This window comes from Pinus tabuliformis, chromosome 6 (assembly GCF_031772625.1).
Source record: "Pinus tabuliformis cultivar Carrire ecotype Pingquan chromosome 6, CPIR1, whole genome shotgun sequence".
NCBI classification, from domain to species: domain Eukaryota; kingdom Viridiplantae; phylum Streptophyta; class Pinopsida; order Pinales; family Pinaceae; genus Pinus; species Pinus tabuliformis.
This window is the reverse complement of record NC_142292.1, coordinates 599325314-599469492: the sequence shown is the minus strand read 5'-3', so window position 1 is coordinate 599469492 and position 144179 is coordinate 599325314.

Sequence of the window (144179 nt, the reverse complement as noted above, 5' to 3'; positions counted from 1 at the left end):
ATGTCCGCATAAGGATAAAGGGAAGGAACCTGTTAGATGGAACAAGAAACAAAATGCAACTAAGAAAAGTTACTACACTCATGAAGATAGTGATGGTCTTTCAAATAGTGATGAAGATGAACGAGGTAATAACTATAAACTTTTAATGGCTTTTGAAGATGATGATTACATGGATGCTATAGATGTAGATGGTTTTCATGAAGAGATTTCTAGACTTAAAATATGTTTAGAAGAAAATAATATGATCATTAATACTGTACAATTCCAACTTGATGAAAAGGAACAATTTCTTGAGAAGTTAGAATGTGAAATTGTTGGGCTTAGAAAAGAAATTGAGAAAACAAAGGCTCTCAATCTTAAATTTGTTAAAGGATCTGAAACTCTGGATGATATCATCAATATACAACACTCTCCTCTAATCAAGACAGGTCTGGGCTATAATGGAGAAACATCTCAAGCATCCACCTCAAAGAGTTATCTTGATGCAGCAAGGAGGCATGAGCCAAAGACCAATGAAGATCACCAGGTAAAACAGGGACGAATTCCATCAAAAATAAACAAAGACTATCAAGAAAATCAAGGGCAATCCACCTTAAGGGTGAATAAAAGCTACAATCAGCCACAGGGAAGATCTTCTCAATTTGCCTCAAGAATGAATGACAATAGAAACTACAATCATTTGGCTGGTAGATTTGATAATCGCAAAAGTTTCTTCAATGGCCAATGTTTCTCTTGCCATAACTTTGGTCACAAAGTAGCTCAATGTGTTGCCTATAAGACAATCATGACTAGAGAAGCTCAAAAACAAAGAAGTATGACTGGGATTACGAAAAGGACCTATAACAATTTTTCGGCTCTTGAAAATGAAATTGAATGTTCTATTTGTAATAACTTCGGTCATGAAGATTCTGAATGCAGGAGCAGGTTTCGATAGACAAAGGAACAAGCCTTAAGCACCAGAACATGGAGAATAAAGGAACCACAACCAGAAAGATGTGGGATAGCTTTTTATGCAGAAGGACAGGAAAATCAATGGTACATCGACAGTGGATGTTCGAAGCATATGACAGGTGATAAAGAAAAACTTGAATCATATAGTGTTTTAGAGAAGGGAAAGAAAGTATCTTTTGGAAATGATACCCCTGCAGTCATAAAAGGAAGAGGCACTGCTCAATTGAAGGAAAAGGTCAAAGCTGGAAATGTTTTGTATGTTGATGGCTTGAAGCATAATCTTCTGAGTGTCAGTCAAATGTGCGATCAAGGAACTGAGGTAATATTTCGATCAAATGGATGTAGTGTTCATGATCTTGATACAGGAAAAACAGTGATCAAAGGCAGGAGAAATCCAAATAAGCTATACATATTTGAAGAAGGACAACAACAATGCTATTTGAGCAAGGATGATGAACACTGGTTATGGCACTGGAGGTTGGGGCATCTAAGCTTTTCACAAATAAGGAAAGCATGCAAATACGAGGTAGTTCGTGGTCTTCCAGATATCAAAATTCTAGACAACACAATATGCAAATCATGTCAGTTTGGTAAGGAAACCAGAACTAACTTCCCTGAGAAGGAAGGATCAGCTAGCAAGCCTCTTGAGCTAGTCCATACAGATGTATGTGGTCCATTTAGGACAAGGTCACCTCGAGGAGAAGAATATTTTATATTATTCATTGATGACTTCTCCAGGATGGTTTGGTTAGGACTTATGAAGCACAAAGACGAAGCATTCGAAAAATTCAAAGCTTTCAAAGCCTTGGCTGAAAACGAATCGGATCACAAAATTAAGTGCCTCGGGTCTGACAGAGGTGGGGAGTTTACCTCAAATGAATTTTTTGATTTTTGTGAAGAACATGGAATAAGGAGGGAATTCTCTACAGCTAGGACTCCTCAGCAAAATGGAGTGGTGGAAAGGATGAACAGAACGGTTCAACAAATGGCTCGTGCTATGCTTGATGAGTCTGGAACTCCCGCAACCTTCTGGGGTGAAGCTGCATTTGTTGCGGTTGTTATTCTCAACAAAACAAATGTCTGAGTGAACAACACTCAAACTCCTCATGAGCTCTAGTATGGTGAGACTCCTTCGGTAAAGCATTTCAAAAATTTTGGAAGCAAATGCTATATTAAGAATAATGATGAAAAGCTTGGCAAACTTGAACCTAGAGTAGATGAAGGCATTCTCCTTGGTTATTCTCCCCAGAGCAAAGCATATAAGTGTTACAATAAAAGACTTGGAGGAATTGTTGACAGCATTGATGTAGTGGTTGATGAAAAAGGATACATTCCTAGGCAAGTAAATTATGAAAATATCGAAGAGGATGAAGACTACCCTCCAAATAAGACTGATGATGAAGAAGAACCTCAAGAGGCACCAGAGGAACAGACAAGGATAGAAGAAAAGACTCCATCTAGGTATGTTCAAAAGAATCATCCAGAATCTCAAATTTTGGGGCAAAAGGAGGCAGGCATACAAACAAGAAGAACAATTGTAGAAGCTTCAAGTTATTTGGCATTACTCTCCTCCACTGAACCACAAAATGTAAGGGAGGCATGCAAAGATGAATCCTGGGTCAAGGCAATGGATGAAGAACTTGAGCAAATCGAAAAGAACAACACTTAGGAGTTGGTTCCTAAACCAAAAGATAAGAATGTCATAGGGACAAAATGGATCTTCAAAAATAAGTTGAATGAAAATGGGGAAGTAATTAGAAACAAGGCCAGACTTGTTTGTAAGGGGTATGCTCAACAAGAAGGAATAGACTTTGAAGAAACTTTTGCTCCCGTTGCAAGACTTGAGGCCATCAGAATGTTCCTTGCTCTCTCTAGCTTTCAGAAATTCAAAGTATTTCAAATGGATGTGAAATCAGCTTTTCTAAATGGAGACTTAGAAGAAGAAGTGTACATTGAGAAACCAGGTGGTTTCATTCTTGGGAATGATCCAAATCTTGTATGCAAGCTCAAAAAGGCTCTCTATGGTCTTAAGCAGGATCTAAGGGCTTGGTACTACCGTTTGGACAAATATCTTCATCAACAAGGTTTTTCAAAAAGGTCAGCAGATAGCAATCTTTATATAAAAATTGAAAATGACAAATTGCTAATACTTGTTGTGTATGTAGATGATATTATCTTTGGCAGCAATGAAGAAGCTATGAGTCAAAGATTTGCCTTGGTGATGCAGAAAGAATTCGAAATGTCTTTGCTTGGGGAACTGACATATTTTCTTGGTCTACGAATCCAACAAAATGAAGGCGGTATCTTTTTGTCTCAAACCAAGTATCTCAAGAAGATATTGAAGAAATATGGCATGGAATATGCAAAACCAGTATGTACCCCCATGGTTACAGGATGCAGCCTCAGTGCAAATGATGAATCAGCAGCAGTACATCAACCAACCTATAGATCTATGATTGGAAGTCTACTTTATTTGACAGATACCCGACCAGACATCATGCATGCAGTGGGAATAGTTGGAAGATTTCAGGCAAATCCAAAGGAAACTCATCTTCAGGCAGTAAAGAGAATTTTCAAGTATCTTCAAGGAACTCAAAACTATGGCTTATGGTATCCTAGAGATAAAGATATCACTCTTCATGCTTATACAGATGCGGATTGGGCTAGAAGCATGAATGACAGAAAGAGCACAAGTGGTGGTGCATTCTTTATGGGTTCTAGATTAGTATCTTGGTTCAGCAAGAAACATAGTTCGATTGCTTTATCTACAACTGAAGCGGAATATGTGGCTGCTGCATCTTGCTACACTCAACTTCTTTGGATGATGCAAACGTTGTAGGATTTTCACATCACTTGTACACCACCTATCTCCATCTTATGTGAGAATACAAGTGTTATTAGCATTTCAAAGACCCCAGTCATGCATTCAAAGACCAAGCATATACCTATCAAATATCATTTTCTTTGGGAACAAGTGCTTGAACAAAAGGTCAAGTTGGAATATGTTCCTTCTAAGGAACAAGTTGCTGATATACTCATCAAACCTCTGCCCAGGGAGACCTTTGAGTACCTCAGGCAAGAGTTGGGGGTAGTTGATGCATCATCCTGTTATTGAATCTTATTTGTTTCAGAGATTGTTGATTGTACACGAGTTTCATATGGGGTATACGCATACATTCATTGGTTTATGAATTGGTCGAAGATCGAATGGCACAGGTTCAGGGGGAGCATATATTCTTCTAATAATGCATTGTTGGCATTATTGTAGAAGATCTTGGAGGAGAAAGTTCAGAAGGAGAACATGGATGCTGATCTGAATATTGTTGCTAATATGTCTCTATCTCTTTTGTCAAGGTCATTTATGGTGTATGGTGGATCATGGTTCTTCTTGAAGAAAATTGCTTCTGCAGATCTAGTCTATAGCCAGGAGGAGCATGATCAGCTTAGCAAAGCAGGGTTTTCAGCATGTTCTCAGGGGGAGCATAACCCTTTGTGCTTGATGACAAAGGGGGAGAATGACTTTGAGGATCTTGGGGTTGCCATCAAGTCCAAAGGGGGAGATTGTTGGCATTATGATTCAGGTTTGGCGCTATGGCACAGGTGTTGTACTTGATGGCAACTCTCTCAGGTGACAAATCTCTGGTCAAGCTCTCAAAATAATAGAAAATGAGATATCCGCAAGTGAGCCTAAGAAAAGCTGCGGACCTGCAGGTGCCCCGAACAAGAAGTACGGCTATACCCGCAGGTACTCAAGGTGCGGACCTCAAATTCACTCACTCCAATGCAAAGAAGTGCATGCACGTGGGAATTTTTATGATTGATTCATGGTATCTTGTCTGACGTGCTTGATCCTATGGTTTTGGTCCGTGGTATTGATTCTAAATTATTGAGCCCCAGGTTTTTGGGTCCCTTGTATTGGCTCTCTATGGTTTTGTTTCATGGTTTTAGTAAGGGCTTGCCTATAAAAAGGAAAGGAGAGCATTTGGCTAGTCACTTGTGAAATTTGAATATCTTAAGATCTGAAATTTTGGGTGATTAGTTTGAAAAGCAAGATCTATATCAAGGTGAAATCTGTAAATCGTAAAGGCGGATCTATTGATAAGTTGTGATCTCTTTGGTGCATGATCAGATTTGTGGATCTGACAGTCTGTGGCACATTGGAGGACTGATAATCTAGCTCTAGTTAGAGGTCCGTAGGCAATCCATAGTGCAGGTGCGGAGGTACGCAGTGCAGTAGAAGGCACAGTGCGGAGGTACGCAGCGCAATAGCAGGAGCAGGTGCGGAGGTAAGCAGCGCAGTAGAAGGCACAGTGCGGAGGTACGCAGTGCAGCAGAAGGAGCAGGTGCGGAGGTACGCAGGGCACAGACAGACCAAGTGCGGAGCTGCACAGGCCAGACAAAGAAGAACTGCGGATATACGCAGGTCTCTATTGGTGAAGTTGCGGACCTTTCTTAAAATATTTGTTGGCTGCCTTTTATCTATTGCTGCAGAGTTCTGGGTTTATATTCCTGGTATAGCTGTTCTGGTTACTGCATTCTGAGAAATTATTCATTGGTTGATTGTAAAAGAAGATTGGTTGATTCACATGTACTTGAAGATTATTTGATGGATCCAGTTTGAAAATTAATGAAACGTGGTCCTTGAAAGAAAAGGAGTAGGCTAGCACCTACGTACTAGTATCTTGGCTAGTACAAGAGCTAAGGGGGTTGTAGCTCCCTTCCAGGAGAAGCTGGAAAACGAGAGAGGGTTGTAGCTCTCTGCAGGTTGCAGCCTGCGTACTGGTAAAGGACTGCACCAGTACAAAATCATTGTAAAAAGAAGTTTCTAATTGAAAGAAGATAGAGACATATTGCAGCAGGTGGTTTTCACCCACATTGGGTTTCCACCTTATATCTGGTGTTCTTTGATGTGATTGTCGGTTTTTCTTGTTCTTGTTCATTATTATATGGAACTGACATACAAGTTAATGATCAATATCTGAAGAATAAATTAAAGTATAAATCTGGAAGGTATATTGAAAAGAATTAGATAATACTGATTCACCCCCCCCCCTCTCAGTATTATTTCCAACATACCTTGGATACAATAGCTAGGGTCAATACCTTGGACCAAATGCCTCAGACCAATTACCTTGGATGAAAATACATTGGTTTTCCAACATGTACGCACTTTTTCTCCTACGAAAGTGCGTGTATACGTTATATGCTACTTTTGTTCTGTTAAACTGCGTGTATACACAACTTGGACAAAGTGAACCAATGTATACCTCTCTTTCTTCATTCTTTGGAGTTTGATTTGTAATCCTTTGTTGTTGACCTGCTGCACTGTGAACTTTCATCTGAGTGAGTTGCCATCAAGGACAATACCTGTATCACAATGCCAACACTAAGTGACTGTAGCAGCCCAATCACACTTGTAAGCTTGGTATGCGAGTAACTATGGTCATATTTGAACTCTGGCGAGCGTGCGACTATCATTCTAAAACCCTAACTGCTAGTCGCATGGATGGGGATTTTTTTGTGCAACTGGAAGGATCCATTCGCATGGATGAGCTTCTATGTGGGTGATTATAGTCTAATTCTTCCTGTGTTGTGCCAACGATTGAGGCCCAAAACCCTAAAACTAATATGTGAGCTTCAGATCCTGTAATTTCACCTCAGAGTGATCCCATTCCTCCGTGGACGTGCTTCATACCTCTACAAGCTAGAAACAAGAAAGAGAGTAGAAGAAAGTCCCATGATGATGTCCAAATGAGGTTGAGGTCACTTGTATTTATAACTTGCAAGGATGTTCAATTTTCTTTTGTGCCAACCTCATCAAATATGCACATATGGGTACATAAATTCAAAATCCAACTTTTTCTTATCCAAATAAGATGATCTTTAGGTCGATTTTGGTCCTCTCAAAAAGAGGATTTCAATGAAATCATAATATCCATCAAATGAGATCCCCAAGGTGGAATTTTATCCTAGTTTCACAATTTCATTCTCCTTAGTGTTCAACAACCTTAAAAAAACAAACACAATCGATATAGAGCTTTATACACACATCTCAATACAACATTTACAATGAATTTACACTTTTATTCACTGAAAAAATCGGGAAGGATATGTTTCCATCATCTGGTCATCCATTTCTCACGTGGCTTCCTCGAGCCCAAAGTGCCTCTACTATAGTTTGATTTTTTCTATTACTCAGTTTTGATGCATGAGTTGTCCCCAATTGAGAATGGATAGTGTTTTTGACTAGAAACCTCCCTCTGGTTCAACCTGTAATACAATCCAATCAATAACATGATTATTGTCAAGTAAATCTCTTTTAATAAATGAAACATGGAAGACATCATGGAATTTTAGTGATGTATGTAAGGCCAATGTATAGGCCATTATGTTGACATTATGAATTAGGTGTTGTCCTTGATTACAAGCTAAATGGAAACCTAATTAATGAGTTGTCTCTTGATGGAAACCTACATGTTGAATATGTAAATAGGATGTGACAGATTGTTTTGGAAAAGGAATATCAATTTAGAGGCAAAGGTATGATAAATTTAAAATTTCAAGAAGTATATGTGGGTTCTGTTAGGAAAAGCCGTGTACACACACGAGTTTGAAGAAGCAAAGGTGCGTATAGTTCACCGTGGTAGGGTACTTACCATGGTATTTCCCTGTGGTATTGAGCCCAATAAAATTTTTTTTTATCTCATCTAAGAAAACCATCGATTGGAATATGGTTTTGACCTTTGGTATTGAAAAAGGCTAAGCTATATAAGGTGATGAAGATCAAAGTGGTGAGATAATGCAAAGTGTGCAAGTGATGAAAATCTTATGAATAGTTAGATCTAAAGAAAACATGCATGTTATGGGCTATTGATGCTTTTCTTTATCTAAACTAAGTATGCACCTGAGAGTTTGATGATGGATCAAATCCAATAGATTTGAGATGAAAATCATGATTATGAGATGATATGTCTTGTGTTAATGCGTGATTTTTTTGTGTATGCCAAGATCTAGGTATATTTCAAGTTCTTTGTTGTAGGGAAGATTTGAGTCTGAATTTGCAGATATGTACACAGGTTTTAGGGCATGTAAGGTGCGTACACACGCGGATGTGTTTCTGGTAAATCATGTACACAGGAGTTTGATTCTTGAAAAGCGCATACACATGGACTATGCTTTGAGAAAATCTCGTACAAAAAGTAGGGCTTTTTTTATGAAAGTGTGTTTGATAATTTTTTATCAGTTTTGATGTGTTTCTATTTTCTGTCAATGAATTCTTCTTGATGATCTGGGTTTAAACAATGATGTTTTGATTATGGATTGATTAATTGAAGAATATTGAGATAACTTGCTGATTGTGATTGAAGATAAGAGACTGTTCTATGATTGGTTCAGAATTTTTTAGTAGATCTGAGTATGATTTAGTGTTTGTTTCAGAATGATAGTGGTCCAATTTTCATCTTGCACAAGTTTAAGATCTATACATGGGTATACTTCATAAAAAGGTGCGTACATACACATATTTGCTATGACAAAGTAGTGTACACATTTCGACAGATGGTTGATCAGGGTTTGCAGTTACAGAATATGGTTTTTGTGATGCGCAGTATGATGTTTGATGTTTTGGTTACAATGATCTAACTATTCCAGTTTATTGGTTGAGTTTTGATTAAGTTTCAGTTGATTGGGTTTCAGTGATTAGTTGATTCAGTTGTGATTATTGAGTTGCAGTTATGAGTTACAGTTGATCATTGATATCTGAGATTAAATGTTGGTAGTGGGTATAGTCTAAATTTTTTTTGAAACATGGCCTACAAATTATGATGTGTTGTATTAGATGGATCCAATATGAAAATTTATGAAATGTGGTCCCCGAAGTTGAGGGAGTTGGAGCTTCCTTCCAGTAGTACTTGGTAAATCAGATCAGTGGTTTGGAGCTCCCTTCCAGTAGTAGCTAGAAAACGAGCAAAGGTTGTAGCCTTCAACAAGTTGGTTTCTGCACACTGGAAAAAGTTAATGCTGGTACAAGAGCCAAGGGATTGGAGATCCCTTCCAGTAGGAGTTGGAGAATGAGAAAAGGTTGTAGAATTTTCTAGGCGGGTGCCTAATTTAGGTGGATGTAGGTGGCTACATGCCTATTCCACTTGGACCTCCACTATTGCCTCTTTCATTTTTTCAGTTTCCTTAATTGTAGCACAATTTACTATTTTTAGGAGTTTTTTGGGTCTTGAACTTCCAGAGCCATTTTGAGGTCCTAAACTAAGTTTTTTTTAGAAAAAATTGTTAGCAACTGCTGCGGAAATCATGATTATAGTTGTAGTCCTCAGAGAGATATTTCCAACGAGGTATCATACACGCCAAATGGAGATAATATGACCAAGTTATGACCCTCGGAAGTTGGTTGCCCAACTAACCTCAACGAGGCCCATAAACTCTTGGTGTTACATCTCCTCGTGTTAGGGTTTTGGTTGTTTGGTGTTTTCTCTTATTTTTCAATAATGAAAATGCCCTTGAGCTTCATTGTAACCTAGTTCATAGGCATGTTGATCCAGATTTAAATAGGAATACAATAAAGTTCAGAAATAATCATAAATACAGAGATGCAATAGAAATAATACTTCATTTCATTAATGTAAAATACTGAAATATGCTTACAAACATAAATGGAAATAAACCAACTAGGGCGATGGTAGCTTATCTCTGAGAAGAGATGTGGTGGCTACATGCCTCTAAACTTTGTTACAATGAGGCTCGAAGGTCTATTTAATGTTGAGAAACAATGGAAAACCCTAAACATCCAAAAACCTAACCCTAGGAGATGAAGCGACAAACTATGGGCCCTGTTTTGGGGAAATTGCTACATCAACTTCCTAGGGTCATAACATTGGCATATGATCCGCGTTTGACGTGTGCAATACCTTGTTAGAAAAATCTATCGAAGGACTACAACTTTGGGAAGAGAAACATTAGTCTGTGGACCCATGTTGCTCCCAGATTTCCTGAAAAATGTCGTTTAGGGCCTCAAAACCGTTTTGGAAGTTTAGGACCCGAAAAACTGCTAAAAATAGTAAATTGTGCTGTAATTAAGGAAACTAAAAAACTAAAAGAGACAGTTGTGGGGGTCCATGTGGGATAGGTGGGTGTCCACAAACATCCACCTGGATCATTCCTCCCCCCTTAGGAAGCAATGGTCCCCATTGTGTTGATTTCCTCCATGAGATGAGGAAATTTCTACTAAACTTGGTCCCTGGTGAGCTGTTCTGCAACCTCTGATGTGTCCAGTATTGGTGGGAAGCATGGTTGAGGGTAGTCCACATTGAACACTTGGTGCAAGCGAAGGAATGGGGGTGATGTGATCCAAAGCATTCTTTCCCACAACCTTGGTACTAGTGTAAGGACCATGTCAAAGTGGTCTGAGATTTTGATGGGTTCTTGTAAGATGTTCTTTCTGCAGATGTAACTAGACTTTGTCGCCCACCTGAAACTTGTGTGGCACCCGATGTTGATCATGTTGCTGCTTGTATTTGGAATTTTCCAGAATGGAGTGGCGATAAATCAGCCTATTGGGTAGAGGTTCTCTGAAGTCAAAGCGGCCAAATGCTTGACTTGATAGTGCAATGGTAGCCCTGGGGGAGAGGTGAAGATGATTGTATCCCTCTACTGTTGCTACTGTGTGGAGGAACCCTTTGCTAGGGTCATTGATGTGGTGAAGATCTTCCACTTACTTTGGTAGCGAACCAGACAGAAAATGAATTTCCTAGTATGGGAGACGAGCTTGATACATTTCTTACGAGGTGGCAGTAGGTGGGGCTACCTACGGTATAATATATAATGAATTACCCAAAGAAATAATAACAATGCAAGGCCTTGACTCATACACAGCATGTTGCCTCCATAAGTATGCTTGGCCTAATAGTACATCACAAACATCAAGAGGTGCAACATCACACAATACCTCATCTATGAAGGGCTTGATGCTATAGGGAAGGCGGCATTGTTGGCGGACTCAGAGATCTCGTCCTTGGTGAAGCCACTCAACACTATATGGCTATGGGTGTGGTGTAGTAGATAGGCCCAACCATTTCATGACCTATGCTGAAATGAGGTTCTTTTGGCTCCCACTATCAACAATGAATTGTAGCGGTGAACCCTTCACCCACATTTGTGAGTGGGAACTTGCTTTCCCTCCTCTAAATCTTCGGGCTCATTCTTCTGGATCTTGGCAGTGGAAACAGTGGCACTAGGCTCCGCATCAATGATCTACTTCGCTTTTCCATTCCCCTTGTCGGGTTTTGACTTAGGATCGGAACATGCATCTGATTCTGAAGCCTTCAATTCAGCCACCAGCAACTGCTTTGTCTAACACTCACTTGTGTTGTGAGTGGGGCTCTTATGGAACTCACACCACTTTCCTGTGTCCTTCTTTGACTTTGTGGTGTTGTTCTTTTCTTCCAGCTTTGATGGGTTGTCTTGGTCACCCTGCCTTGGCTTTGTCCTTTGTTCTTCGGATTCGCAGATCCAAAGTCTTGCTTCTTTTCTTTAAACTTCTTCTCGATTTTGACAGTGTATCGATACCGTGCTGAGCGAGGAGATGTCCTGGAAATCCATCTCATCCTAGATGTATCTGTGTAGGTAGCCATGGTATTTGAGTACCAAATGCAGCTCAGAATCTTTGATACCCAACTCTGTGCACAGAGTATGAAAAATGTTTGTGAACTTTGGTACATCTTGGTCCCTTCCCTGTCGTAGCGTGGTCCACTTTATGTATTTGTCCTCATAGCTTTTGATAGGGTAGTACTGCTCCTTGATGGCATCCCAGAATGAATTCCAAGTGGGTGTAGCTGAAAATAGCGAGGCTGTATTTTCATCGTTCTAGTCACAGTAGGTTTCCCAACAGTCCTTGACGTGGGGGGTTGCTTTGAGAAGTGAAAAAGTGATCTTTTGATGGTTGGAAAAATCATGAACAGAAAAATACCCTTCTAGCAGATTTAACCATTTATCTATGACATCTGCATCTATCTGAGCCTCAAATATGGGGATTTCAAAATTAACTTGTACCTTAAAAAGTGTGGCATTTGCAAAGTAGCTGTTGGAAGCTGATGCTTCGCCTCTAGGTAGCCGCTGAAGGATCTGGTAAAATTTTCCCATCATCGCATTCCTTTTTCACTCGAGGGCTTCTTCGAGAAAGATTTTGATAGGATGTCCTACCCCCTCATCTTTCTTTTCATCCACCATGGGAGGTCGTCATGATTTGTGAAGCTGGTCTTGCAAAGGTTCAACCAGTTCAAGCCCTAACTCTTTATATCATGACCTCGTTGGGGACATGCAAAGAAAAATAGAGAAAGAGCAGACCACTCTAATACCACTTATTCAGATTTAAACAGGAACGTAATAAAGTACAAAAATAACCATAAATACAGAGATGAAGCAAAAATAATACTTCATTTCATTAATGTAAAATACTGAAATACGCTTACAAACAGAAATGGAAATAAACCAGCTAGGGTGATGGTAGCTTATCTTTGAGAAGATACGTGGCAGCTACATGCCTCAGAACTGTGTTACAATGAGGCATGAAGATCTATTTATTGTTGAGAAACAAGGAGAAAACCCTAAACATCCAAAAACCTAACCCTAGGAGATGAAGCACTAAACTATGGCCCCGTTTTGGGTAAATTGGTACATCAACTTCCCGGGGCCGTAACTTTGGCATATGATCTCTGTTTGACGCGTACAATACCTTGTTAGAAAGATCTATCTGAGCAATAAAACTTTGGGAGATCAATGTTAGCCCGTGGACCTATGTTGCTCCCAGAATTCCCAAGAAAGGTCATTTAGGGCCTCAAAAACACTTTGGAAATTCAGGACCCGAAAAACTGCTAAAAATAGTAAACTGTGCTACAATTAACGAAACTGAAAAGTTGAAAGAAATAATGGTGGGAATCCAAGTGGACTTGGCGAGTGGCCACCAATATCCACTTGGATCATTCCTGCCCCCTTAGGAAGCAATTGTCCCCATTGTGTTGAGTTCCTCCATGGGATGAGGAAACTTCTGCTAAACTTGGTCCTTGGTGAGCCACTTTCCATGGTGAAGGAGTTGGTCTACTTTGACAACTTGATATAGTTGGATATTCCTCTAGCGAGTGTTCTTGATCTATGTGTCCATGATCTGATCAGTTGCAGCTTGTTCCATGCAATCTAGATTTAACTCTGTTGGTGTGAGTTGTTCTGCAATGTCGGATGTGTCTCGTAATGGTGGAAAGTATGGCTAAAGGCGGTCAACATTGAACACTGGGTGCAGGCCAAGGAATGGGGGAATTTTGAGCTCAAATGCATTGTCTCCCACAACCTTGGTAATGGTGTAAGGACCATATCGGAGTGGTGTGAGTTTTCGATAGGCTCCGATAAGGTGCTCCTTTTGGAAATGCAACTAGACTTTGTCACCCACCTAAAACTTGTGTGGCACCTAATGTTGATCATGTCGCTGCTTGTACTTGGCATTTGATTTCTCCAAAATTTCATGGACCTACTGACGAATATGTTGGATGTGATAAATGAAGCTATTTGCCTTATTTGTTTCAGATTGGACATGATCCGAATCTACGTGAATAGCTGCAAATGGCATGGCCACATCAATGGGACATAGTGGTTGGAATCCCAAGCCCACCTGGAAAGGGTTGTGGCTAGTCGAGTTCCGGTTGTAGTTGTGCTGAACATAGTGGAGGCTCTCATCCAATGTGCATGGATGCTTTGAGTTGTACATGTGCAGAATGTGTGTAATCATCCTGATGACAACCTCTGTCGAGCCATGAATTTGAGGATGGAAGGCTGTGGACTTAGTGAGTTTGGTGTCCAGCATTGACCAGAGACTAGACCAAAATGTACTGAGGAACCTTTTTGGTTCCTATACCAATAAGAGTCATAATTTTGAATGAATAAGGTGAAACCTTGTAATATTGTACATACCTTTTCTTTCTACAAATGTTTTCTAATATTAAAAAGAAAAAATTAAAAAATGTAAAGAGGGTATGTCCTAAAAGAATAATCAAAGGACAAAAAGAATGGAAAAGGTCAAGAAAGAAAGATATATGAACCCCAAAAGACAAAAAGATACCATGAAAGTGTGCAAGTCAAAATGGCACTACTATTTACTTTTATGCATAATAATGATTGTGTGCAGCTCATTATTCATGCCACAATCCATGATAGTCAAAATGCTTAAGAAGGAAAGGTGTTAAATTCCCTTTCAATTCATTCATCCCCCTCACACAGCCCCTTTTCCTAAGGTTAAATTCTTTTTGCCTAGGAAAACCCCATGATAAACATATTTTATGCAAAAACCCACCAAATACATTTATCCTAAGTACTAAGTGTATGCAAAGTGCATAATATTTTGTATACCTAAGTACAATACCCCTTCCACTCATTTCACCTCATATTAACTTTTTGATTAAATATATAAAATTCCCGAAAAACCCACTGGCTCGTATATGCTTAAATCCTTTATATAAAGTAATCCCACCCCTTAGTTTATTTATAAACTATACGACTACCCTATATCCCACAAAATATATTAAAACCTCACCCTCAGTCCTTAATCCTATATTAAAGTGCCCCTGATAAGATTAAGTTTTAATTTAGTCCTATACCATCGGTGGTTAGACCCATGGGCTCCCCGAAATTTTTTTGTGTAAATCATCGTGCAAATCCATCGCCTGACTCTCATATGATCTCCCTTCCCCACATCCAACAACCCATAACCATATCCGTCACACCCGATGACTGAGCAATAGCCTCCCAATAAAATGGTTTTCCTCCTGATCCCTGATGCTACGTGTCAAACAATGAATGGAATCGGGCAACCCCTCCCGAATATCACCCGCACCACAAAAGTGATGCGATGACCCTCCAAACTGCTTCCCCCATATAACTAAAAAAACTACCCACTGTTCATCAATTAATGAACCCGCCAAAATTAATGTTTTTTCTATATAAGCCAGTTACCCCTCTTGTCACTCTTTTCGTACATTTGCTATTTGAGAACTCAGAAAGTTGTTGTGACCCCTGCAAGGAACAAATTTTCTCACATACCTCTGCCATTGCTCCATAGATGTTGCAGACAACCCAACTCATTCATCAATCTGTACAAGAACCGTACAAACCTCTACACCCACCATCAATCACCATTTACAGTCAATTTCACCTAACTCCAGGTATTTAACCGTGGAATACCAACTCCATTGTCAAATTCCAAGTAAATTCACCCTCATAACACTATTAATTAAGTAAAAAATATCAAATTTACTTTAATTTTAAAACTCTGAGCCATAACCATCTGCAAGACTTCTGTTTACCTAAAACCTTCTAAAAGTCCCAAGAACCTTTGCTGAAAGCCCTAGAGCGTAATTCAAATCCACAAGAACTAAATTACGGTTGCCTCCATTACCATGGACGTTAGACCCATTAACACTCCACACCTAGACCTGGACCACCTTCCCCTGGCTGACAGGGACTTCCAAATAAAATATACTACTACCCCGGAGCCCCTACTCAAAGTGCATTGTGAAAGTAGGGACAGATAGCTTAACCATGTTGATGAGATTGGCCTTTGGGAGTCAAATTTTCCGAAATACCAGTTCCCCCAAGTTCACATCTTTTTAGAAATTGTCCGTATGTGCTATGCATGTTACATCCCCAACCATAGAACCATAATGTCTCATGACCAGAAGGTCCTATTCACCATCACAGCTGAGTCCATAAATGAAATTCTGTAGTTCCAACCATGAAGAAACCTAACTCCACTCTCAATTGGAGACCTATTGGACCAGTATCCCAAGCTAAGCCCTACAAAATTGGCCCAGTTATTCCAAACCTTCATTAGAGAGGAAAAACACATCCCCAAGGACTCCCCTCCATATGTATCAGCCATTTTCTCTCCATGGGGCCAGGACATTGTAGCTATGATATCATGTGTGTTAGGTTACACCACAAGTGAGTACATTGATGAAATTATCCTTGCTTTCATGTCCATCTATACTCCAGGACAACCTCTTGCAACCATATATGACTTTTCCACATTCATAGCTAATAGAATGCATGAGCAGTTCACAATAATGGGAAATGAGAGGGTGTTCAGACACTCCTCTATATTATACCATCTATTTTTGTATTATTAGTTGGAGAAGTTTCCCTTCACTCTCCAAAAGCTTGACACTAGGGGTTAGCCTAGATCTGTCATCTTTTGGACTCCACTTTTCCATAAGTTTAGATCACCTTATACATACTCTGACTTCATAGACTCTTTTGTGCATCCAATCATGACTATGCTCACTGGGAATCCTCCACCTAGGATAAGCTCGAGGATAAAGAGAGTCCTCCAGCTTTCCAAGCAAACCAAAGTGGGTGATTGGTAACTTTACCAAAACCACATATAAATCAGAATATATGGTTGCCTACTTGTACCATATAAGTTGCCAAGATACCTCCCCATGAGGTTGTTTGCCTTCGAATATTATAGACATATCATCAATACAGATGAGGTCAACTTTGTCAATGCCAAGAAGAAGGGCAATTTCAAAATCAAAGACCAATTAGGTCCCTTTCGTATGCAATTCCAGAGAGGCAATGAAAGAGGCAGACCTAATCCTGCAAAGAATGAAGTTCCAAAGGATTTTTATATGGATATATGACCCTTTGGAATTCATTACCAAGAGAAGGCAAAAGGTCAAGCTAGGACCTTTCATCCACCACCCCATACCAAAAATAGAGGCATATGTCAATCAAACAGAATGGGTGGAAGGTACTCTAGTAGACAGAGACAACACCACAATAGACATAGAAAATGCCCTGATTGATTTAGAAAAGCAACTTGATGATAAATCTTTCCTGCAGGTACCATAAGAGCAAGAAATAGCCATGAGCACCCCCCCAAGCATGGAGACTCCTCAGAATGAGGAGAAGATTCCAAAAAGAAATAGAGAGGGAGCTTCCACTTCAAGAATGGCCACCTCAAATATGCAACAGGAAACAAGCAAGAGGCAAATGCTCAATCTGGCCTCTGGACAGGAATACACAGAAGAATCAGCACATATTACAAACACAGAAGTAGAAAGAAGTAGGCCCACTACTCCATCTAAAGGCATGCAAGATCATTCCACATCACAGACTCAGATTTTGGGAAAGAAACTTAGTGTGGAAGTGTCATACTTTAGCAGGCCTGTTGACAAAGACAAAGACATAAGAGATAGGTACAAGGAAATCAAAGAGACAAATGAGAGGCTTAAGGCCCAAACATATGCTCAATACCTAAATCTGACTCCTAACAGTTAAACAAGACTAATGTCATCCTTTGACATTAAAGAGGGAAAGTTGCAGATGTCTTTCATTACAACTATAGCTCAGTAGCCCAAGATACCATTTGATTTCAAAAGGGTTGACTTTGAAGTGTTGGCAATGGATATTCATCCCATAGACTAGATTGAACTACACAAATAGGCTAGAGAGATGATATACTCCACCCTGACAGGTAAAGGCATAGCTACTCGTCAACTACAAAACTCTTTGAAAAACATTTCACCACAATTTTAGTTAGAGAAGGCCTCCTCACAGGCCAAGGATACAAGGATCAAGTCGTTAGAGGACTTAGTGAATGAATTGGGACACGATCCTAAGGATATAAAAGCTACAAAGTAGATTATAAAAAAGGAAAATGATGATATTGCTGCACTTAAGAGACAAATAAAAATAGCCCAGCTACAACATCCTCAAACTCTAGAAGGCATAGAGAACCAAACCATACATGAGGAGTTGATGGACTTGGTCCTAAAGCTGAATTATCAATTAAAGGAGACAGAAAAGGAGTTGGACGCTTTAATTCAACTGAAGTAAAGCAACTTGGCCAAAACTTCTAAATATGTAATCCCTACAGTATCCACAACAGTCCCTTCTACACTGGCAACTTCACTTGCACCAATAGCTCCACCTGACATAGCATTGCCAGTAATAGCATAATCTACAACAACAGGTGCATCAGGTGAGAAAGTATCAAAATTGGTTAAATCCATGAAAGAGATGTCTATCCAGGCTATAGAAATGAATAGATTGAGAGAAAAGGTGAAAATTTTGGAAACTGACTACAAACTTGCCCAGCCTAAGCAAAAGGAAGAAGCCCAAAACGCCCAAAGAATGGGTGAAAGGATCAAAATCTTAGAGAAATACTTAACATTGGAGAAACTCCTTGGGAAAACCAAGGAAATGTTGTGGGCCAATATCATTGACTCTGTCAAGGATATTTGGCCATCAATTCAAGTTATTTTTTAGCAGACAGAGTTAGTAAAGATAGCTACAAAAGTTATCCAAAAGGTCAAAGAAGAATTAGGAGACATGCCTGAGGATGCCAATAGACTCATCCACTTCCTCAACAGCAAAAATAGGTATGAGCTCCAAGAACTCAACATAGAAGACAAGACTGAAACCATCTTGGAAATAAGGAAGGTCCTTTCCAAAAGGAACCTTATGCTTAACTTAGAAGAAAAGTGCCACAACATGCAGATAGCCATTGATAGGTTCATGGCTAAATTCCAAATTTTGAGGGAGAAAGGTCTGCCCAGTCATTTGGTTATCAATAACAAACACATGACACAGTTGAACTATGATAACAGGCTCAAACAGTTCGCTAAGGAACAATCAAGCACTTAATCATAAAAGCACTACCAATAGGCAAAGTTTTGTACAACACATTTGAGAACTTGCTTTTCCTTGAGCATGAGATAAAACATTTATTCCTCACCAAGCCCAAGTTTGCCAAGTATACTAAAGCCGATGAGATCTATAGGAGGATAATGAATGTAAAATTACCTGATGCATAATGGTGGGAGACAATGATTGATTTACTGTGATAAATTTACAGCAAAAAGTTCACAGTAAAAATCAAAACTACCAGGTAAATAGATGGAAACAAGGCAGCATAGTCAAAGAGTATCAGGATCAAAGAGTATCAAGTGAAAGATAAAAATTGAAGAAGATTCTAGCGTGAAACACCACAACTGCAAGCTAGCATAAAGGGATACATATCCAACCATAAAAGCTAGCAGTACCACATAAAAAGGGACAACATGAAACAACTCGTTAGCTGTCTCTATCTTCTTGCAAGAAGATATTTGTATTTCATAGAATAAATCTCAAGTTTGTTTTGAGATATTTTGTAATAGTTTTTGTATAAATACTTCACAATTCGAAGTATGCAGGGTGGATTCTTAGACATTTCTATAGACTTTCTTGATCAAACACTGTAAGCTATTGTATCACTGTTTGAACCAGCAAGCTGGATTAGTGAATAACGCCGAGACATTTCACAGGATTCATGTGTAGTGCGAAGTACAAACAAGTATTTTCTCTTGTGTTGTTGTTTTTCTTTAAACATTTTCCACAATATATAATGTATTTGAAAATCTGAGTGCTATAATATGGAATGATATCTCAGAATTTGCTTCATTGCACTCTGTTTTAACAATTATGCATTTAAATGTTTCCTGCTAATTATCTAAGTTAAGGAATTCTTGATTGCTCCTTAGTTTAGGTAGTTTCCCTCTAATCTACAGTGAAGGATTCTTAATTTCCCTTTGCTCATGATTATCCTTTGTTCCTCATTTTGACCCTAGTTTTAGGATTCTTAAGTGCTCTCTCACCCTAGTTAAGATCATTTCACCCATCCGACCTAAAGACATGTACTTCACTCTACTAGCTTACCCTTTGAACACTCCCTTTAATGAGATAATCCAAGTTCTGTTGTCCTTCTTTGACTCCATATCACAATGGTTCAGAGACTTCATTCTGTCCATTTGTTTTAAGAATTCCACCATCCAACCTTCAATACAAATCAAAACCCCCTGAACTTTAAGGACTAGCCTGAAATCCCAGCAATCAAAGTAAATCATATAGAGAGAGCCCTCTCTGAGTCATTGGTTGGCTGGAGCCTATACTTAAAAGATTGGTTTGTTGTTACCTCAGTCTTTTCCTTCATCTGATAACTTCTAGGGAAAAATTCTAAGTGATAACAAAACCTACTATACCGATTTGAGATGATATACTGTGGGATACCAAAGTGTACCCCGCTCATTTAAAGAAGAGTTTAGCAATGGCTTCTGCTGTGATATTCTTCTCGCAGGCCACCATAATGGCCATCTTTTAGAACCTATCGATGACCACAAAAACACAGTCGTTTCCATGCTTACTAGAAGGAAGGCTCGACATGTAATCCCATGGAGATGGATTCCGAAGGTCAACTAGGGGTAGGCAACGAGGTATAAAGGCCTTGCTTCTTGATTGTCGGTTTGGCAATGGCGCAGGTAGTGCATGATCTAATGTACTTCCCAACATCTTGTTGAAGATTCGACCAATAGAAATACTTCTGCAGTACTACCGCAATTTTCTCAACCAAGAAATGCCAAGCGGCCCGACTGTAGTGTGCTTCCAAAATCATCTTGGCACACTCCCTTGAAGGAACACAAAAATGACCCAGGTGGCATAACAGGGCATCCTGGAGGTGAAAACCTGGAACAAGTTGACCCACTAAGAGTGTCTGCTATGTGTGGCTGAATTTTAGGTCGCTTTTGTAGAGAAGTGGCTAATCAAAAGTCTTGTGCCCACAAGAGTTGAGCACGATGGTTAATGCCATGATCGGTGGTCGACTGAGGCAATCTGCAACATTATCAGTGTTGCCCTTCTTATACTTGATATTCAAATGGAACTGTTGCAGGTATATGGACCACTTCTGATGGCGATCATTCTGCAATTTCCCTTGGGTCTGTATGAAATACAAGGATCCGTGGTTTGTGTGGATAACCGTTTCCTTCTCCAAAATGTAATGCTTCCATTGTCGACAGGACTGCACAATGGAATACATCTCTTTGTCATAAGTGGGATATTTCCAGACTATGTTTGAAAGTGTCTCATCGTGATATGCCACTGGATGCCCATGTTCAGTAAGGACTACCCCAATAGCATAGTCAGAGGCATCTATTTCCACCTCAATTGGTTGTTGCAAGTCTGGTAATGTGAGCAATAGTGCCAAGTAGGGGCGATCTTTCAACTCAGTGAACTCTTTCTATTGAGATTCAGACCAAAAGAATTTTTCTCTCGCTCCTCCCTTGGTGACTTGACTCAAGGGCCAAGTGATATGAGAAAATCCCAACACAAACCTGTGGTAGAAGTTGGTAAGACCTAGAAAGTTGTAGAGCTTTGTCAGAGTGGTTGGAGATGGCCAATCCCGAATGACTTGGATCTTAGTTGGATCCACATGCACCCCTATTCATCAATAATGTATCCTAGATACTGAACCAGCTCATGCCAAAAGTGCATTTCTCCAAATTGGCACATAACTTGTGTTGTTGCAGTGTTTGGAGAACCTGTCGGATGTGGTGGAGGTGCTCTTGCCAACTCTGGCTGAAGATTAGGATGTCATCCAAGTATACCACTACAAATGAGTTGGTGAATGGCCGCAAGATGTCATCCATTAGCCTCATTAGGGTTGCAAGAGCATTTGTCAATCCAAAAGGCATAACCAACCATTTGAAAAGGCCCTCCTTGGCTTGAAGGCAGTCTTCCATGTATCAGAGGGTTCGATTCGTACCTGGTGATATCCTGACTTCAAATCGATCTTGCTGAAATATTTTTCCCCCTTTAGTTGGTCTAGGAGGTCATCAATCCATGGGATTGGGTACTTATTACAGAAAATGATCTCGATCAATGGCCAGTAGTCAATAAAAAGTCTCCAAGTCCCATCCTTCTTCTGTACGAACACGACCGGGCTCCCACAGGGCAATGAACTTGGATGGATGTGACCTTTCTACAGTAGCTCTTGAATCTTCCTCTTGATGTCATTATTCTCCATAAAGGAGTGCTGATAGATTGGTCAATTGGGTAGCAACGCACCTGGGGTCAGATCGATGGAGTGCTTGACCTGACAATGCAGACAAACCCCTACGAGGGAGGTGAAGATGTCCTTGTACTCCTCCACAACCTTGTCCATCAGTAGTTGTAGTGCGGAGGGGCCCTGTTTGGAGGTCGTGGCCACCGTCTTCTTCTTTCCTTCAGGGCGTATCATTAGAAAAACAAATTTCCTGGTTTTGGAAATAAGCTTACTGTATTGTTTTGTAGTAACCAAAGAGATGGTGGTAGGCGGTGCTACCTTTGGCATCCTGTACAACTTATTTGCCAAAGTAACAATAATAGCATAGGGCCTTGATTCATACATAGCATGTTGCTTCCACAAGTATGGTTGTCCTAATAATACATCACAAACATCAAGGGGAGCAGTGTCACACAATACCTCATCGATGAAGGGCTTGATGTTGTATGGAAGGTGACACTGTTGGCTCACACAATGATCCCGTCCTTGGTGAAGCCACATGATGGTGTACGGTTGTGGATGTGCTATGGTCAGTAAGCCCAGCTGCTTCATGACCTTTGCCAAAATGAGGTTCTTTTGGCTCCCGTTGTCGACAATGAACTGTAGCGGGGAGCCCTTTACCCAAATCTGGGAGTGGAAGAGATTCTCCTCCTCTAGATCTTCGGTTCCTCCTTCTAGATCTTTGTGGTGGCAATGGTGGCGTTGGGATCCGCATTGATAATATGATTCCCTTTGTCATTCCCCTTGTCGGGTTCTAAATAAGAGTTGAAACATGCATCTGACTCTAAAACCTTTAACTCGGCCACCAGTGACTGCTTGGCTTGACACTCACTTGTGTTGTGAGTGGAGCTCTTATGGAACTCACACCACTTTCTCATGTATTTTTTCGGCTTCGCATCACTGTTTTTTGCTTGCAGCTTTGGTGGGTAGTCTTGGGCCATCCCACCTTGGCTTTGTCCTTTGTTCTACGGTTTGGGGGCACCTTTCCCTTGCTTCAAGTTCACATATCCAAAGTCTCGCTTCTTTTGTCTAAACTTTTTCTCGATCTTGAAGGCATATTGGTATGTCGTGCCGAGTGAGGAGATGTTCAAGAATTCTATTTCTTCCTAGATGTACTTGTGTAGGCAGCCACGGTATTTGAGTACTAAATTTTGCTCTAAATCCTTGATACCCAACTTTGTGCGAAGGGCATGGAAAATATTGGTAAACTTTGGCACGTCTTGGTCCCTTCCCTACCGCAGTGTGGTCCACTTTATGTATTGATCCTCATAGCTTTTGATAGGGTAGTACTTCTCCTTGATGGTAGTCTGGAATGAATTCCAAGTGGGTGTGGCTAAAAACAGTGAGGTCATAATTTCATCCTTCTGGTCGCAGTAGGTTTCCCACCAGTCCTTGATGTGGGAGGCGGCTTTGAGAAGAGCCAAAGTAATTATTTCCCAGCTGGAAAAATCATGAATAGAAAAATACCCGTCTAACATATTTAACAATTTATCTACGACATCTGCATCTATTCAGACCCTCAAATATGCGAATGTCAAACTTAACTTGTACCTTAAAGGGTGTGGCACTTCTAGAGTAGCTGCTGGAAGTAGATGTGTCACCCCTGGGTAGCCGCTAAAGGATCTAGGCAAGGTTGTCCATCATCGCATTCCTTTGTCGCTCGAGGACCTCTTCAAGAAAGATTTTGATAGGTTCTTCTGCCCCCTCATCTTTCTTTTCATCCGCCATGGGAGGCTGTCAGTATTTGCGAGGCTGGTCTTACAAAGGTTCGACCAATTCAAGCCCTAACTCCATATATCCCGACCTCGTTGGGAACATGCAAAGAGAGACAGAGAAAAAGTAGACTGCTCTGATACCACTAATCTGGATTTAAACAAGAATGCAACAAATTATAGATATAACCATACATATAGAGATGCAGTAGAAATAATACTTCATTTCATTACTGTCAAACACTGAAATGTGCTTGTAAACAGAAATGGAAATAAACTAGGTAGGGCAATGGTAGTTTATCTTTGAGAAGAGATGTGGCGGCTACATGCCTCTGAACTGTGTTACAATGAGGCTCGAAGGCCTATTTATTGTTGAGAAACAATGGAAAACCCTAAACATCCAAAAATCTAACCCTAGAAGATGAAACACCAAACTGTGGGCCCCGTTTGGGTAAATTGGTAGATGAACTTCCCGGGGTCGTAAATTTGGGATACGATCTCCATTTGATGCACACAATATCTCTTTAGAAAGATATATCTAAGAACTACAACTTTAGGAAGAGCAAGATTTGTGCATGGCCCCACGTTGCTCCCAGTTTTCCCAAAAAATGTCATTTAGGGCCTCAAAAAGGTTTCGGAAGTTTAGGACCTGAAAAACTACTAAAAATCGTCCACTGTGCTACAATTAAGGAAACTAAGAAGTTGAAAGAAGCAATGGTGGGGGTACAAGTGGACTTGCTAGGTTGCCACCAATATCCACCTAGATTAGTTACTAGATTGGGCATGATTACTTTTTAGAGGGAGCATGGGGCTCCACTCACCTTGAAGAATGTTATGTATGTATTCATGCTATAGAAGAACTTGGTATCCATTGCCATGCTTGAGGATAGAGGCTATGATGTGATCTTCTTGAAAGGAAAGGTGTTCCTTTGACACATAATCACGAATCAGGTAAAGAAGATAGGGATTTGGGTGTAGAATCTCTATAAGTTGGAGGTAGAGGAGTATGCTTATTTGAGCACAAAAGTAGAAAGGGTGGAGAGTTGAGATGTTGGTGAGTTGTGGCATAGGAAATTGGGCCATTTTCATCATGGGGCTTTGAAGATACTACAGAAGATCTCTACTGGTCTTCCCAATGGTATGCTTGAGCAAGTTCATACATGCAAGGGGTGTACTTTGGGAAAATACACCAAGTCTTCCTTTCACGATAGAGAAAATTGAGAAGAGGCCATTATAGAATGAGTCCATTCATATGTGTGTTGACCATTCTCGACAGCATCCATGGCCACACCCAAGTATTATGTTGTATTTTTTTATGAATATTCTCGTAAATGTTGGATATTTTTCATGTAGAAAAGGGATCAAACTTTTACAAAGTTTTGTGAGTTTAAAGCATTGGTGGAGAAAGAGTGGGGAAGGAAGGTTAAATCTCTACAGAGTGATAATGGTGGTGATTATGTCTCAAATGAGTTTAAGAAATTCTATCCAATGAAAGGGATTAAATGAGAGTTAACGACACCCCATAACCCTTAGCAGAATGGAGTGGCCGAGAGGAAGAATAGAATCATAGTAGGGGAAGCGAGGGCGATGTTGCATGATCAAGGACTACCACTTCACTTGTGGGTTGAGGCATGCAACATGATATTTTATGTTCAAAACCATAGCACACGTTAGATACGTGAGACGAAGACACCAGAGGAGGCTTATTCCTATAAGAGGCCAGATGTTGGTCACTTGAAGATTTTTAGGTCTTCGGTATATTTACATGTGACCAAAGATGCATGTAAGAAGCTTGAGCTGATAGTAGAGCTAGAGATATTTCCGGGGTACATTTATACACCTCACAATAATTGGGTGTACTTGCCAACCAGTAGGATGACAATGGTTTGAAGGGGTGTTAGATTTGATGAGGAGAAGGCCATGTGACTTTCCTTTGAGAGCGATCTTGAGCTACATGCAGATGATGAGTTTTAAGATCCTAAGGTTGAGGAGCCTCAGATTGATGTGGAGCAGCCACATGCAAAGGATCTGGGAGTGGAGACATCCACTCAGGAAAAGTCTTCTAGAGAGGGAAGAAAGTGCACCAGAGAGGATAACAGATTGTTGGATGATGCAAGGGAGAATGTTGGAGCACCCACTTCTCAGTGTAGGGAGAGGAGGTCACCTGAGATGTACACTGGATACATGGCTCTTATGGGAAAATGTGTTGTGACAAAGTCATATTCCTTTAAGGAAGCAGTGCAACAATCAGTTTGCGTTGATGCCATGGTGGAGGAGTATGACTCCATAGTTCGTAATAGTGTTTTCGATGTGGTCCCGAGACCGGAGGATAGGTTAGTGGTGAGCTCCCATTGGCTTTACAAGGTAAAGTGTTGGGTCCCTATAATACTAGTGATTACCCCATTACTATTATATTTATACCCCTTATTAATATTGTTGTGCCCCTATTACCCCCATATTGTTAATACTGTGCCCCATAGAATCCCTCTATTATTATTTTTGTGGCTTTATATTATTATTGTTAGGTTGGCTGGATTATATTGTGACTCCTTAGACTCCTATATATAGAAAGGACGTTTTGTCATTTGAATCATCCAAGAATTGTTCATTTATGTAATGTAAAGGAGGTTTCCCCCTCGAAGAGGCTGAATTCTAAGGTGTTGATCTATCTTTTATATCTTTTCTTGAGCTGGTTTCATAACATTTGGTATCAGAGGTTTGGATTCTAGGGTTTCGCTGCTCCAAACAGGTCATCGTGGCATTTTTGCTATAATTTTTTTTTTGTGAAGTTTCAGAAGCTGCAAGAAAAACCCATTTGAGAAGACATCGCGCTAAACCTCGGGTCCGAATTTAAGAGCTTTTCGCACTATATTTTCGGGGTTATGATTTGAGGAAGTTGGTCTTTTTGCAGACTCCTGAATTACATTCCAAACAGGTGACCTGGGAAAAATCGTCATAAATTTCTCTCTAGGGATCAGATTGAAATTTCGTAAGAAGGTATAGAAAGAGGATAGACTTTAGTTTCTTGTATTCCTTTTTCAGATCTAAAGGTTGAAAAGGTGACTTGTGGCACATCGTACAAGTTCGCTCTACTGAACTAGTCTATAATCAAGTCACTGTGGGAGATTTCGCATAACGCTTCCTTGGAGAATCCAATTTGGGTCAAACTTGTGGCATTGGAAAGAGGACACAGAGGGCTACTACAACTCATGAATTCAGAACTATAGGATTGGAAGGTACAAAGATACATCAGAGGCAATATCGAGCTCCTACAAAGTGAAAAAAGGTGTGTAGATTTTCTTAAATTTTTGCTTAAGCTTGGTTTGAAAATTTATTTTGAAGGAATTCAAAGGGCATAGTAGAGAATTATTATCGGTAACTGATGCCCCGAAAGAAAATGCAAACACCTAGTAAGGAACCTGAAAGCTCTAGCATGACTCACGAAGAAGAGGAGGAAATGAAACATGATATATCAAAATTACAAGACCAAGTGCAACAACTGTCTCTTACACAAAAAGGAACAGAATCTAAGATGGATGGTTTAAAGAAAGGAGTAGAAGCTAAGATGGACTGTTTAAAGAAAGGTGTAGAAGCTAAGATGGTTGACGTGGAAGCTAAGAATGATGATTTGAAGATAGATTTGAAGACAGACATGGATGAATTGAAGATAAATGTGAATAAGTTGCTACAAGAAATGGGCACTAAGGGTGAAAGGGTACTAAAGGAAACTCATGATGAGAATAAAAAAAATACTAATCATGATTCCATAGATGCTAATGGTTGATCGAAGACTCACCATATTCCAAAAATCAATATGAGGAAGTTTGATGGCAAGGATCCTGCCACATGGATATTACAGATGGAGCAATTCTTCGATCTCAATAATGTGCAAAACACGCAAAAGGTACGTATGGCAACTTTATATTTGGAACCAAATCAGTTTGTATGGTATCAATGGCTTTGCTCTCGTAAACAATTTATCACATGGGCAATTTTTACGGAAAAATTGGTAGCACATTATGAGGATACAAAAAGCAACACTTTTTTTAGCCAATTGATAAGTCTCAAACAAAAGGGTTCAATAATGGAGCACATTGAGGAGTTCCAAAAATTGAACATAAGGGTAAAAGATATTCCAGAGGAGCATAGCATTGATGTGTTCATAGGGTCTTTAAAGGATAATATCCAACATGATGTTTGCCTTTGGGAACCTGATTCATTAGAGAAGGCATTCAGGTTAGCAAGAAAAATGGAAAGCAAAATTATGGCAACCAGGAAGCATACCACTCACAACTATAAAGACGGAAGTGTTGTTGCCCCTAGTCTTCCACAACCTATAAGGTTGACACCACAACAATTGGAAGAAAAAAGAGCAAAAGGGCTTTGTTACAGTTGTGATAGCAAATACACTAAAGGTCATAAGTGTGCTGAGAAGAAATTATTCTACATAGATTGTGAAGAGGAAGAAGAAAAGGAGCAAGAAAGGTCAAAAGAAGAGGATATACTCCAGGAACAAAGCTTATATGAAGAACAAATAAATCCAACCATATCTTGTAATGCATTGGTGGGAATTACCACTCCTCAAACCATCAAGATAGAAGGACAAATCAAGAAGAAAAAGGTAATAGTTTTGATTGATTCAGGAAGCACCCACAATTTTATTCATTGTAAGGTAGCAAAAGAATTGAATTGCTTCCTATATCCAACACCAGAGTGTCAAGTGATGATTGCAAATGGAGGAACAATAAATTGCTTTGGAAAGTGCCATAATATCAAGCTATCCATGGGAGAATATGTATTGACTAGCCCAATGCTTTCTATTCCAATGGGAGGTGCTGATGTTGTACTAGGAGTCCAATGGCTACAATCCCTGGGTACAATAGCCTTTAATTTCAAGAACTTTTCATGAAATTTTCTGTGGAAGGAAAGGAAGTTGAATTAAGGGGTATTGCAAGGAAACCAGGAAAGATAATCAGCTCTAATGGTATGACAAAGCTTCTTAAAAAGGAGCAAAGAGGTGTAATTGCACAATTATGCTCGCTAGATGTTTCCACATCGGAATCATCTATTTCTCCAGATCTCCAAATGTCTTGGACAATCATTCCAAGGTATTTGAGACTCCCAAAGGTCTCCCACCGGTGCGTGATCATGATCATGCTATTCATCTGATTCCAGGAAGTGTTCCTCCAAACATCAGGCCGTACAGATATCCCTATGTCCAAAAGAGTGAAATTGAACGTATGGTTGAAGAAATGCTTGAGGCTGGTATAATTCAACCGAGTCAAAGTTCTTTCTCTGCTCTAGTAGTATTGGTGCACAAGAAGGATGGATCATGGCACATGTGTCCGGATTATAGGGAGCTCAACAAGCTCACTATTAAAGATAAGTTCCCCATTCCTGTCATTGATGAATTACTGGATGAATTGCATGGATCAATTTACTTCACCAAGTTGGATCTTCGTTCAGGGTATCATCAAATCAGAATGAAGATTGAAGACATTCCGAAAACAACATTTAGAACTCTTCAGGGTCATTATGAATTTTTGGTCATGCCTTTTGGCCTTACCAATGCACCTTCAACATTTCAAGGTTTGATGAATTCAATTTTCAAACCATTCCTTAGAAAATTTGTGTTAGTATTTTCTGATGATATACTAATCTACATCAAGTCTTGGAAGGATCATGTTGAACATGTTGATAGGGTGCTACAACTATTGAAAGAGAAACAATTATATGCAAAAAGATCCAAATGTTTCTTTAGAGTCCAGGAAGTGGAATATTTGGGTGATATTGGATCTCATGAAGGAGTTAAGGTAGACCCTAGCAAAATTAAAGCCATTAAGGAATGGAAAATCCCCACATCCATAAAGCATCTGCGAGGATTTCTCGGGTTGACAGGGTATTATCGCAAGTTTGTTAAGAATTATGGGAGAATAGCAGCACCTTTAACAACATTATTGAAGAAAGATGCATTTTCATGGACTCCGGAAGCAACAAAGGCCTTTGAACATCTTAAAGAGGCAATGTGCCAAGCACCGGTCTTAGCTACACCGGACTTCACGAAAACCTTTATTGTGGAATGTGATGCTTCAGGAAATGGAATTGGTGCTGTTCTAATGCAAGATGAAAGACCCATTGCTTTTGAAAGTCGTCCAATCAAGGGAAAGCTTTTAAGCAAAGCTATTTATGAGAAGGAAATGTTGGCAATACTCCATGCACTTAAGAAATGGTGACCCTACCTAATGGGAAGACACTTCAAGGTAAAAACAGATCATGATAGCCTTAAATACTTTTTAGAACAAAGATTATCCTCTGAAGAGCAACAAAAGTGGGTCACAAAGATGTTGGGTTATGACTTTGAAATCATCTACAAAAAAGGGAAGCAAAATGTGGTGGCAGATGCACTCTCAAGAAAGGATGAGGATGTGAAAGCATTGTTGTGCGCCATTTCTATTATCCAACCAGATTGGATAAACAAAGCAAGGGAGGAATGGAAGAATGATGAAGAAGTGTGGGCACTTATTCAAAAGTTACAACAAGATTCCAGTACGTCTGATACATTTAGATGGCAAAATGATTCGTTATGGTACAAAGATCGCTTATACCTTTGTAGGAATTCCCAGCTAAAACAAAAGATTCTTATGGAATTGCACACTTCTCCTTTAGGGGGGCACTCAGGATTTTTAAAAACTTACCACAGGGTTAAGAAGGAATTTTTTTGGGATGGCCTCAAATCAGATATTCAAAAGTTTGTGGCGGAATGTTTGGTTTGCCAACCAAATAAAGTTGAAACAATTAAGACACCAGGTCTATTACAACCTTTATCCATTCCAAGCCAACGTTGGGAGGAGGTTTCAATGGATTTTATCACAGGTTTACCCAATTCTGAGGGAAAGAGTGTCATCATGGTGGTAGTTGATAGACTTACCAAGTATGCACACTTTTGTGCATTATCACATCCATTTAAATCCAGTACAGTTTCAACTGCATTTATGGAAACAATTCAAAAGCTACATGGAAACCCAAAGATTATTGTAAGTGACAGAGATCCCATTTTCACTGGAAATTTTTGGACAGAATTATTTTCTTGTCTTGGTACTCAGTTAGCTCATAGCTCATCTTATCACCCTCAATCTGATGGGCAAACTGAGATAGTAAACAAATGGTTGGAAGGATATCTTCGTTGCTTTGTATCTGATAAACAGACACAATGGGTTAAATGGTTGCCTCTGGCTGAATGGTGGTATAACAATTCCTTCCATACAGCAACAAAAATGACCCCATTTATGGCACTTTATGGGTATCAACCACCATCCATCACATCATCTTTAAGAGAAAATTCTAAGGTTCAGGCAGTGGAACATCACATTGAACATCAACAACAAGTCCTCCAACACTTAAAGGATAACCTCGTGTTGGCACAGAATAGAATGAAACAACAGGCAGATCAGTGAAAGAAGTTTTGATGTAGGTGATTGGGTATTCCTACGGCTACAACCATATAAGAAAATGTCCCTCAAGCAAGCTAAGAAGGATAATAAATTATCACCAAAGTATTATGGTCCGTACAAGGTGTTGCAAAAGATTGGTACTATGGCATACAAATTGGAGCTTCCTACAGCTTCTCGATTGCACCCAGTTTTCCATGTTTCATGTTTAAAGAAGGTTATAGGTGACAAGCTCCCAGTTCAAAAAATATTGCCAGAACTTGACGAGGAAGGAAAAATTATATTGGAACCAGAAGCAGTCACAGAAACAAGAACTCGACAACTATGAAATCGTTCAATTCCAGAGTATCTTATCAAGTGGAAGAACTTATCCACTGAAGATTCCACATGGGAGGATGAGAATTTTATGTAGAAGTATCCAGAACTACTCAAGCGTTGAGGACAACACTTTTGTGAAGGAGAGGGGCATGTTGGGTCCCTATAATACTAGTGATTACCCCATTACTGTTGTAGTTATACCCCTTATTAATATTGTTGTGCCCCTATTACCCCCATATTGTTACTACTGTGCCCCATAGAATCCCTCTATTATTATTTTTGTAGCTTTATATTATTATTGTTAGGTTGGCTGGATTATATTGTGACTCCTCAGACTCCTATATATAGAAAGGAGGTTTTGTCATTTGAATCATCCAAGAATTGTTCATTTATGTAATGTAAAGGAGGTTGCCCCCTCGAAGAGGCTGAATTCTAAGGCGTTGATCTATCTTTTCTATCTTTTCTTGAGCTGGTTTCATAACATAAAGAAAGCTGCAGATGGTAGTGTGGAGAAGCATAAGGCTAGATTTGTGGTCTGTGGCATTTCACAGGTAAAGGGGATTGACTATGATGAGACCATTGCTGTTATTGCAAGGTCCTCGTCAATCAAATCTATATTGGCGCTATCAACATAGTTGGGTTGGAAGATACATCAGATGTATGTGAAGACAACCTTCCTTAATGGTGTGATTCAAGAATAGGTGTACATAGAGTAGCCTTAAGGTTTTGAGACCTTTGACCGTGAGTTGCATGTGTGATGGCTCAAGAGAGTGTCGTATCGACTGAAGCAAGCACCTCGTTCTTGGTACACTAGGATAGATAGCTAATTCACCAGGTTGGGCTTCACGAAGAGTGAAGCAGATGTGAACCTATACCACATAGTGGTTGAAGGTAAATTGTTGATCATTGTACTTCATGTTGATGATCTTATACTGACAGCTGATGATCATTTGATCAAGTCTTGAAAGGGAGTTTGAGATCAAGGACATGGGGCTCATTCATTACTTTCTTGGCATGGAGGTATGGCAAGGAGATGGGGAGTTGTTTTTGTCTCAGGGAAAGTATGCCAATGAGATACTCAGGAGATTCTGTATGGACAACAACAAAACCATGGAAACTCCTCTAGCAGGTAACTAGAGGAAGGAGGATGGTACTTCATGGGAAGTAGTGGAATCTACTGTTTACAGGAAGCTTGTGGGTTCACTCATGTACTTAGTGAAATAACGACTGAATATGTGCTATGTAGTTAACAAGCTTAGTCAAGTGATGGTTAGGCCTACCAAGCTGTATTGGAAGGCGGAAAAGCATGTGTTGAGATACCTTAGGGGCACTTCTTAGTATGGATTATGGTATAGACAAACAGATCGAATAAAGATTCAAGGCTTCATCGATGCAATTTGGGTAGATATTCCATCCTACAAGAAGAGAACATCAGGATGGATCCTTAGTATTGGGTCAACGACAGTTTCTTGGAACAACAGGAAATAGATATCGGTTACACTCAGTTTGGTAGAGGCAGAGTACATGGTTGTGAGTCAAGCAACATGTGAGGCCATCTGGATGAGGAAGATCCTTGTTGGTTTGTTTGGTCAGGAGATGGATCTAACTGTGATTTATCATGATAATCAAAGTTGTATCAAACTCTCTGAAAATCTAGTTTTTCATGATCGGTACAAGCATATTGATATCTAATATCATCATCTCAAAGATTATGTATTGAGGTGGATTATTTTGTTAGAGTACATTCCCACAGAGGAGAAAGATGCTAGCATTTTGGCAAAGGAATTGTGAAGTTGTAAATTCGAGTTTCACATAGATAGGATCGGGGCAACTGATAATCCCTTTCTTGTTGAGAGGGAGTGTTGAGAAATGGAAACAAGAAATTCCAGTTTAATTTGTCCTTGAATTAAACTAAGAATTAAAAATTGAATTCTATTCTCATAGCAACTTGTAAATAGTTAACTAAGTTTAATTAACTTAATTAGGTTAGTAATTTCGAGTTGGAAGACTTTTTGTAGTCATGTATATGTTCTCCCTAAGTTTTAGGGGTCTAGTATGAGTTCAAATTGGGTTGGAAATTAGATCACTCAATTTACTGAGTTAAGTTCAGTTAAATTAGTTCTAAATTATTTTTGGAACTAATCAAGGACTAACAGCCAGTTGGTGCACTAGTGCATCCACTAGTGCTACTCTAGTTAACTGAAGATTCCCTTATGAGAAACTCATGCATGTCAGTTCAGAGAAAGACCCAGTTGAGACTAGAGTGCAAGGACAGTGTACTACCAATGGTATTATTTAATGGAGTGTAAATATCATGAATGCATCCGAGTTTGATCCTACATTTGGATTGCGTAGTTTTGGAAGCATGGATTCCTTTTAAATATAGGCTATTCATACTAGGAATGATGCAAGAGAATAGGAGTTTGGAGAGTTGCAGAATTGCCTAAGTGTTGTCCAAGAGTGAGCTTGTTAGCTAAGAGAGTTGAGCGTACTTGTGCAGAATTTTTTTAGTGAGAAAAAGCCTTGTATCTTCACTCATATCTCTGATATACGCAATAAATATAGTGGAGTTTTGATCAGTGGTTGTCCCTAGATACATCTTGTGTTAGGTGCCATTGATTTATCTTCTTGTTGTTCTTATCGTTTTCATTGATCTATTGGCTTCCATTGGTTGAAAGTAGAAGCAAATTCTTTTCCCTTGCTTTAGTAAACTGCATGAGCTTGTGAATCTACAAGATTTTCTACAGTCCTTGTCATGAAGAAATAGGGAATGATCCGAGTATGGGTCAATTATCATGATGTAAATCATGCTTGTCTGAAGGAAAAATAATCGACCCCTTTTATTGACCATATTGTTGATTACTGCACTGGCTACGAGATTTATTCATTTATGGATGGATTCTCGGGCTATAATCAATTCAACATTCTCCCAACGGACCAACCTAAAACCACATTTATTTGTCCCAGGGTTACTTTTTCTTATAGAAATATCCCTTTTGATTTAAAGAATGTAGGGTTGACGTTTCAAAGTGCGATGGAGTACACTTTCCACGACATCAATAATATCGTACAACCCTATCTATATGATCTCCCAGCTCACACCAAGCATCAGGTTGATCACCCCATTCATTTACGGTCCATTTTCCTCCATTGCAGACATTATAACATTTGAATCAACTCACACAAATGTGTGTTCTATTTTTGTTCTGGTAAGATCCTTAGTTTTGTCATTTCAAAACAAGGAATTTTTATTGATCCTCTAAGAGTTTAGGAAATTATTTATTTCCCTACACCCTCCACTCTTGTTTGGTTACAAACACTTGAAGGGAAATCCAACTTCCTGAGGAGGTTCATCCATAACTATGCTAAACTGGCTAAAGTATTTACTCACTTACTGAAAAAATGGATTCTGTTCCATTAGGATGACACTCCACATAAAGTGTTTGATGCCTTGAAAGATGTATTGGTTTGGGTGTCTCTCTTATACCCCCTAGACTATCAATGCAACTATTTCCTATACCTTGCTGCTGTCATCTATACTATAGTTATGGAGTTGGTCCAAGAAGACAACATGGGGACTGAATATCCCATTTATTATCTGAGTGAGAACCTCAACGATATTGAGATCGGGTATACTCATGTGGAAAAGTTATCTATGGTTGCCATTCAAGCCATCCAAAGTTTTTTCCATTATATCTTGCTTCAAAAAAGTACATTCATTTCAGATTGCAACCCTATGACATACATATTGTCATGTAAATTGTTGGGGGGGAAATACTCTAAGTGGATAGTTATTCTCCAAGAGTTTAACCTAGACTTCATAAAATCCAAGTCGAAGAAATCCTTAGTTTTTGTCCAGCTAATGTGCGATCTCCCTTCCCTTGATGTTGAATATACATCTAAAGATTCCATCCCAGACAAGTCATTGTTCCTGATATTGTCATCTAAACCATGGTATGGATATTTTCTCATCTATCTCTAGGCCCAGACTTTTCATCCTAATACCTCTCGCTCAGAGCAGCGACATATTTAGTACCAATCCCAAAACTATGTGATTATCGGCGACACCCTTTACCATCGTGGTATCGATACGATTTCACGGAGATGCCTCACTCTTCAGGAGGCCAATAAAGTCTTGAATTAATGCCACTTGGGGGAATTTTGGGGAAATTTATTTGGTTACACTACCACACAAAAAATCTTATGCACCAATTTCTTTTGGCCTGCCATTTTCCACGACTGTATAGAAATTTCATGCATGCCAAATCTATGATTGAAAATTCCATGCTCTGCCTGCTCCATTTCATCCCACTATCATTGTTGGTCTCTTTGCAAAATGGGGCATTGATTTTATGAAATATAACCCTCACTTATCTGGGGGGCATGGCTACATCATTGTCGTTGTTGAGTACTTTACTAAGTGGGCCCAAGTGATGCCTACATTCAATAATGCCGGTGAAATGATTGCATACTTTTTCTTTAACCACATGATTGCTAGGTTTGGTTTTCCACAAACAATAGTAACAGATCATGGGAAGCACTTTCAGAATCATATGATGACCAAACTAGCTTCCAAATTGGGAATTTCACATGAAAATTCCACTCCCTATTATTCTCGGGCTAACAGGAAAGTTTAGGCGATTAACAAAGTTCTTAAGACTATGATTCAACATATGATAGGGGTCCACAAATTATAATGACACTTACTTCTCTTTTTTTCCTTGTGGGCATATCAAACCTTGGTTAGGACTGCTACTGGATTCACCCCCTTCCACTTGGTGTATTGTCTGGAAGCGATCCTCCCTATCGAATGTGAAATCCCATTGCTGAAACTAGTTATTGAACTTCTTCCTACTACTTCCATAGAGGAGGAGTGTCTTTTACATCTAACTCATTTAGGTGAAACTCAACATGATGCTATGTTAGCCAATGAAGCCCATAAAAGATGCACCAAAGCGTAATATGACAAAAGTGTCAAGCCTAGAATCTTCTCGAAAGGAGATCTGGTTCTCTTATATGACCAGGAGGCCAATAAATTAGGGCGAGGAAAGTTCCAACCTATGGGGCTAGGCCCATACATTGTTAAGCATGTCCTTTAAAAAGGGGATTATTATTTAGTATATCTTGATGGAGTTCGATTGGCGTAGGATAGAAATGGGTTGTACCTCAAAAAATACTATGCTTGATCTCATGCATAGTACACTATGTACATACTGTCTATAGGTGTGTTGAGTGTCTTTGCAATGTGTTATTCAAAGTTTCCAATGGTTTCTATTGATTCTATTTACTTTTGGATTGCAAATGTCAACCTCTCTTGAATTGCATATTGGTTATGCCAATGGTGCTAGCCGTAGTACTCAAAACTTATCCTCCGTAGCGTGGGCTATCTTTGCTCTGAATGGTGAGCTAGTGAGAATGTAAGGGATTTGCATTGGTCGCTTGACTAACAACATTGCTAAGTATAGCACAATGGTTGAGCTACTTTTTGATGCTATTTCACATGGTATCTGTCGTATAGTCATCAAGCTTTACTCACAACTCATAGTATTACAACTCACGAATATCTATTCAGTGGGAAATTCCACCATCCTTTGCATGGTTTTGAGAGTACATATTCTAGAAATACATTTCAATTTCATATGATATGAACATATTTCTAGAAATATGAACACGTTAGCAGATGTGCTAGCTAATTTTTTTTTAGATTGACATTTTTAAAGAATGTAAATAACTTTCAATTCACATCACATCATATTAAAATCACAATAGGAACTAGGAAACACTGAATATACATATCTATATATCTATATCTATATCTATATATATATATATATATATATATATATATATATATATATATATATATATATAAAGGTTTGGTTTTACAAAATGTGTTCACTGAGACACATATGGCTATGTTGTCCATATAAAAAACTACATGCAAAACATATAAGTGGACAAAATCAGTGGTGTTAATGATAAAATGGCACCGCAAGAGCTATCTTGCATAGTAATTGACCAATACAAGTAGGCAATCCAATTGTGTGTCGTTAAAGTTGTAATGAAAGCTGATCGACCATGATCTCATCAATCGAGTGTGTCAGTACTACCATGTGGTGCTCCACCTCTTATAAGATCTCTGCTACATCAAGATCTCGTAGCAAATCTTGTCCTAGCATAGTGATATGTACTAGTATCACTGCCTCCTCCTATGGTTGTCTCTTTGGGTGACAAAGATATGTAGCATCTACTGGCTGAACAGGTGTGATGTCTGCATGAAAACATCAAATAATTTAGTCTTGGGAGCATTAAAAAGCACGAAATAGTCATAAAACTTTCAAAAACTTAATGGTCGAAGTATCTTACCTGAAGCATCCCATTTCTCACCCTCAAGCAACTCAAGCTCAGGATCATCACAGAAATCCATCCTTGCATAAGGATAATGAATAATGATGAAATGCCTGTGTAGCCATCAAAAGAAGGCTTCTGAAAAGTTGAGTGCTGATGGGCCTACATGTCAGTTCATGTGTTCTATCTACCTCCTCATCTGTGGGGTCCTCAGATCGATGGGCTCAAGTCAATCTACTGAGGTTGCAGTAGTGGTACCCGCTATAGAGAAAACGAGACTAAGATCGCACCATAGCCAAATTTATTCAACTTCCCCTCATTTGCTTTAGTATGTTGTTCCTTCAAATTAACTGAGACACCCTCACTCTAGTTGAATATTGTTGGCTCTAGACACTCTATCCAATAATGAATGTATGATTCACTTCCTACATGTAGCATTGATCTACCTGTCAATCTTGCGATAATGAACAAGGTCATTCTCAGAGATAATTAGGTTACATCCTTTCTGTTGATCTCATTAGGGGGATTTTGATGTCTAAAATGGGTCTCCTAAGGAAATTATAAAATAATAGCGGAAATAATAAAATAAGATTAGATTACACCATCAAAGTTTAGAGGGAAAGAAGAAAAGACTATTTTTTCAACTCGTATTTTAAACTTATCTCCCTATGGGTTTACACAAATTTCAAGCGACAAAACTTGTTGGATGCAAAATTTTATTCCTCATCCAAGGAGTACCCATGTTGCATAGTTTTGATGGACCCTACCATAAGAAAAATGATAAATACATGAAAATGTTATTACAATCACGTTTTTTTTCTTGTATTTCTCATTTTTCATGTAGGACGGTCCATCAAAAGTATGCACCATGGGTACTCCTTGGATGAGGAATTAACTTTTGCATCTTGAATACTCTCACTTGAAATTTTAGTAAAACCTTAGGGAGATAAGTTCAAAATACGAGTTGAAAAAGTAGTTTTATTATTTTATTATATTTTATTCTTTTCACTTTTTTACTCCAAAAATGGTGAATCATCCCCCATGGTTGTCATCATCATCTTGAATACTATTAGATACTATAAATTATATTTTGGTTGTACATTTTTCTTAGGAGGCCCATTTTAGACCTTAAAATTCCCCTAATGTTTCCATCCCTAATAGGGAGGGTTTGAGGTATGAAATAGGTAACAATATAGTGTTTCACCGTCTTTCATCATCTCGCCACCACTTCTTCCACCTAGAAGAGAGTATGGGTAACCATGTTTAACAATCCTATCAAAAAGTAAATATCCTCTACCTATATGTCAAGAATATTCTCTGCAAACTTGAATGCCTGTGCCTAAATATCCCATGAACACACAAGGTACTTCAACAACTCCATTTGTTGCCTCATATCTGGAAGCCAAAATAATTTCAATAAACCACAAATTTTGTGTGCCTGGATGGTATTGGGGTCATTTTTCGAATTCAAATATTGTTCCTCATGTTCCCTTTCTCACCATATGAATGCCATTTTGTGCTAATGGGTACCTGAAACATCAAAAAGGAATCCATTAGGCTCTTTCCCATGCAAAAAACTTAACTAAATTTGAGGTAAAATGAAAAGACAACTTAGGAAAATTCACAAAATGCACCCAACAATGTTTACCAGAGCATTGCACCTCTTGCTACAATGTTACTCTGCCTAGGTGCAACACAGTTTTCAACACAGGAGGGGTGTGTTGGTCCTAGGGAATTTTCTATGAACCCTAGGGGCCTCAAAACCTTAATTTTTTTTGCATGAAAACACAAAAATGGACCGTAGAAAGATAGAGAAAGGTTTTAGTTCCTACCTGGAAGCAACGACACTTGAATTGGTTCCCTAGATTGATTGCAATCAACTGAAGAAAATCGAGGGTAAAAGGGCCCCAAATACTCACTACTAAAGCTAGAATGTGAAATGGTAAAAATTACAAGTCTTTTTGAATATTTATGATCATTTTCTAATTATTTTATTCATTTTTGCTATTTTGACCAAGATATTCTTCATTTTTACTATGAAACAAGTATGTTTAATCCTTTGGTGGTGTTTTGAGAATGTCAACAACTGTTAATAGGTTTTCATTATACTTGAATAGGTTAGTCTGACCATAGAGTATACTTTTATCTATTTTTTGGACTCCTTAAATCTACAAAAAAGGAACCCCCTTGGAGTCCTCTTTCAACTCTTTTAAGACACCCACAATATTAAAATATTGTTGAGCACTTGTCTTTTTGAACTCGTAAATGTAAATGAAAAGATGCCTACTTAGTATTATTCAAACATGGCTAAAACATTCTCTTGGGTATTATTTTCTACCTTTTCGTACCTAAGGGACTACCTATGAAAAGGGAAATTTGGAGTTTTCCTTTTAGCCTCCTTTTAAAACTCTCTAAACATGAAAAATATGTTGAGTTTTACCTTCAGCAGACTCATAAAAACATCAAATAGTGAGGGACTCGTCCAACATGATGGGGCCGAACCACTCCTTCTCAGGGCTCGTTAAATATACTCGAAGGGATCCATATAAAGGATGAAATTATAGAATAAGCATATGTTATCCTCTTTAATCTTGTTAAAAAATAAATAGGTACTCACCAGTATGGTTGGGGAAACTGGAAAACAAGGGATTCCATTTTTCTAATGGAAATGAGTCTCTCTTGAACACGACACTCTTACACTTCATCTTCATCACTGATGAGTTGGGTAATTTTTTTGTATTTTTGTTATGTTACCATTTTCAAAGCCTCCATTTTGGTTTTGGGTCAATGCTTCCAACTCCATTCAATTTCGCCAATGTGTTCAATAGAATTCATTCAATTGAAATATGCTACAATAATCTTAATCCTTCATTTCATGTCTGGCTTTCCTGATCTAGTTCCATTTTAGTATCATTATGATAATTCTGTCTCAATCATCATACCCATTTCATGTCATTGGTGGGGGATACATCAAGGCCCTCCTGCAACGGGTCTCTTCCTGTCGACATCAGCACATCATCTAGGAAGTTGACTTAGAAATACCCCTTGGTAACTTGGTGCTTGCATACATCAATGACAAGCTTCCACGCTTTCACTGATAGGTTTAAATCACTGGCCTTCGACCAAAATATTATGTGTGGTGTTCAACATGAACTGATTCATTCACACCATATGAATTTTACTATAGTACCTTGAGATACATTAATCATTGGTGGTTTCTATCGCATCTGTTAACAGATTACACCATTGGCTGGTAATCAAATGGTGTCTACCATGTTTGACTCCATCTCATTGATTCACATGGTTAGACTCGTACATTGGTTGGTTGTGTGAATGAGATAAAAGACCCCGAATCTATTTTCTTCCATCTTGACTATGATTTCATGATTATAAAAAGATCAAAATGTATGATGGTCATGATCATATAGACACTCATCTAGTCATGGTTCCATGAGTTGCATCTGTGGACACATCTTTTGATAGCTATACATGTTGTGTTAGCTTATGAACTGAGTATGGGTATGCTTCCCTCAATAAAAAAAGATGTCATGTTTTAAATGTATTGTAACAGATGAAGCTCATTGGATGTCCTTGATCCCTACTTTTCACAAAGTAAAGCACTTTAGTCATTAGGCTTCACCTCTAACTTTTCACTTTAGGGGAATTATGTTATAGGCCATTTTGTCACATCCAATTAGTGAGCCTCCTAATGGGATCAATCAACATCTTTCTCCCCCTTGTCACCATCTTGTACAAAGCCCTAAGCATGCACCTTTCATTTCCCATAATTTTAGCCCTTAACTGCATCATCTGAGTAATTTTTGAGGACCAATGTGTTGCACAAAAATTGTCACCTTGACATTCTGTAATCTGTGTGAATCTATCACCACTCATACTTTCCTCCTTTTCAAGTCTTAAACCTCAGTTCTTCATATCAAGCCTTTAAAATAAGAGAAAGCCCTTAAAAGTCTCTAAAACTCCGGTTTCACACTTTCTCTTAGCATTACCTGTGGTCCTGCACCTAATGGTCATGTCCCCTGCGCACCTGACCGCTCTGTCTTTGTGTTATGGGTGCGGACCCCTATAAAAGTCAAAAAGGCGCAAGTATATTCCTAAAAACTCACTTTAAGTCATTTCTGGAAGCTTCTAGAGGGAATCTTGAGGTGGCAAGATAACTCCTTCAAGGTTCATGCATCCCACACTTTAGGGAGCTAACCCCTTGATGTGAGGAGCTTATCCCTTTGAATAAGGACTCTATCCCTTCATAGGTGGACCTGTAACCTCCTTCCTTTGCACTATAAAATGAAGCATTGGGCTCGTTACTAGGGGGGTTGAAAGTTGAATATTTTTGAGGTGAAATGCTACTGGAACTTAGTCTTCCTAATTGAGCTTTTGTGAGGAAAGATTACATACCTCTTTGATCTCATTTGGAAGAGTGTGAGGCTTGTCAAAGTAGAGGATATTCCTATTTCGAACCCTGGGAAGATCTTGTACAACATCAAGGCACCAAAGGTTGTAAAGTTCTTCTATTTCAAAGTTAATACAATCAAGTTTATTTTTCTCAATAAGATGTGTTTTATGGTTTATATTATGGACTCCTTGATCACCATAATGAACATGATTTATTATATTAGCTATGCAGGTGTTATTTGATGTGTGCTTGTTTGTGATTGCAGGTTCTCAAAAGGAAACTCTTTCGGATGGTCGAAGCATGGCTTCCACAAACTAGCGTTGGACTTAAGGTAGGGTCTAAAACACCTCTTTAGTTTTTATTAATGAATCACAATATGTTTAAAGAAAGGTAGATTTTCTTGTCCTACTTGTTGAAAGATATCTTTTAATACTAGGGGGATCATCCTTGTCCACAAGATCGATTTATCTGGCCAACAAATTGGCGACTCCGCTAGGGAACTGAAATTGGTTTTTGGTTTTCCTTTGTCTTTGACTTGAGAAAATTGTTCTTATTTCTGGTTTTTGCTTGATGTGCGTGGGATTGGGTAGTTTTTAGGATCTGGATTATTTTTTGTTTTTTCAAAATTTTAAAGAGGACTGCACTTTCTTTTTACAAGACAGTGCGGACATCTCCGCACTGTTCCTTTAGTGCACAGAGCAGTACCGCATTTGGTTCTACTGGAAGCCTGTGAATCCTGTCAAAATTTTTTAAAAACCTAAAATGTTTTTGTCCAGTTAAGTTTAAGTTTTATTTATGGCTTTTAGTCTCTGCCCAGATCTACATGTGTCCTATCAAAACTCTCTTGTGAGTAAGTTCCATTGGTATTTTTGTTTTAGATGATTTTCTAGAAGTTTTGCATGCCTAGATTGGTTTTCACTTGGTCTCTATAGTGACTCAAAGATTAGAAGCCTAAGGAACCTTAGATCACCTTGGTGTCTTTTTTTCTTCTTGATGAGTCTGGTTGGTTTGTGAAATCTGCCCTTAGTGAGACATAGATTTTGTTTCTCTTTGCAAAACTTTGAACGAACTTGGTCATAAGTTTCGAATTTCATTTTTATAAAAGAAAACATAGCTGGGTGTTTTTTGATTCATTTGTTATTCTGAACGAATTAATCCTTAGTTTACTGAATAACTAAGTAAAACGTCCTCAAAAAGATTTGAAGCTTTTATCAATTAGGTTTTTAAAGGTTTTTAGATCTCAAGATTAGTTTTTCATAGTTTTGAGTGTTTTCTAGAAATTGTAGAATCTCTTTTGAAAGAATTGTTTTTTGTAGTTTTGAATGTTTAAAAAGAAAAGGGATTTTTTGTGAGCATAATTTTGAAGGAAAGTTTTGTTTTTCAAAGAATTGCATTCTCAACTCTTTCTTTTAGCTACAAATCCATTGAAGGAAAAAACGAATTGTTTATCATTTTAGGTGCGTTTTTAGTGTTTTTGGAGTTGAGTATTCACACCATCAAAGTTTCATCTCCATACCTATTGACTTAAGAAACAAACCATAAAAGTAACGCTTAATTAAAATTGATCTAGCAGTCTTTTTATTTCTAGGGTTCTTATCACCAATATAGCTTAGGCTAGTATCTTGGAGTAGGGAGTAATTAAATCTCCAAGATAGTTAAAACAAAGAAGTAGCTATATGTTGCGGTAGGAAATAAATCCAATTGTAATTGATATAATTTGGGAAGCTCCTCTTAAAGGAGTCAATCACAAGATCATGTCCGAACCTTTGAGACAATCAAGTCTGTCTCATTTGGAAAGATAGAAGATTTGTGTGTATTACAAATGGTAAAGCCCGGATTAACCATTGTCGAGGAGATGGAGTCACTTGTTGGTAAACCTCATATTGATCATGTCGAGGAGCCTTCAAGGGGATTAAGCTTTGTTACTCTGCCCTTGTGCGTAGATCGGATCATAGACTATTCCCCCAGTTGTATTTGTTACTGTTGGTAACCTTAGTGACCATAATCTTAAGATTCTTTCCTAAGGTGATGGTGAAGGATGGGTCTCACTATACCTGGAGTAGACGTCGACTAGACTCACTTGGACTCTCTGGGGGGTTCTCTTCACTCGAGACAGTTTTGTGAAGAAACTTGTGCCAGTCTGTTTCATTAAGCAGGTTGTCGGGGTAACTGTTCCAACCGCCCTTTCTGTATTGAATTCTGCGACGTTGGATTTCATCACCAACTAGTGTTTTTGGTATGGAAAGTTACTGTTTGTGTGTGGTTTGAACTCTTAGATTTTTTAGGCATGTGATTCAATTGTTTGGTTCTTTAGAGACTTTAGGTGGTTTTATTGAGATTTTATTTGTTTGCATGTGAAGTAATTAAATATTTAATCATGGTTGAATTACTGAGACAATCCTGTAGACTTCGGGGGCAACCTCCCGAGTATACACCATGCCAGCTTGAAGGGCTACGGGCTCTTGTATGACTTAGTGACAGTAGAGTTGGGTCACTGGAAGCCGGAGAGTCATCTTTAATTGTTTATCTTGATTATCAAGTTCAAGCAACAGAGTATATTTCTGAACCAATTTCATTTTCCGAAGTTACTGGTAGTATTTCTCCTAATAGTGAATTAGCTAAAGCACCTGAAATTTCTGAGCCTGAAACTAAACCTGCTGCTACTCCATCTTCAGGATTTGCTTCTCCAACTTCTAGTGGTCCTAGTTCACCCAGGGTAGGAAGTGTTATTACACAAAATCCCTCTTTTGGACTCATTTCCATTGAAGAACTTGTTACTCCAGACGAACATATAAATCTCCCTAAAAATCAACTGACTTTAGAACTTAGGGAGCGTGAATCAATTTTCTACAATCCATTTAGGAGTGACGCTTGGTATGTATCTTTGACAATTTTTTTAGAAAACCCGGGTTTTAGTTTTCACCACCTCAAATGCCTTTTCATCCTACACCTAGAGGTTATTATCCTCCTTTGAATATGTCGAAATGGTCATCCATGTTTTCCCAAACACCAGAAACATTTTTATATGGCGGTCCTTCTGTTCCTTCTAGGTATCAGTCACTTTCTGGTAGTTTTTCAGGAGCATATCCTCAACCAATTGAACATGGGATATCAACTGGTAATAATGGAACTCAACCATTAAGCATAGAAGAAATTTTTATGATGTCTGGTACTATTCCAAATCTCCAACCTCAAGGTAGTCAGTTACCGCCTAGAGGGCAACCTCAAGGTAGTCAATTACCGCCTGAAGGGCAACCTCAAGGTAGTTAGTTACTACCTGGGGGGCAACCTCAAGGTACTCAATTACTGCCTTGGGGGCAACCTCAAGGTAGTCAGTTACCGCTTGGGGGGCAACCTTAAGGACAATACATACCTCAAGGTCAACCCAAGACTCAGTACATACCCCAAGGTCAACCCCAGTATCAATATACACCTCAAGGTCAACCCCAGTTTCAGTACGTGCCTCCAAATTATCAACCTAAAGGTCAGTACCCAACTCAAGGTTTCCAACCACCTTCTGGTCAACCATTTGTACAAGGAGTTGGAAATGTACCATTTAATTATCAACCATACTCTCAACCCAGTTATGGTCCTCAATATGCTCAACCTTTTATGGGTCCATACCCCGGAATGAACATGGTGTGGGATTCATCTCAACAGATTTTGCAACCCAATGTGCAGTTTTCATCTCAATCTAGACAATATTTGGTTTCTGGTCCAACCCAGCAACCTGTCTAGCCCACTATTCAAACTTCTGCACCTAGTGTAGTTCATTAGTTCGGGCCTAGTTCACCTCGAACTCCACCTCAAACTGTTGCTGCAACTACTACAGCTTCTGTTCAATCTACCCCACCTACTTCTGGAGTATCAGTAGCTATGGTTTCTATTGTTCCTGCATCAACTCCTCAAGCCTCTTTACCACAGTCAAGGCCTACAGTTCAGACTTCGGTTCAGATGCCTGTAGGAAAAAATGGTCCAAGTATAGTTGTCACAATTCAACCACAATTCACTTATCAACCGTACCAGTGATAGTACCAATTCAGTCTTGCTATCCAAAACCTAGTTTATCAGTATCAACTGTACCCTTGATATACTTATCAGCAACCTCAACAACCCCAGTTTGGTCCGGTTAATCCTAGTTTTTGGGGAGGATATAATATTCCTAATGCAAATCCCATTCCAAGTTATCCTGTATATCCTCCTCCTGGGGATGGTCTTGGGACCCAAGGTTTTCCAGACCCTAACCGTCAGTTACCTTTTATTGCAACTTTGGATTTACCTGATTTGTCGCGCCTTACGAACAATCCAATTTACTATCTTCCGTATTGGCCACCAATGCCTAATAAGTTGCCCAGTGATATTCCAAAGTTTGAGGGTAAGTCAGGAGAAAATCCATCTAATCATGTGATGACTTATCACCTCTGGTGTGCATCTAATTCCAATATCAATGATTCAATTCGCTTACATCTTTTTCAACGCACTCTGATTGGTCTTCCTGCCAAATGGTACATTGAGTTACCACGAGGCTCTTTTTACAATTTTAGTCGGTTAGCCACTTATTTCTTAACTCATTTTCAGTTTCATGTCATATACAACAATGGCACAGAATTATTAACTTCATTAAAACAGTCAACGTCCACATATATTTCAGATCATATCAATGAATGGCGACGTAGACATCGTTTAGTGAAAGTTTTTATTCTGGATCAAATTTTAGCGGAATGGTTCATTAAATCATTATTACCTAAAATCACTGAGGATGTAGCTAAGGTAAGAGTTGTTACTAAAGAGCAAGTAATTTCTCAGGCTCAGTACCTTGACCTCGTCTATATGCAGTCAAGTACTTTACACAAAAAAATCCCCGACCTTCCGAAACACAATCAAATAACTGCAACTCCTTTAGGGTCTCATGCCGCTGATGGTAAAATTAGTTCAGTTAGTACCAAAAGCAAGAATAAATCTTCAAAGAAATCTTCTCCTATTATAACTTTACAAGATTCCCTAATAGGAGACTCTTCCGCTGAAATTCCTGCCGATATTCATGTCGTAGAATCATCTACGGCCAAATCAAAATCCAACGGTAAAAAGAAGTGGAAGAAGAAAAATAAACAAAACTCAAAAGAGAAATCAGATAAAACTGAATCTACTGATGAGAAACGTAAATCTCACTATCCATGTCTCATTTGTGACGAGGAGCATTTTACAAGAGACTGCACACATCGAGCTGAGGTTTCGAAAATCCTCAAAGGTTCTCAAATGCCTGCTGTCTTGAAGGTTCCCTTTCCTAGTCAAGATAGTAAGATGATCGGTTCTTCCTCAAATGCCTCAGAAGAACCCATTATGATGATGTCCCATGTCAGGATTGCGACGTGATCGCAAGATTATGGTAGTAAAAGTCCTGTTGGTGGTAAGGAAGCAGAATCTTCTAATTCAAACCCATCAACTTCAACTCCTGGTTCTGATCTGCTACAGATCGAGAAACCTAACCCAGAGTTAGTAATCAAATCACCTACTAAAGGTATACTTTGGAATTCAGCTTTTAATCCACATGCGAGAGCTACTCAGAATTATAACATTGTTGAAGACTTAGTTGTTTCCCCTTCAGCAATGTCGGCTTTGGAGGTGCTGCAATCATGTCCAGCACAACGTAAATTACTATTATCGGCTATAGGAGCTGTTGATATTTAGGATTCGAACCTTATAATCTTTGATTTAGAGAATAGTACACCTTGCCTCCCTCATCAAATGGCTTTACAGATTCCAGTGTTAGTCAAAAACAGACCTTGCTTTAGGACTGTGATTGATGAGGGAGCTTCTACGTGTACTATGTCGATCCAGTGTTGGAGATTTCTTGGTTCTCTGACACTCAGTTGGTCCCCAATGATTCTAAAGGCTTTTGATGGCTGAGGGTTCCATCCTTTTGGAATTTTACATGATTTACTTATAGGGGTTGAAGGAAAAACTGTAAATCTAGATGTGGAAGTGGTTGATGCCCCTCTAGATTACAGCCTTCTTTTGGGTCACAGTTGGTCTTACGCTATGACTACTATTTTTTCATCGGTCTTTTGGCTTATCAAGTTTCCTCATAATCAAAAGATTGTTACGATAGACCAGCTGACTTATTTTTCATCTGACCCAGCCTCTTCTGATAGTATTCAACATGTCGGTAAAATAACTATCCCTTACAAGGATATTGGGGTAGGTTTGATTAAAGATTCTGATTTACTAGGAACTTTTTCATTTCCTCCCCCTAATGTATCACCTTCTTTTGCAACTATTCATATGATTTCATCAAACACCATCGCTTTTGATGATCCTTGGATCGTACCTTTCGATTCTGAGGTGGATTCATTTGGTAACGCCATGCCTTTGAGTCCCTTTGAAATTGCATATCAGGCTGTACAGTCGTTTTCTGACTCTTGTTCAACCGAAATCGATCCAATGAATGTGGTCCATGGGGAATCACTTTCAATATCAACCTCAAATTCAACAACATTTTTGATCTTATTCATACCGATGAGCAAATTCATGAACTTTTGTTTGTTCATGATTTACCATGGGAAGATCTTCATCATCGATCTTCATTTTTACCTGAGCTTGATCATTTTGAAAATGATTTTTCATCTATTTTTACCACTGATTATGTCAAAGAACCACAGAATCCATTGCAACATCCTGATTCTGAGTTAAATTTGAGAAATATCTCTCGAACGGTTCCTATTGGCATTTTAGTTAAACCCAGAATTATTGAAAACATTCATATAGGTGCTTCTTGTACAGACAATTAAATCCAAACTTATAAAGCCCTATTTCAAGAAGTTTGTGACGTGTTTGCTTGGTCATATGAAGAAATGCCAGGAATCGATCCATCAATTGTTGTCCATGAAATTAAAACTTACCCAGATGCTAAACTTGTCTGGCAACGTTTGCATCAGATACATCCACGAAAAGCTGTTGCTATTAAAGCTGAAGTTGAGAAATTACTTCAATCAGGTTTCATTTATCCAATTCCCTTAACAGATTGGGTATCGAATATTGTTCCTATTAACAAAAAGCAAGGAACAATAAGAATATGTATCGATTATAGGGATCTTAATCGAGCTTGTCCTAAAGACAATTATCCAACCCCCTATATCGATCAAACCATTGATGATTGTGCCGGCGGTGAAATGTTCTCCTTTATGGATGGTTTTTCTGGTTACAATCAAATCAACATACTCCCTGCTAATCAACCTAAAACGGCTTTCATTTGTCCATGGGGGACATTTTCTTATTGCAAATTGCCTTTTGGATTGAAGAATGCCGGAGCAACTTTTCAAAGGGCTATGTCTTATGCATTTGATGACATCAAGCACATTGTGTAGCCTTATCTCGATGATTTACCTGCCCATTCATTATGTAGAGCTCATCATCTCACTCATTTACGAGCAATCTTTATGAGATGTAGGCATTATCAAATTAGGCTGAATCCACACAAATGTGTTTTCTGTATAGAAATGGGTCATTTACTGGGATTTGTCATTTTGAAATCCGGCATTCGTGTCGATCCTTCGAAGGTTGAAGCTATTGTCAAATTACCTCCTCCTTCGACTCTTTGCCAACTCAAAAGTTTGCAAGGGAAAGAAAACTCTTTACGTCGTTTCATTCTTAACTACGGCGAGATAACGAAAGGTTTTACCAGGTTGTTGAAACAGAATACTCTATTCTTTTGGGATGAGATAGCTAACCAATCCTTTGATGCACTTAAGCATGTGTTGACCCATGCACCGTTATTGCATCCTCCCAACTACAACTAGGATTACTTTTTGTACCTCGCTGCTTCTCTTTCCACCATCGGAATGGTTTTAGTTCAAAAAGTTGAATTCAATAGTGAACATGTTATTTACTATCTGAGTCGAACTTTGAATCTGACTGAGCTTATATTCACATGTGGATAAATTGGCCTTGGTAGCTGTTCAAGCTGTCTAAAGATTTCGTCACTACATCTTATTACGCAAACCACGGTAATTTCTGACTGTAACCCTATGATGTATATTTTGAGCAAACAATTGCTAGGGGGCAAGTATTACAAATGGATAGTTATCCTGCAGGAATTTGACTTGGAATTTGAAAAATCCAAGGTAAAGAAATATTTGGTTTTTGCGGAACTGATGTGTGATTTCCCACATACTGATACTGAAACTGTGGCAGAAGAACCCATTACAGATGAATCCTTGTTTCTTATCACTACTCTTGATCAATGGAATGGAGATATAATTGTTTATCTCCAAACCCAATATTTTTGGCCTGAAATCTCATGATCTCATTGAAGAAAAATATGTTTCTAATCCCAACAATACAATATTATTGGTGATACACTTTATCATCGTGGGGCGGATTCTATTTTTCGACGTTGTTTAACTCATGAAAAAGCTGAAAAGGTTCTAAATGACTATCACTCTGGAGCATGTGGCGGTCATATGTCTGGGTATGCCACAGCCCAAAAGATATTGCACGCTGGTTATTTCTGGCCAACATTATTTAAAGATTGTATCTATGCAGTCTAAAAATGCCACAATTGTCAAATTTTTGATCGTAAGATGCGTGCTCCACCTGCTCCTCTCCACCCTATAATTGCCGTCGGTCCTTTCGCAAAGTGGGGTATCAACTTTATTACATGTAACCCTCACTCGGCTGGGGGGCATGCGTATATCATCCTTGCAGTAGATTATTTTACTAAGTGAGCCGAGGCAATGCCTACATTTTCGACAGACGACAAAACTGCTGCAATTTTCGTTTTCAATCATATAATTGCTAGATTCGGTGTTCCTCAAGCAATTACTACTGATCATGGGAGTCATTTTCGAAACATCATGATGACTGAACTGACAGATCAACTTGGCCTGCATCACGATAGTTCTACTCCATATTATCCATAGGCTAATGGTCTGGTTGAAGTTATCAATAAAGTTCTAGTCACTGTGATCCAATGAATCATTGGTATTCATAGGTCAAATTGGCATAACATGTTATTTTCAGTGGGCATATCGAACCTCAGTAAAAACATCAACTGGTTTCACTCCTTTTCAACTGGTTTACAGTTTGGAAGCAGTGTTACCCATTGAATGCGAAATTCCATCATTGCAAATAGCCATAGAATTACTTCCAGCCACTTCTAAAGAGGAGAAATGTTTGTTGTACTTAGCACAGCCAGATGAGAATCGACGTGATGCTGCATTAGGAATTGAGACTCATGAAAAACAAATAAAAGCTCAGTACAATCGAAATGTTACACCTCGTATTTTTTTGGAAGGAGACCTAGTCTTACTATACGATCAAGCAAACGATAAGCTCGAGGCTAGAAAATTTGTACCTATGTGGCATGGTCCTTATGTTGTTAAGCGAAAGTTGGCAAAAGGGGCCTATGAATTAGTAGATTTTGACGGTGTCTCTTTGGGTAAACCCAGAAATGGGCTTTATCTGAAAATATATTATGCTTAAATTTTGGTGTGGAGATTTTTATTAGAATAGTTTATTTTTAGTTGGTGTGTTTTAGATTAGGAAAGTGTGCCTAGTTTAGAGAGTGCTTTTATCATTATTCTTGCTTATCTTGATTTTACTCTTGATATTGCAGATGTCGATGTCTTTTAAAACATACATTGGTTTTTCTGATGGTGCTTTTCGTAGTACATGGAACATTTCTTCCGCAGCTTGGGTTATCTATTCACCCTCTGATGAGTTAGTATCTATGCATGGGGTAAGCCTTGGTCAAACAACGAACAACATTGCAAAGTATAGTGCAGTGATTGAGTTATTATCTGAATCCATCTCATTTGGGATTCAGAGTTTGATTGTTAGGTTAGATTCTGAACTTGTTGTATTACAACTTAACAAAGTTTATGCCATCAGAAATCCAGTGTTATTAAGATTGTTTTTGAGAGTTCATCTCTTGGAACTTGAATTTGACTACATTGAATATTAACATATTCCAAGATATTTAAATACATTAGCGGATGTAGTTTCTTCTTGAATGTTAAATAGACATGTGCAATAATCAAAACAGTAAATTTAAAAACATTCCATAACATGTTATACAAGATAGCCAGTAATAGTGATATATCATAGCATAGAAGTGTGTCAAATATACATCGTCTTCGATCATAGGTTGAAAAACACCTTATGATCGGCAAAAATCATAATACAAAAAGACATAAAATTTCGCATGAGTCTACAAAGGCGATCATCCTATCACTGATGATGGTCACGATAAGAAACTACTGCTCGGGCCACCCTACAAAGGAACCTCCTAAAAGGTCCTGGGACCCCAATCATGTAACGCTGTAACCTAAGTGGAATATCATCTATGCTAGTATCTGGAATGTCTGCTATCAAGCACTCTAGATGATTCCCCAATTCGGTCAGGGTCTCTATAGATGGGTCTTGTGGGGCCAGTACTGTGGTTGCTGGGTGTCTCCTCTCATAGGGCTAGAGAGTGAATGGTTGTCGTGGACCCACATCTGCATTTAAAACATTTTACTATCCGTTTTGCACGATTTAAAAACAAAAAAGTTTTAGTTAAAAATTTAGAAAGTGTTGAAAATGATTTTACCTGAATAATCCCATTACTATCTTGGTGGAAGAGCCATGTCTGGATCACTGCGATAATCCATCCCAGCATATGGAAAATCCTGAATCACAAAAAGTTAGTTTATGAACCAATGAAAATACTCAGGTGGAAATCAGACAACCTTTGAACCCTCCTCAGGATGACTAGCCATCACTACAACCCAGCGCATAATCCTAGGCTCTCGAGGAAGGCCAGCATCAATGGAAAGCTATTGTCGAACCAACATAGGGACCCTCTCTAGATCAAAGCTCACAACCAAGAAACCATATCCAAATTTTTTTAGTTGTCCATTCTTTTCCCTGGTGAGTTGGCCTTTTACATTCGCCAACACAGCCTCACAGCAGTTGAAGATGGTGCCTCGGTAACAGTCTACTGCCATTCACATCTGGGATCTGGTGGCAACATGCAATGCTGCACTCCCACATAGTCTGCTAACAGTGAATGTGATAACTTTAAGTTCAGGACAGGAGATAGTTTTAATATCTATTCGTTTGTCCTATGTTTGGTCATTGCAAAACTCTAATCAAAGACTAGCGACAGATTGGCCACCTGGCCTAGTCCCGAATAGAGATAATCGTTTGCCTCTCTTAGGCAAACCAGTCAATAAATATATGTCCTCTAGATTGATTTTGAGCCGGTGGCCACCAATCATGAAACACTAGTCCTGTGTTCTCCACCAGTCTACCAGCGATTGTAGGAAGTCTACTTGGGCCCTCATGCCGGGTATGGCCCAGAATTTAAATAGTCCCCATGCTTTTAATGCTCGTATTGTAGGTGGATGAACTAATGCGGCTAGATCCACATCTTCGTGCTCGCATTCCCGCCAAATGAGCATTTTGTATGTCCTACATTGCAAAAAAGGCGGATTAGAACAATTTAGTTAAAAAAAATTCAGCAGAAATGAAAAAAATTCAAATTTTAAAACTTATTTCGTGGGGTTCGCACTTGCTAGTTAAGGACAGTGTGTAGGTCAACACTCATCCTTAGGAACAAGTGCAGGACCCCGACTTTTTCCTTTGTACAAAAAAGTCGGGATCCACAGGGGTTGCATGTTGCACCTGCGGACCCCCACGAGTGCTTTTTTAAACAAAATTTTCCTTTAAAAAAATAAATTTTAAAGCCCAAAAATGAAAATTAAATGGTTGAAATGCAAGATAGGGATGATGTGGATTTCCTGGAGCTGACAGTTTTTGGTTCCAATGGTCTGATTTTCCGCAATCTTCATAGGAATTTTCTTACCCAAAAGCTCTTACTTCTCACTCTGAAGTCAAACGGTAAAAATGAATTTACAAAAGACCTTTTTATAAGCTTTTTTGAATAAATGAATTTCCAATTTATTTATTTTCCACTTTAAAAAGGTAACTTTTGATGCAATATTATTTATTTTAAACAGGAATGAGAAATGTTTTGAGTTTTTGTGCAGAATGTTGGATTTTCAGGGATAATTGATCATTTTCAACAAGGAGAAAACTTTTTCACTTTTTTGGACTCTTCCAAAATTTACAAAAAAGCGAAACATTAGAGTCTTCTTTGAGCTCTTTTCTGACTTGTAAAATATGAAAAAATTGCCGAGCTTTTCCTTTTTAAACTCGTTAAAATAGAATTAAAAGGATATTCCACTTATAGCTCTTTTCTGACCGTATAAACATGAAAATATTGTCAGACTTTTGTCGTTTCAAGTTCGATATTGGTTATAAAATGACGTGTCTTTGATCGCTTTTTTACCTTTTCAGATCAGGGCCACTAATTATGAAAATTACTCCTTGATCGTAATGGTCAAGCGGTTCTCTCAAGTATTATTTTATACTTTTTCAGGCTTGGGGGACACAAATTTACGAAAAAGGACACCCATGGAGTTTTCTTAAGTTTTTCTTCTGACTCCCTAAAATTGAAAAACACCAAGTTTTTCCTATACTGGACTCATTAAAATTCAACAGTAAAGGACCTATTCAATTTTAAACAGGAATGAACCACTCCTTCTTAGGGTTCCAATTTTAAACTAAGTTGGACTCATCCAAAGGATGAGCTTATAATCAAGAAAATGTTGTCCTCTTCAAGCTTGTCAAAAATAAAGAGGTACTTGCCAGAAATGGTGGGGGAAAAGAGAGAAAAATGAACCTGTTTGTTATACTTTGTGTTTTAGAAAAGCAGTTAACCACTCTTGAACACGACACTTTTTGTTCACCTGGGTTGGGAAATCCTTTGCCTAACAGTTAATCAAACCATATTGAAAGTCTTCAGGTAGTTTCTAGGTATTAGCTTTGGGTCAATTGTCACCAAACCATCTGCAATGTTGTTATGTGTTCAAGAGGTCAGTTCAAATAAACCATTCATTTGCAAAATATATGTCATCCATTTTGACCATCCCTGAGTTAGTCCTTGCCAAATATATTTCTTCAAAACTTGATCTGTGATTTCATGTTGTGGGCTTGCCTACGATGGATCGCTTTCTATCGACTCCAACTCATTATTTAGAAAGATGATCTAGAAATTGTCAGTACCTTGGAATCTGCATGCCCTAATGGCAGGTTTCTCGCCTTCGATGACAGGTTGCATCATTGACCTTCGATCAAAGGATTCTATGACATGTTCGACATCAACTCATTTATTCACATTTCATGGATTGTACTGAGTACTTTGAGAGCCATTGACATTACTGGTGGTTTCTCTCACACTTGTTAACAGTTCACATCATTGACTGGTAATCAAGTGGTTTCTACCATGTTTGACTTCGACACATTCATTCACATGGATAGAATCGTACTAGTTCAGGAAGTAGAAATCAAGACCCTAGATCTAGTTTCTGCCATCCAGGTTGCGAGGAATTTTGTCATTCATTATACAGTGGACTATTCATAAACAGATGGCTATGCCCATACTGTGTCTACATATGTCTATACTTGTGATGTATTACAAAATCATTCCTGTATCAGAGCTGTTAGTTAGTTTTCTAGTCAGCTTTAGTCTGAGTATGGGAATGCCTACCTTAGCAATGATATGTTTTCATATATATATATATATATATATATATATATATATATATATATATATATATATATATATATATTGCATTGAATGTTTTTATAGGTTCTGACTGGGGTGTCCACAGGATGATCCTTGAAATGATAAAGTACTTCACTCTTCTTAGATGACAAATGCTATCCTCATCTATTATAAAATTCGTGCTTTAAGGGGCAATCTATTGCACAAAAATTGTCACCTTGACATTCTACAATCTTAGTGAACCTATCACCACTCATACTTTCCTCCTTTGCAAGCCTTAAACCTTAGTTCTTCATATCAAGCCTTGAAAATAAGAGAAATCCCTTAAAAGCCTCTAAAACTCTGGTTCTGCACTTTCTCTTAGTAGTACCTGCGGTCCCGCACCTAATGGTCATGTCCCCTATGCACCTGACCGCTCTATCTCTATGTTATGAATGTAGACAGCTATAAAAGTCAAAAGGGCTCAAGTATATTCCTAAAAGCTCACTTTAAGTCATTTCCGTAAGCTTCTAGAGGGAATCTTGAGGTGGAAAGTTCGCTCCTTTAAGGTTAATGCATCCCATACATTAAGGAGCTAACCCCTTGATGTGAGGAGCTTATCCCTTTGAAGAAGGACTCTATCTCTTCATAGGTGGACCTGTAACCTCCTTCCTTTGCACTATAAAATGAAGCATTGGGTTGGTTACTGGGGGGGGTTGAAAGCTGAATATTTTTGAGGTGAAATGCTGCTGGAACTTAGTCTTCCTAATTGAGCTTTTGTATGGAAATATTACATACCTCTTTGATTTCATTTGGAAGAGTGTGAGGCTTTTCAAAGTAGAGGAGATTCCTGTTTCGGACCCTAGGAAGAGCTTGTACAACATCAAGGCACCAAAGGTTGTAAAGTTCTTCCATTTCAAAGTTAATACAATCAAGTTTATTTTTCTCAATAAGCTGTGTTTTATGGTTTATTTTATGGACTCCTTGATCACCATAATGAACATGATTTATTATATTAGCTATGTAGGTGTTATTTTATGTGTGCTTGTTTGTGATTGCAGGTTTTCAAAAGGAAACTCTTTCAGATGGCCGATGCATGGCTGCCACAAACTAGAGTTGGAATTAAGGTAGGGTCTAAACCACCTCTTTAGTTTTTATTAATGAATAGCAATATGTTTAGAGAAAGGTAGATTTTCTTCTCTTGCTTGTTGCTAGATATTTTTTGATACTAGGGAGGTTGGCCTTGTTCGCAAGATCAATTTATCCAGCCAGCACAATGCTTAGTAGCAAGTTTCTCCACTATGGCTTGCATTGGTCACTAGTAGGTTCCTCCCCTTTGCACCTTCGTTGGTTCTAAAAATCCTAGAGAATGATCGGGATTTTGGAAGCTTCCCCTTCTAGCAGTTTCAAAAATTTGTTTCAACTACTTACCTTCAATAAAAAATTCAGATCCTATCCTTCCCTCCATTAGATTTTTCGCCACTTATCCTTTGATCTTATCCCTCCATCAAAGTTGGATCTCTTAACCTATATTGGTAATTGGATAAGAACTTCCAACTTACCATACTTCTCTATATATTCATAGTCTTCTATGTGGTTGGGGGTTGGCTTTTGGAGAATGATTCTTCCCTTATGTTACTATAGTCAGTGGTCATCATCTCATGTATTTAGGGTGATTGGAGGTGCATATTGTGATAAGGAAGGACAAGTCAACAACTTGGAGTAGTTCTTCTACAAGATCAACTGCTACTTATGGTTGTAATATCCTTCGATTTATATTAATGCAAATAATTCATTGTTTTCCTATATGTGATGTTGTTATTTAACTTATTTCAATACCATGTTGATCTATTGAATGAATTACTTATATGATACTGCATAGATGTTGTAGTCTCTTGGCTTGTGTTATCTGATTGTGTAGGTTCTAATTTTTCCAATCGGAGCTAGAATTGGAGATTCCAAGCTAAAGGAGGAGCGAAGTGTGTGAAGAATTACAAGTAGGTTTCACTCCATCATCTATTTACTTTAAGGAAAATCATTGTGTTCCTTGTATCTTTGTTCTTCTAGGTTAGCCACGGACCTAGGGGAGATACTTTTGTCCACAATCATAAATCCCATATAATAGTAAGAAATGTTGTTGCCAAATTGTTTTCCCAGTTTCTACTCCTTCAGACAACAAAATCATTCTCATTATGTCTATCTTAACCAAACCAATCATAATTCTCTCCATGATCTAAATTTTCATCAGAATAGATCACAAGTTTCTAACACTTATGAAAGAAAGAAAAAAGGAAGAAAAAATACCATGCACATAATAAAAACTTAATCAAAATATAAGATAGTTGAGAGCATGGAATTGATACACAAGGACAAGAAAAAAAGACATTGGCCTAATCATTCCACACACAGATTACACTTACAAATTCTATTTATTAGCATCTACAATGATTATAGACTAAAGACCCCTTCCTTTTTATCAATCTAGGGCTGAATAAAATATCTAAGACAAAAAAGGTTGTAACTAACAGGCCTTGAGTATATCCTACTGTTTCCCATATTCTATAATATAAATGCCACTTCATTAATTTTAATATTTACATTTTTCCCATGAGAACATATCAACATAAGCTCCCAAACAAGCACAAACAACTAAATATCATGATTGTAGTAATTACAAAAGAGAGGAAATTGTTCATGTGGAAAAATAAAATTCTTTTTTATGATGCTCTTACATCACCTAGCTAATAATTTCATCTCAAGGAAAGCATGGCAAGAGATGCTATAATAGATGCCCCCTAATGTATAAGGTTATAAGAGTATATGATGGCTAACATACAAATATATAATTAGGAGGATGTTGTTAGGAGGACCCATGATGAATTCAGAGGATGACATATCAAAAAATATCTATGAGAGAAAAAAATAAACTCATCTCCTAATGTGGACATACCATGCTTAGAGGAAGGAAAGCATGGTCACCAAATCAAGTACACCATTGATCCATGAACATCTCTATAAGAAATGATAATCAAAGTGATGAAAATACACATTGGGTCTATCTCAAATCAATCATACCTATGAATAACACCTAGTGGTGCTATGTCTTAGCAATAAAGTTGGAGGATATCTATAGAAAATGAAGTGAATATATGACCGCCAATTAAAACCCCACTATCATGTAATGAGTGGTGTTTTCCAAAACTTGGGTGCTAAAATATAGGATGTGATGAGCGCTAGTATTGCAGCAAGGATGCTATAACTCCTTGGCTACCAGATTTACTTATCAACCTGGGGTTCACACAAACTTGGAGATGAAAGTGCTATATGCACAAGTAAAAGTGATGGTTTTGCCTATTGTCACTGTTCAGTTAGTGAGAGACCACTAGGGTTTCAAGCCAGACTTCTATAGAGTCAGAAGAAGCTTGATTCTTTGAAGGAAGAAAGGCAAATCTATTGTAAGAGAGTTACTCTACTACAGTAATGGAGAAAGCCAACATGTAATGCTAAACCACACCATACCCTAATTAACCATTTAAGAAACTATGCTAAGAAGAGATGCTAAATCAACAATAAACAAATGTTACTATCTAAGTTGTAGAAGTAAAAAGCATCAAGCAATACTAATGTGCAAGTAAAGAAACTAAACTAAATCTGTTTTCACTTTTTTGGTCTTTTTAGGCAAAATCAAGTATGCAAACAAATTGGTCTTGTGGATGTGACAGGTGGATAGAAGGTTTTTAAGTATGGATATAAGGTTTATGAAGTGGTTGGATGGTGTGGAGGGGTCCTAGGAGGTGTTTTGTGACTTCTTAGAGGTTTCACATCAATTCAGCCTCAAAACAAGCCATTTCAGGAAAACCTACAGGATGTACTAGAAACCTATAGGATGATCCTGTAGTAATTACAGGAAACCTACAAGATACAAATGAGAGCTAATTGTGAGGTGTTGGAGGTGTTGGGAGGCTTAGAAAATGTGTGTGATGGGTGGAGTGGAGTGTTAGAAGGTCTAGGAGAACTCATGAGTCAATATCCAAGATAAGAGATGGCTAGATTCGCTCAATGTGTTTAGGAGCATTTCAATGAAAAATGATGAAAAACTAGTGAGGGTGATGGTGGAGATAAGGGATGGCTAAGGTGGATGAAGTGGAAGGTGGCTGCTAGCTCTAAAGTCTTGGTCTCCTCCTGAAGCACCTACTTTACATAAAATATGTGTGTTTTCCAAAAAGTCATGCAACGAGATGCATTTTGATAAACTAGAAAAGAAGAACTAATGAATCAACTCCCTTTATTATGCATGAAGAAAGTTGTTGAAGGGAATCAAATCATGAGTGAGATCTATTGTAGAAATGGAGATGGAGAATATGACAATGGAATCTACATTGTCACATTAACCAAATACTGAATTAAAGATAACAAACTCCAAAGCTCATAAAAGAACTAGAAATCTATGTTTTTGGGGCTGCTTAAGGGTCCCTTCCTCAAGTCATGGTCCTAGAGGGAGGAAGTGAGGCCGAGACACCTGCTAACAACCTTGTGGTGGTCCTTTTTCTCCTTGCTAACCTTCTACTTGAAATAAAGTCACAAATGGAAGCAAACTATGACACAACCAATGTAATCTACACTACTTGTAATGGAAATGCATCTAATAAGCCAATTAACAATTAAGCTATGAACCTACACTAAACATACATGTGCAATCAAAAGGAGCCTTGGCAGCTAGGGTTGGGCCCTAACCCAAGAACTTTAGCCCTCTGATTTAACTCAGTGCTTGCTAAAAAAAAAACTCATTCTTATTACCAAACAACAAATTACATCAAAAGAACTATCACAAGACTTGCAGCTCGGAAATAGAGTAGAGTTTTACAATCAAAAATATGAATCCTACGGAGGTCCTATGCCTCTCTACTTATACATATGAAGTCTCCAATTACTTCCTTAAAATTATGGAGGATTGGCTCCCAAAATCGAGATAAACTGGTGCTTTGCCACTCACTTGCTTGCCTACCTTCTAGTCCTCATGATTTGGCTATTTGCACTCTGAGCTGATGGAGGAATATTTGAATGGATGGGTAGTAAATGACGAGGATTTACCTCCTATAATCCCTCTCCCTTGTCCCATTCGATTTTTGACCTTGGTGTTTGCAAAAATTCCTTGATTTTCTCCTTTAATATTGCATTGAATGCACATTAGACCACAAAGCAAAATATCCAACTCTAACTCACCTCATAAACAAAATATAATCAAAAGCATGCAATAAGTTATGAGAATAGTTGGTCTGAGTAAGCTAGGAGGTGAATTAAGGCCCATATAATTACCTAATGATGAGGCTCGTCATCATCCTTTATTGAAAGTGTTGCTCATCCTCTGAGAAACTTAGTCAATATCCATATCCTTCATGGATCTGGTAGCCTCTCTATCATCCCATGCCTCTACTGTGGTCTCCTCTTATTGTTCATAGAAGCCTGCTTTCTCTTCTACCTCTTCCCACTGCCTCTTTTCTTCTTCTTCTTTCTCCCTTCTATCATCCCTAAGAGTAGTGGTGGACTGAGTTTTAGGCCTATCCAATTGACCCTCAACCATTTCATAGATTTCTTATATGTAGGTGTCCTATTGAGTGCCTCTCTCAACCTTTGATGGGAGTGATATTCTCTTATATTTAAGCTCTATTGTAGGGTGTTCCATCTCCTCAGGAAAGCATGCATACTATCATCTCCTAGAAACCTAAACATGTCCTCAAAATGTGAAATTTCTTGCTCTTGGGAAACAAGATATCTAGGTGACAGTTAAGGATCATTTGCAATCAAATTATCAGTACTAATGAGGGCCATGGGATTTGATTGTTCAAATCTGATCAAAATAGGTTTAGTTTGCTCTCTTTCCAATATCCTTTTCATCTCTACAGCTCTTGACTCCTCATGGTTCATCCATGATGCGAAAGCCATTAATTGTAAATCTCCTAGCTTGGCATTAGGGTCCCATACATTCATGTTTCTGAGGACCATGTTGTGCAAATAAAACTCAGCCATTTTGGCCGTATCGTCTAGTGTACTTTGATCACAAAGATCAATAAACTACATGTAGTCCTAAAATGGCATGGTTCCCCTCTGTGCTAGGGTCTTAATCTGAAACTGCATCCATTATTCTTTGAGGTAGAGAGCATAGGATTTAGCTGACATCCTACGCTAGATTGCCTCCAAGGAGAGGTTGGCCATACATGCCAATTGGTTGTCTCTTTCCTGCAATCTTCCCCTCAGCCATGCATTTTCTGTTTCTAGTTGATTTATCATTATAGCTTCTCTATCCCTCAAGCCACTTATCTCTCTGCCCATTTCCTTGAGTTTCTCTTCCATGTGCCCAATGTTGTCCACCCCCTTTGATTTGGTGATATGCATCCATCAGTGAGTTCTGGCCCTCTCCTTCTCAAGCTTGAAGAACAATGGAATGACAAATTTTTGAGGTATGACCCTGCCTCCTTCAATAAACAAGTAATAGGAGTCTAGATTAGGTTGGGGTTTGGGTTCTTTTGTCTCTAGGTCCTCCTCTTTAGCTTCTTGCTGCTCCCCTACCTTCCTTTCCAATTTTTGTGCCTCCTGTAGATTCAGCAGATTATCCTGTAGGACTGTTTTTTCTTTCCCTAGATTTTGCTGTGGATCCTGTCGGATTGCCTTACCCTTTGAGGAAGTTTATCTAGTAGTAGGCCTCCTCACATAGGTGATAGGGGACTTAGGGGAAGGAATTTTGTCTTTTTGTGTAGGGGAATCTTCAATCACAATAGGAATTTTGGTTGTTGTTTGTGGCTTCCCATGTCTTATTCTTATGCTCTTTCTTGTCCTGAAATATAGTGGGGTCTACCTCTGCGTTTTTTCTTTTTGCTTGATTGGGGTGCTGAGAGCAGTGAGGGCAGATGATGCCTCTCTCTTAGTTTCCTCTAGAGACACCCTAGGTGACTCCTCAATTTTTTTCTCCTCCATTCCATTGCCTTCTTCCTCTCTGTCTTTCTTTTCTTCTTCTTCTTCTTGTAGATCTTCATCATCTCTATCGGTTTCATCCTTAATTTCCTCCTTTGTTTCTTCACCATCCCCCTCTTCTCCCTCTTCTTCTTCATCTTCATCATTTTCATCTTTGTTAGCTCCTTCTTCATCCATCTCATCCTCATCTCCTTCTATATCTTCCTCTTCTTGTTTTACTTCCTCTCCACTGATAGTAGGACTAACATCATAAGTGAGAGCGTTGATGTCATCCTCTACTAGCATGTCTCTAAAAATTGACCATGTTATACGAGTTTTGAGGTTTTGGAGGGCATCTTCTATGAGGATCCTAATCAACCCATGGTGAGCTAATTGTTGGGAATTTCCCTCCTTCACTTTGATGCTTGAGTCTATGAGTGATTGAAGCAAGAAGTATGGTATGCTGAGCCTTTGGTGAGGGGGAGTTTCTACTCCAAATCTTAATTCTTCAAGGATCCTGAAATGATAGCCATAGACAACACTATACCTACCCTCACATGAGATGTATTTTATCAGTTTGTAGCATACCTCATTCCATGGATATGGCAGACTTTCCCTCCTTACTCCATTTTTTTCCTCAATGGGTTCCTCACCTTCTAAAAAGAATTTTCTTTTGGCAACCTAGCTATCTCCTTTGTCTTCTTTCCTCCATGGTCTTCCTAGGGGAAGTTTCGTGACTCTGGTGATGAGCTCAGGGGTGAGATCTATAGTGAGGCCCCTTATTACAAAAATGGCATGGATTCTGGTGTGTGGAGTGAGGGAGAGAGAAAATTCTTGAGCCACTTCATCATCATACCCTCTAAATTTTTCGAAAAACCCCATCAAATTATGTCTTGTGAAGATCTCAAGCACTTGTGCATGTTTTTGGATTCTCACAGTGTTTTTGGGCTCTCTCCTATTAAACCCTCCTATCATCTTGCCAGTGAAACTTGAGGAGAAAATGAGAGCGCTAAAGAATTTTTCAAGTGGAAAGCCAAAACAGAGATGACTGTTAATTCCCTTCACACAGTCGCTAAATTCACGCACATTTAGAGTATTCTTGGTTCATTTACTAGCAAAGATGGATGTAATTATAGAGCCTGCCACTTTAGATTGTTTGTAGTGGTCAACTCCCATGATATCCCTTCTGAATTCTTCTCTGCCAATCCTGTAGATAGTCTCTGTGTATCCTATAGGCAGTCTCTATGTATCCTGTAGGAATTCCTATGCATGCTCCTGTAGGAATTCCTGTGCAGTCCTGTAGGAATTCCTATGTAGTGAACCGATGGATCTTTGCTTCCGGTGGGTTGCTTGGGTATGAGAGTGACTTGAGTGAGGGAGTTTCGAGGAGGTGAAATGCATGAATGCATGGGAACGATGTTTTATTTCCTCTTATGGTGATTTGGGGTGAGGTGGTGTGCTGGAAGCAAAGGTACATTGCCATTTTTGGACCATTGGTCCCCACTACCACCTCATCATTTCCCACTCCTCGTAATCATCTCCCACCTTGTAGATCTGTAGTTTAATCGCTTTTTGTCCTACTCCTTCTCTGTCTTTGAGTTGACTGCAACCACGTGTGAGAGGACACCTGGTTGTGCATGTGCTAACTGAATGAAGGTGGCCAAGTTAACTGGCCACCTTTTCACTTATAAACCAATTATCTCGTAACCCTTACAATTTTTGACTACATGATGCATATGAGAGTGTGAGCGGGATACTTACCTATGGTTTTAATGCCATGTTGCATTTGTTAATGACTAGAGATGTTGTTGTGTATATTTGCTACATGCCATTCTTCTTCCTCCTCTTGTTGTCTGCTAATGGATTCTTTGTTTTTGCAGGTACCCATGGTTGAATATCTAATGTTTCTACTTTGGAACTCCTGAATCATCATGGTGAAGACTTGTTACTGGTGTGATTGGTATTCTATGGGATAGGCTGCTATAGGATGCCCTATAGTTTCTTCTCCCTCGGAACTCTTTAATCATTTTGCTTATTGGGGCTGCAAGGATGGTGACATGGATGGAGAGAAGGAGTGGAAGTGTGGAGAGAAAAGAATACTCAGGTGATGCTCTTTATTACTCAGTATTTTTTTTTTTTTTAAGACTGGAGAAAAAATATTGAAACTGATTTGAATGGTGAGTGTAGGGATGATAATGGTGGACAAGGTGAGGTGCTAGGTCATGAAGAGGGTGAATTTTAGGGACCTAACAAGTCCATCATTTGCCTTCAGATTTATTTCTGTAGGATTTATGGGTCACTATAATACCTATAGGATCATCTTGTATGTTTTCATGGGATCCTGTAGGAATATAGGTGATCCTGTAAAAAACATAGTCTTTGCATAAACTGAAGCAATGTAGTGGGAAAATGACAAAAATGATGGAGGGATGCATGGGAATGAGTGAAAAAGATAAATATGTGAGTGGCAGGGGTCTCCTTGGGATCCTCTTTTTCTCCTTTACTGTCCTTCTTGCCCACTTGCAAATGGAAATTTCATGATTAAAAAAAATATATAATTTTTTTTTTTTGAAAAACAACTAGGCTGCCTCATAGAGGTTTTCACCCTAGTTGTTTGCTCTGGGTGCCTCGAGAAAGGTTTCACCTAGGGATCTTCTTATTCTTTTTTTTTTTTTGTCATCACTAAGCCGCCTCAAAAGGTTTTCAACCCAATGATGGGACTCATGCACCTCATGGAGGTTTTCACCTAAGTCCTTATTTTTTCTTTTTCTCAGTGATTTAATGAGGTAGGAGATGGAACTTGCTCCACTATCATCATTGTTTTATTGATATCATCAATGAACTCTTGTTTTGATAAAGGTCTCTTGTAAATTTTCAATCGGTGTCCATTAACAAGCAAAGGAATGTCTTGTTCATATATGGTTCTGATTTTCACTGGACCATTATCATGACATCTTTCCAAAACATAAGGTTCGATCCATCTTGTCCTTAACTTTCCCTTGAATTATTTATACCTAGAATCATATAAAAATGCCCAATTACCTTCTTGCAATTGATTCTCTTTGATATTTTTAGCATGCCAGATCTTCCTGTGAAGTTGAACTACCTCTGTATATAGGAGGGACTACATTCTGAATTCATCCAAACCATTCAATTGGAACAATGTCTCTTTCTGTGAACTGCTGAGCTCCATATCTAGTTGGGCTTCCATCCTTAATGTTTTATATTCAAATTAAATGGACAATAAGGCCTTTTTCCCATAAACCAGCTCATAGGGTCTGAATCCAGTGGTGGTCTTCCATGTGGTATTACAGGATCAGGTGGCCTCAACTAGTCTTTCTGCCCAATCCTTTCTGCTGCTTCTCACCACCTTGGTTAAGATGCCATCCAGTGCTCTGTTGGTCACCTCCACTTGCCCATTAGCCTGTGGATGATAGGGAGTGGAGGTCCTATGCTTGATCATGTGATGGCTGAGGAAGTCTTCAATTGTGTTGGAGTTAAACTGGCTGTCTTGGTCTATGACTAGCTCTCTAGGATACCTAAATTTGTAGAATACATTCTCCCTTAGGAACTCAACCACCTCCTCTGTTATTTCTTCCTTAATTTCCTTGGTTTCAACCCACTTAGTCAAATAATCAGTGCACACAATAATGTACTGTTTTTGCTTTGAAGGAGGGTCAATAGGCCCAATTAAGTCTATGCTCCACTTGTCAAATGGCTTGAAAGTCACTTGAGGCTACAGAGGCATTTCATCTCTTGGAGTAGGCCATCCCATCCTCTGGCACTGATCACATTAACTAGTGTATTTTTTCACATCCTGATGAAGAGTGGGACAATAATAGCTTGCTTGTAACACTTTGAATGTTGTCCTCTTTGGTGCAAAGTGACCTCCACAAGGCCCATCATGATAGGTTAGAAGGATGTCAAAGGCTTCCTCCTCCCTGACACACCTTCTCAAGATTTGATCTGGGCCAAGTTTGAAAATATTGCCCCCAATCCAAGTGAAGGGGGTGCTTTTCCTGACTATCTTGCTCTTTTCTTTGGAGGACAAGTTTGGTGGGAACTGTGCTGATACCAAATAGTTTTCTATATCAACAAACCATGGAGAGAGAACTAAAATAGAAAATAAGTGCTCGTCTGGTAACTGGTCATCCACCATTCCTTCTTCACCTGTAGGAAAATTTACCCTAGACAAAAAGTCTGCAACAACATTTTCCTTACCAGGCTTATCAACAATGGTTAGATCAAACTATTGTAATAAAAGTAACCATCTTATAATTTGAGCATTCACATCTAGTTTGTTCATTAAATACTTGATTACAGCATGGTCAGTATGCACAAATGTTTGATAGCCTGTAATATAATGACTGAATTTGTTTAATGAATGCACAACAGCCAGGAGTTCCTTTTCGGTCACTGTATAATTTATTTTATTTTTTGATAAGTTCTTACTAATAAAATAGATAGCATAAGGCATTTTTTCATTTATCTGACCTAGGGCTACTCCTATGGCCTTGTGTGAGGCATCAATAGGAATATGAATGGGAAGGGGCCAATTTGGGCCTCGGAGAATTGGTGCAGTGGTTAACTTATCCTTTAGGATGTCTAAGGCCTCTTGACAACTTTTTGACCATATAAACTTAGAATATTTGGCCAAAAAAACAAACAAAGGAGATGCCAACTTGCTTAAGTCCTTTATGAACTTTTGATAGTATCTATCTAACACTAGGAAACTTCTGACATCTCTCTACTTTTGAGGAGGTAGGACCCTTTGGATATTTTGTTTGGGTCCACCTGCAATTTTTGTTGAGATATTGAATGACCTAGCATGATCCCTACAATTATTAATAATTCACAATTTTCAGGACTGAGAGACAGGTTCATTTCAATGAATTTGTGCATTACTTTTCCTAGGTTAGACAGGGCTTCTTGAAAATCACAACCATATGGTGTAAAATCATCCATATAAATCTCCACTGCATCATGGACCAATTCAGTGAAAATACTCAAGATTGCATTCTGGAAAGTGGCAGGAGCATTGAACAGGCCAAAAGGAAGGAACATATAGGCAAAAGTACCCCAAGGACAAGTGAATGTGGTCTTATCCTGGTCTTCTAGGCAGATCTGGATTTCATTGTACCCACTCAATCCATCTAGGAAAGACAAAGACCTTTTCCCTACTAGGCCCAATGAAGGGTAGAGGAAAATGATCCTTCTTTGTGGCTTTGTTCAACTCCCTGTAATCGACACAAATTATCCACTTAGCATTTTTCTTGGGAGCTAACACCAAAGGAGAGACCCACTCACTGTCGGAGATAGGGTAAATGAATCCTGCATCTAGTAGTTTTTGCAGTTCTTCTTTGACTATATCTTTAAGAGCTGGATTCATCCTCCTTTATGGCTGTTGGACTGGCTTGCAACCTTCTTTGATGTATATGTGGTGAGTACACATTGAGGGGTGTACTCCCTTCATTTCCTTGTAACTCCAAGTGAAGGCTTCTAGATTTTCCTTTAACATGTTGCATAGCTTATCCTCTTCGAGAGTAGAAAGAGATGGATTGATTTTCAAGGTTCTCTTTGGGCCAAATTATATGGTTTTTACATGAAGTGGGTTGGAATCGGCCAAGCATAAGTCAATTGGATGATTTTTCTGGGTTTCCTTTACTTCTTCTTCTAAAGGTAATGAATCGAGAGTTGGAATTTGGAGTAGGTGTTCAATCAAGTCATCCTCATCTTGCTGTCCTCCTCCCATGGTTGCTTCCAAAGCATAAAGTTGGGCAGAATAAACTTCATCTTCTTCCTCCTCCTCCAACCATAAAGGTAAGTCATTCTCTAGAGAAGGTTGAGCAGGAGGGTATAGGACTAACTACTTGGACATATGCCCATTCTTGATGGTCATATTCCTAGCTCTGCAGCTAATGTAAGCATCGACAGTGGCCAACCATGGCCTCCCAAGGATAAGAGGGTAACCAGTAAGCTTAGCCTTAGGCTGGAGAACTAGGAAATTTTCAGGGTACTCTGAGGAGTCAATGGAGACCATCACATCCTCAACAATTCCCTCAGGGGTTAGTGTGGAATGGTCTGCAAGTTGCAAAACTATTGTGGTCTTCCTCAATGAACCTTGGAGGTTGATCTTGAGCATGGTGTCCTTGGTAATCACATTAATGGCAGCCCCAAGATTGATCAGTGTATGTGGGACAATGGTGCCATTGATGTGCACATCTACTACAAGGCTTTCAGGGTCTAAATATTTTGGACATATTACTTGCCACAAAATTAAATCGGACAGCTGCCCAATGACATTAATGGTAGGGGCATCCCTTTTTCTCCTCCCTGGATGCTTGAAGCACTTCTCCTTAATCAACTTATTGTAAATGGGAACATCTTGTATTGCTTGGAGAAGTGGGATCTTTACACATAGATTTTTCAATTCTCTCAGAAGTTCAGTCTCTTCTCAGGAAGGATGGAGTGGGTGGGCTAATCTCTCAGGAAAGGGTGGATTTACTTTAAGGTTTCTTTCCTCTCTTTCTTCCTCAACCTACCTAAGTGGAGGTGGAGGTTGGTTATCTCGTAGAACTCTACTAGGTCTCAAGTTAATCTCCTGTATTTCCACAACATAAGCTTGATATGATTTCTCTCCACTATATACTTGTTGAGCTTCCTTGTTGTTCAGGTTTGGATTTGGCTGGGTAGGCACCTGGGGTTGCTTGGGTGGAGTAGAGTGTAGGAGCTATGTTTGGGCAGGTGGTGGAGGCAATAAAGCTAGAGCATTTTTGTATTTGGGCCTCCACCCCTGGAGTGGTGTATTCCATTAATGTTGTGGTGGAGCATAAGGTTGAAATGATTGGTTGGTTGGCTGGGAGTGATACTGAGATGCATAGGACCGAGGAGATGGTGTAGACCAGGAAGGATGAGTAGGGGGTCCCCAAGAAGGTATAGGTGTGGTTTGGTTGGGGTTGTAGTATGCATGGGATGACCCTTGCACGCCCTGCTGGTATGGTCTAGGCTCAGGAGGTCTCCTTTGGTTAATGTAGCAAAGCTTCTCAGTGACCCCTTCAACTCCTTAATAGACAGCTTTGAGTCCAGGTAAAGAAGGGCACTTGTTTGTGGAGTGGTTTTCTTCACATACCGAGAAAATTTCAATAGAATTCAATGGACATTCATTCCTAGGATGCTTCCTGGTGCATCTAGGACAAAATATGGCCAAGGCTCTCTCTGCCTCCTCCTTCTTTCTCTTAATGTTCATGGTGTCTAGTTGCAAGGCAAGGGTTTGGAAAATCTCACTTTTGAAATATTCCAGCATGTTTCCAATTTCACCCTTGATGGATGAGTTGGAAGATGATGTACTGGCCATAGGTTGACTGCCCCTACAGTTTTTCGTGGCTGCCCTAGTTTCTAAAGACAGTCTTGATATCCTCATAGGGTAATTGATAGATACCTTCTCTTGCTAACAAATGTAAGGTATCCAGAAGATCTTCTCTTACTCCCCTAAGTAGGACCAACTTTAGTGACTCATGGTCAAGTGTGCACCAGGGCATTTTGTAACTAAACTAGAATCTTTCTTCATAGTCTTCTAAAGATTCATCATTGCCTATGGTCATCCTGAAAATTTCTTCTTTAGTATCCTTTGACCGGCAGTAGTCCTGATATTTGTTGTTAAAGGCCTGCTGCATTTGAGCCCATGTTGTGATCCTATCTCCAGGTAAACCCATGAACCAGTGCAATGCTGCATCCTTGACGGTAGATGGAAATAGTGTTAACTTTTTCTCATCATATCTATAGTCATAGGTTCGGCATTGTTGTTGGGAAAAGTATCCAATACGGAATGACCCTATCCCACTCTAAGGGTGACAGTACCTCAGCAACAATCAAAGCAACTCTATCTAAGATTTCTTCTTTATGAGATATAAGAGAGGGGAGAAAGAGATCCACTGACCGTTGTCTTTCGCTAATGGTTGATCCAATCTTCTCTCCTTGCTGCTTGCTCCCAGCTCCTTGCTCTTCCACTGGCCCAGCTACACCAAGATCCTGCAAAATGACAAAGGAGGGAAACTACAAGAAGCATACATTCATAATTGATTCAAGGATTAGAATAAATCAAATACACAAGTATAACAATACATCATTGGAACACATGCATATAGAAGAACCTCAAATGCTTTGTTAATGGAAGAAGTAGAGTTCAGGGAGTGATACAACCATAAGAGGCCCAATCCAGCATCACCTCCCCAACAGAAAGGAATCTCTATCTTCACCTCCTTCAAAGCAAATCACCCAATAGCTCTAACCTCAAACCAGCAGCACTTCTTTGCAAATACCAAATTCCAGCCTCCAGATCTCATAGGGTAGAGATCCTTATATAGAGTTTTGGAGAGATCATGAGTCAGCTTGATGTGTGACTAGTGTCCTCTCTAACTCCAGTTCTTCTTCAGTTCTTGAGTCCACTTGGAGATCCTTGCTTCCACTTGGAGTTTTAGAACCTCTTACTCATCACTAGGCGAATTCCTTGATCCAAGTGTCATTTTGGAAGCTTCCTGGGCACTGACACATTGAGGAATGACACTTCCACTTGTCAAATCTCGCTCAACGCAGGTAGCCTTTGCTAGAGTTGAAATTCAGCGCAGGTAGACCATGGAGCAGTTGATTTTCAGCGCAGATGCTCAGTGGAGTAGTTGACATGATCCAGAATTGACTTGTTTTTGAGTGTTTTTCAGTGGAGAACTGATTTGAATTGCTGTGGTTTGCTGACCTTGTTCCTCTAGGGGTAGGAACAACATGTTTAGGGACTTTGGATCCCTTAGATTATGGACATTTCATGCTTCATGCTGTAAGGCACAAAAATGTCTATAACAGTTGCCCCCTAAAGTATGAGGTCGTTTATCGGGTGAAATGCTTTATCAGGAGGATCTGAAGTTCATCCAATGCTGTGGGGAGGAGACCTGTAATAAGATACAATACAATACATTACTTTTCATACTGCTTTCATGATCTAGCTAAGGCTGGCATTCCCATGCTCATCTTTATAAATTCATTTTTGTACATAGAACAGACAATCGTCTGATGGTAGACTGATAATTTTGGTGAAATTATCATCCTTTGAGTAGGATGATCATCTGCTGCAATGATGTACATGTCAAATGTCTTTATTTCCTGAATATATATCGCAGCCCGGATGGATGAAACTAGATCCGGGGTCTTCAAACTCGTTCGATCTTCACTCTAAGTACAAGTCGATCCATGTGAGAATTGCGCTGAAGTCAAACATGGAAAGACATCGCTTGATTACCGGTCAATTAGGTAAACCGTTAACAAGCGCGAGAGGAACCACCAATAATGACAATGACCCTCAAGGTGCTGCAGTACAATTCACGTGGTGTGAATAGAGGACTTGGCGTCGAACACCATGCAAAATCTTCTGGTCGAAGGTCATTGATGTATACCTGTCGCCGGAAGTGAGAAACTTGCCATTGAGGCATGCAAGCTTCAAAATACTGAAGGGGGTGTTCCTAGATCAACTTCTTGGATAATGAGCTGATGTCGACAAGAAGTGATCCATCAAAGGAGGGCCTTAATGAATCCCACATCAGTGACACGGAATGGAGCTAATGATTTTAATGGAGGTGAAAACGATCTGTGAAATATGATTCAGGGTGGCGGTCATGAAAGGATGAAGGATAATGTATGGCAGTGGATGGGACACGGTTGACTCTTTCTGAATGACTTCTCTTGAACATATAATGACACTGATGTGATGGATCGGTAGCATTACCCCAAATGTGGATGGTATGGCGAGACCATGGTGATGAGACCAGTGAATGAAACAACCCAACCCGATGTTGTACGGAGGCAAAAGTGTCATGTTCAAGAGCGACTTGCTACCATTAAAGCTTTGAGATTCTCCCAATTTTTCCCCAGTCATTTCTGACCAGTACCTCTTTATTTTTGTCAAGCTTGAGGAGGATAACATATGCTTGTTCTATAACCTGCCCTTCGGGCAAGCCCATCGCTATGTTTTAATGAGCCTAGCAATAGGGAAACTCGTTCTCATCTAAAGACAAGTTTGTCACTATTTAATGTATTTAACGAGTCTAGCGACAAAGACAACTCCGTCCTTTTCAGTTTTAGAGAGTCTGAAAAGGTACGTAAAGTTAACTCCAGGAGTCCTTTTTCGTCATCTAATCCCTTAAGTCCGAAAAAGTATAAAACCATACAGAAGGGATGAGTTTTTGATAGTTTTAACGAGCCGAATAAAACAAGCGCTCGATCTTTTTGTGCAATAATCCCTCAGGTCCAAAAAGATTAAAATCTAGAGGAGGGATAGCTCTTCCGGTCCCTTTAACGAGCTGGAAGGCCAAAACTCGGCAATCTTTTCATATTTTACGAGTCAGTTGAAAAGAGCTCAAAGAAGACTCGTCTTTTGAGGAACGAGTGATAAACAGGGGTAGCAGCAGATTCCAGGTACATGTTGGAATTTTCCAATCACGGCAGTGTCACAAGGATGGCTAGGTGAAATCACTCTTCGCAGCTGCTCCTCAAAAGAGGTAAACAATCAAGTGGAGGTGAATGATCGGCCAAATGAAAAGTGGAGGTGACGGTGCAAACACGACCAGGGCTTTTATGGCTGATGAATTTACGATCACAATGGTTATTTACCGGTTCATTTTTCTGGATGAGCTTGAACTCTAGGGGAAAGCTTGCTCACAAACTTATGTTTATTTTTTAACGAGCATGAACTATGCGCTAAAACTGCTCGGATCTTGCGTTTATTTTTAAACGAGCATGAACTGTGTGCTAAAATTGCTCGTAATACAAGCCATAAGATAATAAATGTCTCACTGAAGATGCTATTTTTTAGAGAGCTTAGATCTTACAAAGCTTTGCTCCGGATCCTTTCGTTATGCAAGTTCGAAAACGACCAATCCTACGAGTTTAAAGGGTTAGACCTACAGGTTTAAAGGGAGGACCTAAAAATTTAAAAAAATAAATAGTCGCCCCTTGCTTGCACTCCAAAAGGTTTGCATGCCCCCAGGTATAAAATAAGATTTCAAGGTTAGCCTTACGATTCCACCCCTGCTTTTCTTCGGGTGTTCACAGCTACTTGTCTTCTTGCTAATTCAGCTTTAGCGGATCTATACGAGAGCACAAGAGAACAGCTACTTGACTCCCCGCTAGTCCGATCTCAATAGATTTTTGCAAGATCGCAAGAGAACAGCTACTTGCGACAAGAGAAGAACACTACTCAAAGACAAAACATTGATTTTATCGAGAGAGGTTTACCTCTTTCAGGTTACCCAAAGATTGTTTTGTTAATCTTTCAAACTAAACATTTCTTCGGCGATGTCTACCGAAATAGACAAAGGTGAGTGACACCGAGCGCCAAACACATAACTTTGACAAAAGAATCTTATTCCAGAACAACCCCTCTTCCTAGACGGATGGGGTACGGACTAGTCATATTCTCCCGCGGAAACCTACCCTATACCTGAGGTTTTCTCTGCCTGAAGCAGACCAGGATGCATGCCCCCTGGGTTCCAGTCCCATCTTTCTGAATCACTCGCGCTCATCAGGAAGGAGGACTGGGGGTGGAGACATTTCTTGAGTGAATAGACCATTAAGGGTTGGTATATGACTATTTGCGATGCGTGATCCCGGAAATGAAAGTTGGTCTACGAGCTTGACCATTCTTCCTTCGTGAGGAAAACACATTACTCTAAAGAGTGAGGAGACAATTGCTCCCATGCAATATATATAGTCTCGTCCAAGGAGTAGGTTATAATCCAAGGGTCCTTGAACGACCATCACGTTCATTTGAACGACCTTCCCTTTCAATGTAATGGGCACATTGGGGAGGATCCCTAATGGTCGACTGGTTCCTTTATCAAAGCCTGATAGATTTCTCATCTCAGGCAAAAGCGCTGGGGAACCCAGTGCTTTCCAAGCAATAGAGGAAAGGATACTCACAGATGCCCCCTCATCAATGATAGTGCCAGCCATTACCATCCTGTATATTTGGACGATAATTCTGAATGGTATACTGGCTGGCAACCGGGGTCTGCCTAGTTGGTTCCAATCAAAGGACACAACCAGGTTGCTTGGTGGTGGGACCGAATACACGGCCGGATATGATCCTGACAAAGTTCCTTCCTGCGATAAAGGAATGGGCGCATTGCCCTGATGCTCGTCAGAATCTGTGTTGATGAAAAGAATCTGGATAGTGTCATCCTTATTCTCTTCAGTGAGGGTGCCATTTGAAGATGAATCTTCAGTGACGGTGTCATTTGAAGATGAAACGTCTGAAGGGAGAACCGGGTCAACTGCCGTTTCGACCTTTGGACTTTCGTCCAGTCTAGATTCAGTAGGTTCATTTTCAGTGACTGACGCTTCAGCTAACCATTTGAGCGGGCCAGCTGTATTTTCAACCAACGAAGGACTTGGCACAAGTTTTTTGTATCCATGAGGAAGTTGTGGTGGTGAAACCAGACGATCTTCCAAAACTCTTTTCGCCTTGTCTAAGAAGGGACAACGGTGGATGGCGTGATCGCCTTCACACAGCCTGCAGGAGAATCTGGGTCCCCCTCTTTGTATTGAACCTTCACTTTCGCTGGTTGACGGTAAGCATTCAACATGGCTATCAGAGGTTGATGCTCCCGAACTGTGCAAACGAGGGGACTAGTCCCTTAGTATCCGGGGAATACAGGGACAATCTCGATGGAAGTGGTCTCCTCTACATATGACACATGGCGATTTAGGCCCGGTCTGTGCTGTGTGTGGATTTTTGTCAGATGTCTTTTGCTTGCCCCCAGTCGCCTTAGGCTCCTTCTTCTTCTTCTCTTTCTTCTTCTTCTCCTTCTTCTCCATGGGAGCTTGGATTTTGCTGGCTCTACCTTGCGAAGAGGAAGGATTGGAGGAAGATTTATAAGAAGTAGAAGGCTGGAGGGCAGCTCTAGACTAATCTAACTGTTGACTTGACTGTTCAGGAACCGTGGTGTTCTGAACTACACTGGTTGAGAATAGCCAGACTGGCAGGCCAATTGTCAGTCCTGGAAGCGACAATGTAGCCATGTGGGGCGCACCAACTTCTCCCCAAGAGGAGAAGGGACTAGGATTTCCATCATGGGGAATTCCTTGGTTGGTGTGTTCCATGTTCTCAACCTAAAGATCAACGTAGGAATAGGAGGTGATTTTGTTCCGTTTAAAATGAATTTTAATGACGCTTTTAGACACAACTTGCTTTTTCACTTTTTAAGAGTCGAGAAAAAGCTAAAGATGACTCTAGTCTCCTTCGATGTTTTAACGAGGTCGAAGTGACAAATGCTCGGATGGACTTTTTCCATTATAGAGTCTGAAAAAGCCAAAAAGAACTGCTCTAGAGTTCTAGGCAAAGGGTGTGCCAAACTTTTCGCAAAACCACAGAATACGTTTTACGGTACGGGTGGTCGATCTTCGTGAATGCTGTGTTCACTGCATTGCGATCAGTAGGGCGGCTGACACGGTTTCCTAAGGATAAAGGATATATGCCTATAGGGGTCTCCCAATATATACGCGACGGTACGTGGGAGCACAATCCGTACTAGCGCTATCGTCCCTCAGGAGGAATCACCCACCTTCCCCGAGATCGACAGTCACTAGGCTTAAAGACGCTGGAACACGTCTCTAGGTTAGACCTCTATGTGTTTGCGTTATGTTTCAAAGCGTTGTTATGTTCATTTGATTCATTTTAGGTTGATCTTGTTTAGAAGTTTGCCTTTTTGGATCACCACGAGATGTATGGTACAACTCCTAAATGCAGTCTAAGAATGATAAGCAAGCTTTTTCAATCTTTCAACTTATGAAAATCTTAACTACTGAGGGAAAGGAAAGACATCATCTTTTCACACAGATCATAGAGCACACACTGATGCACTTTTCCTAAATCAACATGCAAGCTGTCAAAATGTAGGTGCACAATGCAGGTATTTCTTTTCTCTTCCTTAATGTTGATGTATTACAAAAAGAAAGCTGTTGTATAACTTTGAATTCAATTTCATGTGAAAGCAAACAAGCTTCTGTCCAAAATCAAAAGACACCTTAAGATTTACTTGTTTCAACACCAGAAATACATAAATTCAAACCATATGATGAAAGCACAAGCTCAATCAGCTATGAACAGCAAACAAACTAACTCTTAGGATCAAAACGACACTTATCACAGGTCTAGATCTAAGAGGCCACAGCAAGACTAGTTCACTTTCGTTATGGGAAACTGCAAATGATGTAAGAAATACAAAAAGAACAAATACAGTTTCTTTATACAACTGAGGCGGAAATGGAGGCAAAGAAAGGTGGTTTCAGGTAAGACTACTGACTGATAACAGGCTGCAAAAACAATGATCAAAACAGGGCAACAGAAAGCAGAGAACCCCAGTTGCACAAGGCAAAACTGGATCAGCGCAGGTGTAACACTGTCAGTTTGACATTCAGCGCAGGTAGCCTTCACGGGACCTGCGTTGAAATGCAGACTGCCTTCACTACAGCTGCGCTGAAGGAGAAAGTCTCGTTTCTCCTGGGTTCCGGGTTACAGATTGCTCAAAAATCAACTGTTTTTGGCCAAATCAAAGCTATCAATCAGAGGTAAACTAAGGGATGATTCAAAGAGGATGAAGACCTATCACTAAGAGCTTTTCAGAGTCCTTGTGGATCAGCTCTTCAAATCATAAACTTGCCCAGAAACTGAGCTAGAGTAGCTGCCCTCTACTTTGGATTTGAAAGATCCAAATGCAGTTCGATTCGGTACTCCCTGTGTTTATAAAATGAATAGCAAAAACACAAACAACCAACAAGATACGATCCCCAGCGGAGTTGCCAATTTGTTGCTGGGAAAAGTATCCAATACGGAATGACCCTATCCCACTCTAAGGGTGACAGTACCTCAGCAACAATCAAAGCAAAGCTATCTAAGATTTCTTCTTTATGAGATGTAAGAGAGGGGAGAAAGAGATCCACTAACCGTTGTCTTTCGCTAATGGTTGATCCAATCTTCTCTCCTTGCTGCTTGCTCCCAGCTCCTTGCTCTTCCACTGGCCCAGCTACACCAAGATCCTGCAAAATGACAAGGGAGGGAAACTACAAGAAGCATACATTCATAATTGATTCAAGGATTAGAATAAATCAAATACACAAGTATAACAATACATCATTGGAACACATGCATATAGAAGAACCTCAAATGCTTTGTTAATGGAAGAAGTAGAGTTCAGGGAGTGATACAACCATAAGAGGCCCAATCCAGCATCACCTCCCCAGTAGAAAGGAATCTCTATCTTCACCTCCTTCAAAGCAAATCACCCAATAGCTCTAACCTCAAACCAGCAGCACTTCTTTGCAAATACCAAATTCCAGCCTCCAGATCTCATAGGGTAGAGATCCTTATATAGAGTTTTGGAGAGATCATGAGTCAGCTTGATGTGTGACTAGTGTCCTCTCTAACTCCAGTTCTTCTTCAGTTCTTGAGTCCACTTGGAGATCCTTGCTTCCACTTGGAGTTTTAGAACCTCTTACTCATCACTAGGTGAATTCCTTGATCCAAGTGTCATTTTGGAAGCTTCCTGGGCACTGACACATTGAGGAATGAGACTTCCACTTGTCAAATCTCGCTCAGCGCAGGTAGCCTTTGCTGGAGTTGACATTCAGCACAGGTAGACCATGGAGCAGTTGACATTCAGCGCAGATGCTCAGTGGAGCAGTTGACATGATCCAGAATTGACTTGTTTTTGAGTGTTTTTCAGTGGAGAACTGATTTGAATTGCTGTGGTTTGCTGACCTTGTTCCTCTAGGGGTAGGAACAATATGTTTAGGGACTTTGGATCCCTTAGATTATGGACATTTCATGCTTCATGCTGTAAGGCACAAAAATGTCTATAACAGGCATATAACAACAAACTCAAATAGGAAAGTGTCGAGGTCCTCTGTGGTCAGGCTATGGAAATGAGGTAGCATGGAGGGGCTTATATTTTTCATCTTAGTGTCCCCATTGGTTTCCTTCATGGGGAAGGCACCCTCAACTCTCTCTCTATTCCCTCTATCATTTCAGTTTTTAGCCATTGGTTCAGTAGGAATGGGTTACTCTTCTTCTTCCTTCCTTGTAGGTTCTTCAAATATGTTAGGTTGCTCACCTAAGGGTTCCTCTAGTTGACAGCCACTGAAGAAGAGAGAAGGTTAGCTGTTGGATACACTGGGGGTATTTAGCAAAAAATTCCCTAAGTTGTCCCTATTCCTACGAGGCATGAAAGGAAATATTTTTGGGTTGGTTTTGTATATATATATATATATATTTATTTATTTTAAACTTGGAAAGTACTTCCAGAATTGAAATTTTTGAATGAATGAGAATTACTGGCACAATAAAAAACTACTTGCTGAATTGAAATCCTACTTGCAAAATGGAAAGGAAAGAAGATAATGAAAAATGAAAGAAAGGAAAAAACTAGATTACTTTTGCAGAAATAAACTAATGGTAGAACATTGAAGACAGGAAAGATAAGAAAAGATAGAAGTAATCACATTCTACTCAGACACCTCCCTGACAATGGCACCAAAAAGTGATGAGCACCAGTATTGCAGCAAGGATGTTGCAACTAATGGGCTACCAACTTTACTTATCAACCTAGGGTTTGTATAAACTTGGAGGTGATAGTGTTGTATACACAAGTAAAATTGATGGTTCTACGTATTGTCATTGTTTAGCTGGTGAGAGACCCCTGGGGTTTCAAGCCAGACATCTATAGAGTTAGAATAAGCTTGATTCTTTGATGGAAGAAAGGAAAATCTACTGTAACAGAGTTACTCTACTGTAGTAATGGAGAAAGCCACCATGTAATGCTAAACCACACCATACCCTAATTAACCATTTAAGAAGCTATGCTAAGTATAAATGCTAAATCAACAATAAATAAATGCTACTATCTAAGTTGCAGAAGTAAAAAGAATCAAGCAATACTAATGTGCAAGTAAAGAAACTAAACTAAATCTAGTTTCACTTTTTTGGTCTTTTTAGGCAAAATCAAGTATGCAAACTAATTGTTCTTGTGGAAGCGACAGGTGGATCGAAGGTGTTTGAGGATGTATAGAAGGTTTATGAAGTGGTTGGATGCTGTGGAGGGGTCCTAGGAGGATTTTTGTGACTTCCTAGAGGTTTCCAATTAATTTGGCCTCAAAACAGGCAGTTTCAAGAAAACCTATAGGATGTACTAGAAACCTACAAGATGATCCTATAGGAACTATAAGAAACCTGCAAGATACAACTGAGAGGTAATTGTGAGGTGTTGGAGGTGTTGGGAGACTTAGGATAGGTGTGTGATGGGTGGAATGGAGTGTTAGAAGGTCTATGAGCACTTAGGAGTCAATATCCAAGATAAGAGATTGCTAGATTCACTCAATGTGTTTAGGATAATTTGAATGAAAAGTGATGAAAAACTAGTGAGGGTGATGGTTGAGACAAGGGATGGCTAAGGTGGATGAAGTGGAAGGTGGCTGTTGGCTCTAAATTTTTGATCTCCTCTTATATCATCTGCTCTACATAAAACATGTGTGTCTTCCAAAAAGTCATGCAACAAGATACATTTTCATAAACTAGAAAAGAAGAACTAATGAATCGATTGCCTTTATTATGCATGAAGAAAGTTATTGAAGGGAATGAAAGCATGAGTGAGATCTATTGCATAATTGGAGATGGAAAAGATGACAATGAAATCTACCTTGCAACATTAACCAAATACTGAATTAAAGAAAATAAACACCAAAGCCCATAAAAGAACTAGAAATCTGTGTTTTCGGGGTTTCTTAAGGGTCCCTTCTTCAAGTCATGGTCCTAGAGGGAGGAAGTGAGACCGAGACACTTGCTGAAAACCTTGTGGTGATCCTTTTTCTCCTTGCTAACTTTCTACTTGAAATAAAGGCACAAATGGAAGAAAACTATCACACAACCAATCTAATCTGCACTACTTGTAATGGAAATGCATCTAATAAGCAAATTAACAATTGTTATGAAACCAGCTCAAGAAAAGATAGAAAAGATGGATCAACGCCTTAGAATTCAGCCTCTTTGAGGGGGCAACCTCCTTTACATTACATAAATGAACAATTCTTGGATGATTCAAATGACAAAACCTCCTTTCTATATATAGGAGTCTAAGGAGTCATAATATAACCCAGCTGACCTAACAATAATAATATAAAGCCACAAAAATAACAATAGAGGGATTCTATGGGGCACAGTAATAACAATATGGGGACAATAGGGGCACAACAATATTAATAAGGGGTATAACTACAATAGTAATGGGGTAATCACTAGTATTATAGGGACCCAACATGCCCCTCTCCTTCAAAAAAGTGTTGTCCTCAACGCTTGAGTAGTTCTGGATACTTCTATATAAAATTCTCATCCTCCCATGTGGAATCTTCAACGGATAAGTTCTTCCACTTGATAAGATACTCTGAAATTAATCGATTTCGTAGCTGTCGAGTTCTTGTTTCTGTGACTGCTTCCAGTTCCAATATAATTTTTCCTTCCTCGTCAAGTTATAGCAATATTGTTTGAACTGGGAGCTTGTTGCCTATCACCTTATTTAAACATGAAACATGGAAAACTGGGTGCAATCGAGAAGGTGCAGGAAGCTCCAATTTGTATGCCATAGTACCAATCTTTTGCAACACCTTGTATGGACCATAATACTTTGGTGATAATTTATTATCCTTTTTAGCTTGCTTGAGGGACATTTTCTTATATGGTTGTAGCCGTAGGAATACCCAATCGCCTACATCAAAACTTCTTTCACTGCGATGTTGATCTGCCTGTTGTTTCATTCTATTCTGTGCCAACACGAGGTTATCCTTTAAGAGTTGGAGGACTTGTTGTTGATGTTCGATGTGATGTTCCACTGCTTGAACCTTAGAATTTTATCTTAAATATGATGTGATGGATGGCGGCTGATACCCATAAAGTGCCATAAATGGGGTCATTTTTGTTGCTATATGGAAGGAAGTGTTATACCACCATTCCGCCAGAGGCAACCATTTGACCCATTGTGTCTGTTTATCAGATACAAAGCAACGAAGATATCCTTCCAAACATTTGTTTACTATATCAGTTTGCCCATCAGATTGAGGATGATAAGATGAGATATGAGCTAACTGAGTACCCAGACAAGAAAATAATTCTGTCCAAAAATTTCCAGTGAAAATGGGATCTCTGTCACTTACAATAATATTTGGGTTTCCATGTAGCTTTTGAATTGTTTCCATAAATGCAGTAGAAACTATATTGGCTTTAAATGGATTTGATAATGCACAAAAGTGTGCATACTTGGTAAGTTTGTCAACTACCACCATGATGACACTCTTTCCCTCAGACTTGGGTAAACCTGTGATAAAATCCATTGAAACCTCCTCCCAACGTTGGCTTGGAATGGATAAAGGTTGTAATAGACCCGGTGTCTTAATTGTTTCAACTTTATTTTGTTGGCAAACCAAACATTCTGCCACAAACTTTTGAATATCTGATTTAAGGCCATCCCAAAAAAATTCCTTCTTAACCCTATGGTAGGTTTTTAAAAACCCTGAGTGCCCTCCTAAGGGAGAAGTTCGCAATTCCATAAGAATCTTTTGTTTTAGTTGGGAATTCTTACAGAGGTATAAGTGATCTTTGTACCATAACGAATCATTTTTCCAGCTAAATGTATCAGACGTACTAGAATCTTGTTGTAACTTTCGAATAAGTGCCCACACTTCTTCATCATTCTTCCATTCCTTCCTTGCTTCGTTTATCCAATCTGGTTGGATAATAGAAATGGCGCACAACAATGCTTCCACATCCTCATCCTTTCTTGAGAGTGCATCTGCCACCACATTTTGCTTCTCTTTTTTGTAGATGATTTCAAAGTCATAACCCAACATTTTTGTGACCCACTTTTGTTGCTCTTCAGAGGACAATATTTGTTCTAAAAAGTATTTAAGGCTATCATGATCTGTTTTTACCTTGAAGTGTCTTCCCATTAGGTAGGGTCGCCATTTCTTAAGTGCATGGAGTATTGCCAACATTTCCTTCTCATAAATAGCTTTGTGTAAAAACTTTCCCTTGATTGGACGAATTTCAAAAGCAATGGGTCTTTCATCTTGCATTAGAACAGCACCAATTCCATTTCCTGAAGCATCACATTCCATAATAAAGGTTTTTGTGAAGTCTGTTCTAGCTAAGATTGGTGCTTGGCACATTGCCTCTTTAAGATGTTCGAAGGCCTTTGTTGCTTCCAGAGTCCATGAAAATGCATCTTTCTTCAATAATGTTGTTAGAGGTGCTGCTATTCTCCCATAATTCTTAACAAACTTGTGATAATACCCTGTCAACCCAAGAAATCCTCGCAGATGTATTTGGATGTGGGGATTTTCCATTCATTATTGGCTTTAATTTTTCTAGGGTCTACCTTAACTCCTTCATGAGATACAATATGACCCAGATATTCCACCTCTTGGACTCCAAAGAAACATTTGGATCTTTTTGCATATAATTGTTTCTCCTCCAATAGTTGTAGCACCCTATCAACATGTTCAACATGATCCTTCCAAGACTTACTGTAGATTAGTATATCATCAAAAAATACTAACACAAATTTTCTAAGGAATGGTTTGAAAATTGAGTTCATCAAACCTTGAAATGTTGATGGTGCATTGGTAAGGCCAAAAGGCATGACCAGAAATTCATAATGACCCTCATGAGTTCTAAATGCTATTTTTGGAATGTCTTCAATCTTCATTCTAATTTGATGATATCCTGAACGATGATACAACATGGTGAAGTAAATTGATCCATGCAATTCATCCAGTAATTCATCAATGATAGGAATGGGAAACTTATCTTTAATAGTGAGCTTGCTGAGCTCCCTATAATCTAGACACATGCACCATGATCCATCCTTCTTGTGCACCAATACTACTAGAGCAGAGAAAGAACTTTGACTCAGTTGAATTATACCAGCCTCTAGCATTTCTGCAACCATATGTTCAATTTCACTCTTTTGGGCATAGGGATATCTGTACAGCCTGATGTTTGGAGCAACACTTCTTGGAATCAGATGAATAGCATGATCATGATCACGCATAGGTGGGAGACTTTTGGGAATCTCAAATACCTTGGAATGATTATTCAAGACTTCTTGGAGATCTGGAGAAATAGATGATTCCGATGTGGAAACATCTAGTGAACATAATTGTGCAATTACACCTCCTTGTTCCTTTTTTAGAAGCTTTGTCATACCATTAGAGCTTATTATCTTTCCTGGTTTCCCTACAATACCCCTTAATTCAACTTCCTTTCCTTCCATAGAAAATTTGATGAAAAGTTCTTGAAAATTAAATGCTATTGTACCCAGGGATTGTAGCCATTGGACTCCTAGTACAACATCAGTACCTCCCATTGGAATGGAAAGCATTGGGCTAGTCAATACATATTCTCCCATGGATAGCTTGATATTATGGCACTTTCCAAAGAAATTTATTGTTCCTCCATTTGCAATCATCACTTGACACTCTGGTGCTGGATATAGGAAGCAATTATATTCTTTTGCTACCTTACAATGAATAAAATTATGGGTGCTTCCTGAATCAATCAACACTATTACCTTTTTCTTCTTGATTTGTCCTTCTATCTTGATGGTTTGAGGAGTAGTAATTCTAGCCAATGCATTACAAGATATGGTCGGATTCATTTCCTCTTTATCTAGGCTTTGTTCTTGGAGTATATCCTCTTCTTTCAACCTTTCTTGCTCCTTTTCTTCTTCCTCTTCACAATCTATGTAGAATAATTTCTTCTCAGCACACTTATGACCTTTAGTGTATCTGCTATCACAACTGTAACAAAGCCCTTTTGCTCTTCTTTCTTCCAATTGTTATGGTGTCAACCTTATAGGTTGTGGAAGAGTAGGGGCAACAACACTTCTGTCTTTATAGTTGTGAGTGGTATGCTTCCTGGTTATCATAATTTTGCTTTCCATTTTTCTTGCTAACCTGAATGCCTTCTCTAATGAATCAGGTTCCCAAAGGCGAATATCATGTTGGATATTATCCTTTAAAGACCCTATGAACACATCAATCCTATGATCCTCTGGAATATATTTTACCCTTATGTTGAATTTTTGGAACTCCTCAATGTGCTCCATTATTGAACCCTTTTGTTTGAGACTTATCAATTGACTAAAAAAAGTGTTGCTTTGTGTATCCTCATAATGTGCTATCAATTCTTCCGTAAAAATTGCCCAAGTAATAAATCGTTTATGAGAGCAAAGCCATTGATACCATACAAGCTGATTTGGTTCCACATATAAAGTTGCAATACGTACCTTTTGTGTGTTTTGCACATTATTGAGATTGAAAAATTGCTCCATATGTAATATCCATGTTGCGGGATCCTTGCCATCAAACTTCCTCATATCTATTTTTGGAATATGGTGGGTCTTCGATCCAACATTAGAGTCTATGATATCATGATTAACATTTCTTTTGTTCGCATCATGAGTTTCCTTTACTACCTTTTCACCATTAGTAAATATTTCTTGTAGAAAATTTGTCAAATCTGTCTTCATATCTGTCATGTCTGTCTTCAAGTTTGTGTTCAAATATATCTTCAATTCTTCCATGTCTGTCTTCAAATCTATCTTCCAATCATCCATCTTAACTTCCACGCCTTTATCTTAGATTCCATGCCATTTATCTTAGCTTCTGTTAGCTTTTGTGAGCGTGACATTTGTTGCACTTGTTCTTATAATTTTGATATATCATGTAGCATTTCTTCCTCTTCTTCATGAGTCATGCTAGAGCTTTCAAGTTCCTTACTAGGTGTTTGTATTTTCTTTTCTCGGGGCATCAGTTACCGATAATAATTCCTTCAAAATAATTTTCAAACTGATCTTAAGCAAAAATTTAAGAAAATCTACACACCTTTTTTCACTTCGTAGGAGCTTGATATTGCCTCTGATGTATCTTTGTACTTTTCAATCATCTAGTTCTGAATTTGTGACCTGTAGTAGCCCTCTGTGTCCTATTTCCAATGCCACAAGTCTGACCCAAATTGGATTCTCCAAGGAAGCGTTATGTGAAATCTCCCACAATGACTTGATTATAGAATAGTTCAGTAGAGCGAACTTTTATGACGTACCACGAGTCACTGTTTCTACCTTTGGTTCTAAAAAATGCATACCAGAAACTAGAGTCCATCCTCTTTCTGTACCTTCTTACTAAATTTCAATCCGATCCCCAGAGCGAAAGTTATGACGATTTTCCCCAGGTCATCTGTTTGGAATGTAATTCAGGAGTCTGAAAAAAGACCAACTTCCTCAGATCATATCTCCACAAATATAGCGTGAAAAGCTCTGAAATTCAGTCCCGGGGTTCAGCGTGATTTCTTCTCAAATGGGTTTTTTTTTCAACTTTTGAAACATCGTAGAAAAAATGTTATAGCGAAAATTCCACGATGACTTGTTTGGAGCAACGAAACCCTAGAATCCAAAGCTCTGATACCAAATGTTATGAAACCAGCTCAAGAAAAGATAGAAAAGATGGATCAACGCCTTAGAATTTAGCCTCTTCGAGGGGGAAACCTCCTTTACATTACATAAATGAACAATTCTTGGATGATTCAAATGACAAAACCTCCTTTCTATATATAGGAGTCTAAGGAGTCATAATATAACCCAGCCGAGCTAACAATAATAATATAAAGCCACAAAAATAACAATAGAGGGATTCTATGGGGCACAGTAATAACAATATGGGGACAATAGGGGCACAAAAATATTAATAAGGGGTATAACTACAATAGTAATGGGGTAATCACTAGTATTATAGGGACCCAACAACAATTAAGATATGAAACTACACTAAACATACATGTACATTCCAGAGGAGCTTTAGCTACTAGGGCTGGGCCCTAACCCAAGAGCTTCAACCCTCTGAGTTAACTCAGTGCTAGCTCAAAACAAAACTCATTCTTATTACCAAACAACAAATTACATCAAAAGAACTGTCACAAGTCTTGCAGCTTGAAAACAGAGTAGATTTTTACAATAAAAAATCTAAATCCTACTAAGGTCCTAGTCTGCTCTACTTATGCATCTGAAGTCTCCAATGACTTCCTTAAGATTAGGGAGGATTGGCTCCCAAAATTGAGATAAACTGGTGCTTTGCCTCTCACTTGCTCACCTGCCTTCTAGTCCTCATGATTTGGTTGTTTGCACTATGAGCTGATGGAGGAATATTCGAATGGAGGGGTAGTAAATGAGGAGGATTTACCTCCTATAATCCCTCTCCCTTGTCCCATTCAAGTTTTGACCTTGGTCTTTGCCAAAATTCCTTGACTTTTTCCTTTAATCCTGCATTGAATGCACATTAGACCACAAAGAAAAATATCCAACTCTAACTCACCTCAAATATAATCAAAAGCATGCAATAAGTTATGAGAATAGTTGGTTTGACTAAGCTAGGAGGTGAATTAAGGCCCATATAATTACCCAATGATGAGGCTCATCAGGATGCTACTGAAATTAGAAGTAACACACAAGGTGGAGGTCATGAGTAGAAGATGAAGAGGCTAAAAAGGGAAAAATATTGCTAACAAAACCTAAGGTCTTGAAAATGACTTTCAATGGTATAACACTACACCATGTGAATAAATGAGTTGAAGTCAAACATTGGAGAAATCATTTGATTACTAAGAATTGATGTATACGATTAAAAAATGCATGACTTCCCACCAATAATTATAATCAGCACAAAGATACCTTGTTCATTCCAAAAGGTGTGAATAAATGTGTTGATTTCAAACTATTGAAAGATTCTATTGATTAGGGGACATGAATGTATTCCTATTTTCAATAGTGAGGGAATCTACCATTGATGAATGCAAAACCCAAGGTACTAAAATGGGGCTCTAGACCTTATTCTAAGCGAAAATGAGTTGGAATCAATGGGAAATATCCAATGGAAGAAGGGCATTAAGGAAACCTTTAAAATGAATAATATTATGCTTTTGATACAATGGTGTTAATGAGTATGGAAAATAAGAAAACTAGTTCCAATGCTTCAAGAATTCCTATGCTCAATGCAAGGGAAACATGTAGGATATGGAAACTTAGGGAATTTTCCCTCTAGGTATAAGTTGCAAATATAATAATTTCAAGTATTGTACCTGAGAAAAGAATATCTAGTAAACTTATAAGGTAGCACGATAGAGTTGACGCTAAGCTCAAAAGTGTAAGAGGTAGTATCAAATGCAGTAATACAACATAACGTTTGGGAGCCTTTTAGGTATAAGTTAGAATAATATTTAAGAATAAGTGTGTGACTTCAACACAAAGTCATTGCAAAACTAAAGATAACTCCCAAGCATAAAATTTGAAAGTAGCATGGGTACCATATGGCTAGTGAGTTTCTAACTAGGATGCTCATGTGAAGGTATGCTCTACCACTAAGTTATGACACACAAAAAAATAGGTGGAAGGTGGTGTCACAAAATAGTGGGGTCAATCCTATGGCTAGGTACTAAAAATAAAGTCAAAAATGTAGAGTGCAATGTCAAATTCCTACCTTATATGACACTTTTCGAAAATAACACCTACCACAATAGATCTTATTGTGAATCGAAAGATGTTGAAAAATCATCACAAAGTGATGAATTGTTATAGAAAAGCTCGAAAATTGAGTAAAACATTTATACATGGGGTTAAGGATTAGTTTATTGAGAAAAAACAAAAAAAACTATAGAAAATTGGGTTTTCAAATTTTATAAATAGTAAAATTTCAAAAATTTACCACTCATATGACTTTTTACCCCTTCATAGTTCATTTGGAGCCAAAAGTTCTACAAATTTGATCACAAAATTCAAGGGTTCTAAATATCCAATCAATATTTTATGAAATACATGTAATTATACACTTAAATCTCTTTGATTTGATCCATTTAGTTTTGTATTGAATTAAAATTTGAGGTTTATTTTTGAAAACTAAAATGGTGTCTATGCATATTTGACTCCCATGATCTCGGACCACATATGGTTGGCCCTATAAAAACTTTCCTTAATGAATAGTCATGTATATGTGTGATTATCTCAAAGAAGGTCCACATATGTAGACACCCACTTTAAAAATACTAAATCTAGCTTTCAAATTTGAATTGATTTTAGGATGACAATTACTTGGAGAGAAAGAGAGCATGAGGATGTGGATAATGAGGCCCTATAAGGGTACGATGCATGGATGCCTTAAAAACCATAAATTACTCAAATTATTTATCTTCCCCAATATGCACACTTAAAGGTGTCTACTACAAATATTGGTCAATTATTGGAGTCACTAGAAATGTTATTTCATTAATGAGTATATGCCACATTGCATTGAAGTAGAATATATCTACTTCATCACTAGCCTCTCAAGAAAGTTAGAGGTACTGAATCTTAAAGGAAATATTAGCAGGGATGTTGACACTGAGGACTATATAGAAATATACTATGCAACAAGTACCCAAAATTTTGGGACCTAGATATCGATTAAAAGAATTGAGATTCTAACTATCAAGATCATATTTTTCACTCTACCATGTGTACCAATATTATCTTCACTGCATTAGGCATCTAGACCATAGATGTTCCTGGTAGTGGAGAGGCTCCACTTGATAGTGTACGACTAAAAGGCCATCTTGTTGACTTATATGAAGAGTCAATTGGATACATGCTTATGGGGTTGAATGAATAAATTAGGTTATGGGAGAATACTGTGCTTCTTTTTTGAAAGAGTTCTAATGCTCCAACCATGGGTCATGACACATATATCTCATCTAAGAGAACCTCACAAGCCTAGACTAGTAGATTTGATGAGTGGAATTGAAGGTAGGAGAGTCACACTTTCAATTTCCTATGATGATTTCTTCCACTGGTGGAATCAATAGATCATTGACAATGATGACAATCTATATGCATGTCTTAACATTTGAGGATACTTTGAGCTAGCCCTACCTCTTGATGTTGCATGGGCTAGCATATGTAACAATGTCTTTATTTTTTGATTTATTTCATTTTTTATTTTTTTTAATAATTGACTCAAGAACAAACTATCCTTTCTACATGAAACAAAAGTAATAACAAGATATGTGATCAGTGTAGATGTTAGAGAAATGAGACCTAAGGGATTCCTAAGCCATAAGCATCAAGGTAGAGGAAATGAGCAAGTTGTTAGAGAAACATAGAGATTACAATTCTCAGTCTAAAGGAACTTGAATGGATTGACCTCATAAGTTCCTATGGTACATGTGGAGTACCTTCCGAATGGATAGAACACCATGTAGTTAAAGTACCATAGCCATGCTTGTGAGTTTTGAGTAGGTCGCTATCATTTCCATTTTCTACCATCATACCTATCAATACTAGGTGCCTCAAACTTAGTTATTGACTCATATATTATACTAATAAGATATATTGAGGATCATCAAGATAAATGGCCTAACTTTGTAGGATATGTTTCCACATTTTGTAATGATGACAATTTAACACACACACACACACATATATATATATATCGGTTGACTATACATAAGTAGAATGATGGGATTTTTCTAATCATTTAACATGATTTAATGTGATAAAAGATATGCATTCCAATTTAAAACATAATTAACAATCGAATTAGTAATCTAATTTCTTAATATGGGAATGTGAATCTAAGTAATATAATCGAATGAATATTAAAGTAACCTTAGCCAAAGAAACCTATGGAATAATAATGGGTCAGAGAAAAAATATATATTGTTGAGTTGAGACATTACCATCTATGAGTCTAGATAAATTACTAAAGATCAAATTCCATGGAAAATGGATTCTAGGAGTAACTCAATGGCAACATAGTACTCCATGACATTCCAAGATATTCTTAGTTGCAACACCTATATAATTTCCATGAAACACAAGCAACTGGCTAGAAGGAGAATAAATCACCAAGATGTGGAATCTAAGTTTTGGGTGTGATTTCTAGAATCGTATCCAAACCCTATAAATAAAACCTTGTAATGAAGTCCAGGAACTCGCCATGTTAGACATGGACTAGGGGAAAATTATGGAAAAAATAGATGATATTGTGGGAATCCTTATTGATGAAATTAAAAAAGTAAAAGCACTCGTATAAATCATAATAAGCTAAGCTCCCCCACTAGAGTTAGCGGTGCAGTTAAGCACAATATCTATAGAAATTGAAGTAGTCATAGGGATGGTAGAAACAAAAGGGGTAATCCCATTACCCAAGTTCTAGCATCAGTGCTAATGTTGCTCATGGTAGACATAATGAAATAAGGATAATAAAGATGAGTACCCTTAATAAGATACAACCATATGATCATCCCCTATTAGAAAATTGGTATTAAGATTGGATGTATCCAAGATGTCTTTGAATTCTAGCAAATATAAAATACCCTGTGAACCTAACTAAAATACATTGTGTATAGGGACATAATTATTAAGATCTTAAAGAAGCTATTTTTCTTCGAGTTCCTTCTCTAAAGGCGATCCCTCTACATGAGGATTCACTTCCATACCTTCTAGTAGAATTGTTCCTTATGAACCAATTCTTTCTAGCCTACCCCTTTGAGGTGATAAATCTACACTCTTAGGAGAAATTCCACAAAGCCTGCTACATCAACATGTTGATCTCTCAACCACCTTAAAATTTTAAAATCAACATGACACAAAAAAACCTAAGGATGACTAGAAGAAAAGAGTATGCAACTAAAATTCCATAAAAAGAAAAGAAGGAAAACAACTGTCCAATATTTCCACTTTGAGTTATTATGAAAAGAAACCAAACTATCGAAGAGTGGATCGATGAGCCTTCTAAAGTTAAGCTTTGGATGATTAGGTCCTAAGTCCTACCAATGAAGGTAACATCAGATTTTACCTTGACCTCTTAGATATAGTCTTAACTGGTGCTACACTCACTTCATTATGAACCCTTAAGGAGTACCATAATAGTAGTACAACATGTAGATTAGGTGCTGCAGGTATTCCCCCATATAGTCACCTAGGTGGTACTTAGGAAAGGAAATTAAGTTTCCAACTTGTAATAATAATTCGTCGGGGGTATTCGTTGGTCAAAACCACACCCATGGAAAAGGGTATCTACATCCACAAGCTTGAAGAGATAAGATATAGAGTATATTGGTTCCCAAATTGAGACCCCCAGTTGGATGTTGTCCACAAATGAAAAGACAAGATAGAGAGGGGGTGTCTCTCTATTGAGTATGTTATCATTGATGTCAAAGTAAGAGAAAGTGCAAGATTTCAAGTAGGTGCAGGATGTCCAGTAGGTGTAGGGTCTCGTCATTGATGTCTTCGATATTCTAGTTGTCATAAATGATATGATGCAGTGATGAAACTCTAGCTCTAGGGTTTAGATTCCCTTGATGATGGATATACCGCACACTTGTTGTAGTGTTTTGAAGCAACAAATCACTATGTTTTCCTTGGAAACCCTTGGAAATGGATTCTCCTCATAATGTTGATATTTTTTATATGTGGAGTGTCTCAAGTGGTTTCATGGTTTGTGAGATATGCTTGGTCAAATTTCCAAGCACCATGTTGTGGTCAAATTCCCCAAGGGATGTTGATGTGGAAAAAACTAGAGGAGATGGCATCATATTTTTGGTTGATGACGTGGTAGCACAATATTAACTAATTTAACTAAGGTGGCATGGAACACTATCATTAATTCTTGGGCTTAAAATAAAATTGTTAAGGTTTAAAATATAGTTCTAGTAGTAAAGGAATTTGTTATGGTCCAAAATTAAGGGAATAATTTATTGAATTAAATGTACATTAATTCTTGGTCCAAACATTAAAAAATTATTATGGTCCAAGGGAATAATTTTTGGACATCACCGTGATTATTTAATGGAACTGAGAGAGTTTGTTTGAAAATAAGATTGTGGAATGTTTGAAAAGTAATATTTCCTTTATAGTAGGTTGGCCCAACATAATGTCTCAAAATTTATAAAATGGTGTTCCCTTACTCTCCATGAATATCAAGAAATTTGTTTGGATATCTATTATACAATTGTGACTATGTGGAAGGAGGTTTGAGAGGGAGATTGGAGAGTTATTTCTGGGTTTCATTGTGTTTATGTGATATTTTGAAAATGGATCTAATCAATTGGTGATCTTATTTCTCTATAATTCTGTTTTGGGCCTGCAGAACACTAAACAGGAAGGGAAAATCTCAAGTATTGGAGTGTTTTTATTTGTTTTGGGGAAAGGGATTCATTTGGTTTTGAATGCATTTTTCAAGTCATTGTTACCCTTTGGTGCTTCACTTGAGTAATATAATTTCTTTTTCTGCTCATGTTCTAATTATGTCACGATGAATTTAATCATGGTTTAAAAATTTCATTGAGGCAATGACAAAAGCTTGATCTGTCTACGACCATTTCTTGATAAATTTCTTGGCAGACGTATTTGAGTTTTGAAGCTTGCAATGTCTATGGTTTGATTTCTATATAGTCTAAACAAATTTTGCAACTTCCCCTCAACCCTATATGATGATCTATTGATCTTCACACTCACTATTTGATTGAGATTTGTTTAGGTTCTAGGTAGTGATGAAGTTAGGTCAATGAACTAACTACATCACCCTCCTAGAATTGCATGTTCTCTATGAATGCCTTCAATTATAGTAGATCACACTTCATTCTTGATTCCTATCCTTTATATATGAGGAGGCTTTCTTGATGATCATTTACTGAGAAAGTATCCTATGACTGTGGACTAATAAAAAAAGGTCAATATTAATCCAATATATTATTCATAACTCCACGATGATAACTGCTTACCAAGGGAATCACTATACATATAATTCTTCAAATTAATCCTCTGAATTGTCACAAGGCTAATTTATCTCTAATGTTCGTGAGCTTTATTCTCTTAACACTTCTACTCAAATTGAATTTGATAACCTTTTTGGAGACATACTTTAGCCCTAAAAAAACTATAAGTTTAATTACTGATGCTCAATCATCTATTAAGAAGGTTGAATTAAGGACAAGGATTTGTTTAGTAGTATTGTTAACTATTGTATATTGGTTTGTTTATTGATGAGTATTGAGAAGTTTTCTAAGAACAAGTGAGAAGATATATGAACATGGAGTCTTATTAGTGTCTTGCAGTATAAGGCCCATAGGTCCTGTACTAGCAGTTTAAATCATGCTCGAAGAATTATGAGAGGTCTGAAGTAACATACGAAAATAATCCTATTGATAGTGTGATGTATAACGAGACCTATGTATGCAATGATAGAGACCAAATATTGTATGGCTTGTTGTGGTTCAAATGATTGTCAACTCTAAATGTAGATGAGTAACCTATATACAATAGGAACAAAGTGCCAAGATGATTGTTGAGAGGTTGTTATTATAGTTGCAAAGATCAACCTTCAGTATTTGAAAACCCCTTAATTTATCAGAAGTCAGAGGATATGTTTTGAGAACTAGAAATTTCTCATTATTGAACAATTGTTTTTGTTACAATAGTAGAGTAGATATCAACAAAGGAAGAGTTGGTATGACAATCTTCTAATGAATATAGTGATCCTTGATATGTGACAACACATTGTATGTATGCAAATTTTTATGTAACAATAACCCCTATAACAGTAACCTAGATATGTATAATAATGACTCATTGATTATGATAGATTAATGATCTTATGAATATAACATATGAAATATTGTCACAAAACTTGTATGAGAATATCATTTGACACACCTTGATGAAAAAAACCTTAAATGCATGGAAGTGACCTTGGTATATGATTAGGATGCATGAAAGAGATGAAAATGAGACAATGACATGATAGTGATGAAAGGAAGATGAATTTATTATAGTGTTGACTATGTCATGACTGTAAACCCTAACATGAATTGTGACCTAGAGGAACATATGTTTGTAGTGCACTCTCAATATATGGTTGTGATCCCTATGGTTGTGTGATATGGCAGTCTTTCTAAGACATAGATGCATGGTAGCATGGTCACTTGACAATGATCTTGAGATGATTTTGATGACTGTAATGAAAATAATGAAATTGTGATAGTCCCTTTCTGGGAGTAGAAATAAAATTAGTAGAGGAAGCATTAAAAAATAATGGAAGTAGACAACAGTAGCAATAGCACAAGACTGTTGCATAAGTAGACAACAGTAGTAGTAGGGATAGTAGAGGCAACACCAATGGACAGTGATAATGCAACAATAGTAGAAGAAGTGGTAGTAGAGTCCAACGAAATGCGTATAGCTTGATGGTAGTTGGACCAGTATCCCTGTTACAGGATCCCTAACTTTTTAGGGAACATTTTCCTCCTTCTCACTTCCTTGGTAAAAATATTTTAGGATTCTTGTACTTCCTTCTAGTTCAACTGGTAAATTTGTATGTACATCATAGATAACAAAGCACTTGTTGAGATGACACTTCCTATGTATTTCTCATTTGATGTGAAAACGATGTTTATGTTTGGTTTATGCTCTAAACGTTCAAGGAAATAAACTAACCAATTGTAAAAATTAAGGAAATATCAATTCAACCCCCTCTCAGTACTTCCAACACTCTCTTCAATTATCTCCACACCACCCAGTTCTTAACTCCTATATTATAGGAGCTTCCCTACCAAACCATATGATAATGGGCTCTGGGAACTCTTTAATCAAATTCTAAATTTGATTTTGAGTGGCATTAGAGAGTTACTCTCCACACCTATTCCAAGGCCATAATCTACCTAGACTTGTTTCTCTTCCTAGACATAAAATAAAACATCTAGCTTTTACTGGCCTTGAATAGACAGTTGAATTTTAAATATTAACATTGATTTTACTGGATTTTATTTACTTATGGGTAGAAACAAATTAAATTGTGATCTTTGTGACCATAAATAAAAAAAAAGAATAAAAAAAAGAAAATATGATTTCAAATGAAATTCTCTTTCTTGAAATGAATGCTTTATTTCTTTAATCTGCAACAATACAACTCTAGAAACTAAAATGCAATTTTGTTTTTATTTTCCTTTTGACAAAACAAAAAGAAATCTTTCTAATTTCTTTAAAAATTTAACACTTTCACCATATGAATCAACTGCTAAAAACTGTAACGTTTCTCATGCAAATAAGAAAAGACAAGATGCAACATGTACAATATAACAACAAATGAAATGGAAGTAAAGACAATGCTAAAAGAAAATCGAATTCTAATTCAAAGAGTGAAAACTACTAGATCCAAAGTAAAATAAATGCATACAATGGAAATATGACAATTACCAATATTATTTTGAATGCAAAGAAAATAAAAATGTATACTAGCTTCTTTTTCTTTATCCTTTCAATTCAAACACATTCAACTAAAACAAGAAACATTCAAAGCAAGGAAAATGTATTTTTCTTCTTATAATGTATACAAGATAACACAAAAATAAATATCCATGAAATTATAAGTCAAACCCTCATAAAAATCATGTGATATGACAAGCACTAACAATAGATCAATAAGAAAAATCAGAGGTGGAATTGAGTATGAACATAGTCAACATTGCCAGGAACTAGAAGACAAACTGAAACCTTTTCAGAAAACATAATATATACATATCTCTCTCTCTCTCTCTCTCTCTCTCTCTCTCTCTCTCTATAAAGACTCAACAATTCCTAAAAATCCCTTGGGTAAGCTAGAGGGTGAAATGTATTTCACTCCCAAGAGGTATAGGTGACTGCTACTAAATAAAAGAAAATGTATATGCACCTATTTCCAAAACAAGTCATGTATATATGCAGCTTTATTCAAATGAAAACAAATATAACAATTGCACAAGGAAAAAAAAAGTGAAGAACAAGATTAAAAAGATATTCTTGTACAAGAAATTGAGGAAGAGTGAAAATGATAATCAATAAGAGAATATGATATAGATCTTACAACTTTGAATAAACCCTACGAAGGAAACTATATGAAGCTTTTTTGCATTAGATTCACCATTTTTATTGCAGGAAAAACTTCCCTAAGTTCAATGTTGAAGACCTGAGCATAGCAGAAAATAGAAACTAAACATAACAACCAAAATATACAAGTAAAAAATATAAATAAATTATATATGATAAAAAACAAACTTGGGAACTTGATGGTTGGTGTATATCCCAAAGTGATATCTCCTATTCTCACTCCTTATCATCAAACTTGTTGTTTTCACCTAAAATGGTCATTTTCTACTAGGATGATCGAAGTACACCATGTAGTATGGGTTTTACACCTAAAAGCTGACTTTCACCTTAGAAAATAATTTAGAGAACCATTTTACCCTAATTATTTATGTTTATCCACTTGAAAATAACCCAGAAATTCATTTAATTAATTTCATGTTATTTTTATATTTAATCATTTAGTGAAAATAATTAAAAATATTTTCACTCATCCATATGAATAATTAAATAAACCATTATTTATTCATTATTCCTTAATCACTTAACTTCTATTCCTTGAAATAATTATTATATCATTATTTACTACTTCTTTCTTACCCCTTTTAACTGTATCACATAGAAATTATATAAATAATCATTATTTATTTATTTTTCCTTAATCATTACACATTTCTCCTATGAAATAATTATTAAATCATTATTTAATAATTATTTGTCATTCACTTTGACCATATCCTCTTGGACTAATTAATAAAATCGTTTTCTTAATTACTTTACCCATTTTACTTGATTAACACAATAAATCAATACTTTTTGAGTTCACTAAATAAAGATTTTTTTTTACCATTTCAAGATTTTTTTACTTCTAAATGGAATAAAATATTCCTAATGGTCCGATCTTGATTTAGTGGAATCATTTTTTATTATTTCTCTATATCTAGATCTATCCTGGAATTTTATCATAAATAAAGAGGTTTTTACTCACTCTCTACACAGGACCATTTCATCATCATCACTATCATCCTAGATCATTTGAGTTCCCACTTTGAGTTCATTAAACCATTCCCCATTTTGTTCATTACAACCAATGAGAGAGAGAGAGAAATTTTAGTAGTGAAGGAAATACAAAGAACTATCCTAGGTAGGAGGACTTACGAGCCCAAGTCTCACTAGTCTTGCTCAATTAGGTGTATCACTTATATTAATAAAATTTTAGCTATTTCATTGGGTAATATTGTGTGGTTTTATTTTTTCATTTTCGGGTTTCGTATTAATGTTTTGTAGGGTTTTCTCTAATCAATATTTGAAGATTTGAAATTGTATGTTGAAAACTATGGAGTTTACTTCTCTTTTTGGTTTTTGGGGTTATTTTTCACTAGTGGCTAAAGTGGAGATATTTTGGAACATCTTCTAGAAATTTCATACTAGCACCTACAACTAATACAATGAGAAGAAAGTGGGAAATAGAGATATCAACATATACTTACATGTAATAAGTTACTCAAATCCTTTTTCAAATATGAGAATTCAAAGTACATCACATGAAATACTGAAACTAGGAAATGAAAGATGAGTTTATTTATTAATGTAAGAGAAACAATAAAACATATACCAGTTACATGGTCCTTGTTGTAGGCACATGTAGAATTGTCTTTTGGATTCCTCCTTCTCAAGTCGTTGATGGTCTCCTCCTCTAGCCTTACAATCCAAAATTAATGAGGGATTAAGATAGTATCAAGGATATATGAGGAAGATAATTAAATTAGGGGCTCCTTCTAAGAGGAATGAGCTTAAAATATTACGGAGGAACACTTGTATCTAAGGGCATTTTGCTAGCTTTGGGATGTAATATTAGGCATGCCCTTTTCCTACATAGAATTTCATCACTATATACAACCAATAATTATTTGGGGTGGTAATGGGACATAAAACGTAGCTTCCGTTTTGACCCATAAATCCTACCCCAAAAGCACCAAAATGTGCATATTTAATTTTTATCGCATTTTGAAGGTGTATATTCTACTTTTGGAGAAACAATGTATATATGCTCTTTGTATTTGGGAATCTCACATATATATTCTTTATTTCATAATATGAAAGTGTATGGATTATCAAAAAGGCTTTTCTAAAATAACATTATACGGAAATAGAGTCTAGCATAGGGAGAGGGATATATGACTTGACCAAGAATTGCATCTTAGAGAAAGTGTGAAAAAATATGCTATAATGATACTAATGGGTTGATGTTTTTATTTTTTTTCTTATCTATTGGTTTCTCAAATGGGAAATTGGAAAACCTCATTAGCCTCTATGTAATGAGATGAAGATTCTCTCCCTTCTAAGATGGTTTCAAAACCTCTAGCTTGTCTTTTTAAAAATCCCTCATGAATTCTTTTTTCTTCATAGAGAAAGTGTTTCATAATCAATTGACTACTATTTATTGCTACTTATGGGCTCAAACTGGGGAAGTTGGGTAAAAATTTATTTCCGTATCTTTAATTCAAGGAGGCATGCATGCTAATTTGAAAGTGTAAAAATATCCTCTCTTTTTTTTGAATAACAGCTAATGCATGGAACTATATTTTTTTTTCCTTTTTGGGATAAATGATAATGCATGTAACTTGATTATATGTATAGAAAATGCATGCTTTTGACACCTCCCTAGTAATTATGTTAGAACGTTATGTGCTTTGGAATTACAACAATAATATTGTCTTCCTATTGTTTTGAAATTTAATTATTAAGTTGGGTTTGTACAAACTTAATAGGTGTTTTGCACTATATTTGGAAGCCAAAAGTTATATACTTATGATGTAGCTACTAATCCTAGCCAATGAATGCTAATGTCACCATATTGGAATTAGTGAAAGGAAATCAATTCATGGTTAGTCAGTAAGACTCATCCAAAGATAATTCTTCCTGATCGAATCTCAGCTAAATCTTCTTGCAAGTAAAGAAAGATGTCATCACTACATTTAAAAAAAGAAAATTATACCAACTATTTTGTAGAAATAAAGAGGCTATTGTTAAATTATAGCAACATAATTATCCAATTTGCAGAAATCAAAATCCAAGAAACATAAATATTCTTAAGTAAATCCAAGTGAAGGTTGTCCAATTCTTGATTCCCTTCCTATTAAACCATATTTCCTGTTTCCATTGATGAAGTGATAGACAGAGCATGCATTAAAATGAACAAAAATGCTCAAAATGAATGGTTTGGTAATGTTCGATAAGTACAACAATAGAGCTACAAGAAACCATACCATATTATAGGAAACTCCTACAAAAAATTCCAAATTGTAAATTAAAGAGAGGACATGTTCTTCTAAAACCAAATATGCATCATAGAGGCTAAATAAAACATGCATAAAACATAATAATTTCTCATGAAAGAAAAAGAACCATTAATTGTACCTTCTATAAGAACATGAAAACCCAACATAAATAAATTGCTTGCAATGAAAGGAAATGAAAAGATAATTGCAACATAAGAAAGCATGCAAATGAAAATAAATAAAGTACAAAAGAGTCCTTGGATTTATTATAAGTGGATCCTCCCCAAGGTGCTCAGAGCCCTTCAAGAAATCACTCTAGTTGGTTGAATAACATAAATTCTTCTTCATTAAACTGTTGAAATGAAATATATAATCTCTTCATTAAAAAAGTTGTCAACAAATATGATAACAAAAAGAAGATAACTCCTAAGGTCAAGCCTCAATTTATACTTATATAAGGTGTGAAAATGAACCTTCTTTGTAGAAGGGCTGATTTCCTTCAAAATACTTATAGCATGGCTTCATTCCCATCAAAATTCTTTAAATCAAGGCTTTATTTTTAGTGATGAACACTAGTCATTGAATTAGGTTCCTCTATTAGGCCAAGTTTCCTTAAATTCACATGTGGGGTGAAGGTATATTATTTCTGTAGGAGGGACATTAGAGTAATTTTGAGGTAAAAAATGGGCCTCAGAACAAAAATGTAAATGAAAATCAGCTTTATAAGAACCAATAGGATTCGAGATGATGATGTCAACCATGGGGGAGGATTCACCATTTTTTGAGTAAAAAATATTAAAAATAAATAAAAACTACTTTTTTAACTTCTATTTTAAACTTATATCCCTACAGTTTTACTCAAATTTTGAGTGGGATCACTCATTTGATGTGGAATTTAATTACTCATCCAAGGACTAGCCATGTTGCAATCACATGTTTTCATGTATTTCTCATTTTTCATGTAGCAGGGTTCATCGAAAGTATGAAACATGGTTACTCTCTAACAATGTAAACTTTGAAACGGGAACTGATACTGTTACCCGTTTCATAGAGATAGCAAAAAAATGACCTGATTTTGAAAAGGGGTGATGCAGAACACACATGTTTTTTTTAGAGCATAGTTTTTGGAACTTTAATTTTTTTCATGTGCATTACGTTTTAGAATGGTAGTGATTTTCATGCTGATTTTAAAAAGTGAGTATTCTGCATCACACCATTTTTTTAAAAGACCTATTTTTTGACTTTAAATTTTCTAGTGTATGAAATGTAAATAATTATTTTCTAAATTTGATAGTTTTTGAAGTGGTCATTTTATTCATATTTTCTTGTTTTCTATCTTAATTTTAATTTTTTTTGTAGTGGGGTTTTTATTGTTTTGCATTTTTAAATTAGAAAGTTGATAGTTTGAATTTTAGATAATCTACATATTTATACATCCTTAATTAATTTTTCAATCCACATGAAATAATTGTTTCTAAAAAACAATATTTTTTAACAATGGACATAAAAATAACCATTTTTAACATAAATATAACAAAAAAACTAAATGTTTTGATAATTTTTTGCTAGAATTAACATGTCAAAATCACAATTTTTATACAAAAATATTAACTAAAAATGGTCAAATAATAGTTTTTTTTATGAATTTCATGTCAAAAAAATAATAATAATCACTTTTTTTTCAAAAAATAATAATTAACTTAAAAATCAATGCGAAAATCACAAATTACAAATATTGAACACATAACAACTTTAATTGATTGATTATTCTTTTCATAAAATGTCAGAGTCAAAACATTGCAAAGCTTGATTTCCAGGTATAACTTAAATTTAATCAACAATGTCACGTAATCCAAACTCTTTGTCCTCTAGAGTTTCATCATTGTCTTCTTCCACAATATTTTCTGCTTCCTTTTGCGCATTTTCCTCTTCTAATGGGTCTTTGATGTCTGCGAATCTCCCAATATATGTCTTTCTAAACATTCCATGTAATGGTGGTTGGGGTTCCTTTTCCTTTTTTGCCACACGTGATTCACTAAAGTCCCCTTTCTTCAACCCAATTTCTTGCATTGCATCTGGAAGAAATTGAAGAGCATTAATTCTTTGCTAAATGAAATTGCATTGTAATGGATCTTTCTCAATTGCAATGCAATTTCTTCCTTTTTGAAGGCAGCATGCTAGTGTTGTACGTAATTATCAAGCACAAAAAAAATAATGAAGTAAATTACTACAGTGACATATTAATTAAGAAAAGAACATATTGAAATTCAATTCCATGTAGCAAAACCTACTTGAGCCAGAAAATAAATCCAGAACCCAATCTCCTTCATTTGAACATATGTCTATAAGATAGTTAATCAATAATTGTGGTTTTTGATAAATGTTAACTATCCCTCCTTTCGTTTCTTTATCTTCATATGTTAGTTTTCTCACAACAGCATCATAAGTCAGTATTTGGCTATGACTCTTTCTGTCCACCCGATTAAAAATCATAGACATATGGCTATCATCTTTTGCCAAAACTATCAATATGAATGAACTCACAGTCATTTATAAATTGTTGATCTTCATTGTTAAGAAGATTTGACTTTTGCCTGTAACATGAAATAGTAAAAGTTCAGTTAACTTGTACATAAATGAATTTTTCAACATTAATCAAATATACCTTTTAAACGTCTTACCATGTAAGCTGCATCCTTGAATTTGTTTTCCCCTTGAAGCTTGACAATATCATTGCCAATTTTGTGTCCGAATGAAATGTCACAAATCTTAATAATGGTGATGACGTCACTTCTACAAATCCCGCAACCACTTTATTAAAATCTTGATAAGTATAAGGGTTACTATCATAGTAAATGTTTGGAATATTGAAACCATGGGGAATATCTGCAATAACTAGGGCATAATCCCTTTTTGGTATGAGTTTAGCAATGTCTTCATAGTCGCCTTGTATTACTTGATATTGAATAGTGTCTAGCCCATTCCAAATGAAATGATTAAGAGTTGGATCAAGTTCAACATTCTTAATACGTTGCTTCCTCAGTCTTTCAATATTTATTTTTTCAATAAAAGTCTTGAAACTGTCTAGTGCTCCATTATCCTCTTTCCTCATCTTTTATCAAATAAACAAATATATGTGTAAGCTTTAAATTAAAAATAGTACACATATGAATAAAACTAAATGTATAAATCAAGATACCTTTTTAAATGCAAGATAAAAATCTTTTAATGTTGATGTAGAACTTGAATCTGGATAGTTGCATATAACATCATCCCAACTATCTTCATTCAACAATCTAACCATTTGTTCCTGAATTTTCATGTAAACTTTGTGATTGCATAGATAAAGTAAGAAAAAGTTAATATAATGATATGTATAACAAATACTACTAAGAACACCATGTTTTATTTAAAAGATAACTATAATCCTAGAAATAAATAAAAATAATTCAGCAAACTTACTTTTGAAATTCTTCAGACATTTCTTCCAATGATAATTCCCCTGACCTCACACGAGATAATATTGTTTTGACAATTTTTTCATCTTTCACTCCTTGCATCACCCTCCAAGGTGTGATGGTCATATCATTTGGAAGTTGCTTCAGTTCAGGAGCTGATTTACTGTTGCTACATATCAATGGCTTAGACTTTTTGACCCTCTGGTTTTTAATGCCAATGTCTTCCCACATGCTAAAAATATCATCAATCAACTTCCAAACATCTCCAGTTCTAAATGCCAATTGGAAAATGTTATCAACACCTCTGAATAAATCACTATATCTGCTATCTTTTCCACCTTTTGAATTGGTTTTCTCTTCAATTTGATAGCCTATTTCCATACAACATTCCTTTCGGAAATCTGCATTAATATTCATCCTATCCCCACCACATTTTTCTAGAAATTCACTATGAATAAATCTAACCCTTTGGATGAAAGTCATAGACATCCTATATTCATTATCTGAATTATGATCCCATGCCACTAACTTTGCTTCTGTTTCATTTAAACCAGCATAAATGATACATTTCATTGTTTCAAAACGTGGGTTATTAGGATATTCCTCCATCAATTGTCTTTGAGCTTCAACAGAATGGTTCCCCCCAAGCACATAATAATTGTATTCAAAACATTTTGACTTATCAAATGCTTCTTTGTTGGGAACTTGAAGTGGATCAACAAGAAGCACATAACTAACCACATGAGCATATGGATTTTACCTCATCAATGTCTTCAAGTTGTGAACATGCAGATGATGTGGCTTTCTGACTTGATATTGGCATTGTCCTTGACTTGCCTTATAGGTTTTTCTGACATTTATCTGAAATGTATGACCACCATCAATTAAGTTTCTCTTTGTCAAATTCTGTTGAATGGCATTTTGTTTTGTTTTGATAATTCCATCATCTAAATCAGCTCCTGGTGTAATGATTTCTCTGCTTTCTTTTGAAGTTTTACTAGGTTCTTGACTGTTGGTAATGACTACTTCAAGATCTTCAACTTTACTTTTCTTCGTCATAATATTCTTGGGCATTGTTACTTTTGGTCTTTTACGACTTTTCTCAGTTCCAATGTCATCTTCAGTAATGGCAACATATGCTTCACTGTCAATTTCAACTTCATCGTCCTCAAAAGTAACTTGCTTACCCTTGCTAGATTTATCCACCAGATGCCTTTTTTTCTGATTCTTTGGATGTAGTATTGTAGCATCATCAATTACTACATTTTCCATGTTTTCCATATCTTCTTCTGACACTGAGTAAAAATGGCTGATAACTTTCATGATATCATGCTCTATGAAATGAATGCCTCCCAACCTAATTGAACAACTTTCAACAAAATTCTGCCAAACAAAATATCATATGTCAATAAAAACAAAGTTAAAAAAATATAGCGAGACACTTTCAAGAACGCAAAATAAAAATACAAATAACAATGCTTACGATGTTTTGTGTCATCTCATTTACGATTTGTTTACACAACTTTGTAGATACCTCTCTTCTGTCATATAATGAATATGATAGTCGGTATTTAATCCTTTCATGTGACTTGGGAGCTTTTGTAAGTACGTAAACAACTTCAGTGTTTGGTACCGAACACATATCTATGACTCTTCCCATCACCTCCAAATTTTCATTATTATGGGGTATATCAATATATAGATATATATTCACATTTGTGCTCTCTCTTTCTTTCACATACCAGACTCTTGATGGAAATTTCACCTCTTTTGAATTTTTCCAGTCTGAAATTATCTTCTTATCACTTAAGGCACTTGAAATATTTGTAGCCATGAGCTCAGGTGGAGTTTGTTCACCAATGCTTTTTGAAGATGCACCTTTAAGAGCCTTTGGTCCAGAAAGATTCACAGAAATTTTCCTTGATGCCATTTTCCTAAAAAATAAAAACACATAAATTAGTAAATAAAAAAAACATATTAACTTAAATTAACAACAAAAATATACCATAAATTTTTTATTTGTATAATCAGAATCGCCCAGCCACCTCTAACGGGCAGGCGGGTCGATGGGCGGGCGGGAGGTCGGGTGAGGGATGATGGGGCTAAGTGGACATCTAGGCAAGTATGGGCGAGCCCCCCCTACCCACGCGCCCCCCACAACCCCCTACCCAACCAACCTGTCCCCTACCCATGCCCTCCCCTCTACCCCCCATAACCCCCATACATATGCCCCTCCTCTACCCAACTGACCCCCCAACCCCCTTACACATGCCCCCTCCCCTCAACCCCCTTACCCATGCACCCCCTACCCATGGGCCCCAACTCTCTACCCCTCCCAACTCTCCACCTCCCGAAAACCCCCTACCCACAACCACACCCCTACCCTCACCCTCACCCCCAACCCCCTCACCTCTCGGCCCTCCAATCCAACCCGCCCCCCTGCCCACCACTACCCCCCCCTACCCCAGCCGCTCCCCTCTCCTCCATTCCCCCCCACCCCTCCAGTCTAACCCGGCCCCCCCGGCCGCTCCCCTCTCCTCCCTTCCTCTGCCCACCGCCCCCCTCCCCCCCCCCTCACCCCTCGGATGCTCCCCTCCCCTACCCTCCCCCCCCTCCCCCCTTAGTCTCTCCCCTCGCCTCCCCTCGCCCCCCTCCCCCGACCCTGACTGCTCCCCTCTCCTCCCTCCCCCGCCCCCCCCCCTCTCGGCCGCTCCCCTGCCCTGCCCTCCCCCACCCCCCCAACGCCCCCCCTCGGCCGCTCCCGTCCCATCCGCTTGCCCCCCTCCCCCGGCTGCTCCCCTCTCCTCCCTTCCCCCCCCTCCCCCTCTTGGCCGCTCCACTCCCCTCCCCCACCCCACCCACCCCCTCCCCTCTCCTCCCTTCCCCCCTGGCCACTCCCCCCCTCCTCGCCCCCCCCCCCCCCTTGCGGCTGCTCCCCTCTCCTCCCTTCCCCCCCACCCTCCCCCCCCCTCTGGGCCGCTCCCCTCCCCAACCCCCCCCCAAGCCGCTCCCCTCCCCTCCCCTCGCCCCCTGCTCCCACCCCCCCCCCCTCTCGGCTGCTCCCCTCCCTCCCCCTCGGCTGCTCCCCTCTCCTCCCCTCCTCCCCACCGTCGCCCCCCTCTCCACACCCCCCCCTCGGCCGCGCCCCTCCATTCCACTTCTACATCTGGCTGCAACATGTCCAATATTATGACATACATAACATTCAACATTATTCAGTGGAGGAAATAATTGTCTATCACTTCCATAGTTAAGAGTAAAGGATTTTCCTTGAGGAATTTCTTTCCTTGGTTGTTCCTTGTTGAGCATTTCAGATTTCTCATTAGAGTTTCTTGCCTCACCTTGTGAGCTAGATTCACCTTCAACGGATTCATAAAAACCAAGACCAGTTTTGATAATAGGGGATCTTTGACTACCAAGAATGTCATCCAAAATCTTAGTACTATCTTGAAATCGCAACAATTTATCCTTTTCTTCTAATTTACCTTTTAAGATATTTACCTCAACCTGATGTTGTTGTTCCTTTTCCAGATACTGATTCCTTAGGTCTTCTTCAGCTTTTCTTCCTTCTTCCACTTGTTGCTTTAATTTGATCACTTCATGTTCTTGATCTTCAAGAGCTTCTCTGTTCTGCTCTCTTGATTTTTCAAGATCTTCTTTTAGAGAGAGGATCTTTGATTCAAGTCTTTGAATTGTTATGCTCTGATCATTTACTATATCCTGCAATTTCTCCCTTACCCTAGTTATTGTCTCCAATTGTTCGTTTAATTTAGTAACTTCCTCAGTTTCTCCATTCTTCTTTTCATATGCCATGAGACTTCTAATGTCTTCACTACCATTGAATGAGTCATTACTTTTAACATGGGTATAATAGCTTCTATTACCTTCTTCAGACATCTTTCCTTTGTTATGAGGGCATCTAGCAGCATAGTGACCAACTCTACCACATGAAAAACATTTGAAAGGTAGCTTACGTTTGAACCGTCCAGTTCCCCGTTCAAGATTTTTGACAAAATTTACCTCATCTTCTTCCTCTGACATGTATCCTGACGCTTCGAATGCGGCTTCTGATGGTCCCTCTTTTCGCATTTCAAAAGCAGTTAAGATTCCGTGAAGCTGTGACATGGTGATTTTCTGCAGATTCTCCTTTTCTTCTATGGCAGACACTTTGGAATCAAATTTAGCAGACAGAGATCTCAAAACCTTTTCAACTAAGACAACTTCCTTAAATTCTTCACCCAGATCCCTCATACAATTTACAATTTCATCCATACGCAGGAAATAATTAGCTATGCTTTCATTACTATGCATCTTAAGATTTTCATACCGGATTCTGAGAGTTTGAAGCTTTGCTCTTTTTACCTGATCATCTCCTTTGTAGCTCAGAATGATTTTGTCCCATATTTCCTTAGCTGATTTGAAATGCATGACCTTCATAAATTCTGATTGTGTCAAACTTCCCAATAAGACAGTAACAGCTTTGGCATTGAGCTCATATTGCTTTCTCTCTGCTGCATCTGTAGGAGTTGCTGATGGGAATTTGTATCCTCCTTCTACGATTCCCCAAACTTCTGCTCCAAGTGATTGTAGATATGCAGTGGTTCTTATCTTCCAGTGGGTAAAATTGTTCCCGTCAAAGATTGGTGGCCTGATGTGTGCCTCTCTTTCTGGATTAGTCATTCTGATGGATCTTTTCCTTCAAGCGATCAAGCTACCTCTGAAGGACTTGCTCTGATTCCAATTGTTGGAAATAATACTGAGAGGGGGGGGGGGGTGAATCAGTATTATTAAATCAGATACTTTTCAATTTCATACTCAGATTCATATACGCGGCTTCAGTTCAATATATCAGCATATATACGCGACTGTGTTAAATGCAGCTAGCGTACATGCAGTAATCTTATGATTCAGTTAGCTTATCTTCAGTAAATTCATCAGAACATTAATAACCATAATAACAGTAATCAGGTGCAGTAAAACATAACAGATCATCACACATAAGTAGCACACATGAACACAAAGATATAAGGTGGAAACCCAATGTGGGTGAAAACCACCTGCTGCAATTTGTCTCTTTCTTCCTTTAATAAGAAACTTCTTTTACAATGTCCTAGTGCAGTTCTTTACCAGCACGTAGGATTCAACCTGCAGAGGGCTACAACCCCCTCTCGTTTTCCAGCTACTTCTGGAAGGGAGCTACAACCCCCTCAGCTCTTGTACTAGCTAACATACTAGTACGTAGGTGCTGACCTACAGAAGGCTACAACCTTCTTTTCTTCAGGGACCACGTTTCATAAATTTTCAGACTGGATCCATGAGTACAAAACAATTACTGCTGCAATACAATCATCAAATTATACTTGCATCATAAATCTCTAAATCACCCAATACTGAATCATTGAAACCCTGTCATTAGAAACACAGAACACAAACCAGAGCCCAGAACTCTGCAACAACCACTAGAATCAACAGCAACCTGAAACACCAAATCTCATAAAGCATACTCTACTTGACTATATCAAAACCACGTGTATACGCGCTTTCACCAGAGACAACACGCGTTCAGATCTAAAGATAATTACTTATGCCTTCGCTGTCATATCCAACCATAGCCAAGCATCACAACTAGATAACCAGCAATACTAGATCTTCCCACTTCATCAGACGTCCATTCCTTCCATATCCCCTTTGCCTAATGATCTTCTCCATATATAGGTTAGGCTTCTTTCAATACCACGGTCCAAAACCATAATAAACAATACCAAGGGCCCAATACCTGGGGTCGACACTTCTGAGGAGATACCATGGTCCAAAACCATAGGTTCAAATACCGAGGACTAACTACCACGGACCAAGACATAAGTTTTACCACATGTACGCGATTTTCCTTGCGTGAAAGTGCGTGTATATGCATATGCGACTTCGGCACGTCCAACCTGCGTGTATATGCTTATTTGTCACAATGAACCTGCGTATATGTCTTCCTTGACCTGCTGTACTAAGGTATGTCCTTTGATTGAGTTGCCATCACCGGTATCAACCTTTGAGTGAGTTGCCATCAAGGACAACACTTGTATCATAATGCCAACACATAGTGTCCTCTTAGTCCTGATTCTAAGGACTATGAGAACAGCAGTGATGAAGGACAGGATGATGCAGTTAATCCTAATTCTAATGAGTATAAAGGTAGCAGTGACAAAGGACAGGATGTAGCATCTTCAATAAGTAAACAACCACATTTTCAACGTAGTCCTAATTCCATGGACTATGAGAGTAGCACTGACAATGCACATGAGGAAGAATATCCATTAAACATTGAGTCAGATTTTCCATTTAGTCCGAATTCTAAGGACTATGACAGTAGCACTGAAGAAGGGGAAGATGAAGAGTATTCTCTAAGTCAATATTTGAAAATCAGAGCTGATCATAGTGTGGATAACATTCCTCTTAATGATGATGAAAATCCTTATAAAAATGATGATCCAATGATGGAGATGTTGCCAAGAAATATTGTATCGAGGAGTAGGAGCAAACCTTTTCATATCAATGCAAGCTATTCTAGTTATACAAGGGGTAGAGCAGAATATTTGACGAGAAGAAGTTCTATCAGCGCTCTCATTTCAAGTGAATGTGGCCAAAAAAATTGCTTGAAACATATGGATTTCATATTTGCATTAGAAAGCAAGAAGAGATAGTTGTCAATGAATAAAAGCATGCAAAACTCATATTTAGTTGGCTGCAAGCAATCCACATTTTCAGGTTATGATTATCATATTAGGAATTTATTATTGTGTAGAAAAGCTTTCAAAATGTTTCATTCAATTGGGAATTTTCGTCTCTCGAGAATTCAAGAAAATTTGGAAAAGGATCCCACATTTTATTCAGAAGTACGTCATAAAAGACAGTTTGGGCCATTATCAAATACTGCAATGTCATGGATGAAAGATTTCCTTTCAAAGCATGGAGAGTGTATGCCAAATAGAGAGACAATACATATTCCAAATAATTTTTCAAGATGAGAAATCTACAACTTATACAAAAAATATGCAAAAAGTGCTGAGGGACATGGCCAATTTATTACATATCAATATTTTGTGAAGATATGGAAGAAAGAATTCAATAATGTCCGTATTCCTAAGAAGACAAGGATGGGGATTTGCAGTACATGTGCTTCTCTTAAATAAAAAAGGGACAAATGTGAAGGCTCAGAAAGAGGTAAGCGTTCATAACTTTTACTTTTAAAATTGTATAGTCATCAATTATGAAAACATATTTCTTAATGAATTTCTTTTATGTTGTGTAGATTTAATTGTCAAAGAACTTCAGGAGCATCGCGAACAACAAACAAATGAAAGGAAGAAGTTGTACAAGCATCGAAAGAAGTGTTATGATAATCCGAATAAATATTTGGGTTTGATAATTGATGGTATGGACCAGAAGAAAACACTTTTACCACATTTTGTACACACACCCAAAAATTTACAAGAGGAAAATTTTATTCAGTTTCACTTGGTCGGTTGTATGGTCTTCAATGGAAAAATGTTGCCAGGGGTGTACTTCATGGCTCCAAATATTCATAATGATGCAAATCTGACCATAACCATAATTCATGATGTGATTTCTCATTGGTCTGGTAATCTTCCTGAAGTTTTGTATCTACAATTGGACAACACTTGCCGTGAAAACAAAAATCAGGTTGTTTTTGGATATCTGAACATGCTTGTTGAATTGAGAATTTTTCAAAAGGTAAAGGTTGGTTTCCTTCTTTTTGGGCACACTCGTAACCATATTGATCAGATGTTCAGTCGTTTTTCAGTCACATTGAGGAAGAAGGAAGTTGGGAGCTTGCCATCACTAATTGAATGTATTAAGAAATCATGCATGCCAGAGCCTACTTTTGATGTGTTGGAAGAAACTGTTGACATGCGAAGGTTTATTCTAGGATCATATGGTGAGGGGAAATGCATTGAACAACTTAATGATATTAGCTTCCAACATCAATTTCGTATCAAAAAAATTGATGGGAAAACAATAATATGGGGCAAGAAGTTTTCAACTACTACAGAATGGGCACCGTCATCAGGTTTGCAATTTTTGAAGTTCATTCCAGATCGTCCAATATTTGCATCAAAAATATTGTTATTACAATAAGTTGGTGAAGTTCAGAATGCACGCAGACAGAATAGACATATAAATTATTCTGATTGCCTAGAAGAAATTAAAAAATGTATTAGATATACATATGAGTACTTTGACATTGCTGATTCAGTTTGGTGGGAGTCATTTTTCAATAATCAAAGTGATATCATTTCAACAACAAGAAATGAAGATATACCTTTGAAAAATCCATTTATTTGGCCACAAAATGTGTCGAATGAACATGAGGAAGTAAACATTGTTGAACAGCAACAAAGTCAAGGTATTATTAATTCTTCACAGGCAACGGAAAGAGAGATGTATATTGGTTCCAGAAGATCTCGTGCACAATGTGAAGCCATGGAAGACCTTTATAGGGGTTCAGTACATGATATTAAGGAGGGTTGCATGATTGCAGTGCTAGCAGATGGAGATCCCAATGGCTATCCATTTTGGGTTGCTAAAGTTATAAAGGTCTTTACAGAAAATGAGGATGTTACAGGTGTTGAAGTACATTGGTATGCCACAAATACACACCCATTCAATGGTGTGTATAAGCCAGAGATGGTAGTTGACAAAAAAAATGGCGGAAAAAGAAAAAGAAAGGGTACAAATATAAATCGCCGCCGCACAGACATATTACAATTGGAGGATGTTGACATACTTGTTTATGACTTTAATTTAACAAAGAGAGGAACTCTTTGCTTCAAGACGATAGAGATTCTGAAAAGGTTGTTACCAGAAGGAACAATGTTGACATGGGAGTCTACTGAAACCAGTCGTAGATCTAGAAGACTTTTGAAACCTGGAATGTTGGGCATGCATGTGGACTCAGATGGGGCACTAGTTGATGAAAGAGAAGAATATGTAACATCTTCGTCAGCATCCAGTCACTCATCTGAAGATGTGAATTCCGATGGTGTGCAAGAAAATATGAGTGATTTTGAATAATTGTTTAAGACAGTTTATATAACTGATGTATGCATCGTATCTTCAAATAAAATTAATGTTTTCCATATGTTGTTAAATGAGAAGTTATGAAGCATTTTTATGTTGTTGGATTATATGTCTTAAGTACGATAAATTTTATTGTTAAAATATCTACAATGCAATATCAAATTAGAGATATAATGTCTGTTTTATTCAGTATATAAATAAAGACTTTTGAATTCACTTAGTGATATAATTTGTTCATAATGTCATGGTTTTTTAATTTTATAGTTGAAAAAATTTCAATTTCTTTTGTATCTAGCATGTTGTGGTTGAAAAAATGTTAAATTTATACTTAGGAAAGAAAAATGATATTCTACCAAAAACATTAATGTGTTTTTCCTCAAAAATAACTTTGTTTTAGACATAAAAAATTGGTTTTATTAGCATTTTTTTAATATTTTGAAAATTGACCCTAAAAAAAAAGATCATTCTTCCAGTATCATTACTTTCATTTTGAAGCTATATTTTGCACAAAAATTTCATAGTAAATTTTGTATTCACTGCCATTTTTAAAACATGTTCAAAATTGACGCCTAAAAAATAAAAACATCATTCCAGTATACACACTTTTCGTTTTTAGCACTGTTTTTGATGTTTTTTGGGGGCTTTTTGGCCAGAGTTCCCGTTTCAAAGTTTACATTGTTCTCTTAGGTCCCTATAATACTAGTGTATCCCCTTATTATTGTTGTTGTGCCTATGTAGCTCCCATATTGTTATTGTTTTTCCTCATAGAATTCCACTATTTTTATTGTCTTTCCCTTAGATTATTATTGTTACATAGGCTCTGATTATATTGTGACCCCTTAGACTCCTCTATATACAAAGGATGTCTTGTCATTTGTATCATCCAATAATTATTGGTTTATGTAATGTAAAGGAGGTTTCCCCCTCAAAGAGGATAAATTTAAGTCGTTGATCTATCTTTTCTTCTATTTTGTGATTTCATTGCATAACATTTGGTATCAGAGCTTTGGATTCTAAGGTTTCGCTTCTTCAAACATGTGATCTTTGAGTTATTTTATCTAACTTTTTCCTATGAGGCTTCAGAATATTAAATTGAAACCATGTGGATTCAGAACATTCTAGAACTTTGTGTATGGATTTTAGATCTTGGTTCACTATATTTTCAGATGTATGATCCAAGGAATCTAGGGTTTTTGCAGGCTCTATAATTCAATCTCAAATAGGTGACCAAGGTAAAATTGTCACATCTTTCTCTTTGTGCATCAGATTTGAATTTCATAAATTGTGGTTGAAATTTCACAGACTATAGCTTTTTGTGTAGCATTTTTAGGGCTGTAGGTAGAAACAGTGACAAGTGGAACTCTGTACAAGTTTTCTCTACTGAACCGGTCGATAATCGGGTCATCATGGAAGATTGGGTGTAACTTTAAGTTGGAGAATCCAATTTTGGTCTAAATTGTGTCATTAGAAAGAAGACTAAGAGGGATACAACAAATTGTAATTTCAAAACTTGAAGAGCATAAATTATAGAGTTACAATAATTTCAATATCAAGCTCCTAAAAGCAAGAAAAAGGTGTGTATTTTTTAAGAAAATTGCATAATTTTTGTTTGAAAAATCAGTTTGAAGTGATTCCAAGGGAATATTGAAGCATAGAAATCAGTGTTGGGCTCTAAGATGCATACAAAACAAAATAACTTCACACCCATTAAGCTTCATAAATCTCTACTCTGACACATGAAGAGGAATAATTGCAACATGATATATCAAAATTATGGGACCAACTGCAATAAATTTCGCTCTCACAAAGAGAAACCCGAGATGAAATTGAAGGGGAGATAATTGGTTTAAATGAATAATTAAAAGGATACATGGATGGTTTAAGAGTATAAATAAAAGTAGAAATTAAGGGTTTAAAATCAAGCATAGAAGGGTTGAAGGAAGGGTTGACAAAGTTGCTGCAAGAAATGCTTCTCAATGGTGACAAGGTAATCCATGAAAATCATGATGAAGACAAAAGGAATAAAGATTATGATTTTAGAGACTTCAATGTAGGGTTTAAGAGCCACCACATTCCAAATATAGATATGAGGAAGTTTGATGGCAAGGATAGTACAGATGGAGCAATATTTTGATCTACAAGATGTGCAACCCTCACAAAAGGTACGTATTGCTTCTTTATATTTAGAACCCAATCAGTTTGTATGGTATGGATGGATTTTTTTCTCATAAACCACTTGTCACCTAATCAATTTTTATAGAGGAAATGATAACATATTATGAATATACAAAAAGAAACACCTTCTTTAGCCAATTGATAAATCTAAAACAAAAGGGTTCAATGGCAGAGCACATTGAAGACTTCCAAAAATTGAATATTAGGGTAATATATACTCTATAGGAGCATAGGATTGATGTATTCATAAGGAATTTAAAATATAACATCCAACATGAGGTTCACCTTTGGGGACCTGATTCATTGTAGAAGGCATTCAGGTTGGTTGAAAGCAAAATTATGGCAATAAGGAAGTCTACCACTCACAACTAAATATGGAACTGTTTATGCTCCTAGTCTTCAATAACCTACAAGGCTAACACCACAAAAATTGGAGGGAAAAAAAAAACAAAAGGGCTTGTTGCGGCTGTGATAGAAAATACACTAAAGGTCATAAGTGTGCTGAGAAGAAATTATTCTACATAGATTATGAAGAGGAGGAAGAAAATGAACAAGAAAGATCAAAAGAGGAGGATATTGTTGTGGGGAAAAGTATCCGACTCGGAATGACCCTATCCCTACTCTAAGGGTGATAGTTCCTTAGCAACAACTGAAAGTAAAGCTTTGATATTTTCCTTTATGAAAGTACAGAGAAGGAAGAAAAGATTGACCAACCGATATCCTTCGCTTTTGTCGATCTTGTCTTCTCTCTTCGTCCTTGCTTCCAGCTCCTTGTTCTCTTGCCGGCCCAGCTACACAAAGATCCTGCACAAACAAGAGAGGGAAACTACAAGAAACATGTACTCATAACTGATGCATGGATTAGAGTGAATCAGATATACAAGTAAATACAATTCATCAATGCAATACAAGTATATAGGAGAACATTCAAAGCTTTATTGATAGAAGTAAAAGGGTTCTGAGAAGGTTACAACCATCAATGGCTCCAATCCAGCAGCACCTCCCCAACAACAAGAAATCTCCTCTTCCCCTCTATAAAAGCAATCACCCAATAGCTCTAACTATAAACCAACAACACTTCCTTACTTTGCACAAAATTCCAGCCTCCCTAGACCTCATAGAAGAGCTCTATATATAGGATAGAAGAAGAAAGGATGAGTCAGCTTGAGACTGACATAAAGCTGCCTTGTGTCCTTTCCCTCTTCAGTTAATCTTCAGTTCTTAAGTCCACTTGGAGATCCTTGCTTACACATGGAGATCAAGTACCTCTTACTCATCACAGGGCGAATTCCTTGAACCAAGTGTCAGTTTGGAAGCTTCCTGGGCAGTTGACACCTTGCAGAATGACTGTGCCACTTGGCCAATCTCGCCCAGCGCAGGTAGCCTTCATTGGTTTTGACTTTCAGCGCAGGTACAAGGAGGAGCAGTTGACATTCAGCGCAGTTGCTCAGTGGAGCAGCTGACATGATCCAAAAATAGCCTGTTTTTGAGTGTTTTCAGGTGGAGAACTGATAGAAAGTGCTGTGGTTTGCTGACCTTGTTCTTCTAGGGGTAAGAACAACATGTTTAGGGACTGAGGATCCCTGTAATTATTGACATTTCATGCTCCATGCTGCGAGGCACAAAAATGTCTATAACAGTTGCCCCCTAAAGTATGAGGCCGTTTATCGGGTGAAATGCTTTATCCAGAGGGTCCGAAGTTCATTCAAGTGCTGAGAGGTGCCCTGTAATACAATACAATACAATACATTATTTTTTCATTCTGTTTTCATGATCTAGCTGAGGCGGGCATTCCCATGCTCAGCTTTATAAATACATTTTGGTACATAGAACAGACGATCGTCTGATGGTAGACTGATAATTTTCTGCTGAAATTATCATCCTTTGAGTAGGATGATCATCTGCTGCAATGATGTACATGACAAATGCTTTTATATTTCCTGAATATGTATCGCAGCCCGGATGGATGAAACTAGATCCGGGGTCTTCAAACTCGTTCGATCTTCACTCTAAGTACAAGTCGATCCATGTGAGAATTTCGCTGAAGTCGAACATGGAAAGACATCACTTGATTACCGGTCAATGATGAAAACCGTTAACAAGCGCGAGAGGAATCACCGATAATGATAATGACCCTCAAGGTACTGCAGTACAATTCACGTGGCGTGAATAAAGGACTTGGCGTCGAACGCCACGCAAAATCTTCTGGTCGAAGGTCATTGATGTATACCTGTCGCCGGAAGTGAGAAACTTGCCATTGAGGCATGCAAGTTTCAAAGTACTGATGGGGTTGTTCCTAGATCAACTTCTTGGATAATGAGCTGAAGTCGACAAGAAGCGATCCGTCAAAGGAGGGCCTAAATGAATCCCACATCAATGACACGGAACGGAGCTGATGATTTTAGTGGAGGTGAAAACAAACTGTGACATATGATTCAGGGTGGCGATCATGAATGGATGAAGGATAATGTATGGCAGTGGATGGGACACGATGACACTTTCAGAATGACCTCTCTTGAACATATAACGACACTGATGCGATGGATCGGTAGCATTACCCCAAAATGTGGATGGTTTGGCGAAGACCATGGTGATGAGACCGGTGAATGAAACAACCCAACCCGATGTGGTACGGAAGAAAAGTGTCATGTTCAAGAGCGACTTGCTACCATTAAGCTTCGATGTTCTCCCAATTTTTCCCCAGTCATTTCTGACTAGTACCTCTTTATTTTTGTCAAGCTTGAGGAGGATAACATATGCTTGTTCTATAACCTGCCCTTCGGGCAAGCCCATCGCTATGATTTAACGAGCTTAGCGATAGGGAAACTCGTTCTCGTCTAAAGACAAGTTTGTCGCTATTTAATCATTTTAACGAGTCTAATGACAAGGAAAACTCGGTCCTTTTCATTTTTAGAGAGTCTGAAAAGGTACAGAAAGTTAACTCCATAATTCCTTTTTCGTCATCTAATCCCTTAAGTCCGAAAAAGTATAAAACAATACAGAAGGGATGGGTGTTCGGTACTTTTAACGAGCCGAACAAGACAAGCGCTCGATCTTTTTGTGTAATAATCCCTCAGGTCCAAAAAGATTAAAGTCTAAATGAGGGATAGCTCTTCCGGTCCTTTTAACGAGCTGGAAGGCCAAAACTCGGCAAACTTTTCATATTTTACGAGTCTGAAAAGAGCTCAAAGAGGACTCGTCTTTTGAGGAACGAGTGATGAACAGGGATAGCAGCAGATTCCAGGTACAGGTTGGAATTCTCCAATCACGGCAGTGTCACAAGGATGGCTAGGTGAAATCACTCTTCGCAGATGTTCCTCAAAATGGGTAAACACACAAATGGAAGTGAATGATCGGCCAAATGACGGTGGAGGTGACGGTGCACAAACACGACCAAGGCTTTTATGGCTGATGAATTTACAATCTCAAAAAGGTATTTACCGGTTCATTTTTTCTGAATGAGCTTGAACTCTAAAGGAAAGCCTGCTCATAAACTTATGTTTATTTTTTAACGAGCATGAACTATGCGCTAAAACTGCTCGGATCTTGCGTTTATTTTTTAACGAGCATGAACTATGTGCTAAAACTGCTCGAAATACCAGTCATAAAATAAGAATGCCTCCTCTAAGGATCCATTTTTTATAGAGCTTGCACCTTACCACAGCTATGCTCCAACTCATCCTTCCTTTGTGTAAGTTCGGAAAACGGTTAATCTTAAAACCAGATAAATAACCGCCCCTAGCTTGCACTCCAGAAGGTTTGCATGCCCCCAGGTATAGGATAGAATTTCGAGGCTACCCCTCCTCTCCCCCACCTCTGCTTTTCTTTGGGTGTTCACAGCTACTTGTCATCTTGCCAATCTAATGTTAACGATACTAGTCTTCTCGTTATTTTAAGGGATCTTACGCGGTACTCAGTCTTCCCGTCGGCCCAACTTTTAACGAACAGCTATTTGTGACAAGAGAAGGACACTACTCAAAGACAAAACATTGGTATTATTGAGGGAGGCTTGCCTCTTTCTTATTATCCGAAGAGGGTTCTATTTGCTGCAGCAAATCAATCTCTTTCTTCGGCGATGTCTATCATTGGGTTACTCAAATATGGTTACCCTATATCACAACAATAGAATCTCTTTCTTTGGAGGCTGCCCCTACTTATCCTTCAAAACATTTGTTTTAATGGGTGAGGCTTGCTTTTCCCCAAAGATGGTTACTGCTTGTCGCAATAAAGGAATTCCTACTTGGGCAGTGCCCACCTCTTTAGACAAAGGTGAATGACTCTTTAGCCAAACACATAACTTTAACAAAAGAATACTATTCCAGAACAACCCCTCTTCCATCTACGGACGGGGTACGGACTAGTCATATTCTTCTGCGGAAATTCTACCTTATACCCAAGGTTTCTTCTGCCCGGAGCAGACCAGGGTGCATGCCCCCTGGGTTCCAGTCTTTCTTTCCAAATCACTCGCACTCATCGGGAAGGAGGACTGGGGGTGGAGGCGAATCTTGTGTGAATAGACCATTTAGGAATGGTATTTGACTATTTGCGATGCGAGATCCCGGAAATGAAAGTTGGTCTACGAGCTTGACCATCCTTCCTTCGTGTGGAAAACACATTACTCTAAAGAGTGAGGAGACTATCGCTCCCATGCAATAAATATAGTCACGTCCAAGGAGTAGGTTATAATCCAAGGGTCCTTGGACGACCATCACGTTCAAATTGACGGTCTTCCCTTTCAATGTAACAGGCACATTGGGGAGGATTCCTAATGGTCGACTGGTTCCTTTATCAAAACCTGAGAGATTTCTTAACTCAGGTAAAAGCGCCGGGGAACCCAGTGCTTTCCAAGCAACAGAGGAAAGGATACTCACAGACGCCCCTTCATCAATGATAGTACCAGCCATGATCATTCTATAGATCTGGACAATGATTCTGAATGGTACACTGGCTGGTAACCGGGGTCTGCCTAGTTGATTCCAATCAAAGGATACAACCAGGTTGCTTGGTGGTGGGACCGAATATACGGCCGGATATGACCCTGATGATGTTCCTTCCTACGATAAAGGAATGGGCGCATTTCCCTGACGCTCATCAGAGTCGGTGCTGATGAAAAGAACCTGGATGGTGTCATCCTTATTCTCTTCAGTGAGGGTGTCGCATGAAGATGACTCTTCGGCGACGATGTCATTTGAAGATGAAACTTCTGAAGGTAGAACCGAGTCAACTGCCGTATCGACCTTTGGACTTTCGTCCGGTCTGGATTCAGTAGGTTCATTTTCAGTGACTGACGCTTCAGCCGACCACTTGAGCGGGCCAACTGTATTTTCAATCAACGAAGGACTTGGCACGAGTTTTTTGTATCCAGGAGGAAGTTTTACCGGTGAAACCGGACGATCTTCCAAAACTCTCTTCGCTTCGTCTAAGAAGGGACAACGGTGGATGGCATGACTACCTTCACACAACTTACAGGGGAATCTTACTCCCCCTTTTTGTCTTGATCCTTCACTTTCGCTGGTTGACGGAAAGCCATCAACCTGATTGTCAGAGGTTGATGCCCCCGAATTGTGCAGGCGAGGGGACCAGTCCCTTAGTATCCGGGGAATACAGGGACAATCTCTGTGGAAATGGTCTCCTCTACATATGACACATGGCGATTTAGGCCCGGTCTGTGCAGTGGGTGGGTTTTCGTCAGATGTCTTTTGCTTGTCCCCAGTCGCCTTAGGCTCCTTCTTCTTCTTTTCTTTCTTCTTCCTTTCCTTCTTCTCCTTGGGAGGCTGACTTTTGCCAGCTCTACCTTGCGAAGATGAAGGATCAGAGGAAGTATTGTAAGAAGTGGAAGGCTGGTGGGTAGCTCTAGACTGGCCTGACTGTTGATTCAATTGCTCAGGATTAGTGGCGATCTGGACTACATTAGTTGAAAAGAGCCATACAGGGAGGCCGATTGTCAATCCTGGAAGTGACAATGTTGCCATATGAGGCGCACCAACATCTCCCCAAGAGGAGAAGGGATTTGGACTTCCGCCAAGGTTGCCTCCTTGGTTGGTGGGCTCCATACTTTTCAACTGAAAGATCAACGTGGGAATAACAGGTGATTTTGTTCCGCTTAAAATAAATTTTATTAACGACGCTTTCAGACACAAACTTGCTTTTTCATGTTTTAAGAGTCGAGAAAAAGCTAAAGATGACTCTAGTCGCCTTCGATGTTTTAACGAGCCCGAAGTGACAAATGTTCGGTTGGACTTTTTCAGTTATAGAGTTTGAAAAAGGCCAAAAGAAACTGCTCTAGAGATCTAGGCAGAGGGTGTACCAAACCTTTCGCGAAACCACAGAATACGTTTTACGGTACGGGTGGTCGATCTTCGTGAATGCTATGTTCACTGCATCGCGATCAGTAGGGCGGTCGACACGGCTTCCTATGGATAAAGGATAATTGCCTATAGGGGTCTCCCAATATATACGCGACGGTACGTGGGAGCACAAGTCCGTATTAGTGCCACCGACTCTCAGGAGGAATCACCCACCTTCGTAGAGATCGACAGTCACTATGTTTAACGACGCCGGAACACGTCTCTACCTAGACCTCTAGATGTTTGCGTTATGTTACAAAGCGTTGTTATGTAAATTGGATTTATTTTAATGTTGATCTTGCTTAGCAGTTTGCCTTTAAGGATCACCACGAGATGTATATATACAACTTCCTAAATGCAATCTAAGATGAGAAGCAAAACTTTTCAATCTTTCAACTTTGAAAACCTTAATCTACTGAGGGAAAAGAAAGACATCAACTTTTCACACAGATCATAGAACACACACTAAATGCACTTTTCCCTAAATCAACATGCAAATTGTCAATAATGCACATGCACAATGCAGATATTTCTTTTCTTTATCCTTAATGTTGATGTAAGACAAAAAGGAAACTGTTGTGTAACTTTGAATCTAATTTCAAGCGGAAGTAAACAAGTTTGTCCAAAATCAAAAGACACCTTAAGATTGACTTGTTTAGACACTGGAAATGTATAGGTTCAAACCACAAGATGAAAAACAAACAAACTCAAACAGCCATGAACAGTAATAAAACTAGCTCTTAAGATCACAAAGACACTTCTACAGTTCAGGATCTAAGAGGCCACAACTATACTAGTTTGCTTTTCACAATGGGAAACTGTAACTGAAACAAGAAATACTGAAAGAACAATCACAGTCTCATCACACAACTGAGGTAGAATAATGTCAAGGAAAGTTGGTTTACAGCAAGTACAAATGACAAGCAATCAACAGCAAAAATAATCAGTGAAAACAGGGCTAAGACTCAGTAGGAAACCTCAGCAAGACATAGCCTAACTGGTTCAGCGCAGGCTCTGGTCTGTCAAACTGACTCTCAGCGCAATTCCCGAAGGGAGTACCTGCGCTGGAATGCAGACTGCCTTTGGACAGCCTGCACCGAGACACGAGAGTTGCGTTTACAAGGATTTCCGGGTCATAAAAAGCTCAAAAATTCACTGTTTTTGCTGAAATAAAAAGCTATAGGTCAAGTACAAGCTAAGGGATGATCAAGAGGATGAAAAGCTATCACAAAGAGCACAAGAGTCTTTTGTAGATCAGCTCTTCAAATCATGAATCTGCTCAGAAAATGAGTAAGAGTAGCAGCCCCTCTACTTCGCTTTTGATATAGTCAAAAGCTTGTCGATTTGGTACTCTTTTCTTCAGGAAATGAATAGCAAAGATACTACAAATACAATCAAACGGATATGATCCCCAGTGGAGTCGCCAGTTTGTTATGGGGAAAAGTATCCGACTTGGAATGACCCTATCCCTACTCTAAGGGTGATAGTTCCTTAGCAACAACTGAAAGTAAAGCTTTGATATTTTCCTTTATGAAAGTACAGAGAAGGAAGAAAAGATTGACCAACCGATATCCTTCGCTTTTGTCGATCTTGTCTTCTCTCTTCGTCCCTTGCTTCCAGCTCCTTGTTCGCTTGCCGGCCCAGCTACACAAAGATCTTGCACAAACAAGAGAGGGAAACTACAAGAAACATGTACTCATAACTGATGCATGGATTAGAGTGAATCAGATATACAAGTAAATACAATTCATCAATGCAATACAAGTATATAGGAGAACATTCAAAGCTTTATTGATAGAAGTAAAAGGGTTCTGAGAAGGTTACAACCATCAATGGCTCCAATCCAGCAGCACCTCCCCAGCAGCAAGAAATCTCCTCTTCCCCTCTATAAAAGCAATCACCCAATAGCTCTAACTGTAAACCAACAGCACTTCCTTACTTTGCACAAAATTCCAGCCTCCCTAGACCTCATAGAAGAGCTCTATATATAGGATAGAAGAAGAAAGGATGAGTCAGCTTGAGACTGACATAAAGCTGCCTTGTGTCCTTTCCCTCTTCAGTTAATCTTCAGTTCTTAAGTCCACTTGGAGATCCTTGCTTACACATGGAGATCAAGTACCTCTTACTCATCACAGGGCGAATTCCTTGAACCAAGTGTCAGTTTGGAAGCTTCCTGGGCAGTTGACACCTTGCAGAATGACTGTGCCACTTGGCCAATCTCGCCCAGCGCAGGTAGCCTTCATTGGTTTTGACTTTCAGCGCAGGTACAAGGAGGAGCAGTTGACATTCAGCGCAGTTGCTCAGTGGAGCAGCTGACATGATCCAAAAATAGCCTGTTTTTGAGTGTTTTCAGGTGGAGAACTGATAGAAAGTGTTGTGGTTTGTTGACCTTGTTCTTCTAGGGGTAAGAACAACATGTCTAGGGACTGAGGATCCCTGTAATTATTGACATTTCATGCTCCATGCTGCGAGGCACAAAAATGTCTATAACAGATATACACCAGGAACTAACCCCATATAAAGAATAAATGAATTCAACCATGTATTGTAATGCATTGGTAGGAATTACCACTCCTCAAACTCTCAAGATAGAAGGATATATCAAGGAGAAAAAGGTAATAGTGCTAATTGATTCAGGTAGTACCCATAATTTTATTCATTGTAAGATATCCAAGGAATTGAATTGCTTCCTATATCCTGCACTAGAGTGTCAAGTGATGGTTGCAAATGGATGAACTATAAATTTCTCTGGAAAGTGATATAATATCAAGCTAACCATGGGGGAATATGTATTTAATAGACCAATGCCTTCAATTCCAATCGGTGGTGCTGATGTTGTACTAAGAGTCCAATGGTTACAATCTTTGGCGACAATATCTTTCAATTTTCAAGAACTTTTCTTGATTCTTTTTGGGAAGGAAAGGAAGTTGCATCAAGGGGTATCACAGGAAAACCAAGAAAGATAATCAACTCTAATGGCATGGAAAAGCTTTAGAAGAAATAACAACATGGCATAATTGCACAATTATTCTAAATAGAGGTTCAAACATCGAAATAATCTATTTCTCCACATCTCGAAAAATTATTGGACAATCATTCCAAGGTGTTTGAGACTCCCAAAGGACTCCCACCTATTCATGATCATGATCATGCTATTCATTTGATTCCAGGAAGTGTTCCTCCAAACATCAGGCCTTACATATATCCTTATGCCCAAAAGAGTGAAATTGAACGTATGGTGGTAGAAATGATAGAGGCAAGCATAATTGAACCTAGTCAAAGTTCTTTATCTGCTCCAGTAATATTTGTTAGAAAATTATATATTTCAGAGTAATGGAACACACAAAAAATTGCAGAAATATAAAAACAAAAAACACATAAAACAAGAGAGACACGGATATACATGGTTCACCCAGTTTGGGCTACGTCCATGGAGAAAGAGCCTATCTTTCCTTTTATATTATCCAGTAAACTGAAGAGATAAAACCTAGAACAAATCCATTGTAATTCCCTCTTCGCTCTCACACAATATCATCTCTCTTTCTCACTCAGAATACAGATGTACATAGACACAATACAATTCCCTTATATATAGTGAGGGGGTGCCTTCTAGGGAAAAAACCCTAAATTAAACATAACTTCTACTGTCAAATCTTTGCCTAATGAACGGCCCAGATTGACTATGAAATTACAACATTTTACAAGGAAATTCTACATCTATTTTTAGCTTCGGTGGCATTGCCCCCAATCCCCCTACCAAGGGGGGGCTTCCAAAGGTCACAGCCAACCCCGCTGCAGACCCCCGCTATAGCAAATATTTTACATGAGGCATTTCCACCCCATTACGAACTGGGGTCCAATGCAGTGATACCTTTGAATACAGAAGATAATAAGGCTCCACACCCAACAATATTGGTGCACAGTAAGGATGGATCATGGCATATGTGTTTTGGCCTTACCAATGCAACTTCCACATTTAAAGGTTTGATGAATTCCATATTTAAACCCTTATTCAAATATTTCTAGTATTTTGTGATGATATACTAATCTGCAAAAAGTCTTGGAAGGATCATGTTCAACATGTTGATAGGGTGCTCCAAATTCTGGAGGAGAAGCAATTATACGCAAAGACCTCCAAATGTTTCTTTGGAGTATAGGAGGTGGAATATTTGGGTCATATTGTTTCTCATGAGGGTGTTAAGGTAAAACCTGCCACAATTAAAGCCATTAAGGAATGGAAAATCCCCACAACCATAAATAATATTCAAGGATTTCTCGGGTTGATGGGGTATTATCACAAAGAGTTATGGGAGAATAACAACACCTCTAATATCATTATTGAATAGAGATTAATTTTCTTGGACTCTAGAAGTAACAAAGGCCTTTTAACATCTTAAAGAGGCAATGTGCCAAGCACTAGTCTTATCTACTCCATGTTGGTTTGAGGGGGCTTAACCCAGGTTCAGAGTATGCTGCACATGACCAAAACCATCAACTACTCACCCTTTCAGCAATGAACGGCAAGAAATCACAGTCTCACCCGAGGCAATTATGCGAGGCTACAAAACCAAGCTCCTGCAACCGAAGTGATATCGCGCAGTGGCGCCATGTATTTACTTTTCCTTTATATTGATCTTATAACTTCTCGCAGATGATTACTTTAACAGAATTACATTAAACCCATAAACTTTAACAATTAATAGTATATCTTACAGTTCTTTACATAATTTAGTGCAAAACATACATAATGATGTTAACAACAAAAGAGACTGAACACAAAAAGATATATAGTTCTTCACCAAAAATTCTTCTTTATTAATATAAATATTTAGTACATACACGTCTTTGACCTGTGCACCTAGTTGTAGATGGTATGCACACTTAGTTGTAGACTCTTATAGGTCTTCCCGCACTCAGTTGTGGAGCCTTCCCAAAAACTATAGACTACAGATGTGAATATAAAGATTCAATTCACTTATGATATGTCTTATTTGATCTTTATTGATTACAACATACTACATATCCTTAAATACATTTCATCTTTACAAAAACCATGGATCTGCAAAACAAGGTCTAATACCTGAAACCCATTACCAAATAAAGGCTTTGTCCAATACCCAAAAGCCCTAAAAGTTCGCGCGATAAATACATCTTCACCAGGTCCGTGCGGTTTGCTCCTTTTCTTGTGGGGTCTTTTACCCTAAACTTGGACCAAGTTGGGCCATGCCTAATAGGTCCCCAATGCTCACCCGTGACTCGTCCTGAGTCACTCATCTTCGACACCCTTGATATTTTCTATGATCATGTTGTACACTAAGTTGTGATGTTGGAGCATTTATGCCATCAATTTTTCTTCCTGGTGAGCTTCCTTCACCAAAGGTTTTGTAGTAGGGCCAACAATCTTGTCTATTATCTCTGATTCCCTTTTCTTTAATTCCTTCAGCCTAGTGTCTACTGCTAGCGAATGTTGAAAGGCTTCCTCTTGCCATGGCTGAGTCCTTTCTTGCAAGATTTGTGCTTTCCTCCGAAGATCATCTATTTACATCTGGAGGGTATTCCCTTAATAAAAGATGGCAAGCATAAGCAAGACTGGTAAGATATTCATAGCTAACAAAATCTCATCACGGTACTTTTTCTTGGACTGCAGTTCCTCCTCAATCTTCAGCACATTTGGATACTCCTGCAGTGAAGTCCAAATCTGCATCGTATCATCGAGTAGTTTTGCACAATCTTCCATTGTATCAGATATGAATTTCAATGTTGTGCTCAGGTCCCTTTGTCTCTACTCCTGAACCTCTGGTGGTGTTAGTGGACGCAACCTTGTCTGTAGCTATGATATATGCACTTTGTATTCAAATTTCAACTTATCCATAACATACTTTGAGTCTTTTATTTCAAGGGATAGCTTCATGACCTTTTTTGTTGGTGCTTCATCCTCGTGGACCTGCACATCCAGAACTGTGCTCCAAGTTTCAACAATGGCCTTCTCTAGTCGATCTCATTGTTGCCTTTCTTCCTCCCTATCCTTGGAGAATTTCTTAAGTTCCTTCTCCATCATTTCTTTTTCTAACTCTGCATTTTATTTTAACAATGACATACACTACTCCTGTTCCTTCAATTCTGTAGTGATACCTTTGTGAAATTCATGCAGTATCTGGAGGGTTAGCGCAATGACATTCATTTGGAAACTGTACCATGCCTTGGCTCACTCTTTTTCTAATGCTTCTTCAAAATTCAATGCCTCAACTGGCAAGTGTAACATCCTTAGTCTGTAGGCTATTTCCAATATTTGTTCTAGTTGCAACAGTTGGGTTACCTGCTCTAGTTGCCTCACTGCCCGCAACAACACCTTCAGCTCCACAATGCCTAGTTACACCTCAGCCAAGATCACTTTGCAATAATAATTAATCTTGTCCCAGGTCTCTATGTTGATATCCTGGATCCTTTCTCTTATCTCTTCGATGTCCCCATTAGTGAGGACAACGAGTACTACTCCCTTAATCTTATTTTCCTTTTGCTTCTTTCTTGGCCGCATTTTCACCATAAAGGGTGAATATGCTGATTCATCTGCATCGCTAAGGTGTTCTTCATGTTCCTGTCCCCACCTTGTTTCTTATGTCTCTTCATCGACATCTTTTCTACTTGTACCAACACCTTGTGAAGTACCTTTCTCTGTTCCAACTACTCCAACCATTCCACTGGGTGGAGTTACCCATTCCTCTAGCCAATCTCGCACTACGTGAGGAGATCATATTATGTTACCAAGTATGGCAATGGATTCCATGTCTCTATTGTGTCCTTCATCGCTTTCACATATGCTTTATGAAAGTCTACCTTGACCTCCACAATATGAAAATATTTTTTGTACAAGCTCAATGACAGTCTGGGATACTGATTCACCACCATATGTAGAACCATCACCATGATTACAAGTAACATATTTTTCTCTTTTGCGCTCATTGACTCCTTGGTAAATCATAGAAAAGAATATCTCACTGCTTTGCATACATCTACCTCAACAGTTAGAAATTGGGAACCTTATAGCTCCTACCATGCAATAAGTGCAATAGGAATTAGCATCTAGGCATAGTGGAAGGTCCTTCCTTCTTCCTGTGCTTACCTGCAATCCATCAAAAGCTCATTACATAAATAAGAAGCCTAGTTGAAATGGAGCTCTACATTGCACTATTCTTCTAATGACACTACTACTGTAGGCACCTCATTGGCCTTGCACTTCCTCATGATCTTTCCCGCTAAGATATGTGCAGCGAAGAATACACCCTAATCCTCAATAGAGTTTATCTCATATCCACAGGATTTATTCACTAATCCAAACTTTTATTTCATCATCTAGGCCATCTCTTTGTCTTTGATTTTACCCATGAATTCATCTACTGGGTCCCTTCCTTGATATGCTAGCACTGTTATTTTCCTTATGAGAATCTCATCAACAGGGATCCTTGTCCCTAGCCAAATGAAATCATCATGCACGACTACGAGGAGATGGCACACATAGATTGTGCTGAATGGGATTCAAGTGAAGTGTGGCACATTTAGCATGTTCAAAATCCCTACTCTCTACACTCCCATAACCCATTTTGTGGTTGAAATCTTGTAACTTCATTGTCTGGGCAGTAGACTTTCTTCAAGTACCTACTCACCTCAAAGAATGGGTATTTTCTTCTGTCATTGAAATCCCAATCTTCCATTTTGAGATGGGGATTTTCCCCAACACTTCTCCTTCAAAATGCACCTCCTCTGGCAATAGTGGCATATAGGTAGAAAATTTTCCTTTGGCTCCCTAACTAGCTTTGCACCCAACTTTCTTGGTGGCATGTATGCTGGGAGCATAAAGGGAATCTCCACATCCTTTGTATGCTTCTGCTAAACCTCAGATTCTTCCTCACTGTCATGGACATGCTGATGTCCCTCTTACTGCATCAATTTCTTTCCTTTCTGCATGGGATTTTTGCCTTTATCCTCCCCATTCTTCACTTGTACTTCCTTCTGTGTCTTTGTGCATGATGATGTTCTTATTTCTATTGTAGATACCTCATTTGGTCTCTTATCGTTTGTCTTATGTAGCTGTGATTGTGATTGTGGTTGTGGTTGTACAAGTACCTTCCTTGGTGACCTTAAGCACATCGGGTATATGGGTACATTTTCACCTATGGTCTTTCCTACTTCTGAATCCATGATACCATCTTTCCCTTTCTTTGTAAATATCCTCACCAATTCTTCCAAGCTCCTCTTACACATGCAATAGCACTTCTTCACTTAGGCGTAATTTCTGATCTCTATAGGGATCAAAGTGTAAAATGTGCTACGGGATGTAGTTTTGATAACAATTTTGAATTCCCAGGCTCATGATTGGCTTCTGTTTGGCTCATTTAATGTAGGCATGGTCTACATACAACTAGCTATGCTTCATAAATGATTTTCTCCCACACCCCTCAACGGTAATATCCTTTTAACACTAACCTTTTTCCTTCCAACGGTCATATTTCTGGATAACTTCGTCAGATCTCCCTTTTTGTGAAATCACCTCTTTTTCATCGTAACTCCTGCGAACTTCATCATACTCCTAAGTATCATCCAATAATATTCCTTTAGTGAAGTCCCTTCTTGTAGAGTAATTTATTTTCCCATGCCCACTTTCAACTGCAGGTAGAACTGAGACTTCCTCCCCTTCATTTTTTAGTGCGCAACTCCAGGGACATAATCATCCCTATACATATTCAATCTACTACCATTCACTTGTCCTAGAATCCTTTCACGATTCAACTTTGCAAGGTGAAAAACACCACCATCTTAAATGTTCTTAATGATATATGGCCCTAACCAATGTGTATTGAATTTTTTCGGGAACTTCGCGAAATTCCTATCATATAATAATACAAGATCCCCTTCCCGGAATATCCTCCATTTGATATTCCTATCATGTCAGGAATTTTCCCTTTCTTTCTCCACCCATTGATGGAATCCTACTTTGAATTTATTTTCTTCTAAAGCTGTATTTGTGACATTCTTTCCTTCATCATGTCGGGGTCTACCATATCTGTGACAACTACAATTCTCAGACTCGACATAATGTATTCCATAGGCATAAATTCTTCTTGCACCTATACCAACCTGAAAGGTTTCTGCCCAGTCAATTGTTTGCATGTCGTTTTGTATGCCCACAACACTATTGGAATCATCAAGTCCCAGTCATATTTGTTTATGTTGCACACCTTAGTCAATGAATTCTCCAGAATCTTATTAAAAGCTTCCACTATCCCATTTTCCTGAGGATGATAGGGAGTGCTCTTCTGATAGTAAACTTGAAATTCCTCAGTTAGTGCTTCAATCATCTTATTCAAAAAATGTGTCCCCTAGTCGCTTATCAAGATCTTTAGACACCAAAATTTGGACAATCTATATTTAAAAATGAACTTCATAGTGGTTTTTGCACTACAATACTTCACCGATTTCACCTAGGTCCACCTTGTCAAATAATTAGTCACGGTGATGATATATCTTGCACTAGTCCTTTTTCCCAGCAGACTAATAGGTCCAACAAAGTCAATTCCCCATTTATCAAAAGCCTGCAAAGTCACCTATGGTACTATTGGAATTTCATCTCTTCTAGATGGCTTTCCTATCATTTGACATACATCACATGCTTGAAAAAAGTATTTTTCTTCCTTATACACTGTAGGCCACCATAACTCGTCTCTCAAAATCTTCTATGTAGTGGCCTTTCCTACATAATTCCCATCCGTGACTCCTCCGCAAGCTTCCGTCAGAATTTTCAATCTTTCATGTTCAGGGACATATCTATGTAGTGGCTCTTCCTGAATAATTTCCACCTATGACTCATCCATGAGCTTTCATTAGAATGTTCTTTCTTTCATGTTTAGGGACGTATCTGTGCAAGTGTCCAACAATCAGCGAGAAATTAGCTACTTGAACCACCAATTCCTTATTTTTCTTTGTAGTGTACTCCACAAGCACCATTCCTGTGGAAAAAAAATGAATAATATTCATGAAGTGATCATCTGTGACTTTTATTGTGAACAATTGTGCATTGGGAAAATTATCTTCAATATTCATAGGTTCTTCTCCTTTCTCTATCCTGGATAGGTGATTAGGCCCAACATTCAATCTTCCCAGCTTTACTATAACTTCGAAGTCATATTCATGGAATAATAACAACCATCGATAGATCTTCCCTCCTAGAACAATCTTATTCACCAAGTACTTTAGTGCAGAATGATTTGTCAACATCTTAAAGTGTGCTCCCAACAAATAATGCATGAACTTCTGTAGTGCATACACCATATCTAACCCCTCTCTTTCTATTGTGCTATAATTATTTTCTACCTTAGACAACTTTCTATTTGAAAATTCTATGGGATGATCAATATCCCCTACTCTCGATTGCAGTAGTACTACTCCCAAAGCTATGCAAGATGCATGAACATGCACATGAAATTCTTTATTCCAGTCTGGGAAACTAGAATCGACATAGTTACCATTTTTATTTCAGTATGTCCAAGCTCTTCTAGCATTCTTCATCCCACTAGAAGGTCACAAAATTCTTCAGCAACTTCTCCTTCAGTGTAGTTACCTATGCATGCCCTTCAATAAAGTTCCTATAGTAACCAGTGTGTCCTAGTGTATTACGTAGTTGTATTAAAATTTTTGGTGCTGGCATGTTTGCAATGATTGCGATCTTCTCTAGATCCACCATCAATCCATATTTACAAACCACATGTCCCAAGAATATTCCAAATGGCACACAAAAGACACACTTCTTTAGGTTCAATGATATTTGATACTTCCTATATGTATCCAACATCAATCTTAAGCTTGCCACATGCTTCTTTAATAGCTGAAATATTTTCCAATCATTGAAGTAAAATTCTAGAAGTTTGTGTATGTACTCCTTGAAAGTTGCAATTACAACTTTTGAAAATATAGCAGGTTCTTTCTTATATCCAAAAGGCATCATTGTATACTAATAGTAACCCCATTATGTGGCAAACATTGTCTTATGTTTGTCTTCTAGTGCAAATCTTATCTGATGATACCCTAAGAAGCCATTTGTAAAAGAGTAAGCCTCTTTTCCTCCTACATTATCCAACACTTTGTCTGTAAATGGTGTAGGACAAGGGTCGTGCAAGCATGCATCATTCAATTTCCTTAAGTCCATGTAGATTCTAATTTCCCCATTTTGCTTTCTTCTCTTGAACTAACATGGGACTGACCCATTTAGACTCTTCGACAGGTTCAATTATCCCCATTGTTAACATCTTGTCCAATTATTCTTTTACCTTTTCCTTATACTTTAGATTAAGTCTATAAGGCCTCTGCTTAATAGGCTCTGCATCAAGCTTCAAAGGAATCCCCATAAATCCAAAATCCCCTATGATTCCTTTCATGTCTGAAAATTTAGTGGGAAACAATTCCAGGTATTCATGCAACAAATTTGTTATCTTGCTGACAATATCTTTGTCCCAATAATCTCCTATTGTTACATATTTTGGTTCAGCCTCTGACCCTATATTTACCTTATGTTCAATATCTTCATTATATAAGACATCTCTATCTTAGGTCCATTTAGGCCATTTTTTGATGGATAGCATGGAATCACAGGAAGAAGGCAAGACCTTCCACTATGCCTGGCTGCTAATTCTTGTTGCACTTATTGCATAGAAGGAGCTGGAAGATTCTCAATTTTCAACTATTGAGGTAGATGTATGCGAAGAAGCGAGGTATGATTTTCTATGGTTTACAAAGGAGTTGGTGTGAACAATAGAGAACAATATATTCTTTGTAATCATGGTGGTGGATCTCCATATGGTGGTGAATCAATATCCTAGACTCTCACTGAGCTTGTATTGTAAACAATAGTGTCATATTGCGGAGTTCAAGGCTGACCTTCACAGAGCATGTGTGAAAGTGAAGAAGGACCCAATGGATACATGGAATTCATTGCCATACTTGGTAACAGAAGATGATCTCCCTGTGGTAGTGCATGATTGGCCAGAGGAATGGATGACTCCACCCAATGGAATGGTTAGGGTAGTTGGAACTGTAACACCCTCCACCCACATCTACCCAAGCAACCGACCAGCTGGGGTAAACATGTGATGAGAATCCACTGTGATAGGATTCAACCTCCTTGGTGAATTTAAGGAAATGGAATCAATATAACATCACATACGTTCATCCAACATCATCCATATAACCCTTATAAGACAAGTCAGGCACTTAGACTGCCTATCCCTGGGTGCTACTGTTGATTGAGAGACATAGGGTAGGATAATGCTCCCTAGAAACTACCTAGGAGAGTTAGTTTCAGGACTAACGCTCCCCAAACACTAGTAGGGTTCTTTATAATGCTCCCTAGACACTTCCTAGGCGAGTTAGTCTCAGCACTAATGCTAGCATTCGAGGACTTGAGCCACCTTTTTCGGCCCAGAGCCCAGGACACTGCCCTGAATGGAATGATCATTTAGAATTGGTAAGGATACAAGGTAACAAGGATACAAAAGCAATAATATGAACAAAATCATAACCAGACCAATACTAGCCATGACAAGTATTTTGTCAAACATATCATCAACATGTAACCTACAAGTGTAAACAACATAATTAAGTATAGGGATCTCATACTTATCTAAGAATCGCGATCAACGATTGTTTCCTTATGTCTTTTTATGCCTTATCACTTATTGGGTCATAAATACAATATCCATTCAAACAAAAGTAAAAACATGCTGAGAAACAAACATAGTTGCTGCCATAAAATATACATATAACCAACATAATAGGAACAGAAATACAATGGACATATCAGCCATCAAAATCCATATATATATATATATCAATACATTTGCACATGAAAATCAAGGTAATGAATTTCTCATTAATAAATGCAATGAACCAACTGGTGATGGGACTACCACATTCCATCCGACCATAGATTGGCTGAGCCAAGCTTTTCTTCAGCCAATCACTTCCATACCATATTCCAAGCATGAATGTGGGACTCATAGAACACATCAAAAAAACCAATCAATGTGGATGCCACCGGAGTTCTCTACCTACACCGTGAGGAATTTGAGTGCCTCCTATTCTCTCAGGCTTTACCATGCATCCGCAGTCTGATCGAGGGATCAATAGGCCCTACATCGAGACATACTCTCCATGCTTTACCATGCATTCCATCTCAGAATCATTAGGCCCAACGGAGAGAAAATCCACCTCTTGGCTTTACCATATATCGCGCCATTCCCCAGCAAGGATTCCTAGGCCCATCAAGGGACACAATCTGGCTTTACCACAACCCACAGTTTCGTTCAGGGGTTACTAGGCTAGTAGCTTCATGCATCCTCAGTTTGGTTCATGGACCACTACCACCATGTGTTTGTCAATTCATAGATCCACCTTACTCAGCTTCGAATCCAATCTGACCACCACCCACAAAATGCATGAGAGAACCCATCTCATGAAAGCTATCAAGAAATGGTAAGGCTAGGCTGAAAAATAATACCACACTTGGAAAAACCCATGCCATGGTAGAAATGAAACACATGCAATCCCATGCATGCCAAATATAGCAATGAAAATATGCATGTATGTTGATACCTGTAATGAAGCATGTTTGTAGCTACTTGATCTTGGCTTTCCCTGCTTTATCTTTGCTTCCTCTTACCTTATTTTCCTTTCTTTCTCCAATGCCTAAGTGCTCCAAGAAAACTCTAATTGACCAAGAGTATGAGAGAGAGAGAGAATAATGAGAGAGATCGAAAGCTAAACTGACCAAGTCTTGCCCACTGATCCTTAGAAGCCTTTTTATTAATGAGACCTCTATTTTCTTCATTTTCCATTATTTTCCTTTAATTTCCTCCTCACATGAAACATGTGACCTTTCACCTTCCTTTTCTCCTAATTTCCATTATTTTCATAATTAAATGTCCCAAAAATTCTATTTTGCCTATTTAATGGCTTAGTGATTGCGTTAGCCAGATTCCTTAGCCATAAACAACCAAATGAAAACCCCCTAGGATGCCTTGCCCACCATCCAACTTGGAATACGTGTCCCATCATCCATTGTATTTATATATTTTTACATGGAATTTTCATCAGGGATGTTATAGAACCCTCCCCCTTGGGGAACACGTCCTTTTTGTTCAATGACACTTATAACCAGCAAGACTACTAAAAACAAATAATACTGCCCATGGAGCTTCACAACACAACTCATTGCAGTATTTATAATGAAAGATCTGCTAAAAATAAAAACATCATGACAACTTGACAACATACCGCATACTAGAGCTTTATAACTTAGCTCATTATGGTATTTAAAATAACGACATATACGTATACACATATGCACATTTTCTCAACCAACAAATAAAATAATATGATGCCTGCATCAATAACAAGGGAATCTAGAGGCTCAAACCTACACCCTCAAAGTAATACTGGGATCCAACTCCTTCCTAGGAAGTACAAAATCCACTGCAAATTCAAATCTGCATCTAATGTCCAGCACTATAATCCTATGCCACTTGTCCTCTCAACGAACAGTTACCATCTCATTGTTCCAGGGTGAACTCCCAATGTCCATCTAATTCCATCTAGAAATGCTAATGACCAAAACAAATCTATCTGTGACCTTCCGTTCTCTGCTACATAGTCCCTCGAGAATCTGGTCACCCATTATGTGGAGTCACTAACCTTCCAAGTTCCATTGACACCCCCATCCTGGGCAGTCCATCCCTTGGAAATGCTTCCTCGCATCGAAAGATACAAAAACCAAGGCATATACCTGCCTCAACACATCATGCTGGTCATAGCATGCTCATGGCAATCAATGGGCACTATTGGGTACCAATTTCCCACAATGGCCCTGCTCCTGAAGTGCTTTACCAACATCCTGTTGCATGTTCCAATTTCTCTTGTTGTTGTTTTCAATTCTTGCGGTTGATTTTAACCACCCAACCAGGCATTTTCATGTTTCCAGTACCAAGCACATAACTTCCATTAGATTTGAAGTAAATTGAAATAAATTCACATCATATCTCATTGGTAGCTTGTCAATAAGGTACATTTTCAATCTTGTTCACTTCCTGTCACAACAAGTCAAACTAGCATATTTGACGAAATCGGCATATATAAAGATATCTCATTAGGTTAGCTCAAACACGACCATCATAGATCAAAAACATAAATCAACCAAAGTCATAGATCACATGCATAATAAAACTGAAATAAAATGTTGATACTTATCCTTTCATCAATCCATAGCTTCTACCTTCGCCTTCATTCCATACACACCCCGGCTTAGTTTCTACACCTGACAAACACCTAGTGCCTTCTCTTGAACCATGTGCATAGACACATAGTGTGCATCACACACATACAACTACATGACATATCACACCATGCAATACATGCATCTACACTTGACATACAAAACATACACCTACACCCAGTGTATACAATACAATGCATCCATCTATACCCAATGTGAAATACCACTCAATACATGTACCTACACAGAGTACCACACAATGACTACACATTCCACAATACCATGGCTACAAGATGCACATACATAATACCACATGCCCTCAACACAACATGTACTACATGCACACAATACCACACGTGCACCAGTACCATATGTATAGCATGTACACAGTACCACCTATACACTGCACCACCTGCACAACATTGTGGAGTACTAAAGAAGGTATGTTTTTGGTGATTATTTCAGCATCTTTTCATTAAAACTTACAAACATTTTGCATCATGAACTAGGTAGATGATAAGGAATTGTAATAAAATCTGTAAGATTAATGTGCAAAACAAAAACACTGACAATTGTCATTTTCTTATGCAGGAAGAAGGAAAAACGAAAGACTGTCATTCCAAAGGAAAGGACAAGGCCAGGTTAATGACTATCCCTTTGACGGGGAACCGCATGCAAACAAGGCAAAGCAAATCAAAGCGTATCAGCCTAGGGAAGGAAATGGAGATATTGGCTCAGTGCAAGAAAGTAAAGAGATAACTGAGAGCCAATGGTTCAGCGAATCCCTCAGGATCCTTTGATCCTGAGGGATCACTGCTTTAACTATTTTTGAACCTAGAAATCTCCGCCTTTTCCATTATAAAAAGGGGTAGCATTGTTAGCCCGGGGATAGTCTGTGATACTTCTATGTAACTTTTCTTAAATTTTAGACTTTGATCATCGACTCTCATGGAGAAGTGATCCGCTGTAATTTTGTTTAATGCATTAATACAAACTTGGTTGCTATTTCATCTTTGATCCTGGAATAACTTCAAGCAGTGTACCCCTGGAGGCTAAGGGCCCGGCCCTAGAGGAACACTTGCTCCTGTACTATTACTTTTGGTTTATGCGTGGTTTGCTCATCAGCTTTATTTGGTAATCTAATATGTTCTGTTATTTCATATCACAGCCCTGTTACATCTGATCTGTTAAGTGATATCATTTTCTGAGACAGAGACATTATAACTTTGCAACGCATTGCTGTTTCCTTAAGTACTGATATAACTGGCTTTTACAGGATACCATTGCTGTTCAATTATAGAATGTCTGTGTTGTAACACTTGACTGTTGGTATTACTAAATTCATCTTAGAGATTATATTTCCTTGCGATGGTTGAATCTATGGACGTTGTTGTTCCATTTCGAAATACAGTTGTATTATTTATAACTAAGATTGATAACTGGATTACCAAGATCAGATTACTATTAAGGTGTGTCGTGTGCATGTATGTGTGGCTTTCAAGCATTATTCTATAGTCCATTATTAATTAGTGTTTTTCTATTTCTATGTGTTGTTCGATTCATCCTTAAAGGTAGAGGATTGCCATTTGATTTCTGTAGGACACGATTGTTGCATTTGATCTTGTAGACTAAGGTGTTGTTGCTTATTAAACTTAATTGTTGTTACAGTTTCCTAGTTGCTATTCCGTTTCTTGTCATTTGCGTTATTGTTGCTTTGGTGTGAAAAACACTCTGAGACTGTAGTGGGCAGTGACATCTATTGTCTGGCTCCTAGATCGAGGACCTGTTCCCTGGTTTCCTTTGGCCCCGTTAGTTTACAAAGGGATGAGTTACTGCTACTGAACCCTTGACTGATAAATTTCTTAGTTTTCTGAATGTATGGTTTAGTCTTTAGAAGTAGTTTGCTGTAAACAAGCATCCATTTACTCTTGTATTTTTTAGCACTATACTACTAGCATTACTTTGGCAAATGATAGCCTCAGACTGAGACACTCTTTGAAATAACAAAATGTTCCTGGATTGACAAATTAATGTGAGGTAATTAGAGGTGAAAGAGACCCTTCTTATAGCTCGACATTTTGGTGCCTTTGCCGGGGAAAGAGTGTAGCTATTTGTCTCTTTTTAGAGTACTGTAAGACCCTGCTAGGGAAGAATTGGGTTTTAAAAATGGAAGGTAAGAACCTACGTGTGGAGCATGTAATAGCCCTACTCCTCTGCCTGATTTCCTGTAGATTTTTCATTGTTTTGTTTGGGTAGAATCTAGCAGTTGATTTGTATGTGCATGACTAAGCAGAAAAAGCCAGAAAAGAATTCCAAACCTCTACCCAAGCCCGACAAAGCTAAAGGGCTGGTGACCCTTGGCCGATCAACCTTTATAAACGAAATTTTTAACAAAGCATAATCTTAGCCTTCAGTAGGACCCAAAAAAGTTATTTCCAGATAGCCTATTAGTTCCCTTCAGGCCACGGGATCACCATCTGTAACCTTTGCTGAGGTGCATAGTCAAACTGAAGAGCAGGATTTTCAAGAAATTGAAAATTCTACTCCAGAACTATTGCAAGAAGGGAATTTCAACAATCTTTGTGAAGGAAGAGGAGAAACAGGGGAAACTGAGGAACCGAGGTCTCCTCTTGGGACAACTCAGCCATTGAGCAGCCCAGATAAGGGAAGTGCTGCAAAAATCATTTTTGAAGAAACTCAATCTCCTCAGACATTAGGCACTCTCATTATCCCAGATAAAGGAAGCGCTATTAAAACCATTCCTGTTAAAGCCATTCCCTCTCAACCTAGGAATACCCTCCTAGATATCCCAGAAGGTTATTGGCATATATTTGACCAAATGGCCCAAAACTAGCCAAACACCCAAACCTCTACATTGCAATACCCCATAGTGGATACTGTAGCAAATGCACCTATGAAAGCAATTCCTCCTCAGCATATCCCTCATTCCATGGTCTTACATCAAAGGATCCAGATGCATTCCTATTTAAATTCAATGTGTTGTGTAGGCGATATGATTACACCACCGACCCCTAGAAACTAAAATTATTTCCCTCTACATTAAAAGGGGCTGCTTTAAGATGGTTTATGGGATTAGGTGGTGGAGTTATAAATAACTGGGATCAAATGAAAGAATCTTTTCTAAAAAAATATCAAGACTATTGCAGGTCTAGAGAACTAAAAGACGAAATATTCCAGATGGTAGCTAGACCAAATGAAACATTAGAGGAGTATGTGGAACGTTTTCAGTATAATCTTCAAAGATCTCCTTATGCATCACTACCTTTACTTGATAATGTGTTAAAAACAACATTAATTAGGGGTATGAAGGAACAATGGATTGAAACATTAAACATTATGGGAAAAGGAGATATTTATCAAGAAAATTTTGCTGACATTATTGATTTATGTATCAGGATCTCGAGAGGCAGCACAAGACTAAAACCGGCAGAACATGATCGATTTGTAAGAGATAATAAAATTTTGGCAGAAGGAGTAAGGTGTCCAGAAATTGGAAATTTATTGGAAAATTTTAAAACTGATATACTAGGGACACTAACAACACAACCTGATATGCAGGCCAAACAAAAGCAAGTGGAGGCAGAACATAATTTCGCAATCTTCTGTCCCTGATGCAGGAAGAAACATAGCGATAAGGAGTGTCCACTTGATGTAATCCAAATTTGCGGCATTTGCACAAAAGACCACCTTACAGAAAGCTGTTCCTCACTTCCCGAATTAAAAGCAGTATACAAGGAAGCAGAAGAAGAGCTAGAATCAATGTATCTGCTCAATCAGCGCCATCAATGGTAGCTTTGACAATCTGGTATGTTTTCAGACCCAACTTTTTCTTTTCAGCCTCCACCGTATCATGCTCAACAATATAATATGTGGCAAAATCAACCCCCCTTTCCGAATTGGTCACCATAGTCATTTCCTTCATCAACCCCATGGCCAAATCAAGCAAGCCAATCTAATTGGCCGAATTTTTCCTATGCCCCACCATATTGGCAAAGTAATGCATACCCAACACAATGGACCCCTCCTACTTAAAAAAATCAAGTCTGGCAGAAAAAATGGTAAAGACCGATGCATCAGCCAGTAGGAACCATTACGCTACCTCAACCTACACTGCCAACCTTACAACAAAACCCCCAGTCTAACCTGAGACTGCAACTCCCAACCCAAACCAGCCCTAACCCAAATAATAGACTGGTCCAATCTATCCTAATAGTAGAAACCACAGAAATAGGAGCCGATCTGAGGGAGTGTAATGATCTTCACCTAAGATCTAGACGTATTATTGAAACCGAGGGAGACAATATCTTGATTTTGACATTCTGGGAGAATTAAAAAATTTGTACATAAAAATTCCATTCCTCTAAGCCATTCAAGATATCCTGATATATGCAAAGACTAAAAAAGAATTGCGTGTAAAGAAACCAATGAGGAATATAACAAACAATCCACGAGTCCAAGTAGTTGGCACTCTATCTGACTTATTATCAGGAAAAGAAACACCCATTAAATACGAAGACCCAGGAAATCTGATAGTAACCATACAGATTTATGGTCAAACCTTCCCCAATGCCTTAGTTGATCTAGGAGCTGCAATCAATATCTTAACAACTACTACTTGCCAAAAGCTAAGCATTACATCTGTAGAACCCACCTCTACTTTACTAGAACTAGATGACTGATATGTGGTTAAGCCAGAAGGCACACTACATGATGTCATGGTATCTGTTGACTCCTGGGAATATCTGACCGATTTTCTGATAATAAATCCCAAAAACCGGCTTGATGGACATCCATTGATTTTAGGTAGACCTTGGCTTGCAACTACCGATGCTTATATTGGTTGCCGACAAGGCAATATGATCATAACCAGAGGAGCAAATATAAGAGAACTTAGCTTTATATCCTCCAGTTCAGCCAAGTGTCACAATAATGAAAACTAATAGGCACCCTGTATCATACCTTACTGATAACATTAGATCTCCATTAACTATACAAGAGGCACTTGATTTCAAAGACCAAACAGAAGACGATGCCATTAATAATTTTATTAGTCAAACTGAACTTAGATCCCACACACAATGTCACATGATAGAGGCAGCATTCGATAATGAATTAGAAGAAGATCCTCTTAAAGAAACACATGACCAAACAATACCTATTACCTCTGTTGTAAATAGTAAAATTGTGGAAATTGAACCAGGAAAGACCTTAAACATTAATGCCAACCTCACCTCTGAACAAGAAAGAAAGCTCATCCAATTATTGAAGATATATATAGAAGCATTTGCATGGGACTACCCTGATATGAAAGGAATTGATCTCCAATTATGTACACACCATATTTACATAGAAAAAGGTGCAAGACCTATTCGCCAGCCTCAAAGGAGACTTAATCCTCATCTAAAAGATGTGGTAAAAGTTGAACTTCAAAAACTTTTATATGTCAATTTCATCTATCCTATCTTCGATAGTAAATGGGTCTCTCCACTTGTGGTGGTACCAAAAAAGAATGGGAAATGGAGAATTTGTGTGGACTACAGAGAGCTAAATAAAGCAACACAAAAAGACCACTTCCCTCTCCCATTCATCGATCAAGTATTAGACACTTTGGCAGGAAAGAAATTCTTTTCTTTCCTAGATGGATTCAGTAGATATAATCAGATCCAGATTGCCCCTGAAGACCAAGACAAAACCACTTTTACTTGTCCTTGGGGAACATTTGCCTACAGAGTTCTAACTTTTGGCTTATGCAATGCTCCTACCACATTCCAAAGGGCTATCCTAAGAATTTTTGCAGACTTAATAAATGAAGGACTTGAAGTATACATGGATGACTTTACACCGTACGGAGACGATTTCGATCCAGCATTGGACACACTGGAAAAATTCCTACAATGCTGCATTGCTACCAGGCTTTGTTTAAGCCATGAAAAATGCTATATGATGATGACTGAAGGACTTATTCTAGGACACTATATCTCAGCAGCTGGCATTCAGGTAGACCCAGCCAAAATCCAAATAATTTTTCTAATTCCCACTCCTACCACTCAAACAGAGGTACGTAGTTTTCTTGGATTTTCTGGTTATTATAGAAGGTTTATAGAACATTTTTCGCATATTGTTTCACCTCTGTATGCACTAACAGGTAATGTTGATTTTCTTTGGACAGAAAAATGTGAACGTGCTTTCCAAGATCTGAAGAAGCTTGTGTCCACAGCCCCAGTCCTTCGAGGACCAAATTGGGATTTTCCATTTCAGATATCATCAGATGCCTCAGATACAGCCATTGGAGTAGTCCTTGGGCAGGAAGAGGATAAAAACCATATGCAATTTATTATATTAGCAAAAATTTATCCCCTACTGAATTGAATTACACTGTTACTGAAAAATAATTTCTAGTTGTACTACATGATGTCAATAAGTTCAGACATTACATTACTAGATATCCTGTTATCTTATATACAGATCATTCTTCCATAAAATATTTAGCAAACAAGCCTATCACAAATGGTAGAATAACTAGATGGTTGATTCTATTGCAGGAATTTGATATTACAATCAAGGATTGACCTAGAAAAGAAAATCCTGTAGCCGATTTTCTTTCATGAATGCCAAAGCCAATCGTTGCAGCAGTAGTTGAAGATCAATTCCCAGATGAACAGTTGTTCGCTATTGCTGTTAAAACACCTTGGTATGTTGATGTTGCCAATTACCTAGCAGTAGGTAAACTACTGAAACATCTAATCCCTAATGAGCGGAAACAGATTGTTCAGCAGAGTGCTCGGTTTTCTTTGATTGGGGGCTACCTGTTTCACACAGGGGCAGATATGCATATCAGGAGATGCGTCCGTGAGGATGAAATCTTTGACATTTTAAAAGCTTGCCATGACAGACCATGTGGCAGACATTTTGCCGATCACAAAACTAGACATAAGGTACTACAAACAGGGTATTATTGGCCTACAATTTTCAAAGATGCAAAGAAATTCGTCCAAGCTTGTGACAGTTGCCAAAGAGCAGGATGCCCTGGTCAGTCTGATGAGATGCCCCTGAACCCACAGCTAGTCATTGAACCATTCGAGCGATGGGCCCTTGATTTCGTTGGACCAATTAACCCACCCTCAAACTAGAAAACATATATTTTGGTCGCAACAGAATATGTCACCAAATGGGTTGAAGCAGAGGCATTGCCGAGAGCTACAGAAGATTCTGTCATACAGTTCCTTTTCCATATATTTGTGCGTTACAGCCTTCCAAGAGATATAATTACGAATGGTGGACCACAGTTTGCTAGGAACAAAATAGCTGCAACACTCAAAGACTATCATATCCAGCATAAAATCACTACTCCATACCACCCACAGGAAAATGGTCAGGTAGAAAGCAGCAATAAAATAACAGAAGCAATCCTAACAAAAAACCATTGTGTCACATAGACGTGATTGGGTTGCCAGACTACTAGAAGCATTGTGGGCTTACAGAACAACATGGAGAAGTACCACCGATTACTCACCTTGTCAATTAGTGTTTGGAAAACAACCCATCTTCCCCATAGAATTCGAAATCCAAACATTCCAAACAACACAGGAAGTTGGTTTAGATCTAATCGAGGCACAGATTAATCAATTACAATAGATCAATGAGCTGGATGAAACCAGGCTCTCTGCACTTCAAAACACTGCACTAATCCAACAGCAACGAGCTAAATGGCATGATACTCTCATTAAAAATAAAGTCTTCCATGAAGGAGAGTGGGCACTTTTGTACGATTCCAGGTTTCAGGACTTTCCCGGGAAACTTCAGACTCGCTGGTTGGGACCATACGAAATGGTATATGACAATGGTACTCTTACTC